Source organism: Primulina tabacum, chromosome 1 (assembly GCF_025594145.1).
Source record: "Primulina tabacum isolate GXHZ01 chromosome 1, ASM2559414v2, whole genome shotgun sequence".
In the NCBI taxonomy this organism is placed as follows: domain Eukaryota; kingdom Viridiplantae; phylum Streptophyta; class Magnoliopsida; order Lamiales; family Gesneriaceae; genus Primulina; species Primulina tabacum.
This window is the reverse complement of record NC_134550.1, coordinates 28458939-28603117: the sequence shown is the minus strand read 5'-3', so window position 1 is coordinate 28603117 and position 144179 is coordinate 28458939. Positions and strand designations below refer to the sequence as shown.

The following is a 144179-nucleotide window of genomic DNA, read 5'->3' as shown; positions in this document are numbered from 1 at the left end:
TTCTACGCTAGAATGAAATCAGCTCAAGACACCGATCTTGGCCTTGTAAAGTGAAGAACGTCAGAAGAACATCATCCTGATTTTACCATTTACCACTAACTCTGGTTGTATACTACTCTACCAGAACCATAATTGTGTGTCTAGCTCCATGAAAGAGGAAATATTGGGGAAAACTCATAAATCCCAGTTTACAAAGCATCTTGGAGGTTCCAAAATGTACCAAGACTTGAAACAACATCTTTGGTGGAAGAGAATGAAAAGAGATATTGCTTATTTTGTGAAACAATGTCTTCCATGTCAGATGATAAAATCAGATCATCAGAGGCAATTGGGGTTTCTACAACCTTTAGCTATACCTTAGTGGAAATGGGATAACATCACCTTGGATTTTTTAGCTAGACTTCCAACACTCACAAGAGGCCATGAAAACATTTGGGTAATAGTAGATTGTCTTACCAAATCTGCACACTTGATACCTATCAGTCAAAATTTTGGAGTAGAAAATTTAGCCGAACTATATCAAAAAAATATCATTCAGTTACATGGTATTCCTACAACTATAGTCTCAGACCAAGATCCAAAGTTTACATCATGACTATGAAAAAGCTACAAGAATGTTTGGGAACCAAACTAAATTTTAACAGAGCAACACATTCCGAAACTGACGGGAAATCAGAACATACCCTTCAAAAGCTAAAAGAAATGTTGCACGCATGTGTACTGGATTTTGGAAAGAATTTGGAACACACTTACAACTTGTGCAATTTGCCTACAATAACAGCTATCAAGCTACAATTCAGATGGCTCCTTCTGAAGTTTTATATGGACGTATATGTCGTTTTCCTCTTAATTGGGACATGGAAGAATGGCTCCAAAGAGGGAAAAACAAGAATAGTAGCACCTGATTAGGGATGAAAATTTTTCCCACGGGTTTGGGGACCTACGGGGAAAACTTGAAATGGGGACGAGGATCCCCGATTTTTTTTGGGTTCGGAGTTTTTAAAAATCCCAGAAATAGTTCGAGGGCAAGTATGAGGATATTATCCCGATCCCCGAACTCGCTACAAAAATAATATTAATACTAATATTATTAGTATTAATTTTAATATTAATGTTATCACTAATAATAATAGATAATAATAAGTTTTGGTTTGGAGAATTCCCGTACTCACCCCCGTCTTGCCCCATTGATATTTTTGAAACGGGGATGAGGGCAGGATGAGGATTTGATCCTCGCGGTTTCGGGTTTGGGGATTCTCGAAAGCCGAAAAAAGGGATCGTGGCGTGTATGGGAGTGGTGATGGAATTATGGGATGGGGATGGAATGAAGATAGGGATGGCAAACCAGCCCCCACCACGCCCCATTGTCATCCCTACACCTGATCTCATACATGAAGCCATTGAAAAGTTACAATCATAGAAAAAAAGAATGCAAATTGCGCAAAGTCGACAAAAATTATGCGGATAAGAGACAAAAAGATGTAGAATTTGAAGTAGGTAACTACATACTCCAGAAGGTAAAACCAAGAAAATAAATTATTCAAGGGGAAAAGAAAGGAAAGTTACAACCACGTTTTATTGGACCCTTTGAAATCATCAAGCGAATAGGATATATGGCATATCAACTACTGCTACCAAAAATATCTCAGGAATACACTACGTCTTTCATGTATCAAAACTTTGAAATCGTCCAAGGAACACAAATCAGGTTATCAACCACATCAAAATCGAACTAGAAAGAGATTTATCATTTGAGGGACGATCAATCCAAATAGTTGATCACAAAACCCAGGAGCAACACACAAATAGGTTCAACCCGTAAAAATGTTGTGGCGCAACCACAATATCAAAGAAGCCACCTGGTAAAAAGAAGAAGAGCTTAAACAACAGTACATCGATTTATTTAAGAGCAATGACTGAATCTGGGGACCATATTTCTTTAAGAAGGAAAGATTGTGATACCCAAACATGAATTATATCTATATATTATTAAATAATAATAATGACATATGAAATTTAAAAAAAAAATAAACAAAAACAAAAAATACAATTACTTACATGTATATTAATAGGTTGCTTCCTAAATTAGTCATAATTAATAGGTGTTAACATATCATATACAATTGGCACTATCCTTCATTTATTTTTCCTACAAGTAGCTCTTTTATCAGACAACATAGGAAGAAATTCGTGAAGAAAATCAGAAGAAAGAAAAGAGTGAAAATGGTGAGAGAAATGCAAGAAAATGAGGAAAAATAGTGCAAATTGTGTAAAAAAATTACCTAAAATCGATTTTCCACCCTAAAACAAGTTGGTACACGAGCTGTAACAAGACCGTTGATGGATTTGAGCCAAAAAAAAAAATCAAAACCCTGAAGAAAATCCAAAGTGTCAGCCTAGAAACTACCTTGATCAAGTTGCAAGTTCATGCATGTATATCTTCTACTTGAGCATTGTTTTGGGCTTATAAGGTAATAACTTCAAAGTTGTTTATTGTTCATATAGAGTCCATGCATGGAAACGGATTGTCTGGAAAATAATTGGAATTGTAGTGTTTTCTGGAAACAATGTGGCATGTTCACTTTAAGGTCCAAAATGCGATAAAGTAATCTAACTGCATGCAAATCTATGAATAATGGAAAATGTCTAATTAAATTATTTTAATTGCATTTATTGAATGTGGTAGGCATGTTTATATGTTTAAAATTGAGTTTTATATTAGAATGCATAAAACTGTGTTTTAGGTTATTCGAGACGCGATCGAGGAACGGAGACCGAGGACCATAAAAAGAAACTATTTTTAATAAATAATTATTTTAAATTATTTAAAATATGGTATATTTTTTATGTTATTTTCAAAAATGATATCTTTTGAGGCGTTTTTACTCGTCGAGTTGTGTTTTAAACCGGTAGTCGACTTTTTGATGAAAAAAATACTTTTTCGGAACTCGGCTAATATTTTTCGAAAACTTTTCTAAATGAAATATTTTACCTACATTCTAATGGGCTATTATACTAAGTTTATTGGTCCTAGCTTACTACACAATTATTTATATCAAAATTTAGAGTTTCCAAACCCTAAAACATTTAAAACCACAAGCCTACAAGCTCCAAAGTCTCCTAGTTTTCTCTCCACCTTCACATGGCCACACACCTCACGTTTTGAAGGAATTCACTTGAGTTTGAAAGGCAAAAATGCAGCAAGTTCCCGTCCCTCTCCACCAACGTTCCTCGCATCTCAAATTATTTTTCGTGCATGAAACACGCAAAGACATGCCTTAATCTTTCTTCACTCATTGTTAATATCATATTATGTGTGTTTTACATGATTGCATGAAAAACATGATCTCATCTTATATATTTTTGTTTTTATGGCTTGTACATGATAAAACTTGAGTTTTCATGCCTTTAAATTCATGTTAATGATTCACAAAGGGACTGCCAAGCTAGGGCTACTAGATGGGATGCATTTCAGTATGTTTAAGGGTCTTACGATGCATGATGTAGGCTGTTATGGTTTAGGGTAGAAGGGGGCCGCAAGTTACTGAGGTTTGAAGGAACTAGGGTTTCGAACTTAGGTTTCCTAGAATATTGCGGTTCGGGCTGCGTTTGGGTCACGTCCAGGGGTCTTAATAGGGCTGATCCATGGTCCTAGATGGCTTGATGGAAGACTGGTGCAAGGCGTAGGGTTGTAGGTGGAAGCTTGGGGTCGCGCAAAGCTTGGAGTGACAGGTTGAGGGTTGTTCAAGCTAGGTTCGCTAGGTCTGGTCTAGCAGCTTGTTAAGGGCTCGACCATGGTCCTAGGTGGTCCTAGGAAGTTTTCATAGGGGCTGGTCTTGTTGGTTAAGGGCTAGGGTCGAAGGGGTGCAAGGTTGGTAGGATATGGTTGAACTGGGATCGGTTACGGTTCCCGGAAGCGCAACCGAAGTTTCGAAAATCATATTTTCATGGCAAGAAAACCGAGCACCCCACATAGTGTGTAGCAAATACGAAATTACACGAAAATTTCATACATAGTGTGTTTTAGAAATTTACCTATCAATCACAAAGATTGATGATGACTACAACTAAGTAGTTAAACAAATTAGCTCTTGAATAGTAGACAAATCTACAAGCTTCCTTTGAGCACTCCTTGCTCAAATTCCTTCAAATTAGGTCCACACCTAACAAGGAAGATCCCGTCTAATTTTGCATTAGAAAAATTAGAGGATTTTTCTTTTAGCAAGAGTATACTTTCCTCAACAATTGAAGAAGCCAAAATTGAGGGAAAAATGGAAGAATAATTTCGGCCAAAGCTAGGAGTGAAGGGGGAGAGAAAAAAATTTCTTGGTTGTGAGAAAAGTAAAAAGTTGCAAGTGCATGTCATGCCTAGTTTGTTGAAAAAGTTGCCTCCAATCCTTCACCTCCCAAGCATGCAATTTTATTTGGGCTTGTAACAATTACAAAGCACATGGACTTTTATTTAAATATCTCAAACACATTTGAGACCATTTAAACTTTACTTGATTTTACTCAATCCCATTAGTTGAATAATTATTTACTATTGGGCTCTACAAGACCCAATGTTATTTAATTAATTCAACACTTGAATTAATTTAATTATTTGGACTCTACTAGGTCCACTAGTGTTTAATTAATTCAACACTTGAATTAATTTAATTTAGTACATAATAATGTTTATGAAAATCATAATTTTCAAATACACTAATTATTGAGTCATCTTTTAATTTAAGAACACTTTATCAATTAAAAGTTACATTTCCCATAATCCTCTTATAGAAGTCATATTTCTATTTTTCTTTGCGCTTATAAACTCCTTTATAAGCAGTTCAACACATTGAACTAATTTTCTTCTCAACGAGATCTAGAAAGTTAGCACTTGTGTGACCCTCAATGCTTCAATGATACAACTAGTCGTGGGTTCACATCTGAATGTGACTCGGGACTAAACATGTCCTTATATGAGCATACCCCAGTTGCTCCATTCTTATTTATCAACTCCTTGATAATAAGAACGTCAGAACTCAAGTCTTATAATACTCAACCAATCATGTTAAACGCCTAGCAGCATCGCTTACATGATTCCCTAGGTATCAAACGATAGTGCCTGCAAGAACCATTTCATTATAGTTAGCGTACAGTACGTTCCCTTCATCTCATATATCCCGACCGATTCGACAACTATTGGTATATCAAGAGCTGTCAAAGAATCGTTACTATGTGTCATGTTGTAGTTGCATCGATGGTGTAATCTAAGAAATCCATTTCTTAATTACCACCAACACTCTGATCAGAAATTTCAAACTACATACCCATGAGATCACAAAGGATATCCATACCCGAAGGTAAGCGATGAATCCCAGACTACAATGCATAGAGTCCTTTATGTTTCGACAGAACACCCAACCTTGTCACCTAATAAGCTTATATTTGTCGGTAAACAAGTCAAAGTGCAATGCTAGCATATAGAGTCATAATGTTGTCCTAGGTCATAAAAACTAATGGTGTACAACCATAAACTAGGACGTTTCCACTCGATAAGTGAGAACCACTTGAAAAGTCCTTTATGGAGGGTTGTTCAATGCACTTTACGAGGAGCACCTATCTGCATGGTCGGACATCAAATATCCCCTACCCATGAAATATGGTACTCACATCGCAGATACTAGTCTCAAACTCGAGTGGCCTTTATTCTTCTTAATTGTGGATGAATCGACTAGGAACTGTTTAGAGTATACAGTATTCCAAATATGAGTTTCATGACACTCATCATATGAGCATCTCATATTCTTTTTACTATTTGAATATTCAAGAACTTTATCTATGCAACTAGCATAGGTATACAGATAAAGATGTGCCAAAACAATAATTTCAAATATTATTAAAATAAAGATTGTTTATACATAGAGTTTAAACATGAACCCTCGGCCAACACTTAGCACGATGGGCACCTACTCTAACAATCTCTCAGTTGCACTAGAGCCAACTACCCATATTCTTCAAACCATTCGATTCGCGATGCTTATCCAATAATGGTCCAGGTAAAGGCTTAGTTAGTGGATCAGCAACATTATCTACGGACCCGACTTTGTCAATCGACACTTCGCCTCTTTCCACAATCTCTCGGAGGATGTGATACATTCTCAATACATGTTTGGATTTCTGATGAGACCTTGGCTCCTTCGCCTGAGCAATGGCTCCCCTGTTGTCACAAAACACTGGGACTGGAGCAACTCCATTAGGAATGACGCCCAACTCTTGGACAAAATTCCTTAACCAAACAGCCTCCTTTGCTGCAACTGATGCAGCAATTTATTCAGACTCAGTGGTGGAATCCGCAGTACTGTCTTGATTGGAACTCTTCCAACAGACAACAGCACCATTGAGCATGAATACGAACTTAGAGGTTGACTTTGAGTCATCGATATCGCTTTGGAAGCTAGAGTCAGTACAGCCTTCCAATTTCAGTTCTCCACCTCCATAAACCAAGAACAACTTATTGGTCCTTCTCAAATACTTGAGAATGTCTTTCACAGCTTTCCAGTGTGAAAGACCGGGGTTCGATTGATATCTACTCACTACACTTAGTGCAAAAGTCACGTTTCGACGTGTAGATATCATCCCATACATGATACTACCAATCGCAGATGCATAAGGAATGCTTGTCATCATCGCTATCTCTGCACCAGTCTTGGGAGACATAGACTTGGATAGGGACACGCCATGACACATTGGTATATGTCCTCTCTTGGACTCATCCATCGAGAACCTCTTCACGATGGTATCAATGTATATGGACTGGGTGAGACCAAGCAATCTTCTTGATCTATTTCTATAGATTTGTATTCCCAATTCAAAATATGCTTCACCCAAGTCCTGCATCGAGAGCTTACCCGCTAACCATATTTTAGTTGATTGCAACATCCCTACATCATTCCCAATGAGTAGAATGTCATCAACATAAAGCACCAAGAATGTCACAGCACTCCCACTGACCTTCTTAAACACACAGGGTTCCTCAGGATTCTTGGTAAAACCAAACTATTTGATTGAACTATCGAATCTGAGATTCCAACTCCTAGATGCCTGCTTTAGACCATAAATAGATCTCTGAAGTTTGCTTATCATATGCTCACTTCCGATAGACATAAACCCTTCAGGTTGAAACATGTAAATCTCTTCCTTAATATCCCATTAAGAAAGGCTGTCTTGAAATCCATCTGTCATATCTCATAGTCATACCATGCATCTATGGCTAGCAATATCCTTATATACTTTAACATTGCGACTGGAGAAAAGATTTCCTCAAAGTCAACTCCTTATCTTTGAGTATAGCCTTTTGCTACCAATCGCGCCTTAAAGGTCAATACCTTCCCATCCGCCCTAGGTTTCCTCTTGTAAATTCATTTACACCATATAGGAACAGTTCCCTCAGGTGCATCCACAAGATTCCACACTTGGTTCAAATGCATGGAATTCATCTCGGATTCCATAGCTTCAAGCCATTTGGATGAATCGTAATCAGATAATGCTTCCTTGAAGGTCATTGGATAACATCCATGGTTAGGCTCATCATGGCCCTCTTCAAGAACCAGACCATACCTCATAGGTGGTCTCGAGACTCTCTCGGATCTTCTAGGAGCTTGTATCTCCTCTCTTGGCTCTTCGGGTGTGGGTTCTACAATTTTGGGTGTCTCTCGAACATCTCCGAGTTCTATCATCTCTCCTTTTCTATCCAACAGAAATTCATTTTCCAAAAAGGTTGTATTCCTAGAAACAAACACCTTTGTTTCTTGGAGATGATAAAAATAATATCCAACTGAATTACTTGGATATCCCACAAAGTAACATAAAATGGATTGACTATCCAATTTATCTCCCACTACCTGCTCACATAATCAGGGCATCCCCATATTCTAAGATAAGAATATTTGGGAGGCTTACCCATACATATCTCATATGGTGTCTTATCAACTACTTTTGAATGGACATTGTTCAACAACAGTGCCGCTATCTCAACCGCATATCCCCAAAAGGATGGCGGCAACTCCGTGAACCCCATCATAGACCAAACCATGTCCATCAAAGTCCGGTTACGACGCTCTGAAACACCATTCAACTGCGGTGTAGCAGGCGTTGTCCACTGCAAGAGAATCTCATTCTCCTTAAGATACTCTTGAAACTCGGCACTCAATTACTCACCACCTCAATCCGATCGAAGTGACTTGATGCTTCGTCCCAACTGTTTCTCTACTTCATTTCTGAATTCTTTGAACCTTTCAAAGGCTTCAGATTTTTATTTCATCAAATACACATACTCATACCTCAAAAAATCATCGGTAAAGGTTATGAAGTAGGCATGTCCATGCTTAGTGGTGATGCTAAGCGAACCACACACATCAGTATGGATCAAATCCAATAATCCTTTGGCTCGATCCACATTACCTTTAAAGGGAATTTTGGTCATCTTTCCTTTTAGACAGGATTCACAAGTCGTGAGAGAATTAATATCAGACATATCAAACATGCCTATTCTCACTAGCTTGTTCATCCTTCTTAGGGAAATATGTCCTAATCGAGCATGCCATAATTGTGCTGAATTTAGAGTATCTTGTTTTCGTTTGTTTGTTGTTGTTATTGCTTGGATATTGTTTAGTAGAATATCTTTCAATTTTAATTTATAGAGATCGTTTTCAAGTTCTCCCGTACCAATCAAACATTCATTCTTGTAAATGTTGCAAACACCATTGCTAAATAAATAAGAATATCCATTTTTATCAAGTATAGAAATAGAAACAATGTTTTTCACCAAATCAGGTACAAACAAAACATCTCTTAAAATTAACTTAAAATCATTGTTCAAAAACAAGTACACATCTCCAACAGTCTTGTCGGCAACTCTTGCCCCATTGCCCATCCTCAAGAAGGTATTACCTTCCCTTAGTCTCCTACTTCTTCCCATCACCTGCAAATCATTACAGAGATGTGAGCCACAGCCGATATCTAATACCCAAGAAGTAGAGTTAATTGAAATGTTTACTTCAATATAGAGCATACGATTTCCAGAACCTTTCTGAGCAAGATATTCTCTGCAGTTAAGCCTCCAATGTCCAGGCTTCTTGCAGTGATGACATACATCAACAGTCTTGTCAGCCTTAACTGGTATGGCGGCCATAGCGGGACTCGGAGATTGCCTCCTCAAGGGCACGTTCTTCTTGGGACGTTGGAAAGAACGCTTTTTTCCCTTCCCATGTGAACCAGTCTTTGTACCAGATGAAGAATCCATATAAAGAACCGACTTCTCTTTCTTGATGGAGGATTCAAACGTAACAAGCATATTCACCAACTCCTCAAGGGTAGGCTCCAGCTTTTCATGTTGAAATTCACCACAAAATGATCAAATGAGCTCGGCAGTGATAAGAACAACACGTCAGTGGTCAACTCCGATGGCAATATAATATCCATGCCAACAATCTTGTCCACAAACCCAATCAACTTTTGGCCATACTCATGGACCGAAGGCCCATCTCGCATGCGTAAAGTGATTAGCTTCTTGATGGTAGCATGCCTAAGAGGTCGAGTCTGCTCACCAAAGAGCTCCTTGAGATGCAAATGAATGTCAGCAGCACTCTTTGCATCCTCAAAACGCCTCTGCAGCTCATCATTCATAGAAGCCTGCATATAACACTTTGCTCGCAAGTCATGGTCACACCAATCCTTGTAAGACTGCAATTCCTCAGGAGTGCAGCTAGACGGAGCCTTAACAAGGGGCGACTCAGTAAATGTATATGCTATCCTTTCTGAATTGAAGACGATTTTCAGTTTTCTTAGCCAATTGAGGTAATTAGGTCCAGTTAAAACGTGTTTGTCGAGTATTGCAGATAATGGGTTGCGAATCGAAGACATTGTAAAATTTGTACTGAAAAGTAAAAACAGATAAATTTTAATGACTATTTTAAAATATTTAGTAAGATATAAAGTACGGACTTTTACTTCATAAATTTTCCCTCCCACTGTTTTGACATTTTTCACTACCCTCTAGTGAAAACGGGAAACTCCTTTCCTCAATAGGTATGTAAGATCCAATTAGTAAATTATGATACCGAATAATATCAGCCAATCATAATTCCTGAAAGGTAGTTTCCAATTGCATCTCCATGCAACCCTTTACGTAAAATTTTGTCTCACGTTTGATTAGGACCCCAATAATATGACGTCGTTCATCTTTAGGTGTCAAGCCTTACCCATCTATGTTGAATCTTAATGGACGGTCGCCATGAGTTCCCTCAATAATATGAGCTGAAATCATGGGAGTTCCACGTAGTTCAAATCACCATGTCAATGGATGACGCAGCTTTCCAGTGTCCAAGGCTCCCTCAATAATATGAGCCGAGCACTGAACACGGGTAGCGGTCATCATACATCCATTGTCGATGGAAGACGTGGAAATTATAAAACACCTTTATAATTTCTCTTTTCGGGCTTGATATTAATTTTGAATATTATTCAAAATGAGGGTTTTTAATTTTGAAAGGTCTCATCATTAATTTTATTTAAAAGCTCGTCATGTTTGATCGTATGTTTCTCGGATTCATGCAACTTTGTTATTATCATAATAATAACGCACATACTCATTATTTATAACATATCATGCATATATTATAAACAGTAAACTAAACAAGGATGATCAATCGCCCCAAAACTAATGGCCCGTGTGAGCTAAACACGGGCCTAGGTCCAATCCTAGGGAATGCATGTGATGAAAATGCATAATTACATAAACCTCTAATATTTACATGTTTTCGATCTTCATAATTATCAAGGCCCACCATCTTCCAATTTTGATCTTCAACTATACTAATATTTACAAATAAATATCCATGGCAAATAGAGATATATCTCATGGAGTGGGAACGGGCTATAAACCAAGTCCACTTATAAATTGATAATTATTACAAAAAATTCAACACAAATATGCTAACATACACCTAACAAATTGGGCTTGGGCTTTTGATCATCCTTCATGCATAATATCACATATCATACACCATCAATTAATTATTCCAATTAGTAAATTATGATTCCGAATAATATCAGCCAATCATAATTCCTAAAAGGTAGTTTCCAATTGCATCTCCATGCAACCCTTTACGTAAATCTTTGTCTAACGTTTGATTAGGACCCCAATAATATGTCGTCGTTCATCTTTACGTGTCAAGCCTTACCCATCTATGTTGAATCTTAATGGACGGTCGCCATGAGTTCCCTCAATAATATGAGCTGAAATCATGGGAGTTCCACGTAGTTCAAATCACCATGTCAATGGATGTCGCAGCTTTCCAGTGTCCAAGGCTCCCTCAATAATATGAGCCGAGCACTGAACACGGTTAGCGTTCATCATACATCCATTGTCGATGGAAGACGTGGAAATTATAAAACACCTTTATAATTTCTCTTTTCGGGCTTGATATTAATTTTGAATATTATTCAAAATGAGGGTTTTTAATTTTGAAAGGTCTCATCATTAATTTTATTTAAAAGCTCGTCATGTTTGATCGTATGTTTCTCGGATTCATGCAACTTTGTTATTATCATAATAATAACGCACATACTCATTATTTATAATATATCATGCATATATTATAAAGAGTAAACTAAACAAGGATGATCAATCGCCCCAAAAACTAATAGCCCGTGTGAGCCAAACACGGGCCTAGGTCCAATCCTAGGGAATGCATGTGATGAAAATGCATAATTACATAAACCTCTAATATTTACATGTCTTCGATCTTCATAATTATCAAGGCCCACCATCTTCCAATTTTGATCTTCAACTATACTAATATTTACAAATAAATATCCATGGCAAATAGGGATATATCTCATGGAGTGGGAACGGGCTATAAACCAAGTCCACTTATAAATTGATAATTATTACAAACATTCAACACAAATATCCTAACATACACTTAGCAAATTGGGCTTGGGCTTTTGATCATCCTTCATGCATAATATCACATATCATACACCATCAATTAATTATTACAATAATCAATTGATCCACTATTATATATCTTGATCCAATCACTAACTGCCACGATTATAAATTAAATTAACAAAGTAAACAAACTCCTTCGTCCACTTTCTAATTAATTTATTTATGACCGTATTTCTTGTAAATTACCATTTACTATAAATAATTAAAGTTCAACTTCTATTATTTATTTTATGAGAAATATACACAAATTTTGTAGATTTAAACTTAAGGGCCCAATAAGACATTTTTCACCAAAAATATTTTGGCCTATTTAAATTTCACAAATTATGTTAACTATCTAATGGCCCAACAACTCAAGGCCTATAACACTTTGATATTCCAAAACACTTTTGAAAACCCTAACCGTCATCGTCGTTGTCGGAGCTCCGTCGCCGGATTCCGACCAACATGCACAAATTTTTTATATATATGCAACATGCTGCCCGAAAACCTCCCCAAAACCGGCCTCGATTTGTTGTAACGATTATCCCATGTGGTTAGAAATTTTAATCAATATAATATCATGCATTTTCTACACATAAAAGTAACCATAGCTCTGATACAACTTGAAAGGGGATCAGTTACGGCGCCCGGAAGCGAAACGGAAGTTTTGAAAATCATATTTTCATGGCAAGAAAACCGAGCACCCCACATAGTGTGTAGCAAATACGAAATTACACAAAAATGTCATACATAGTGTGTTTTAGAAATTTACCTATCAATCACAAAGATTGATGATGGCTCCAACTAAGTTGTTAAACAACTTATCTCTTGAATGGTAGACAAATCTACAAGCTTCCCTTGAGCACTTTTTGCTCAAATTCCTTCAAATTAGGTCCACCACTAACAAAAAAGATCCTATCTAATTTTGCACTAGAAAAATTAGATGATTTTTCTTTTGGGAAGAGTATACTTTCCTCAACAATTGAAGAAGAAAAAATTGAGGGAAAAATGGAAGAATATTTTTCAGCCAAGCTAGGAGTGAAGGGGAGAGAAAAAAATTCTTGGTTGTGTGAAAAGTAAAAAGTTGCATGTGCATGTCATGCTTAGTTTGTTGAAAAAGTTGTCTCCAACCCTTCACCTCACAAGCATGCAATTTATTTGGGCTTGTAACAATTACAAAGCTCATGGACTTTTATTTAAATATCTCAAACACATTTGAGACCATTTAAACTTTACTTGATTTTACTTAAGCCCACTAGTTGAATAATTATTTCCTATTGGGCTCTACAAGACTCAATGTTATTTAATTAATTCAACACTTGAATTAATTTAATTATTTGGACTCTACTAGGTCCACTAGTGTTTAATTAATTCAACACTTGAATTAATTTAATTTAGTCCATAATAATGTTTATGAAAATCATAATTTTCAAATACACTAATTATTTGAGTCATCTTTTAATTTAGGAACACTTCATCAATTAAAAGTTACATTTCCCATAATCCTCTTATAGAAGTCATATTTCTATTTTTCTTTGCGCTTATAAACTCCTTTATAAGCAGTTCAACACATTGAACTAATTTTCTTCTCAACGAGATCTAGAAAGTTAGCACTTGTGTGACCCTCAATGCTTCAATGATACAACTAGTCGTGGGTTCACATCTGAATGTGATTCGGGACTAAACATGTCCTTATATGAGCATACCTCAGTTGCTCCATTCTTATTTATCCACTCCTTGATAATAAGAACGTCAGAACTCATGTCTTATAGTACTCAACCAATCATGTTAAATGCCTAGCAGCATCGCTTACATGATTCCCTAGGTATCAAACGATAGTGCCTGCAAGAACCATTTCATTATAGTTAGCGTACAGTACGGTCCTTTCATTTCATATATCCCGAACGATTCAACAACTATTGGTATATCGAGAGTTGTCAAAGAATCGATATTATGTATCATGTTGTAGTTGCATCGATGGTCTAATCTAAGAAACCCCTTTCTTAATTACCACCAACACTCTGATCAGATATTTAAAACTACATACACATGAGATCACATAAGATATCCATATCCGAAGGTAAGCGGTGAATCCCCGAATACAATGCATAGAGTTCTTCATGTTTCGACAGAACACCCAACCTTGTCACCTGATAACCTTATATTTGTCGGTAAACAAGTCAAAGTGCAATGCTAGCATATAGAGTCACAATGTTGTCTCGGGTCATAAGGACTAATGGTGTACAACCATAAACTAGGACGTTTCCACTCGATAAGTGAGAACCACTTGGAAAGTCCTTTATAGAGGGTTGTTCAGTGCACTCTACGAGGAGCACCTATCTGCATGCTCGGACATCACAATGTCCCCTACCAAGGAAACATGGTACTCACATCGCAGATACTAGTCTCAAACTCGAGCGGCCTTTATCCTTCTTAACGGCGGCTGAATCGACTAGGAACTGTTTAGAATATACAGTATTCCAAATATGAGTTTCGTGACACTCATCATATGAGCATCTCATATTCTTTCTACTATTTGTATATTCAAGGACTTTATCTATGCAACTAGTATGGGTATACAGATAAAGATGTGACAAAACAATAATTTCAAATATTATTAAAATAAAGATTGTTTATACATAGAGTTTAAACATGAACCCTCGTCCAATACTTGGCTCGACGGGCACATACTCTAACAAGGGTCTCATTCAAATTAGGGAAGAAAATTCAGATGTTTTCTAGGTGGTTTCTATGGGTTTAAATGGCTCGATTTGGGTTGCATACAGTATGGTTAGGTGTTAATAAGCTATGGTTCAAGTTTGGTTAAGGTTTGAGTCGATTCGAGTTAAAATCGGGAAGTACTTTCAAGTTTTAAAACGAATTGAAAAATTAGTCGAAGAGCTTAAGTTTACACCTAAGAATTGTTTATGGGTGTATTTTAAGTGTCATGTTAATTTTGGATGGATTTGGGACGTCATTTTAAGGTCCAAGAGTAAATTTGGAAAGTTAGGGTTTCAGGGACAAAATGTTCATTTTACACCTGAAAAATGTTAGACGTCTTGGCAGTGCCCTGAATGCTGTAATGAATGTTAAAATGTTTATTTTGAAAAATTATGGAATTTTATGATGGAAAACGATAATGATAAAAAACGTGTTGCATGCTTGGTTTAAAAAAAATGATATCTATGCATGAATTTTTATAAGTTATGGATACGATGATAGGATTGAAGGAGGTAAATTGATTGTGACTAATACAAATACGAATAAGAATACGAAAGTATATGATTATATGTAAGGCCAAGGCTCAGATGACGGGTGAGAGTGTCGATTATGTCCCCGCCACCTAATACAATGGTTATACGTAAGATTGATCAATCAACCAAAAGCTGAAATGAAAGTCACAATTAATTATTTGAATTCAATGAAAGAGAAACACATACGTATATGATGAAAGGAAAAGGGATATGATGAAATGAAAAAGGTTTAAAGCTTATGCATGTTCATGAAAAGCTATTTTATTAAAAATATTTTCACTGTTGCTTGTGGAAGTATATGTATTACATGCAATCATGGTTAAGGGTTGCTGAGTCATTAGATTCACTATATGTGAATGATTCAGATGAGAATAACTTTGATGATGGTGGAGGAGGACTTGATCGTTGAACTAGCTGGACTAATGGTGAACATAACCCGATGACCTTTGCTAGTTTTTCCGCATTAGTATGATTTTAAAGATTTTATGACCTTTTATAGTTTTGAGTGGTTTTTGAGATGATTTAAGATATTTATACTACTTTTGAAAAATGCTAGTTTTAGGTTTGGTTTGAAGGTTTACGATTTTGTGGTTTGCACTACGTTGGGATTTTGAATAAAATAATTAGTTTGTGAGTTTATTTTAAATGGTGTAAAGCATATTCATACATGTCACATTAGTGAAATTTAAGTCCATAAACCATGTAACATTTGGTATGGAGGGGGAAGACCTAAAGACACATTGGTGATTACATGCCATAAATCATGCAACCTTTGGCATGGAGGGGGAATACTTAAAGTCATATTGGTGCCTACAAATAGTGGCAAAGAATGAGTGAAATCACACCAAAAACAACATCAAAATTTTTCTCCAAAAGTTGCAATTTTCGAGTACCAAAAATTATGCCCAATTTCAGAAAGTTTTGCTCATTGTTTTAGACGTCCAAATCCGATCTCCACCATTCAGAATATACCTATACGTGTTTGGAGCAACATATCCAAAATTCAGACCGATCTAAAGGTTCGATTAGGTGCAAACATTTTTGCGAGATGACTGATTTTTCAGTGTCAAACTCCAACTTGTTCATTCCAAGATTTTTGGAACAATCTTACAAGTAAGTTGGTTTATATGTTTTAAAGATTATGTATGTTTTAAAATTTGATCGTTTACTGCATGATGTGAATAAGTGCGAATTTCAAAAATCTAAGTTACTTCAAATCATTTCGTTCTGTCTGTTTGTTCGTTTATGCTTCTCTGTTTCGTTCTGCATTGGTGTCATTCTGTTCGAACCAATTTGCCTCCGAATGATAAGTTATTTGTTTGAATCTGATAATGGTGCATCGGGAAAGCGTGCGAGGAAAATGGCTCTAGAGGGAGCTTGTCTATGGGAGAAGGCCCTAGAGGGAACCCGAATGCGGGAAAAGGCCTCAAAGGGAGCTCATTTACAGGAAAAGACCCCAGAGGGAGCCTAAGATCAAGGATAGCTCATGATCATTATAATCTGTTTGTCTGATAAGTTCTATTCTGAATGTTCTAATTCGAAGTTCTGATTTGCTCTAAGTCTGATTTCCGTTCATCCAACTCTGAAGCTCTGATTTGTTCAACGTTTGACTTCTGTTCATTCAACTCTGATATATCATGCTATGTGGAAAGAAGAAGGTTTTAAAAGTATTATGTATCAAATGTTTTATGGTATTCGATCGGCCCCCACTTGCTGATTGTTTCCCAAAACGCTCACCCACCTTACGTCCCTCTCCAGATGAGAATGAAGTACAGGTAGAACAAAAGCAGCAGGAGCAGTTCTGGGGTTGGTAAAGAATTAGAAGGAAGGAATTTAAGTTCTGGATGTTCAATCTCATTAGTGTTCCTTTGTATTTCTTCGTAAGTGTTTGTACTTTTCACTTCCGCAACCTCTGTATTTTTGTTTTTACGTAAAGAAAATGGAATTTCATGAAATAGACTGGTATTTGGCTATTTTCTATGCGGCTTATTGTTATATGATTAATAATGCCGGATTTCACCGATGTCTCGGTCTCAAGGTGTGACTTTTAAGTGGCATCAGAGCCGCCAGGTTCATAATCTGGCAGGGAGTTTGATAGACAAAATTTGATGAAGGAAAATGCCCATGCCTTTGTATCCAAATTATTATGATATATCATACTCATCTCTGTTTTTTTAAATCCTCAAATTCAAGTTGTTTCCATAGTTGGATGGCTAATTCTTCCGCATAGAATCTCGAAACTCAATCTTGTCACTGTTTTCAATCTATGTGAAACTACCACTTCTTTCCACTTGGGAAAAATCTAACGAAAGATTTTGTTCGACCCAATTATTTGTTCAATGTTGATTTTTGCCTTTACTTTGATCTAAATCTTTTCATTCGATTTCTCTAGGAAATGGCAGGAAAACCACCAAGAAACAATCGTAACCCACGAAGAGCCAATCAGGATGATGAAGAGAACCTACCTCCATCACCACACGGAGTTAACCTTAGTCAAGGAGACATGATGGCAATTGCCACCATTGTGGCCGTGACGCTACAATGGATTCTGAACCCAAACACCAACAATGTCATCTAGCAACCACCAGAATCCCAGCCACGTGGTATTAAGTACCACTATAAATCCCTCCGAAAAAACCGAGTCCCAACCTATGATGGGAATCCCGACCCGGAAATTGGCCACAACTGGCTCAAAAATGTAGAAAGCCAACTTCATCTGCTGGAAGTGCCCGAAGAACTCAAGGTAGAAGTGGTGATACCATTTCTTGAGAAAAGAACACGCAAATGGTGGGAGACTATTTCGCCAGGTATGGCCGAGGATGGGCCAATTACATGACATACATTTAGAAGGGAATTCCTGAAGCAGTATTATCCGGCGAAATTCATTTTGAAAAAGCTGAGTGAATTTGAAAGCTTTAAACAAACTTCAAACATGACGGTGATTGAGTACACCTCAAAGTTCAATGACCTCGGAACTTACGTTCCAACTATAATGGCAGATGAGACCCTAAAGATGCATCGTTTCAAGAAAGGGCTAAACAGTCGAATACAGTCAGCCTTAGTTGTTATAACGGCCCGAAAATTCGTGTTTGAATATTTGCGGAAAAATTAAAAAATTTCTTTGTAAAGTAAGTAAAATGCCTCATTCATAAAATAGACCGTTAAATAAAGTTTAAATGTTAAAAATAGCAGCGGAAGAAATTGTTTGTTTGCAAAAGAACAATTTAAGAATAATCCAACAACAGATAAACTGTTTGAGCATAAAAATGGTAAATGCTAAAATGAGGTCCTCGGGTTCCACTACTGCCGACCCAAGCTAGCTCACTGGTCCCCGCCCTCGGCCCCGGCATCGTCAGTACCTACAACAATCAAGTCTAGTGAGTCTAAAGACTCAACATGCATATATCGTAAATAACGAGTAAATATAGTAAAATTTCATGGGAGTAAAAATATCATGTCAAGAGGCACAATGTGAAAATAACATATCATGAGCGATTATAATACGTGCATAACTGAAATGAAAGTCGTAGTGAAAATGTTTGCTCCTTCGAGCCCTGTACTGAAATAGCCTGTATTAAATTTTCTGTTGAGATTATGGTCTACGATAGTGGCCCCTGCACTGAAACTAACCGGTAACTGGCGACCGGATAATAAAATGCTCCCATGACCGGTAACTGGCGACCGGGTAAAATAGTAAACCTCTGATCAGACTATGCCACAGTATACTGGGTGGTACAAACTGAACTGACCGGTAAATGACGACCAGACCAGTAACTAGCGACCGGATTTAGCAATAATCCCATGATAGTGAAATGGCCACAAGCAATATCGCATAATCTCAAAAATGAACATTTTATATTTTGATGCACGTAATATAATTAAATGGTACAATTAAATATCCTGTAATAATTTACTGCTTGGATTGGATCGCTCCCAGGCTCTCTTCAACCTAAATATGCCATGAAAAATATGCAATAGATTTATGGGACCAAACTATGCAATAACATTCGAAAATGTGACAATTACACCGAACGACTTCGTATTTAATCATGACTCCGAACCAACCCGAGCCAATACTGAAACATCATATAGTCATGATTGAAATACGTTTAAAATGATGAATTAATGCTCCTAAAATGATGCAAATCGAATTTTAGGTGAATGGAGGCCAAAACATGAAACGCTCTTTCGAGAGTCAATTTGGCACATCGCACCGTAAATTCTTGTATGACCTCAAAAATGATCCGAATCATGAACGGCCAAAAACATGACCTTCCTAACTTGATGAGGCACTGTCCGGTCCAAAGCCATATGCTAAAAGCCAACCGAGAACTCGAACAAGCCACTGAACCGTCACAGCAAGTTGCTGTCCAAAAATACAGCAGCTGTGCTTTGGTTTCTTGCGTCGGTTGCGAGGCTAATGGCCATTGGGGCTTGAACCACCGACCAAAACCTCTTACCAACATCCCAAGGAAAGATTTGAACCATGGCTAAGGGCCCTAGGCCAGCCACAATTCGCATCACACCATAACTCCATCGAAAGTCACACCCGAGAGCACCCTTGCATGCATGTGGTGTCTTGCTTCGTTTGTTGTCTCATGTCGTTCTAGTGGCCATTTGATTGACCATGGCACAATCTAGACATATAGGGTCCTGGTATGAACCGTGGTTAGGGGCCATAGGCCAAACAAGATCCACACCATCCCTCAAAACCAAAAGTTACACTTGCTGAATTCGAAAGGGGCGAAGGGCTGTTCTTGTTGTTTGATTTAAAAACCGATTCAACCATGGACCAAGCCTCAAAAGGGAAACTTGGTCACGTCTTAGACATCACCAGGAGATGTTCTAACCATGGATATAGCCCTTAGGGCAGCCAAGATCAGATCCATCAACCTTTGACATCAAACAAGAAAATCGAATGCAAATGGTGACATGATTGGGGAGTTGCTGTCATCTCGATTTTCAGCAAGCATGGGGGCTGAAATAATGGACCCAAGTGGTCCTTATCCGTCCTAGAACATGCCTAGATGTAGCCTTGGGAGCCTGGAACCGAACCAATACCTGAAACCCACAAAACAAAGCAACCCGTGAAGAGCATCATGAAACCGAAAAATTCTGCATGTTTTATTTCAAAATGTTCTTGACATATTTCGGTTTTTGCATGAAATGATGATCATGTAATATAAAAATAATGATAGTAGGACTTGATTTAAGAGTCAAGGAAGAATATATGCATGCCTGGTTTTGTTTTGAAAGAAAACAAAAGAACGAGACGGTCCGGCGCGGAGGAGGTGGAGCGCTTCCTTTCCTACCTTACTAGCTCTCGATTTTTCTCTCTAGTTTCCTCTAGTGCTAGCCATGATTTTTCTCTCCAAAATCACTCTGAATTTCGAGACTAAGGGAGGGGGAATGGTGGTTAAGAGGGTGAGGAGAATGGGTGCAAAATATAGGGAAGAAAATCAAGACCAAGTCTACCTCTCATTCAAATTTTGAATTGGTTTGATCAAGTCTTTTTGGGGGGAGCATGGCCGATATTATCCATGATAATTAGACTAGGATATTGCTTATTAATAAACTAATTAAGGTTGATCAATAATTAAAAAGGTTATCATGCTAAAAAAATGAAAAAGAATGGGTCAAAGGTGAGTTGGCATATCCTTGCTCAATCTACTAAGGGTGGCCGAAAATCAACACTAAAAATGAAGAGAAATGTTGTTTAGTTACTAAATTTATAACCCTTAAAAGCCTCACCTATCCTTTAAATAATTTAGTGAACTAACCCCTTAATTAAGGAACTTAAATAAATTTATTTTCTACTCACCTCAAGTAACTTAAATAATTACTTAAACTTTCTTATTAAGTTAAATTAACTTACTTGCTATCCAAAATAAATTCTGGAAATGTTTTCTAAATCTTAAATTTTATCTCTAAACTCCAACTCCAGTCCGGCCTCACTGAATTAACTGAAATGATAAAAATCAAAATACTGCATAAAATAATTAACTTAAGGAAAAGAATTTAAATACTCATGAAATAAAAATCATTTTAATTTAAAATACTAGAATTATGCATGATTTATACGTAGTCTAAGTTACGGGTTCTACAATCCTTCCCCCCTTAAAAGAAATTTCGTCCTCGAAATTAAAACTCACCGAATAACTCAGGGTAACGATCTCTCATCTCCGGCTCAGACTCCCATGTAGCTTCCTCCTCAGAATGGTTAAGCCATTTGACTTTGACTCGCCTAACCAGCTTGTTTCGAAGCTTCTTCTCCTGCCTGTCTAAGATCTGCACTGGTCTCTCCTCATAAGATAGGTTCGGAGTAAGCTGCAACGGTTCGAAGTTCAAGACATGCGAAGGATTCGCCATATACTTGCTCAGCATAGAGACGTGAAAGACATTGTGTACTCCGGCCAAATTCGGCGGAAGAGCCAGACGATAAGCTAGCGTCCCAACTCTGTCGAGGATCTCAAATGGTCCAATGAATCTCGGACTGAGCTTCCCTTTCTTCCCAAATCGCATGACACCCTTCATAGGTGCCACCTTCACAAAGACATGGTCGCCGACGGCAAACTCTAAATCTCTCCTCCTCTGATCTGCATAACTCTTCTGTCGACTCTGAGCAGTCCTCATTCTATCGCGGATTCGGGCTACTACGTCGACAGTCTGCTGAATAATCTCTGGACCCAACTCTGCTCACTCTCCTACTTCATCCCAATGAACAAGAGATCTACACTTACGGCCATACAGTGCTTCATAAGGAGCCATACCTATAGACGACTGAAAGCTGTTATTATAGGTGAACTCTACCAATGGCAAGTTCGACTCCCAACTCCCAGAGAAATCAATGATGCAAGCACGGAGAAGATCCTCTAAAATCTGAATGACTCGCTCTGACTGCCCATCTGTCTGAGGATGGAAAGTTGTGCTAAACAGCAACTTCGTCCCCATAGTCAAATGCAAAATTTTCCAAAATGAGGAAGTAAATCTGGGATCTCTGTCAGATACGATAGAAACTGGAATACCATGAACTCGGACTATCTCCCGATGTACAACTCTGCATAATGCAGCATGGTGAAAGTCGTCTTAATAGGCAAGAAATGCGTTGATTTGGTAAGATGATCAACAATCACCCAGATGGAATTCGATCCTCTGGCTGACCTCGGCAATCCGATCACAAAGTCCATGGTAACATTCTCCCACTTCCACTCAGGAATAGGGAGAGGCTTGAGCAAACCTGCTGGTCTCTGATGCTCGGCCTTCACTAACTGACAAGTCAGACACTCGGATACAAATCGTCTGATATCCTTTTTCATCCCTGGCCACCAATACAATAGCTGCAGATCTTTGTACATCTTCGTACTCCCTGGATGAATAGAGTACGGCGACATATGGGCTTCTGATAAGATATCTGCTCGGATAGAATCACTGTTAGGAACCCATATCCTGTCTCGGTACCTCACATTACCATCACTGACTGAATACAAGACACTGCCCTTGGCCTCATCTCTCTGCTTCCACTTGGCCAACTCCTCATCTGCTAACTTACCACTGCGAATGCGGTCCAAAAAGGAAGACTGAATGGTCAAGGTAGATAGACGGGGAACTCTACCTTGAGGATAAATCTCAAGATCAAACCTCTGCATCTCAAACTGAAGAGGTTTTGAAACTGTCAAATGGGCCATCGCTGCAACTTTCCTGCTCAATGCATCCGCAACTACATTAGCTTTGCCCGGGTGGTAGCTAATGTCACAATCAAAGTCCTTCACTAGCTCCAACCAACGCCTCTGACGCATATTCAGCTCCTTCTGCGTAAAGAAATACTTGAGGCTCTTGTGGTCGGTAAAGATCTGGCATTTCTCTCCATACAGATAGTGCCTCCAAATCTTCAAGGCAAAAACTACTGCGGCCAAATCTAGATCATGGGTAGGGTAATTCTTCTCATGAGTCTACAATTGTCTAGAAGCATAAGCTATTACCTTCCCATGCTGCATCAATACGACGCCAAGACCGAGCTTCGAAGCATCGGTATATAGAACAAACTCACCGGACCCTGACGGCACGGCCAAAACTGGTGCTGAGATAAGAGCTTGCTTCAAAGTATCAAAGCTCTTCTGACACTCCTCGCTCAAAACAAATTTCACATTCTTCTTTGTCAGTGCTGTGAGTGGAACTGCAATCGAGGAGAATCCCTTAATGAATTTCCGATAATATCCTGCTAAGCCTAGAAAACTGCGGATCTCTGATGTATTCTGCGGCACAACCCAATCTCTGACTGCTGCAACTTTCGCTGGGTCTACCTCAATACCACTGCTGGAAAAAATGTGGCCTAAGAACACCACCTTCTCTAACCAGAATTCGCATTTACTGAACTTTGCGAATAATTTGTGCTTCTGCAATGTCTGCAGCACTGTGGTCATATGCCTGCTGTGATCCTCCCGATTCTTGGAGTAGACGAGAATGTCATCTATGAACACTATCACAAACTGGTCGAGGTATGGCTGAAATACGCGATTCATGAGATCCATGAAGATCGCTGGCGCATTCGTCAAACCGAACGGCATCACAAGGAACTCGTAGTGACCATAACGAGTTCTGAAAGCTGTCTTTGAAACATCAGCATCTCTCACCCTCAACTGGTGATAACCGGAACGCAGATCTATCTTAGAGAAAATCGAAGCTCCCTGCAACTGGTCAAATAGATCCTCAATCCTTGGAAGTGGGTATTTATTCTTCACTGTAACCCTGTTCAACTCCCGATAGTCAATACAAAGCCTCATCGTACCATCTTTCTTCTTAACAAACAAGACTGGCGCGCCCCAAGGTGAGAAACTAGGGCGAATGAACTCCTTGTCAAGGAGTTCATGAATCTGCTTCTTAAGCTCTGCCATCTCTGTCGGTGCAAGTCGGTATGGTGCTTTTGAGATCGGAGCCGTACCTGACATAAGCTCGATGGAAAACTCCACCTCTCTCTCAGGTGGCATACCAGAGACGTCCTCAGGAAAAACGTCTAAGAAGTCTCTAACGATAGGAACATCTGAGGCTGACTGACTGGGCGCCTCGAGGACAGATATAAAGGTTGCTAGAAACGCCCGACACCCTCTATGCATGAGCTTCCTAGCTTGGACATAAGGAATAATACGCGGTAAGGGAAAGTACCTGTCTGGCTCAAATAAGAACTGCGTCATTCCAGGCAGTCGGACTAGAACAGATCTCCGCTGGAAGTCAATAAAAACTCTGTTCCGCAATAGCAAATACATCCCTAGAATAATGTCAAACTCTGGCATCGGCAGTACGATAAGATCCGCATAAACAAGGTTGCCATGGAGCTCAAGATCTATGTCTCGGATCACATTGGTGGCTGCCATCTCCTCACCAGACGGCAGTACTACGGAATAGGCTATATCTAGCCCAATGGTCTTAACCTTGAGGAAATCAGCAAAGACCTCTGAAATGAATGAGTGAGTGGCCCCTGAATCTATCAAGGCCTTCGTAGCGGAACCGGATATAAAAATTCTCCCTGAAAGATCGGAACCCTAAGTTGAACCCAATAGTTACAAAGACTAAACTTATAGACATGCAAAGGTTGAAGTTCTTCTAACTTAAATTTCCAAAATATTACAAAGTAGAGCATGCAATCCTATCGCAATTCTATGTTCAAAATATTAACCCAAAACATTAAGTTCCAAATGCAGACTCAAAGCTTAAGGTACCTGTCATCAGCATAGTATCGGGGTTCGTCTCCGTCGCATGGAGAGCAAACACTCTGCCCTGGGTAGGTAGGTTCCTCTGAGGGCACTGCAGAAATAAGTGGTCTGGACTACCACACCTATAACACTTCCCTGAGCCGTACATACATGCTCCAGGATGGCGACATGAGCACTTAGGACAGACTGGGCGCTCAAGAGCCCTCGGGATTGGGCGTCCCCGCTGCTGCTGCTGCTGGCCTCTGTTTCTGGGCGGCCCGTGAAAAGGCCTCATGTGCTGATGCTGATGCTGCTGAGGAGGAGGGCGGTGTGGTACCTGGATTGGGCGCTTGCCCTGACGGTCTCTCTCAATGTCCCGCTGATCCTGCTCTGCGGCTAAGGCTTTGGAGACAGCGACCTCATAAGAAGTAGGGTCAGACACCTTAACATCATGGTGCAAGATCGGCTGTAGACCCACCAAGAAATGCATCAACTTGGCTCTAGCATCATTTGCGATGAGGGGTACAAAATGACAACCCCTCTCGAACTTACGGATGAACTCCGTAAGAGTCATATCTCCTTGCCTCAAGCTCATAAACTCAGTGGTCAACCTGGTGCGCACTTCCTCAGCAAATTATTTGGAGTAGAACACCTCCGTGAAGCGTACCCAACTCAGCGTAGCCACGTTCAGGGCTACCGATGCTCCTTCCCACCATAAGCGGGCATCTCCTCCGAATAAGTAGGTGGCACATCGGACTCTGTCTGCATCTCCAAGCTCCATGAACTCGAAGATAACCTCGAGGGACTTGATCCAGCCCTCAGCAATCATGGGGTCAGACGTCCCAGAAAACTCCTTCGGACGCATCTTCATGAATCTTTCGTAGACAGCCTCGGTCCCTGTCGGCCTGGTCGCCACAGCATGGTTCCCCGCAAACTGTACGAAGAACTGCGTCATCCCAGCTAGCATCTGGGCATTCATGTCCAGTGGAGGTGGAGGTGGTAAGTCTCTCTCCTGCCTCCGCTCCTCCCTGTCCTCTTGGCGAGGCTCCTCATCTCTATTGCGCTCGAGGATGCGCCTAGGGGGCATACTGTTCCATACATAACCCATACGTAACTAACATGCATAATTCCATAATTTATATAAATTTAAAATACTGAACAAATAAAATGAATCTGGACATAAAATGCTTCATGAAATCATGCCGTTAAAAATAATTCATGCTTTAAATAAAATGCGTAAATGTAAACTTACAGACCGAAGACGTGACTTCGTGAGCTTCTCGTGGTCAGTAGTAGTACAACCCTATACAGAACCATCGCTCTGATACCAGCTATAACGGCCCGAAAATTCGTGTTTGAATATTTGCGGAAAAATTAAAAATTTTCTTTGTAAAGTAAGTAAAATGCCTCATTCATAAAATAGACCGTTAAATAAAGTTTAAATGTTAAAAATAGCAGCAGAAGAAATTATTTGTTTGCAAAAGAACAATTTAAGAATATTCCAACAACGGATAAACTGTTTGAGCATAAAAATGGTAAATGCTAAAATGAGGTCCTCGGGTTCCACTACTGCCGACCCAAGCTAGCTCACTGGTCCCCGCCCTCGGCCCCGACATCGTCAGTACCTACAACAATCAAGTCTAGTGAGTCTAAAGACTCAACATGCATATATCGTAAATAACGAGTAAATATAGTAAAATTTCATGGGAGTAAAAATATCATGTCAAGAGGCACCATGAGAAAATAACATATCATGAGCGATTATAATACGTGCATAACTGAACTGAAAGTCGTAGTGAAAATGTTTGCTCCTTGGAGCCCTGTACTGAAATAGCCTGTAATAAATTTTCTGTTGAGATTATGGTCTACGCAAGTGGCCCCTGCACTGAAACTGACCGGTAACTGGCGACCGGATAATAAAATGCTCCCATGACCGGTAACTGGCGACCGGGTAAAATAGTAAACGTCTGATCAGACTATGCCACAGTATACTGGGTGGTACAAACTGAACTGACCGGTAACTGGTGATCGGATTTAGCAATAATCCCATGATAGTGAAATGGCCACAAGCAATATCGCATAATCTCAAAAATGAACATTTTATATTTTGATGCACGTAATATAATTAAATGGCACAATTAAATATCCTGTAATAATTTACTGCTTTGATTGGATCGCTCCCAGGCTCTCTGCAACCTAAATATGCCATGAAAAATATGCAATAGATTTATGGGACCAAACTATGCAATAACATTCGAAAATGTGACAATTACACCGAACGACTTCGTATTTAATCATGACTCCGAACCAACCCGAGCCAACACTGAAACATCATATAGTCATGATTAAAATACGTTTAAAATGATGAATTAATGCTCCTAAAATGATGCTAGTCGAATTTTAGGTGAATGGAGGCCAAAACATGAAACGCTCTTTCGAGAGTCAATTTGGCACATCGCACCGTAAATTCTCGTATGACCTCAAAAATGATCCGAATCACAAACGGCCAAAAACATGACCTTCCTAACTCGATGAGGCACTGCCCAGTCCAAAGCCATATGCTAAAAGCCAACCGAGAACTCGAACAAGCCACTGAACCGTCACAGCAAGTTGCTGTCCAAAAATACAGCAGATGTGCTTTGGTTTCTTGCGTCGGTTGCGAGGCTAATGGCCATTGGGGCTTGAACCACCGACCAAAACCTCTTACCAACATCCCAAGTAAAGATTTGAACCATGGCTAAGGGCCCTAGGCCAGCCACAATTCACATCACACCATAACTCCATCGAAAGTCACACCCGAGAGCACCCTTGCATGCGTGTGGTGTCTTGCTTCGTTTGTTGTCTCATGTCGTTCTAGTGGCCATTTGATTGACCATGGCACAATCTAGACATCTAAGGGCCTGGTATGAACCGTGGTTAGGGGCCATAGGCCAACCAAGATCCACACCATCCCTCAAAACCAAAAGTTACACTTGCTGAATTCGAAAGGGGCGAAGGGCTGTTCTTGTTGTTTGATTTAAAAACCGATTCAACCATGGACCAAGCCTCAAAAGGGAAACTTGGTCACGTCTTAGACATTACCAGGAGATGTTCTAACCATGGATATAGCCCTTAGGGCAGCCAAGATCAGATCCATCAACCTTTGACATCAAACAAGAAAATCGAATGCAAATGGTGACATGATTGGGGAGTTGCTGTCATCTCGATTTTCAGCAAACATGGGGGCTGAAATAATGGACCAAAGTGGTCCTTATCCATCCTAGAACATGCCTAGATGTAGCCTTGGGAGCCTGGAACCAAACCAATACCTGAAACCCACAAAACAAAGCAACCCGTGAAGAGCATCATGAAACCGAAAAATTCTGCATGTTTTATTTCAAAATGTTCTTGACATATTTCGGTTTTTGCATGAAATGATGATCATGTAATATAAAAATAATGATAGTAGGACTTGATTTAAGAGTCAAGGAAGAATATATGCATGCCTGGTTTCGTTTTGAAAGAAAACGAAAGAACGAGACGATCCGGCGCGGAGGAGGTGGAGCGCTTCCTTTCCTACCTTACTAGCTCTCGATTTTTCTCTCTAGTTTCCTCTAGTGCTAGCCATGATTTTTCTCTCCAAAATCACTCTGAATTTCGAGACTAAGGGAGGGGGAATGGTGGTTAAGAGGGTGAGGAGAATGGGTGCAAAATATAGGGAAGAAAATCAAGACCAAGTCTACCTCTCATTCAAATTTTGAATTGGTTTGATCAAGTCTTTTTGGGGGGAGCATGGCCGATATTATCCATGATAATTAGACTATGATATTGCTTATTAATAAACTAATTAAGGTTGATCAATAATTAAAAAGGTTAGCATGCTAAAAAAATGACAAATAATGGGTCAAAGGTGAGTTGGCATATCCTTGCTCAATCTACTAAGGGTGGCCGAAAATCAACACTAAAAATGAAGAGAAATGTTGTTTAGTTACTAAATTTATAACCCTTAAAAGCCTCACCTATCCTTTAAATAATTTAGTGAACTAACCCCTTAATTAAGGAACTTAAATAAATTTATTTTCTACTCACCTCAAGTAACTTAAATAATTCCTTAAACTTTCTTATTAAGTTAAATTAACTTACTTGCTAGCTAAAATAAATTCTGGAAATGTTTTCTAAATCTTAAATTTTATCTCTAAACTCCAACTCCAGTCCGGCCTCACTGAATTAACTGAAATGATAAAAATCAAAATACTGCATAAAATAATTAACTTAAGGAAAAGCATTTAAATACTCATGAAATAAAAATCATTTTAATTTAAAATACTAGAATTATGCATGGCTTATACGTAGTCTAAGTTACGGGTTCTACAGTTGTATTCAAACCCAAAAATTTTGCTGACTTAATGGGAGCTGCCATGAGCGCTGAGACTAACATCAAGCGCAAAGAGGAAGAGGGTAAGCACAAACAACCCTTTCCTGGTCAGTCATCCCCTAGAGGACAGGATTTTAAAAGACTCAACCAGACAATTGGACTGTCAAAAAGAGCCTTCCCAACCCCTTACAAAAAGGAAATCAGGCCTTGTCCAAATTGCAACTTGAGACACTCAGGAGAATGCTACAAGAACACTGTTGCTTGTTTCAAGTGTGGGAAGTTAGGCCATCGGATTGATGACTGTCCAGAGAACAAGGAGAAAGGGATTAAACCAAACGCAAAAAATCATAAGCCGAGGGAGAACAAGCCCAATGCCAGGATCTTCGCCATAACGCAAGAGGAAGCAGATAATGCAAACGACGTGGTAGCAGGTACTATTTTGATCAATAAAATGCATGATTATGTGCTGTTTGATTGTTGTGTTACCCATTCATTTGTATCCAAAATATTTGCTAAGAAACTGAAACTAGAAGGAGAAACTCTTAGTGAACCATTAAGAGTAGCAACGCCTGCTAGCAAAACGATTGAAACCTATAAGGTACATCGAAATTGGAAAATTTGTATCTGTAATCAAATCTTCAAGGCAGAACTGATTCAACTAAATATGGTCGAGTTCGACGCAATCCTAGGAATGGATTGATTGGTTAAGAATCATTCCTTGGTGGATTGTTAGAAGAAGAGTGTCAAACTTCAGACTCCAAACCATGAGGAGATCATATACCATGGTAGATCTAAAGAGCAAAAATCTTTTCTATCGGCATCACAAACTTGAAAAGCCATGAAAAGTGGGGAAGAAATTTACCTAGCAATGATCAGCGAGGTAAATGACGAAGTTACTATGAAGATAGAGGAAATTCCAGTTATTTGGGAATTTTCGGACGTCTTCCATGAAGAATTGCTTAGAAAGATTCCTGACCATGAAGTGGAGTTTGAGATCAACTTGATTCCTAGGGCTGCAACGATCTCAAAAAAACTATACAGAATGGCCCCAGCAGAATTAAAGGAACTCAAGGACTAACTCCAAGAGTTGTTGGATAAAAATCATATTAGACCCAGTGCATCTCCTGGGGAGCCCCTGTACTATTTGTGAATAAAGACGAGAGTATGAGATTATGTATCGACTATAGAGATTTGAACAAGATTAAAATTAAGAATAAATAACCTCTCCCGAGGATAGATGACCTTTTCGACCAATTGAAAGGATCCAAAGTCTTTACAAAACTCGATCTGAGGTCAGGATACCATTAACTAAAGGTCAAAGCAGAAGATATTCCTAAAACAGCCTTCAGGACGAGATACTGCTATTATGAGTTTACGGTAATGCCATTTGGACTGACCAATGCTCCAGCAGCATTCATGGACCACATGAATAGAGTCTTCAAACCATACCTCGATAGGTTCATGGTCGTATTCATAGACATCATCCTTGTGTACTCACAAAGTAAGAAAGATCACGAAGAACATCTTCGCCTTACTCTAGAGACACTCAGAGAAAAAGAACTGTATGCCAAATTTAAGAAACGTGAATTTTGGCTAAGAAGTGTCGCCTTTTTGGGACACATAATCTCTGAACTAGGTGTTTCAATGGACCCAAAGAAAGTAGAGGCAATTGTATACTGGCCTCGACCAAAATCAGTAACTGAGATTCGAAGCTTTCTGGGTTTAGCTGGATATTATAGGAAATTCGTTGAAGGATTTTCTTCAATAGTCATACCCCTCACCAAACTCACACAGAAAAACTCTAGATTCATTTGGAGCGAAGAATGCGAGAGGAGTTTTCAGATTCTTAAAAGAAAACTTGCATCTACACCAGTGCTAGTATTTCCCGAAGATGGCAAGAACTTCATCATATGTAGTGATGCATCTAAGGGAGGATTATGGTATGTACTTATGCAGGAAGGTCAGATAATTGCCTACGCATCAAGGCAATTAAAACCTTATGAGAAAAATTACCCAACTCATGATCTTGAGTTAGCAGCCATCGTATTTGAACTAAAAATATGGAGACATTATCTATATGGTGCTAAATGCGAGATATTCACCGATCATCAAAGTCTCAAATACTTATTCACACAAAAAGAATTAAACATGAGGCAGAGACGGTGGATTGAACTCTTGAAGGATTATGATCTAACAATCAACTACCATTCGAGTAAGGACAACATGGTAGTAGATGCCTTGAGCCGAAGAGACGTAGGAAAAGTAAATTTATCGGCTCCTTCAGCTCAACCATGCCTTCAAGAAACCATCAAGCTGAAGCAAAATCACGATCCTTCAATAGCAAAAATTAAGGAGCAACTTCAAGAAGGAAAAGCTCAAGAATTCCAAACTGATGAGAAAGGTATCATGTGGATGAAAGGATGTTTGTGTGTACCAGACCTCGATGAGATAAGAAGAGAAATAATGTCTGAAGAACACAAGTCAAAGTTCTCAATTCACCCTGGGAGCACCAAAATGTATCGAGACTTGAAACAGAATTACTGGTGGAATGGAATGAAGAAGGGCGTAGCTGACTTTGTCACTAAATGCCAAATTTGTCAACAGGTCAAAGCCAAACATCGACGACCCGGAGGATTTCTACAACTGCTAGAGATCCCAACATGGAATTGGGAGCACATTTCCATGGACTTTGTAGTAGGATTACCAAAGTCAAGAAAAAACCATGATGGGATCTGGGTTATCATCGATCGACCGACCAAATCTGCACACTTTTTACCGCTGCGAATGAACTACAACCTAGATAAATTAGCCACCTTGTACATGGACAACATATTAAGATTACACGGAGTTCCAGCAAGTATACTATCTGATAGGGATCCAAGGTTTGTGTCCCAATTCTGGAAAAGTTTCCAAGAAGCCATGGGAACCAAAGTCACCCTCGGCACGACCTATCACCCGCAAACAGATGACCAAACCGAAAGAACAATTCAAACCTTACAGCACATGTTAAGGGCGTGTACTCTAGATTTCAAAGGAAATTGGAGTGAGCATCTACCTCTAAATGAGTTCGCATACAATAAAAGCTACCACAGTAGCATTGAGATGGCTTCTTATGAAGCACTCTATGGAAGAAAATGTAGATCGCCCGTGCCTGAACTAGTACAAATCACAGTTGAGAAGGTAGCTATCATTAGGGAGAAACTCAAAGCGGCTCATAACCGACAAAAGAGCTGGGCTGACTTGAAGAGAAGGTCGTTGGAGTTTGAAGCCGGAGAGAAGACCTATGTCAAGGTTTCACCTATGAAGGGAGTGGTCCGCTTCAGCAAATCGGGAAAATTGAACACAAGATACGTTGGACCCTTCGAAATTCTGGAAAGAATCAGAACCCTAGCTTATCGGCTAGCCTTGCCACCTGAAATGTCAAGAATCCATAATGTCACTCGAGTCATATTCTCGAGGATGAACCACTGCTACTCGACGGCAACATGAATGAAGAATTGAAATATGAAGAAGTCCCTATCAGTATAGTCGACACCAAAGAACAAGTGCTACGTCACCGCACTATCTCGTATGTAAAAATACAATGGTCAAACCATACTAAACGGGAATCAACATGGAAGCTAGAAAAGAATATGTGCACCCTTTATCCTTACCTTTTCAAAGACCAAGCTAATTCAAGTTTCGAGGACGAAACTTTAAACAAGGAGGGAAGGATGTGAAGACCCAAAATTTTGCATTACAAAGAGACAAATTACCAAGTTGATTTTAGTTTTGCATTGAAGAAGAATTATGTCATGGAGGAGAATAAAATTACATATAACTTTTGTCATGGAGGGGGAAGGTATAAAGTCACATTGGTGAATTTAAGTTCATAAACCATGCAACATTTGCCATGGAGGGGGAAGACCTAAAGACACGTTGGTGATTACATACCATAAATCATGCAACCTTTTGCATGGAGGGGAATAATTAAAGTCATTGGTGCCTATAAATAGTGGCAAAAGAATGTGTGAAATCACACCAAAAACAACATCAAAATTTTTCTCCAAAAGTTGTAATTTTCGAGTACCAAAAATTCTGCTCAATTTCAGAAAGTTTTGCTCATTGTTTTAAATGACCAAATCAGATCTCCACCGTTCATAATATACCTACACATGTTTGGAGCAACATATCCAAAATTCAGACCGATCTAAAGATTCAATTAGGTGCAAATATTTTTTCAAGGTGACTGGTTTTTCAGTGTCAAACTTTAACTTGTTCATTCTAAGATTTTTGGAACAATCTTTCAAGTAAGTGGGTTTATATGTTTTAAAGATTATGTATGTTTTAAAATTCTATCGTCTACTGCATGATGTGAATAAGTGCGAATTTCAAAAATCACTAAGTTACTTTGAATCGTTTCGTTCCATCTGTTTGTTCATTTATGCTTCTCCGTTTCGTTCTACGTTGGTGTCATTTTGTTCGAACCAATTTGTCTCCGAATGATAAGTTATTTGTTTGAATCTAATAATGGTGCATCGGGAAATCCTGTGAGGGAAAAGGCCCCAGAGAGATCTTGTCTATGGGAGAAGGTCCCAGAGGGAACCCGAATGCGGGAAAAGGCCCCAGAGGGAGCCCATTTACAAGAGAAATGTTGCATGGTTTAAGTATAATCACCAATGATCATTATAATCTGTTTGTCTGATAAGTTCTGTTCTGAATGTTCTGATTCGAAGTTCTGATTTTCTCTAAGTCTGATTTCTATTCATCCAACTCTGAAGCTCTTATTTGTTCAATTGACTTCTGTTCATTCAACTCTGATATATTATGCTATGTGAAAATAAGAAGGTTTAAAAAGTATTATGTATCAAATGTTTTCTGGTATTTGATCGGCCCCACTTGCTGAGTGTTTCTCAAAACGCTCACCCCCCTTACGTCTTTCTCCAGATGAGAATGAAGAACATGTAGAACAAAAGGAGCAGGAGCAGTTTTGGGGCTGGTAAAGAATTAGAAGGAAGGAATTCAAGTTCTAGATGTTCAAGCCCATTAGTGTTCCTTTGTCTTTCTTCGTAAATGTTTGTATTTTTTGCTTCCGCAACCTCTGTATTTTTCCTTTCATGTAAAGACAATGAAATTTTATGATATAGATTGGTATTTGGTTATTTTCAACGAGGCTTATTTTTATTTGCTTAACAATGCCGGATGTCACCGACGCCTCGATCTCGGGACGTGACACCATCTCGTTAGATTACGTTATTCATTTAGAATCCAAAACCGTCACTGCTTTATACTAAAATCGATTTCAGTGTCCCAATCATAACATATTGGAATTTTGTATTAATATATTATCATTTGACTTGATGTATAATTAACTAACCCAAGTTATTGCCCTCACTAAGTTCTAAAAAAATGTAATATCTTTTTTCTTTCTATTTATCTGTAAATTCCAAATAAAAGATAACCAGAGCCACTTCTCAAAGAAAATTAAGGCAAATCAGTTGAATAAATCATGTTATGTCATAATGTCGTATTATCGTTTTGGCTTGCACTATTGTGATTATACATTGTAATTAAATAAAATATATGCACGCTTTCATTATTATTAGTTTGTTTAATTAAATTACGATTTAGGGATCATGCCTATTGTGAAAATGATTTATACCCATTATTGATAAAATAAAGATTCTTTTGTAGACTACGGTCCCGTGATTTTTCCCTATTTGAGGTTTCCATGTAAAAATCTTTGTGTAATTTTTCTCCATACTTATTATTATGATTGATTTCATGCCCCGAGACCGAAGCGTCGGTGACATCCGGCATTGTTTAACAATTACTTGAAAACAATTAAGCCTCGTATCGAAATGCCAAATAACCAGTCTTTTTCATAAATAAAACATTGTCTTTACATCGACAATAGAATAAAAATTACATCAGAGTTTTGCAGAAGCTTAAACAAAAGGAAAGGTAAATGATCCTTGAGTTTCTGATCTTGCCATTCGATCACCATCCCCAGAAGGCTTCTTGCTCCTCCTCATTTATTTGCTCTTCATTTTTATCTGAAATTTGTAAGGGGTGAGTGTTTTGGAAGAACTAAACAAGTGGGGGTCGATCGATTTTCAAATATACATATAGAGCTTAATTTTCTCAAAACATATTTTTAACAAACTTTCAACATTTATTACTTTTAACTTATCATAACAGAACCAAATCCAATATGAGACAAAAGTTATCAGACGAATCAGAGCAGTTCAGAAGCAAATCAGAACAATTCAGAGCAATTCAGAACAATTCAGAACACAACAATGTTACTCATCTCATTTTAATGGTCAAATTTTCCCCAATATGTTAGTCCTCTAAAGGGTGAGGCCAGAACACGATTTTATACCCAGATGGGGGCCATATAGAACATGGTTTTATACCCACCAATGGGGGCCAGACAGAACTACAATTCTCGTCCCATTTCAAATTCGAATTGTAACAGTGTATCATATAATTCAAATTTTTGTAGAACAGAGCTTATCAGAATTTCAGACGGATACAGCGAAATCAAAGAGTTTCGAAGAACAGAAAGAATATATCATCGATCTAAATTTTAAACAGACGGACATCATATTTTCGAAAATGGAGACACACATACATGCATGTCATGATATATATAGCCAAGTCTTAAAATTACAAACGAATATATAACAAAAATCCACTTACCGAATTTAAAGGTATGCTTCGAATCTTGTAGCTTCTTGAACGAAATTGCTTTCGAAAATCGGACAGCACTTCGACGTATTTGTTGAGCAAATTACGCCTTTATTCTAGCAGCACTTTGACGTAACTTCTGAGCACACGGACTGCACGAAGCTTCTCCTTGCCTTGGCCGAATTTTTGGATGAATTGGGGAGAGTGAGGGCCGAGATTTGGAGAGGTTGAGGGGAGAATTTTTTAAGTTCATTTCCTTTAGCATTGCATACCATATTTATAGGTGAGATTTTGCCCTTTGAGCTCCCTCATGGCCAACCCCTTGGATTCCAAGCAAGCATTGATTGTATTTATTCATTCATCCAAGCACACCAATGGTCACATGGGTTTCCCAAATGTCATTTCTTGCATAATTAATTTGTCCAATTCCTTAGCTCCTTCTTTGGCTTTCTTCTTGATTAATTCAGTGGTCATAAATATGCCCAATCCTTTAGCCCTTCTCTTAGCTCCATTTTAGGTTCTTTTAGGACAAGGTGAGATGAGCTTCTTTGAGGTAAAATCTTGCGTTCATGAGCTGGGGTTTTACTCTACTGGTTACGACTCTTCGATTGATGTGATTTCTTATAGCATAGCTTCTCGTTGAGCTAATCCCCGAGCTTTGGAGCTACTTCCTCGAGTTAAGTTAAATGATTTGCTTTGAAAATTCCGGGTTCTCACATCTCACCCTCCATATTGAAAGTTTCGTCCTCGAAACTTGAATTGGCTCGATTTTTTGAATAGATGAGGGTATTGTATGCGCATCTTCTCTTCCATTTCCCAGGTTGCTTCCCGTTCAGTATGATTTGACCACTGTACTTTGACATATGGAATTGCCCGATGTCTCAATACTTGATCTTTTGTGTCCACTATTCGAATAGGGACTTCTTCAAATTTAAGTTCTTCATTTAGATTCCCTTCAATCATTAGCGGTGCAACCTTGAGAATATGACTCGAGTTGGGGATGTATCTTCTTAGATGCGAAACATGGAAGACGTTGTGGATTCTTGACATGTCCGATAGCAAGGCTAGTCGATAAGCTAGGGTTCCAACTCTTTCAAGAATCTCTAAGGGTCCGACGTTTCTTGGGTTTAAGTGAAGCCATTCGCTAGGGATCCTTAGATGTTAGTGCCTCATGAGCTATCAAGCTAGTTTCGAAATCTACTTCATGGTCTGAGATAATTCAAAGTAACGCTTTCGGAGCTCTCGTACCACAGGAATATTTTATATCTTGAGCTCAATTCCTGCTTTTGCTTCTCTCATTATTGCTAGTTAGATTTCTTTGCCAAACTCCATGGCATTCTATGTCTGAGAAGCAGAAAGGAAGGATTTTTTTTAACTATAAGAAGAGTCGGAAATTATTATGTATGCTACACTTCCTCAATGTCCATCAGTATCTTACTTTATTTTCATAAGGAAATGACCTAAAAATAATATAAATTTCTCACTAGATATTACTCCTTACATTCATAAGATATTACAAAATCCTATATATTTAAATTTAGCACTTAGTATCCCAAATTTAATGTACATACCGTTAATTTTTGACACAAAAATCAACTTCTACATCTGAATATCAAAGCTTATATAATTCTTATCTCATATTTTCATAAATAATTTATTATCCCCGAGTCAAGCATTTCATCTTAAGTCGGAAGCTTATATTCGATAGGTAAATTCCCAAAAATATAAGTCAATTTATATCTAATAGGTGTATTCCCAAAAATATAATTCAACTTATCTTTGTACATTCCCAAAGAAATGTTACACTTCTTTCTTTTCATATCATATAACCATAATACCAGTCTAGCCTACCTTCTCATCTCTCCCTCATCATTGTTCTTTTTCCACTACATCTATAGGTACTTCTTCTTCTTCTTTCGCGTTTTCTACTAACAGATGCAAGTAGTTATTCTGATCCTGAAGCCTATCCATGGTGCTGTGGAGCTTGGAGATGTAACGCTGACGAGCCCGAGTAGCACGGTCTCTCTCTGTCTCCACTCTCTCTAGCAAATCCCTGTTCGGTGTAGCTAGGCGCTCGATACGGCCTGAATCAGTAGGTATCTAAAGGAGTTGGCTCTCAGCCAAGCCCAGATGATGAGTGAGTTGCTGCACATCTGTCTTGAGTATGTTTCTAATCTCGCTGAGCTCCTGTTTCTCCTTAGCAAGTTGCGCCTTCAAAGTCGCTATTTCTCTAGCTTGGTTATCTATCACGAGCTAGCGCATACGAAGGGTAGCTTGAGCACGAGTACATGGAGCAGCCATTTCTTAAATCGAGGTAGAATATCAGAACAGTAACAAATGATAGATAGAAAGGCACAAAATTGAAACAAAGTTGTCGTGAAAATTTCGATACTGAGAATTTTAACGGAATGGTTGAAGGAATAGATTTTGAGTTTATCAGAAATTTAGGAAACAGATGAAAGTTGGATTCTGATTTGGGATAAACTAGGCTTTTGCCAAAATTTTCTGTCAAAATCCCAGGTGGATTATGAACCTGGCGGCTCTGATACCACTTAAATGTCATGCCCCGAGAACGAAGCGTCGGTGACATCCGGCATTTTTTAACAATTACTTGAAAACAATTAAGGCTCGTATCGAAATGCCAAATAACTAGTCTTTTTCATAAATAAAACATGGTCTTTACATTGACAATAGAATAAAAATTATATCAGAGTTTTGCGGAAGCTTAAACAAAGGAAAGGTAAATGATCCTTAGTTCCTGATCTTGCCATTCGATCACCATCCCCAGAAGGCTTCTTGCTCCTCCTCATTTATTTGCTCTTCATTTTTATCTAAAATTCATAAGGGGTGAGTGTTTTGGGAAACCCAGCAAGTGCGGGTCGATCGATTTTCAAATATACATATAGAACTTAATTTTCTCAAAACATATTTTTAACAAACTTTCAACACTTGTTACTTTTAATTTATCATAACAGAACCGAATCCAATATGAGACAAAGGTTATCAGACGAATCAGAGCAGTTCAGAAGCAAATCAGAACAATTCAGAGCAATTCAGAACACAAAACTGTTACTTATCTCATTTCAATGGTCAAATTGTCCCCAATATGTTATTCCTCTAAGGGGTGAAACCAGAACACGGTTTTATACCCACCGATGTGGGCCAGATAGAACTTGGTTTTATACCCACCGATGGGGGCCAGACAGAACTACAATTCTCGTCCCATTTCAAATTCGAATTGTAACAGTGTGTCACAGAATTCAGATTTTTGTCGAACAGAACTTATCAGAATTTCAGACGGATACAGCGGAATCAAAGAGTTTCGAAGAACAGAAAGAATATATCATCGATCGAAATTTTAAAACAGACGGACATCATATTTTTGAAAATGGAGACAAACATACATGCATGTTATGTGTGAATTTAGGTTGGACAGAGTAGTATTTCTGGGTCATGTTATATTCGCTCAGGGAGTTTCAGTGGATCCTATTATAGTCGAAGCTGTTATTAATTGGCCAACACCAAAAAATGTTTCTAAGATTTGCAGCTTTTTGGGATTATCAGGTTATTATAGGCGTTTTATCGAAATATTTTCCGCAATTGCAAGGCCTATGACTCAATTAACGCAAAAAGATCGACAGTTTGTGTGAATCAAGTTTTCAGACTTTGAAGGAAAAGTTGACAACAGCTCCAGTGTTAGCTTTACCTTCAGGCTCAGGTGGATTTGTTGTGTGTACAGATGCTTCTCTGAATGGACTGTGATGTGTTTTAATGCAAAATGGGCGAGTGATTGCATTTGCATCTCGACAGTTGAAGCCACATGAGACTCGATATCCAGTCCATGACTTAGAGTTGGCTGCCATTGTGTTTGCATTGAAGTTATGGCGTCATTATCTGTACGATGAACAATTTGTAATTTATTTTGATCACAAGAGCCTTAAATATCTTTTCACACAGTTCGACTTGAATATGAGACAACGTCGATGTATGGAGTTGCTTAAAGACTTTGATTGTGAGATTCAGTATCAACCAGGGTGAATGAATCTAGTTGCAGATGCACTTAGCAGGAAAGCTCAAAATGCTATGCTGACATCTCTAAATATTTCTAAAGTCCACGAGCACTTGTGAACATCAGGATGGACTTATCAAACAAGTGGAGATTACTTTATAGTTTTATCTATCAAAGTCGAGCCACATATAATAACAAGCATTAAAACAACACATAGAACTGATCCGCATATTCATAGATTTAAAGAATTGGCTCAAACATATCAGTCAGATAAGTTCAGTGTTGCCTCAGATGGTAGTTTGCGCTTTAATGGGAGACTTGTGGTTCCTAATTCGATAGATCTGAAAGAAGCTATACTACGTGAAGCACATTGTAGTCAACATAGCATTCATCCAGGACATCGAAAGATGTATCATACTTTGAGAGCTCATTATTGGTGGGAAGGTATGAAGAAGGAAATTTCTGATTTCGTGGCTAAATGTTTAACTTGCCAACAGGTTGAAGCTGAACGGATGAGACCTGGCGGTATGTTACATAGAATTGAAGTACCATAGTGGAATTGGGTGCACATTGCTATGGATTTCGTGACACACCTACCTCATTCTAATCGTGGTTTTGATGCAATCTGGGAGATTGTTGACGGATTGTCTAAATCAGCCCATTTTATTCCATATGACCGTACTTGTACTTACAAAAAAATGACGAAATTGTATATTGATCATGTGGTAAGATTGCATGGTGTGCCAGTGACTATAGTATCAGACCGTGATCCAAGGTTTACTTCAAAATTTTGGAGTAGTTTGCAATCATCTTTGGGTTCAAAGTTGGCCATGAGCACTGCTTATCATCCCCAAACAGATGGTCAGTCAGAAAGAACCATCTAGACTCTAGAGGATATGTTACGAGCAGTTGTAATGGATTTCAGGGGTGGTTGGCAAGAGTCATTGTCTCTGGTCGAATTCTCTTACAACAATAGTTTTCAGACAACGATCGGTATGGCACCATTTGAAGCTTTATATGGCAGAAAGTGCAGATCTCCGATTTGTTGGGAAGATGTAGGAGAACGACAGATGTCTAAACCAGAGTTTGTACAAGAAATGAAAGATAAAGTTGAATTGATCAGGAAAAGAATGAAAGCAGCCCAGGATCGTCAACCAATTTATGCTAATAAAAGGCGTCGGCCTTTAGAATTCCGGGTTGGCGATTATGTTTTCTTGAAAGTATCACTGTTTAATGGTATTATGAGATTTGGACGTAAAGGGAAGTTAGCTCCACGTTATATTGGTCCGTATGAAATTGTTGAGAGGATTGGCACTTTGGCTTATCGTTTGGATTTGCCGCAGAGTTTGTCTGCGATACACGATGTGTTTCATGTATCTATGCTGTGGAAATACGAGTCAGATCCATTTCATGTATTGAGTACCGAGGATGTGGAGTTAGATAGTTCCCTAAGTTATGTTGAGCATCTAGTTCAAATTTTTGAACGAAAAGAGAATCAACTCAGGAACAAGACGATTCCTTTGGTTTTGGTACAGTGGAGTAGACAAGGGATAGAAGAAGCTGCATGGGAGTTAGAAGCTAGAATGCATCAAGAGTGGCCTCACTTGTTTGAAAATATGATGAATAACTCCATGTACTCAGATTTTCCTATGTATTATCAGTGGTAAATATTTTAACCACATTGTGTAAGTGGTGTATGCTAGATTTTGAGGACGAAATCTTTTATTAGAAGGGGAGAATGTGAGAACTAGAATTTAATTATTCAGTATTTGGCAAGAATTAGAAATAATTATTTTAAAGTGCTAAATTAAAATAATTAAGCCAAATAATTATACTTGTGTGTTAAACATATGTATTAGAAAAATATTGGGATTATAGACGATATTAAAATACATATCGATGTTTAATAGCACACGGGAGTTGTAAATATTTGGACCGGGTCACATTCTAGCTTTTGGGCTAATTGGATACATGTATATATGTGTATATGTGTTATAGGAAACCCATTTCCCCAAGCCCAATCCATTTCCTCTCAACCTTCTCGTTTCTTCTCTTGGCATCTATTTTGTTCTCTTTCGTGCTTAGCTTTCAACCCGCTGCTCATCTCTTCACCTCCAGTAATCGCAGTGTCTTCTTCCTTGAAGATAGTTCAGCAGCTCAAAAGTTGGTTTAAAGCAAGAGCAAGTAAGCAACAAGCTCCCTAATGAGTCCTTGTTGTTATGTTTTCTTTTCCAGCCTTCATTCTTGCGTAGTTTGTGTACTTTAAGGCTTGAAGATCTCATTTCTAACCCTATTTCAGTTCAAGGAAAGCTTTTGAAGGTAATCCCTAAGCCTAGGTTTTAAATTTTGTTCATGGTAGTAGAAGTTGGTTTCTGTTTTCAAGTTGCAGGTTTTGGCTTCTGATTTTTGGGTTTTTGTGTGGTTTGCACTAAGAATCTTGACTTGTGGTTCAAATATAACTTATAGCTCTATGTGTAAGCTTTCTGTAGCCACTGACAAAATGGAATTCCAATTAAAAATGGATTTGATATGATTTTTATATCAAAAGGTGTCAAAAGGGAATTCTGTGTGGGAGCTGCGTAGATTAGCTACTGTATTTCGAGTTTATGACATTTATGCGCTCAGATTCTGAACTTGTGATTCAAATAAGAGTTGTAGAGCTATGTGGTTTCTTCGTATTGATATAAGAATCGTTAATTTCCATTAAGAATTGAAATATTTATGCTCATTTTGCCGAAACTGCTCAGGTACAGACTGCTGTCCGCGAATCGCGTTGGTAGTAGCGACTTCTTGATAATTTTGGGATTTATCTATTAGGATTCTGGAAACGGTTTCTTCTAGGAAAACTTAGATATTTCAGTTTTCTTTCATATCCAATTGGCAGATATCGATTTGAGTCAATGATGTGTTAGATATGAATTTTATACTCATAGGTGTCAAACCTGGATCTGTCACACAACTCATTTCTCATGGTTTCTGGTTTTGGAGGTTTTTCAGTGTTGAGATGATTGAATTTCTTTCTGATTTCTTCTGATGAAATATGAAATTTTGAGTTAGGATTCCAGCCATGTATGATAAATATGTTTTGGTTAAGTTTTGGTTGAGTTATGACCTTAAAACCGAGCTTAGGTCCAAGCTGGAATTAGTAACTTGTTTTTGGCTAAGAGTTGAATCTTTATTTGATGAGAATAAATTATTTGCCACAGGTTTTAATAGCCAGGAAGCTCCAAGGAGTTCATAAACAATTGTGGTAATTTAATTTGAAGGTTGAGGTACGGATTGATCGATTCTTTACAGCGTCTATAACGACGTGTAATTTAAATTGATGTGATTTTATGAGAATTATGTGTTTATGTGCTCTTTGTGTTGTTTGAGTGTATTTTAAGATTATTCCTCATTTCTTAAAATAAATGTGTTTTTTTAAATATATTGGAATAATCTATGGATTTATATGCATTGTTGAGCACGCATTCATATCGAGCCATGACTCCGTTGTTTACGAGATTTCTGTTTACTCTTGGATGAGTTATTTAGACATCAAAGCCGAGGGCGTTTAAGCGTCACACCTCTGATGACTAGCGGAAGAGCCGAGCAGTTCTGCAGACTGAAACCCCTGACGCAGATGTGCAGGGCCGAGGGCGTATTTGACACGTCACACCCCTGGCACATGTGGCCACATTTGTTACAATCGCTTATTTCGATCCAGTTTGATAACCAAGATTATTGGTACCCTACATGCATTGCATTGCATTGATTTCATTACATGTCAATTATTTATGCTGTAATTTATTTGATCTTCATACTGGGGTTTGACCCCTGTCCCTCGGGGCTGCTGTGGTTTTTTTGTGATTCCATTACAGGTTATACAGGTGGTTCTGATACAGCTGGTGGAGCGTCTGCCAGTGGAGCCCAGTGAGTCGGTTTGAGTTGGGAGTCCCCAGATATTTATACTATATATTTAGTCATTTGCCGAGGAGATGCCTCGTGTATTTGTATGGTTGTATTATTGAGTGTTGGATCCTATTTGGTGTGATCAGGCCTGGCTGGCTCTGTGTGCTTCTGGTATTCTGTTTGTTTTAACGGACTCTATTTTCGAATATAAATGTTTTGTTGTGTTTTGAAACTTTAGGTATCTCCTATTTACGGGAAGGTCATGTCGAAATTTCTGTAGGCCCAAAATGGAAAAATTTTACTTGTTTTCGCATTTTACGCTAATAAATCCTGGTTGTTTGATAATAAAAATTAATCAGGAGCACGGTCCCTCACAGTTCGAGGAAGGGTTGGTCAGTATATCATCAAATGATCATTCATCTGTATGAATGGACATCTTCATGTCATTATCAATGACACATGAGATGAGAGTCTCAAGATCGAGCGAATTTTATCATTATTTTAGGCGATTTAATCGACTAGAAACCAGTTTATAATATACAATATGCTTCCTAATGAGTTTCATAATCTTACGTTAAGAGGCAGACCTGATGATACTTACTTTATATTCAATTACTTTATATATGCAGCTTTACTCTCGACTAGAAACCAGTTTATAATATACAATATGCTTCCTAATGAGTTTCATAATCTTACGTTAAGAGGCAGACCTAATGATATTTACTATATATTCAATTACTTTATCTATGCAGCTTGCATTAGTAAATAGATAAAGTAAATATCATAATTAGATAAATTCGTAAAATATTAACTAAATAAAGATTGTTTTTATATAAGAGTCAATAAAAATTCATGTCATAAGTTGGTTCATCGAACACCTACTCTAACAATTTACGTGATTCGACCAATATCACCTACATCCATAGGAGAACAACTAGTCCTTTATTGATGAGCAAGTCTATTAAAGAGCTTTTACAAGATTGTGATTCACTGATAGACTCCCAAGTCTTGACATCTTCCTCTCTTACTGCCTTTCCAATAACTTATTTGCTAGACTCATCAATGTGCCAACTTTGTGAGACATTATTTTACACACTCCATCTACCGTATTAGTTGGAGTGTTTTGTTTTAAATGGAACACAATTCAGTTCTCTCATTTATTTGCCTACTCAACTACTATTAAATTATAACATGTTAATAGATTAAATTTTTATTTATTAGAATAAATGCTTTTTGATGTATAAATTTATAATTATTATTAGTCTTTCATAAAGAAACACATTGTTTTGATTTAATATTGATGTTCAAAAATTAAAATAATATTTATATTTAATATTGATGTTCTCGAAAGTAGTACAAATTGTAGTTTTATAACACAAATTTAATTTTATATTGATGTTTATGAAGTAGCGCAACACAATTTTATATTGATAATCTCGACTAATCTAGAACTTAAAACATAAAGATATAAGATTTATCTGAAAAATATTGTTCTAAGATCTAAATATATAAATGTTTTGAGTAGGTCTCTTGTGAGACGGTCTCACGAATCGTTATCTGTGAGACATGTCAACCATATCGATATTCAAAATAAAAAGTAATACTCTTAGCATAAAAAGTAATAATTTTTCATGGATGATCTAAATAAGAGATCTATCTCACAAAATACGACCCGTGAGACCGTCTCACACAAATTTTTGCCGAATATTTTTGGAGAATATTGATCAAAAATCTAAGATTTGTCAATCTTGTACGAATTAGAAATATGTATTCCTTTTGATTTAAATTTTGTTATCCTAGTCTAACAAGATCGTTTAGTATTTGCATTATTTTAAAATTTTTTTGGTCGGTTAGTATTTGGCTTTTGATTTTCATTAATTAAAAATTGCAATTATATATATAACAATAAAATAAAACATCTCTCGCTTATTTGAAGCTAGTTCCTTTAATATTTTTGTATGAACATAAATATTTGATTGTTTTATTTATAACAATTGCAACACAGTAAGATTTGGATCAATTACAATATTCCAGTTCTAACATCCAAGTAAAGAGGTTAAATCCAAATCGCTTATAAAATGAATCGGAATTTTTTTTTAAAAAAAAAAACTAAAGGTGCCATTTTTAGAGAGAATGAAATTTTGGGGGCCGAATATAGATTTATTATTCTTCGAATATTTGGAAGTAGATAAACATGTTGAGCGGAGAGCCAGTACAGTATAAACAGCTGGGGTGCGCCACTTCCATTCCACGAGTCTCACGCATCTCTCCTCGGATTCATTTTCGCCGCAGGTATGCAGTCAATCTTGTTTAATTTATCTGTTTTTCAACTTTTTTGTGTTAGAATTCCATTGGCTCGGAAGTTGATCGATTTAGATTTCAGTGTTGCAACATAGAATTATTCATGATCATGTTTGTCGGAATGCCCCAATGGAGAACCCCTTTTCCAAGCTTCTTCAAATGACGCTCATATGGATGAAAGCTTATCATAGAGTTAATGATATTACTTTTTTTTTTTGAAACAGATGGGTGGGGGAGATACATTTTTGTGTGTGTATTTATATACTGTAAATGGCTTCAGTTGATTTTTTGTTCGAATTGCGTGTGGTTTGGTTTATCAAAACTCTCTTATTTTTTTAACATACATGAATCAATGTATATAAAGCAAAAACCTAAATCCATATCTCATATCTAATATATCTATTCTAAATTTAAAGTTTAACTTAAATAAATATCCTAATGATCTTATCTAAGATATCTAAGATTTTCAACACTCCCCCTCGAGCATGGCGATATATATATCTTTCATGTCAAGCTTGGTCTGTAATTCTTCAAAGTGCAGTCGATGGAATGACTTTGTCAAAATATCTGGCAGCTGCATATATGTGGGAACATAGTGGAGATCAACTATTTTCTTCTCAATCTTTTCATTTATGAAGTGTCAGTTGATTTCCACATGCTTGGTTCGGTCATGATGAATCGGATTCTTGGCAATATTTAAGGCGGCTTGGTTGTCACACATCATCTCAATCGGATGACTATTTCTTATCTTTAAATCATTGAGCAGCATTTTAAGCCACATGCCTTCACAAATCCCATTGGACAAAGCTTTGAATTCCGCTTCCGCACTGCTTCGGGCTACAACTTGTTTCTTACTTCTCCATCTCACGAGGTTACCCTATACAAATGAACAGTGTCCGGAAGTAGAATGTCAATCAACGGACAACCTGCCCAATCAGCATCATTGAAGTCTTAACATTTCTGATTGCAGTCTTTCTAAAGAGCAACCCTTTTCCAGGTGTTCCCTTCAAGTATCTTAGCACTTGGTATACAGCCTCCATGTGTTCTTCAGTAGGTTTAGTCATGTACTGACTGACAACACTTACAATGTATCCTATGTCAGGTCGAGTGTGTGATAGGTATATCAATTTTCCAACCAGTCGTTCGTATTTTCTTTTGTCAACAACCACTTGATCTTGATTCTTGATTCATAACATTTTTCACATTTGGGTCCATTGGAGTGTCAACTGGTTTGCACCCTATCATTCCAGTGTCTCTCAGTAGATATAGAACATACTTTCGTTGCGAGATTGAAATTCTGTGAGATGATCTTGCCACTTCCATCCCCAAAAAGTATCTAAGTTTCCCAGATCTTTGATTTCAAATTCCCTTGAGAGGACTCCTTTTATGTGAGTCATTTCTGGTTCATAATCTCTTGTGAGAACAATGTCATCGACGCAGACAATGAGAACAGTAATAATTCCTTTGGTGTGCTTGACGAATAACGTGTGATCTGCTTGACACTGTAAATACCTTTCTTTAGTCAACACATTTGTAAAACGATGAGACCAGGCTCGAGATGACTGTTTAAGACCATATAGAGACTTTTTCAACTTGCACTGTAACGATCATGGAACATTAGGCTGAACCAACATGAGCCTCGGCCCATATCCATGCACCACTACTGGTCATGGGTCGTTAGGATAATCCAGCATGAGCCTAGCCGGTAGCAGCACTTTAAGAATCTAGGTACTTAAGCCTCGAGGTCCTGGGTTCAAGTTTTGGGGGAGGCGAAAGAAACCATTTTCTAGGGGTGTGATATTTAATGAGTCACGGTGCATGGGCATGGGCTAGGCTCATGCTGGACCATCCTAACAACCCATGACCAGTAGTGGTGCATGGGTATGGGCCGAGACCCATGTTGGTTTAGCCTAATGTCCCATGATCGTTACAAAAAAAACGTCTTTTTTTGTAACGATCATGGACCATTAGGCTGAACCAACATGAGTCATTTGGCTGAACCAACACCAACACTTTAAGAGTCTAGGTACTTAAGGCTGGAGGTCCTGGGTTCAAGTGTTGGGGAAAGCGTAAGATACCACTTTCCAGGGGTGTGATATTCTATGAGTTACGGTGCATGGGCATGGGCTAGGCTCATGCTGGACCATCCTAACAACCCATGACCAGTAGAGGTGCAGGGGTATGGGCCGAGGCCCATGTTGGTTAAGCCTAATGGCTCATGATCGTCACATGCAAATTTTGTGTTTCACTGCTTCTGTCACAAACCCTGAGAGAATATCCATTTATACCTCTTCCTCCCGTTCCCCATTGAGAAATGCATAGTCAAGATTGACGGCAATTGATAGGAGTAACCTTACGTTGTTGAGTCTTGCTACAGGAGCAAATGTCTCTTGGTAATCAATTCCATAAGATTGAGTGTACCTCTTAGCAACAAGCCGTGCTTTGTATCGTTCAATGCTTCCATCAGCCTTAATTCACTATGAAAATCCATTTGCTCCCAACCGTTCATTTCCTTGGGGGAAGTTTTGTAGTCTGCCATGTAATATTCTTTTTCTAGTGCTTTGATCTCATCGACGGTGGCAGCCTTTGACTTAGGATCCTTGAGTGCATCCTCGATTGAACCTGGAACCTGAACTTGATCTAAATTGGACACAAAGGCACGATATGCAAGAGATAACGATTTAAATGAGACAATGTTACATATCGAGTGTTGGGTACATGACCTAGTTCCCTTTCTCAACGCAACAGGTCTGTCATCAATGTCAAAGTTTTCAATTATGGGAGAACTACTGTCAAGTTCAGTAGTACCTTGGTCTTTTTCATTGGGAATTGGCCTCGTAGAGAAGTCTTGGACTGGTTAACTGAGTGCTGCTTCTTGTTGTCTTTCCATTTGGATGGCCTTCCTTCTTGAATAAACCTTGAGGGGTGTGTTTGGGGAAGTTGATAGGTGGTTAGGTTCTGGATCGACAGAGATTGGGTGGGAAATAAAGTGGGATCCCCAATTTACGGATTCATTTTCATTGTTGTCTCTATCCCCCTGAATGGATAAATTGGGATAGAAGGGTTCATTTTCGAAGAAGGTGACATCAAGATAATGATAAAACTTTTTGGTGATCGGGCAATATCATTTGTAGCCCTTCTGGTTGGGGGATTATCCTAGAAAGATGTATTTGATGGCTCGCGGGTTGAGTTTCCCACGATGTCGGGAAAGAATATGGACGAAGGCAGAACACCCAAAGACTTTGAGGGGAATGGAGTTTAGGAGATGTGTTTGTGGAAAGTGTTCCACAAGAACCTCAATATGAGTTTTGTAGTTGAGGACACGGTCACACGGGAAGGCATATGATTAACTAGGTAAGTGGCAATGAGTACCGCATCACCCTAAAATTGGCGAGGGAATGTGTGTGTGTACAGAAGGACACACAATTCGAAGAGGAAATATTAAGATTCTACATGAATCTTTATAGGAAGTCGGACGGGGTGGAGAGGGACTTCGACGGGGTGGAGGGAGTTTTCCATGGATTGGATTGGAGCGAGATAGAGGTAACTCAAGCAGAGGGGTTGGAGGTGCCATTTGGGGAGGAAGAGGTTAAAAAAGCAGTTTTTGAAAGTGATGGATGCAAAGCACCGGGACCGGACGGGTTTACGATGGCCTTCTTCCAACATAATTGGGATACTGTCACGCCCCGAGTCCGAAGCGTCGGTGACATCCGGCATTGTTTATGTAACGCCCCGAAAATTTAAAGGTCCACGCGAACCACATGCATTTGAATTATTAAATTCTCCTGTATTTTAATTAAATATTTTAATTGCATGATTAATTATGTTGTGCATATTTACATGTTTAAAATATATTTTTCTACATTGTTGCATAAAAATGTAATTTTAAAGGTTATTCGAGTTGCGATCGATGAACGGAGACCGAGGGCTGAAAAACGTAAAATGTTTTTATTAAATAATTGTGGTTAATTATTTAAAATATGATTGTGGGTTTTTATTATTTTTGAAAATAAGGGGTTTTGAGGTGATTTTATACTTCGAGACGTAAATTTTATCGATGTTGGTTTTTCAACAAAATACGAACTTTTTTGACAACCCGGCTATTTAATTTACAAACTTATTTTACCAAAACTATTTTTATATGTTAATTAAATACTAATTAAGCACTAATGGGTCTAATTATATGTTTAATGGGCCTAAGCCTAATTGGTAAGCAATTAACTATAAAATATATAAAAACCCTCCCCAAAACCACAACTTCACGCCACACAATCTCAAAATTGTAAAACTCTTCCCCAGCAGCCCTACTTTACGAAGCACACGGCACACACACTTTAAGCTTTGAAGAAATTTTCGTGGGAAGCTTAGGGAGATTCAAGCCAAAGGTTCTCGTCCGTTCTTCGCAATCGTCAACGGTTTTTCGTACGTAAATTACGCAAAGGCACGCCTATTCTTTCCTTCAAAAACCATAATTACATCATAGTATTCTTTTATGCATGAAAAACATGAAAATAAGTGCCACTTTTATGTATTTTCGTTTTTGATCATAATATGAATTGTTAAGCAAAGTTTTTGATTCCTAAATCATGTTTGTGTATTGTTTAAGGGCTGCCATGATCTAGGCTATGATTTAGGATGGTTTTCACGTAACTTTGGAGTCCTAGAGACACACCACACACGCTGGAAACCGAAGGAAACAAAATAGAAGCAACACGCTGTCATAGGGAATCAAGGGCTTCGGGTTTGTTCTTCACGGCTTGGCTTGGTGTGGCTCATGTCCAGGCCTTGGCTAGGGAAGTGTATGAGTCAGGGGTAGAGTCCTAGCCATGCTAGGACTCGAGTAAGTCGGCTGGGAGGAGTCCTTGCAAAGAAGGACTCCTATCCGTGAGGGTGCATGCGAGACGCGCAGGGTGCGCAGACTTGCAGGGGGTTTGTGGCTCGGCTTGGGGGCTTGAGGCTGGGCTAGGGTGCGTCGTTAGTGTCTTAGGTGTGTGTACAACACGAGGGTTCAAGGCTGGTCCGGTCAGCTAGAGTCCTAGGAGGCTGAAACGTAGAGTCCTAAGGTGTATGCAATTCTCGGCAATCATGGGTCCAAGCTTTAGGGGTTCGGTTTCGGGTCCAAGGGCTGGAGCCGTGGGTTCTTATGGGTCAGTAGGCTGCATAAGTGTGTTGGGAAGGGTCTGGTTCACTTTGGTTCGAGGGCGGCACGAGAAAATCGCAAGATGACTCGGTGCTAACTAAATAGGGTCAAGCGGAGGTTTTCTAACTTAAAAAACTTGAACAACGGCTCACGGGGGGGGGGGGCGCGAGTCGTGGTTCATAGGGACTGAAATAATATAAAAAGACTAAATTTAGAATTTAGAAATTTTATATTGAAGTTTTGGATTTTTCGGAATTAAAACGCCTTCAAAACGTCCAATTACGAATTAATTAAGAAGCGTCATTTTTATGCTAAATAAAATTATGGGAATTCTAATTTAAGCTTAAATAATTATTTGGGACATGTTAGAGTCGAGAAAATCAAGAAAACGTCAAAAACGTAAAACGTCACGTCCAGGGGTAAAACGGTCTTTTTACACCTAGAAATTAGTAAACGTCATGGCAGTACCCTATTTGCTGTTTTATATGCTAATATGTTTATGTAACATGTTTATGAATTTTTACATGTTGAAATATGATTTTTAAATGTCATGAATTATTAAGGATTAAATTGGACATTTAAAAGATATGTTGCATGCTTGGTTTCAAAATAAAAATGATATTATGCATGTTTTTATTAAGTGATGATAACATGTTGAAGGACGTGAAGGGATTGTGACTACTACATGTTGGAAATATCGTGAGGGTTATGGTCCTAGTGGGAGCCCGACAATCGTGTTTCCTTGGATACGGATACGAATACGAATATGAATACGTGATACGAATACGAATATGTTAATACGTTGGTCAAGGCCCAGTTGACCGGTGAGAGTGTTGCTGGTGTCCCCGCCGCCCAGTACTGTGGTTTCTTTAGATGGATCCATCGCCCAATACGTTTAAGAATACGAGTCACAATCAACGATCTGAATTCAACAAACACGAACATGAACACGAACATGAATATGAATACGAATATGGACATGAATAAGAATATGTTTATGTCTTTTGAAAATGTTTTATGCATCATGAAAATGTTTACGAAAATGTTTAAGTTTAAGTTTATGCATCTTCATGAAAATGATATTTTAAGTACAAGTATTTTTCACTGTTATATGTTATCTGTATTACGTATTACTTGTTATCAAGGATATGACGTGTTGAGTCTTTAGACTCACTAGGTGTGATTGATGCAGGTGATTATGATAATATGTTGATGGAGGTCTTGATGGTTGATCTGACTGGACTGAAGGTGTACATAACCCGAGGACCGACGCTAGTTTTCCGCACTAGTTATGATTTATGATTTCAAGTTACGTTAAAAATATTTTTACGTCTTTTATTTATGTTATGAGAGATTTTTGAGAGGTTAGTATGAGCTATACTTTTCAAATAATGTTTTTAGGTTGGTAAAATGTTTGACGATTTTATGCTTTAAAATATTTTCCTTTGGATTTTTAAATGGCAGTTGGATGTTTATTTTTAAAATGAAGTCAAAAATATTTTATGGTTCGGCCGATACTATGTGAGGTTTGAAAAAAAAAATTTCTAGTACTTTTTAAGAAAAAAAATAAGCAGACGTTTCAGTTTAACAATTATATTGAAAACAATAAAGCCTCGTATCAAATCAAACCAGTTTTTTTCATAAAAAAAATATTGTCTTACAATGACAATGAAATAAATACATCAGAGTGGCGAAATGCGGAAAACTTAAACAAAAGGGATAACTTGGTTCTTGCTCTTGATCATCGATCACCAACCCAAGAAAGCTTCCTGCTCCTCCTCATTTATTTGTTCTTCACTTTTATCTGAAATTATAATGGGGTGAGTGTTTTGGGAAAACACTCAGCAAGTGGGGGTCGATCGATTCCAAAGAAACATATAGAACTTAATTTTTTTTAAAACGTCCTTTTAACAGACTTTCAAAACATAATATTCTTAACTTATCATGACAGAAGCGAATCGAATAAATGACAGAATTTATCAGATGATTCAGAAACAGATCAAATCAAACGGACACAACACTGTTACTCATCTCATTTCCATGGTCAAATTGTCCCCAATATGTTAGTCCTCTAAGGGGTGAGGCCAGAACATGGTTTTATACCCACCAATAGGGGGGCCAGAACAGAACATGGTTTATACCTACCAATGGGAGCCATAACAGAACTACAATTCTCGTCCCATTTCAAATTCGAATCGTAACAGTGCAACAAAATTCAGAAGTAACAGACAGAACTTTTCAGATTTTCTGATTTCAGAGTTTTCATAAAGACACAGCGGAACCAAAGATTTCGAAGCATAGAAGAAACATATAATCGATCGAAAGTTGAAACAGACAGACATCATTTTTTCGAAAATGAAGACGCACATTTATGCATGTCATGATATACATATTCAAGTTTAAAAATACAAACGAATATATATCAAAAGCCCACTTACTTGATCTTTTATATAAAGCTCTTTCTTGAATTTCGGCAGCACTTCGGCACAGAAAAACAACTCTGGAATGCACGAAAATGTGTCTTCCTTCTTCCTTGAATTCGGCCGAGATTTGTAGGGTGAGGGGAACCGAAATTTGAGAGGTTTTGTGGTGTGTTTTCTTTCAACCAAATGAGTGGTATTTATAGGCAAAAGAAAGACCTTCCACCTAGCCACACCTTGGTCGACCACTTGGGGTCCAAGAAAAGGTTTGAATGTGATCATTATGGTGGCTCAAAATCTCATGCATTCCTTAATTGTCACTTTGGTTTTCTAAAGGGTCATTTCCTGCATCATCAATATGTCTTAGTCCTTTAGCTCCTCCCTTAGCTCCTTCATGGGTTTACTCAAAGGTTATTTCTTGCATACTTAATTTGTCCAAACCTTTAGCTCAACTTATAGCTCCCTTTTGGGTCTTGTTAGGACAAGCTTGGTTGAGCTTCTTCGAGCTGAAAGATCGAGTCCTTGAGCTGGGGTTTTACTCCTCCCGTGACAATACTTTGATGGATGCGATTACTTGTAGCTTGGCCTCCTGTTAAGTTAATCTCTGAGCTTTGAAGCTATTTCTTCGAGTTAAGTTAGCTGAAATCTAAGTTAATATTCAAGTTATCTAGTTGGAACAAAAATTTTAGAGCTTAGTTTGAGTTAAACTTCAAGTTCGTATTATTTACTTGATTCGCCTTGGATCGTAAAATCCCGGGTTCTCACATCCCTCCATCCTTATTGAAAGTTTCGTCCTCGAAACTTGCATTAGCTTGATCTTTCGAATAGATGAGGGTTTTGCCATCGCATTTTCTCCTCGGGTTCCAAAGTTGCCTCTCTTTTAGTGTGATTTGACCACTATACCTTGACATAAGGTATTGTCCGGTTTCTCAACACTTGGTCTTTTGAGTCCACTATTCGGGTAGGGACTTCTTCGTATTTAAGTTCTTCGTTGAGTTTTCCTTCAATCATCAGAGGTGTAACCTTGAGTACATGACTCGGGTCTGGGACATACTTCCTCAGCTGTGAGATGTGGAAAACGTTATGTATTCTAGGCCATGTCTGGTGGTAACGCTAATCGGTAGGCTAAGATTCCTACCTTCTCCAGTATCTCGAACGGTCCCACATATCTCGGATTCAACTTTCCGGATTTACTGAACCGAACCACTCCTTTCATGGGAGAGACTTTGACGTAAGCTTTTTCACCAATTTCCAACTTTAAGGGTCTTCTCTTCAGATCGGCTCAACTCTTCTGTCTATCTTGTGCTGCTTTGAGTCTTTCCTTGATTATGGCTACTTTGTCAACGGTTAATTGAACAAGCTCTGGTCCAATAACAGCTTTTTCTCCGACTTCGTCCCAATATAGAGACGACCTACACCTTCTACCATACAAAGCTTCATACGGAGCCATCTTGATGCTACTGTGATAGCTGTTATTATAGGCGAGTTCTATCAGGGGTAACTGTTCAGTCCAATTTCCAGAAAAATCCAGTGCACATGCCCTCAGCATATCCTCGAGGGTTTGAATTGTCCTTTCAGTTTGGCCATCCGTCTGAGGATGATAGGCCGTACTGAGAGTAACCTTGGTCCCCATAGCCTTTTGGAAACTTTTCCAAAATCTTGATACAAATCATGGATCTCTGTCAGACAGTATACTTGTCGGGACTCCGTGTAGCCTCACTATGTTGTCCATATACAAAGTGGCTAATTTATCCAAATTATAATTCATTCGTACAGGCAAGAAATGGACAGACTTGGTCAATCTGTCAATGATTACCCAGATCCCATCGTGACCCTGCCTTGACCTTGGTAGACCTACAACGAAATCCATGGAGATGTTATCCCACTTCCACTCCGGTATTTCCAATGGTTGTAAGAGTCCTCCAGGTCTTTGATGTTCCGCCTTGACTTGTTGACAGACTAAACACTTTGCAAAAAAGACAGCTACATCTTTCTTCATACCGTTCCACCAGTAATTATTTTTTAAATCTCTGTACATTTTGGTACTCCCTGGATGTACCGAAAATTTCGATTTATGTGCCTCAGCCATTACCTCTTCTCGAATTCCATCGACGTTCGGCACAAACAATCGTCCTTTCATCCAGAGTATCCCATTTTCATCAATTTGAAATTCTGGAACTTTTCTTTCTTGGATTTGTTCCTTAATTTTAAGGATGGAGGTGTCTTGACTCTGCTTCAATTTGATGGTCTCTCGGAGATTTGGTTGTACTGATAGTGAAGATAAGTTAACCTTCCCAGGGTTCCTCCGGCTTAACGCATCTGCCACTTTATTTGCCTTATCCGTATGGTAATTGATTGACAAATCATAGTCCTTAAGAAGTTCCATCCACTTTCTTTGCCTCATGTTTAATTCCTTTTGGGTGAAAATGTACTTGAGGCTCCGGTGATCAGTAAAAACTTCGCATTTTACTCCATAAAGGTAGTGCCTCCAGATTTTAAGCGCAAATACTACTGCAGCTAACTCCAAGTCATGAGTGGGGTAATTCTGCTCATATGGTTTTAGTTGCCGTGAGGCATAAGCGATTACCTGACCCTCTTGCATAAGCACACACCCTAATCCTCCCTTTGAAGCGTCGCTGTATATAGTGAAATTCTTACCATCCTCGGGAAGAACTAGTACTGGTGTGGATGCGAGTTTCATCTTCAGAGTTTCAAAACTTCTTTCATATGCTTCATCCCAAATAAATTTCGAATTTTTCTGAGTAAGTTTGGTGAGTGGAATGGCTATCGAAGAAAATCCTTCCACAAATTTTCTATAGTAGCCAGCTAAACCCAGAAAACTCCTTACTTCAGTCACTTTCTTTGGTTGTGGCCAATCCTTGATTGCTTCCACCTTCTTAGGGTCTACTGACACCCCTAATTCAGAAATTATATGACCTAGGAACGCCACACTTTTCAACCAAAATTCACACTTCTTGAATTTGGCATATAGTTCCTTTTCCCGTAGTGTCTGCAAAGTGAGACGCAGATGTTTTCTATGTTCTTCTTCACTTGGTGAGTACACAAGGATATCATCTATGAAGACAACCACAAACTTGTCGAGGTATTGTTTGAATACCCGATTCATCAGGTCCATGAATGCTGTAGGAGCATTTGTGAGGCCAAAAGGCATTACTGTGAATTCGTAATGTCCATATCTCGTCCTGAACGCAGTTTTAGGGATATTTTTAGCTTTGACCTTCAACTGATGGTAACCAGATCTTAGATCTAGTTTTGAGAAGACCTTGGCTCCCTTTAACTGATCGAAAAGATCATCTATTCATGGGAGTGGGTACTTATTCTTTATGGTGATCTTGTTCAATTCCCGGTAGTCAATACATAGCCTCATGCTTCTGTCCTTTTTCTTTACAAAAAGCACTGGGGCTCCCCACGGGGATGCACTAGGGCGGACCTGTTTCTTGTCTAGTAATTCTTGAAGTTGTTCCTTTAACTCCTTCAATTCTGCTGGAGCCATTCGGTATGGTGCCTTTGATATGGGTGCAGCACCAGGGACCAAATTGATTTCAAATTCTACTTCCCTATCAGGTATCTCGCCCGGTAATTCCTCACGAAAAGCATCTGGAAATTCTTGAACAATTGAAATATCTTCCAATTTTGGAACCTCTTCTACTTTGATCTCATTGATCATTGCCAGATAAATTTCTTCTCCTCCTTTTATGGCCTTCCAGGCTTGTGAGGCAGATAGTAGAGATTTTCGTTCTTTGGATTTCCCGTGGTATATGACTTCCTCCATAGTTGGAGTCTGAAGTCTGATGTCTTTCCTCTGGCAATCTACTATGGCATGGTTTTTAGCTAACCAGTCCATTCCAAGAATGACGTCAAACTCAATCATGTTGAGTTGGATTAGTTCTGCCTCAAAATCCTGTTTACTGATGCAAATTTGACAATTTCGATACACTTTGCGGGTTTCAATTATTTTACTGGCAGGTGTTGCTACTCCTAACGGTTCACTAAGAATATCATGGTGTTCAATTCTAAGCTTCTTAGCAAATCTTATAGACACAAATGAATGTGTGGCACCACAATCAAACAAAGCATATGCAGGCATTTTATTGAGTAAGATGGTACCTGCCACTACTTCGTTGGTGTTATCAGCTTCCTCTTGTGTTATTGCATAAACCCGAGCATTAGTCTTATTTTCATGTTGTTTACTGGACCCCGTCCCTTTGTCCTTGTTGTCTGGACAATCTTTAATTCTATGACCCACCTTTCCTCACTTAAAACAAGCGCCTGTCTTCCGATAACATTCTCCAACATGCTTCTGTCGACATTTATCGCACCACTTTCCTTCGGTGTTGCCAGCACTGTTAAAATTTCCTCTTGGAGGTCCACTTGAATTATTCGGCTTCTTAAATTTGGGACCATTTTGAGTAGTTTGGTTGACCAACGGTCTCTTATTCTTGTTTTCATCTTCACGGCGCTTAATATCTGTTTCCGCGCTCATTGCCGCGCCCATCAAATCAGCAAAATTGTTTGGTTTGAACACCGCCAAAGCCGATTGAATCCGGCTGCTCAGTCCTTTCTTAAAACGATGCATCTTCAAGGTTTCATCAAACATAATTGTTGGGACGTAGGTTCCTAGATCATTAAACCTTGAGGTATATTCCATTACTGTCATATCCGGTGTCTGCCTGAAATTTTCAAATTCATTCAGCTTCTGCAGACGGAATTCGGCTGGATAGTATTGTTTCAGAAATTCTCTCTTAAAAATCTGCCATGTGATATCTTCCACTTCGGCTAGAGATGGTGACACGGTTTCCCACCATTTTCGTGCTCTGTCCTCAAGAAACGGTGTTACAACCTCTACTCTCAATTCTTCAGGCACTTCAAGTAGGTGTAATTGCGATTCGACATTTTTGAGCCAATTATGACTGACTTCCGGGTCTGGGTTCCCGTCGAAAGTTTGAACTCGATTTCTTCGGAGGGATTCATAATGGTATTTAATCCCACGCGGTTGTGGTTCTTGAGGTGGTTGAATAGCGTTAGCCAATGGGTTTACGAATCCTTGCAACGTCACTGCTACGATAGTAGCTATTGCCATCATATCTTCTTGACTGAGATTTACTCTCGGAGGTGGTGGTGGGTTTTAATCTTGGTTGGCGCCACGAGGGTTACGGTTATTTCGGGGTGGTCTGCCTCCCATATCCTATAAACATATATTTTATTAATTTTATTCACCATAATGTAAAATCAAAATAATTTCATTAAATTTTGAAATTCATACAATTAAAAGTTTCAAACAAATGATTAATTAAATAATTCTGAATACAACCAATGCCTAATCTAGAGTCCTCTCTCTACTCGTCTATAACTTCTCCGTCTCCTACGGCCTCGTTAACTTCTTCTTCCATCGGGTTTTCTTATAGTTGTCCCATGAGTTCTTCCATGTTGACCATTTCATTTTGCAGGTGCTCAATGTAATTCTGCAGTTGTGTGTTGTGGTGATCAAGGTTGTTTACTTGATCCTGTAGTTCTTGTATTGTTGATTGGCTTACTTTTTCATCGATTTCTTGCTCCTCAATTCGTTCTTCAAGACGGCGCTGCGTTTTGAGGAGACTATTATCGCGGATTTCGAGCGTAAAAATTCTATCTTGCGCTTTCTTCAACTCTTGCTTGGTGATCTTGTGTTGACGCTCCGACTCTAGATGATAAGCAGCATAACGTCTAACGTCTTCGCGTAGTTTCTTCTCTTCCACTCTGGCCTCACGAAGATCCTCCATCATGCACACGTTATTCCCGTCCAACTGGTAGTTATCTCTTTCGAGTTTTTCATTTTTTTCTTTTAGTGTTTTAATTTCTGACTCCTTTTCCTGAAGTTGTTTCTGAAGTTCATTTATAATGCTTTGAAAGTCCATGTTGGTTTCCTATAAGATAAAAACATTTAAATAAGATACTCATCCATTTTTAAATATGCAATAAGATAATATAAAGTTTCAAAATAGTCTGGTACACATAATATTTTCTTAGTCACAAGTTTACTACAATCAAGATACTTTATTATAATGCTAATCTAATCGAACATCTCTCCGCCGTCGCTGTCACTGGCGCTGTCATCTCCGGCCACCTCCATCGGTGCTACTTCCTCTTCCTCCATGTTCTCTATCACCAAATGTAGGTAGTTGTTCTACACTTGAAGCCTCTCCATAGTGCCGTGAAGCTTCGAAATGTACCGGTCCTGTTTGGCATTGAACTCCTCTTGGCGCTGACGGGCCTGCGTAGCACGTCCTCGTTCTATCTCTACTCTCTCCAGTAACTCCATGTTGAGTGAAGCTAAGCGCGCGATGCGAGCTGAGTCAGTCGGTATATGTAGAAGTTGGCTCTCAGCCAAATCCAGATGGTGAATAAGTTGCTGCACGTCGGTCTCCAGTATGTGCCTAATTTCACTAAGCTCCTGTTTTTCCAGTTTCTCCCTAGCCAGTTGCGCCTTCAGAGTCGCAATCTCCCTAGCTTGATTATCTATGGTAAGCTGACGCATACGAAGAGCAGCCTGAGCGCGAGTATGTGGAGCAGCCATTTCCTATGATAAGATAGAAGTAAAGCATCAGAATCGTATAAAGGATAGGAAGGCACAAAAATAGAAACAAAGTTGTCGTGGAAGGTTTTCGATACTAAGGATTTTCGGAACAATTGAAGGGCTAGATTTTCGAATTTCTCAAGGAAAATTTTCGGAAAGAATGAATGTTGGATTTAGATATGATTGCACTAGGCTTTTGACAAAATTTGACTTCTGTCAAAATCCCAGCGGGATTATGAACCTGGCGGCTCTGATACCACTTAAATGTGACGCCCCGAGTCCGAAGCGTCGGTGACATCCGGAATTGTTTAACAATTATATTGAAAACAATAAAGCCTCGTATCAAATCAAACCAGTCTTTTTTCATAAATAAAGTATTGGCTTACAATGACAATGAAATAAAATACATCAGAGTGGCGAAATGCGGAAAACTTAAACAAAAGGGATAACTTGATTCTTGCTCTTGATCATCGATCACCAACCCCAGAAAGCTTCCTGCTCCACCTCATTAATTTGTTCTTCACTTTTATCTGAAATTATAAGGGGATGAGTGTTTTGGGAAAACACTCAGCAAGTGGGGGTCGATCGATTCCAAAGATACATATAGAACTTAATTTTTTTTAAAACGTCTTTTTAACAGACTTTCAAAACATAATATTCTTAACTTATCGTGACAGAAGCGAATCGAATAAATGACAGAATTTATCAGATGATTCAGAGCAATTCAGAAACAGATCAAATCAAACGGACACAACACTGTTACTCATCTCATTTCCATGGTCAAATTGTCCCTAATATGTTAGTTCTCTAAGGGATGATGCCAGAACATGGTTTTATACCCACCAATAGGGGCCAGAACATAACATGGTTTTATACACACCAATGGTGGCCAGAACAGAACTACAATTCTCGTCCCATTTCAAATTCGAATCGTAACAGTGCAACAGAATTCAGAAGTAACAGACAGAACTTTTCAGATTTTCTGATTTCAGAGTTTTCATAAAGACACAGCGGAACCAAAGATTTCGAAGCATAGAAGAAACATATAATCGATCGAAAGTTGAAACAGACATACATCATTTTTTCGAAAATGAAGACACACATTTATGCATGTCATGATATACATATTCAAGTTTAAAAATACAAACGAATATATATCAAAAGCCCACTTACTTGATCTTTTATATAAAGCTCTTTCTTGAAATTTCGGCAGCACTTCGGCACAGAAAAACAACTCTGGAATGCACGAAAATGTGTCTTCCTTCTTCCTTGAATTCGGCCGAGATTTGTAGGGGTGAGGGGGGCCGAAATTTGAGAGGTTTTGTGGTGTGTTTTCTTTCAACCAAATGAGTGGTATTTATAGGCAAAAGAAAGACCTTCCACCTAGCCACCTTGGTCGACCACTTGGGGTCCAAGAAAAGGTTTGAATGTGATCATTATGGTGGCTCAAAATCTCATGCATTCCTTAATTGTCACTTTGGTTTTCTAAAGGGTCATTTCCTGCATCATCAATATGTCTTAATCCTTTAGCTCCTCCCTTAGCTCTTTCATGGGTTTACTCAAAGGTTATTTCTTGCATACTTAATTTGTCCAAACCTTTAGCTCAACTTATAACTCCTTTTTGGGTCTTGTTAGGACAAGCTTGGTTGAGCTTCTTCGAGCTGAAAGATCAAGTCCTTGAGCTGGGGTTTTACTCCTCCCGTGACAATACTTTGATGGATGCGATTACTTGGCCTCCTGTTGAGTTAATCTCCGAGCTTTGAAGCTATTTCTTCGAGTTAAGTTAGCTGAAATCTAAGTTAATATTCAAGTTATCTAGTTGGAACGAAAATTTTAGAGCTTAGTTTGAGTTAAACTTCAAGTTCGTATTACTTACTTGATTCGCCTTGGATCGTAAAATCCCGGGTTCTCACAGATACGATGAAAGAGGACGTAATGAAAGTGTTCGCTGAATTTTTTGGAAATGGCATTGTTAACGGCATTACTAGCGAAACTTACGTTTGCCTCATCCCGAAGAAACAAGATGTGATCAGGATCCAAGATTTTAGACCAATAAGTTTGATTACAAGCTTGTACAAAATTTTGGCAAAGGTTTTGGCTAATAGATTGAAGAAGGTCCTGAGTTTTACCATTGCCGAGAACCAAAGTGCATTTATTAAGGGAAGACGGATCCTGGATTTTTGTCTAATTGTGAATGAGGTTGTCGAGGAGTATAGGAAAAATAAAAAAAAAGGTTGGGTGTTTAAAGTTGATTTGGAGAAGGCTTATGATAATGTTGATTGGAAATTTCTGGATTTTGTGTTACGAAAAAAAGGATTCGGGGAGAGATGGAGGAGGTGGATCATGGGGTGCGTTTCAAATGTTTCTTTTTCGATATTCATTAACGGAAGACCACGTGGAAAAACCAAAGGGTAAAGAGGACTTAGACAGGGAGATCCATTATCTCCATTTCTGTTTAATATGGTTGCTGATGGGCTAGGAAGGATGGTTGATAAGGCAAAGGAAGATGAGTCAGTAATAGGACTTGAGGTTGGTAGACAAAAAATACAAGTTTCGCATATTCAATTTGCGGACGATACACTATTTTTTGCAAAGTCAAAGGATCATTTGTTGGTAATTGTGGATATTCTCAATAGCTTTCTTTGGATGTCATTTCGGATTAAGAATAAATTGGGAAAAAAGTGAATTGATGGGAGTTAACAGATCGGAAGATGAAGTTGAGGAATTAGCAGTTGCTATTGGCTGTAAAAAAAGAAGATGGCCAATTAGATATTTGGGGATTCCGTTGGAAGGTAACCCGAGGGCAATGGAATTTTGGGAACCGGTACTCTCCAAGATGACAAAAAAATTGGCAAGTTGGAAAAAGTCCTTCCTATCAAGAGGAGGACGGCTTACTTTGATCAAGGCAGTCTTGTGTGCCATGCCATCGTATTACATGTCGTTATTCACGGTACCAAATCAAGTGGCACTTAGGATGGAAAAAATAATGAGGGATTTCCTTTGGGATGGAGCCGATGGGGATAAGCATTGCCATGTAGTGGGATGGGAGCAAGTGTGCAAACCAAAGGATAGGGGAGGATTGGGATTGGGAAATATTTGTCTGCGAAATAGAGCATTACTTGGAAAATGGTGGTGGAGAGGGTCGGTGGAAAGAGAAAACTTATGGAAAAAAGTTATTAGCAGTCTATATGGTTTTCAAGATAATGGATGGGATTTGGGGTTGGGGGAGAGATCGATGTTCACAAGTCCTTGGAAATGCATTTCTCGATCATTCCCGACTTTTCATCTCTTGGTTAGGGGGGTCTTTAGAGAGGCCAACATAATTCGTTTTTGGGAGGATGAGTGGGTGGGGGAAGTCTCGTTCAAAGAGCGTTTTTCTTCATTGTTCAGTATTTCTGCTGTCATTAACAAGCCAATCAATTGTTTTGTTTATTATGTAAGTACAAACGACACCTCCGCAATTAGTTGGGATTTGAGTTTTAGAAGGAATTTCAATGAGACAGAGGAACGTGAGTTTGAAGCTTTGTTAGGGGTCCTAGAAACAGTGAGGGTACAGCGGGGGGTGGGGGAGATTGTGGTTGGGGGATTCCTCGGGTTTGTTTTTTGTTAGGTCTTTCTATAACTCTTTCTTCACAACTTCAAATATACAGTCTTTTCCATTCATTCGTAATATTTGGGATGTACCTGTTCCTACAAAGATTCAAGTTTTCTCGTGGTTAGTGGCATTGGGTAAATTACAGACGTGTGACTTCGTGCAATGAAGGCAGCCAGCCACTGCTTTAAGCCCGAATTGGTGTTGTCTGTGCCGAAGGAAAGAGGAAACTCAAGATCATTTGTTACTACATTGCTCATTCTCATATAGCATTTGGGTAAAGGTGTTACAAGAAATCGGTTGTCTGTGGATATTCCCGAAGAAGGCACAAGATATGCTCGTACTAGAACCAAGCTGGCAAGCAGGGAGAAAACACTCGAGATTTTGGTCTATGATTGTTCAGTGCACGTTTTGGTCGCTATGGTTGGAAAGAAACTCAAGAATATTTGAAGATAAGACCGAATCTCTCGAAGAAGTTTGGGAAAAAATAAAATTCAGGGGTCCAAGTTAGTCGATTGTATTGCCACAATACAAACACCTTAGTATCTCGGATTTGATTAGGGACTAGAAATATGTTTGGTCGTAGCAAAAGTGATGTAATCTTTTAAAATTACTTTAATTCGCGGATTGCTTATCCGCTATTGTAATCCTTCATATCTATTTAATAAATTTATGTTTCCTTTCAAAAAAAAAAAAAAATTAAAGTAGTCACGAGCACGATCAGTGCGGAGGACTTGTATTTGGGCAGATAACTGAGTTTAAATCATTGAATGAAAATGTTTGAAAAGGGAAGTTGTTTCGGACTTGTCTTTCATGAGGAATATCCATGAAACGCGAGTATGATCATCCACAAACAAAAAGAACCAAAGATTACCTGTCACATTTTTTATTTTTGATGGACCCCAGGTGTCACTGTGGATGAGTGAGAATGGCTTCGGTGGTTTTTATGGTTGTGGCTTGAAAGTGCTACGATTGTGTTTGGAGACATGACAAACATCACATTGAAGTAAAGACGGTTTATTATTACTAAATAGGAATGAAAATAATTTTGCTAAATACCAAGAGTTTGGATGACTTAGTCTATTGTTCCATAAAAGAATATGTCTCTCTTTATTGGAGTTAAAACTAAAACAAGAAATTGGAAAGACGGTCTTGGGATACTCAATGGGCCAGTCTTGAAGTGAGGCTCCATTTGGAAGAGAAACAAGCCAGCACACAGTTTAGCACTGCCAAAAATCTTCCCCAATGCCATTTCCTGAAAAAGACAAGAATTAGCAAAGAATTTAGTATTGCAGCCGAGGTCGGCATTAATTTTGCCAATAGATAGTAAATTAATAGTAAGATTAGAGGGACAAAGAGCACATATTGTAAGCAAATGTCATGGGAAAGTTGTAAAGAACCAACATCCAAGATCTTTGAACTAGAACCATTAGCAATTCGTACAGAATGAAAGCACCCACCTGGCTTGTAGGAGCTAAAGATTGAAAGACTACCCATCATATGATCAGAGGCGCCCGAGTCGACAATCTTTGTAGAAGACAAATCCCGATTATAGGAAAATGCAATGGGAAAATCACCTCGGTGTGCTGCATTTCCTCTAATCAAAGGGAAGGTGGATTGAGCAGGATTTTGAGCAGAAATCTGGCCAAATAGACGCTGTAAAGCATCAAGCTGCTGTTGGGTGAAAGGTTGTTGCGAGACTGGGGGAACAACATCGACAATAGCTTAATTAGCACGGCGTTCCCTCTTTGGTTTCCAATCCGCCGGTTTGCCATGGATGCGGCAACAAGTGTCCACGGTATCTTTGGGTTCTTGCACTTGTCACACCATAAGCGACCATTCCGCACATGCGGACTGTTTGTGGATATCACACGTGGCAAATGGCGCGCACCACTGTTGGACACGGAAGAAAACGATGGTCGAGTGGTTGCAAGAGCAGAAACATCACTGGTAGCGGGCGGGAAGAGCCCAACATCAACTTTCGGCGACTTTTCTCATGGTGATTTTTGGAGAAAGCTGCACGGAGTCCTGTTAGCGGTTTAGTGGCCAAAATGTGACCACGAACTTCATCGAGAGATGGATTGTAGCGCCCTTACCCGAGCTATTACTAAACGGACTAATAAGCATGCAAAATTTAAACTTTATAACAACAATTCAACAACGGAAACCAAATAACTTAATCATCTTACAACCCAAACGAAAACATAACAATAATCTCAGTCTTAAACATTAATACAACCATATCGAAAACATAGTCTTGAACGAGAATACAATAAACCAAATAAAGCCTCCAATTGATCACCACCGAAAACCCAACTGCTCTAGCCACTGTCTTGGCCATCCGAAACCTGCCGCCGTGGAATGGGGTGTCCAAGATGAAAACAAGAACGTGAGTGACAATCGCGCAATTCGAGAATGTACGATTATACAAATTGATATGATGCATTTGAAATGCAATATGCTCGGATATCAAGGATCGAGTCAAGGATCGAGTCAAGAATCTCGTGCTCAGTCTAGAGGCGCCTGAGTGTGTAGTCTCTGATCTGCCCTAGGCATGTTTTGACTAACACACTCATCATCAAGACGTGGATCTACAATATCCAGGGTCATTAGAGCCCGCGGGTCCCGTCGGACACTGCAGCTCTCGATGCCCAAACGTCCACAATACAGAACAGGGCTGAGCGGCCCCAACAAGTATATCTCAAAAAATATCAGACCCAACATGATATGTCATGCATAATATGAAAAACTGTAAAACATATATCAGTCAACAGATAAATATGCAGCATATAAGTGTGTATACTTACGCTTGGATACCTCAGTCAGTACATCACGTACCTCACTAAAACAATCTGACATAAAGCTTACTCGTCTGAACCTAGACTATACGAACGTAATGAAATCACTATCAAGCCAGATCTTGAATTACTTAACATGCTTCAAAGTTCATCCTAATGATCCTTAAATCACTATTTAAGGCTTTAGGATTATACCTGCGTCCGTCGTCAGCCTGCTGATGATGTCTCGATATGCGTCCCGGTTAACTGACGCCTCCTCGAGTCGACACTAGCTCCAAAGCTTCCCAACACTAAACTACCATAGAAAGTGGCTAGAAAACCTAAGGTATATGGCTAGAACTCAAGAGAGAGTAGCTGAAGGAAGCGGCCATTTATAGTCTGCATTCATACTAGTTCTGAAGATCTGAAATTAATCTTACCTGCCACGTGTTTGAATCTCATTCGTGTAGTTGGATTTCTCGGGATAATGTAATCTGAAGTAAATTGGGTTGTCCATTTTAAATTCGGTGGATCCCAACAGGTTGATCTCGAATTGTCAATTCCTTAATAATGTTTAATTAACAACCCTTTAATAATCTCTTAATTAATAATTCATTCAAAATAAGTATTCGGGTCATTACATGGATCAAGTTCGAGAAGGAACTCGAACACACGTTTGGTCTCCACGATTTCCCTGAATTGTGTTTCGTCCGATGCACACTTCTAGTCGTGTGATTCGAATAGATTGAGCTGCTGCCAGACTTTTGTGAGCGCAGTGAAGTAAGTTGTGACCGTGTCCTCACTTTGGCGGACGTCATGATAATTCAGAAGTGTTGTCACGGGCAGAGTACATATTCTGGAATGCATCCTATATTTCTTTGGCAGAAGAATATAGGAGGAAATTCTCTCCAATGTCTGGAACCATGGAATTGATAAGCCAAGACATGAGCATGCTATTCTCGGCATTGCAGGATTTAAATTTTCCATCCCTCGTGGCGGTCGTTTGGAGGAGCCAGAGATGAGATCTTACTTTCCCTTGCCGCATATAAACATCATGTTGGATTGGGACCATTGCAGGTGATTCTGGCCATTGAGTTTGTGGCACGTGATGGATTGAAGTGGAGAGAGATCGGGAATGGTTGGATGCGGCGGAGCCGAGAGAGGTCATCGGAATCCGACTACAAAGCCATATGGCTGTATTTCGTCATGGCGGCTAAGGTTTTTTCCTATGCTCTGATACAATGTAGTTTGGTTTATCATCTCTTATTCCTTGAACGTACATGAATATTGTTCACGTTTAACATATATTTTTTTCTTTAATTGTGTATCTGTTTCGAAAATAGGGTGGTGGAGTTCCTTGTGATGCCTCAAATAAAATCATGTAGGCAACAATGGATATTAATTTGAAGGAAGTGGACTGCTATTTTTCCTGTTTTCTGCTTTTTCTGAACCAAAATTCTGTTTGCCTTAGGTTTTGGTTACTTTTATCATCTCTAATCTTTTGCTTCCTTGCAGGCTCTAGGGTCAAGGCTTCTTCTGAAACCCAACCTCAGATTCATGCTACTCAGTGACTGATATCATTAAGTTTCTCCTTGGACGATAGAGCCTCTGATCTATGCACAAGTAGTGGGGTCATCACTTTTAACTTCATCGCTACAACATCCCATTGTGCAACCAAAAGGCTTTGTTCAAATTCTCTAAATTATTTTACTGTGATAGAAACTTCTATCCTGGTCAAAATAAATATGGTGTAATAAAAACTTTTCCAGGACTATTAGGTAGATTACCCTATCAAATCATTGGTGACAGGCCCTTTATAAAGGTCATTTTGAAGTTTTGTTGGTTTATCACTCTTTTTCATCAATATGGCCTTTTCATTTACGTTACTCCAAACTATTGACAAATAAATTTTTTTAGTCTACAGAATTCGAAAGAAAATTCGTAGAAGTAACCTTCAAGAAAATACATCGACAGAAATACAACTAAATCTAATTACGTGACTGAATTTCTAGGTTGTCTTTTTTCTAGATCATGCTCTTTAATATGGAATGGCGGATGATAATAATCTTCTATTTTATCCTGTAAGAAAGTAAAAAAGTCATCTTATCACTTATGTTATCATCTGTCGACGTGAACATTGATGTACTTTCTGAACCATCAGTGTCTTACGACTTGTTAATTTTTTCTCTCTAACTTCTTTTTAACTACCTGAGAATATGAAGGAAGTATACTTTAATTGTTTTTAAAAGGAAGGCATGTGGACATCATCTGATGTCATGTGGAGACCTGGAGTTGAACTTCCAGTTCTGCCACATTCCGCAAGCAAGAAAAGTAGAAAACATATTGCAAAGTTCAGTTCTTGTTTTAGAAGATCGATTGCTCTTATAATTGATCCATGGTTAGGAAAGAGAACACGACAAAATTTTGTTCCTGCTTCGTTAAGAGGTACTGGTCATGTCGATATCAAATTTGATATATATATATATATTTATTTTAATATGTTGCTGAATACTCAAATACTTCCAGTGCTTTTACAGATAAATCAAAAACAGTCTCAAAGCTGTTCTTGAAAGATTATGTAAACCCCATTATCAGAAGCAAATCACGTGTCAATGAAACTTACAATTTAAGGGTTCAGGTTGTTGAGGAGCCTTGGCTATTACACTCTCTAACATGTCACCATTTTACGGACACTGGAACTTCAAGCAAAATTGACTACAAGGGAGCAAATTTCTTAAATCAATCTCAGTTCAATGAAGATTCCAGTCATGAGTCTGAGTTTGGCGTGAATGATAAAGAGAACATTACTGAATTTAATGATTCTTTATTGTCAGACCACCACCCTGTTGAGGAACCCTGGATGTTTGACTCATGTACCTAGTGGTCGCTCATCTGTCCAGATCGTTTCAGATGCATCCAAGAACGAAGATGCCTCCAAGAATGAGTGTTCGAAAAATGAGGACACTCTATTAGCATTTGGTGAGTAGCATCTGGTACTTGAGAATCTGTTGCATGAAGAAAGCAATGCAGTACCAGAGGACTCTCCTTTCACTGTTATATTGATTAACTCTTCCTTATGTACCATGCAAAGAATAGATGTTCTAGAAAATGATAAATTGGTTGAGTTATTGTTGGAACCTATAAAAAATAACGTGCAGTGTGATAGCGTATATCTAGGAATAGTAACAAAGCTAGTTCACCATATGGGTGGCGCATTTGTAAATATTGGCAGCCCAAGACGAGCTTTCATGGATATAAGACTTACAGGGAACCTTTTGTATTACCTCCATTGCATGGAAGAGTGATAGAGGGCTCCATGATTGTTAAACCCGGGGATCATGTGCATTTTCCTGAAAACATAACTTTCTTTGATGGAGTTGAAGAACTTAATGAGGTGGAGGATGACAAAAGTGAAGATGAGTTCGGTGATGATGACTACAAAAGTAACGATAACCATTTTAATTTTGATGCTGCAGAACTTACAGAGGAAAATCTAAATGGTAGTGTTTCTAGACATGAGCACGAAGCTGATCCCGAGAGATTCTTAGAACAGCTTAATGGAGATGCAGACTAGTTGCAGAGTGATAGCATTGATCTGGATTCCAATAATATTCAGGTTATACATACAGAAGAAAGTAAGTGGACCCAAGTAAAAGAGGGCTCTAAGATAATCGTACAAGTTGTTAAAGAAGGATTGGGTACAAAAGGTCCCACGCTGACTGCTTATCCAGTACTAAGAAGCCGATTTTGGGCATCTATTGTTCCCTTGCTTTGTTTTCTTTTCTTTATACTTCAGCATTTTATTTTCTAGCTTGCTGTAGGCAAGTTCTTTTAGTCGTTTTGAATGCCACAGATACCTGATCGCTCGCTGCAACACAATTGGAATTTCAAAAAAAATTTCTGGAGGTGACCGTACACGATTAAGAGTAATAGCAAAAACTTTGCAACCTCCTGGATTTGGCCTTACTGTGAGAACAGTTGCTTCTGGTCGTCCACTAGAAGAATTGCAGAAGGATTTGGAAAGGCTGTTGTTAACGTGCAAAAATATAATGGAACATGCGAGATCTGCTGCTCTTGCTGCGGATAAAGGTGTTGATGGAGCTGTTCCTGTTATGTTTCATAGGGCAATGGGCCAAACACTCTCAGTTGTCCAAGATTATTTTACCGAGAAGGTTGGCTCACAATCACCTTTTAATGCAATTTTCTGTTTTCAACTTGAAGGTTTCCTCTCGCAGTATTGTTTTTGTTCCTGACGTGTAAATCATGACCAAAGCTCTCTATTTGGCCCGCTGACAGGTGCAGAAAATGGTAGTTGATTCTCCAAGGACATATCACGAGGTATTTAATATTGTATTTTAGGCACTTAAATAGAATACCGAAATTTTATCCCTCGATATCTATAAACCTGTGTTTATTTCTAATTTTAAGAAGTTGACTTCTGCTATGTTGTATATCAGGTTACCAACTATCTTCAAAAGATAGCTTCTGATCTTTGTGACAGAGTTGAGTTGTACAGTAAAAAGGCTCCCCTTTTTGATGAGTACAAAATTGAGGGAGAAATTAACAACATTCTTAGTAAAAGGTTAGTAAATCTGCTCTTTTTTATTTTGGATCATGTTCCCTGAGTTTTACAATGTGATGGTTCTCAGATCTACTTATCGAATGCCTACTCATCCAAAAGTTTAAGTTGTTTGTGATGTGAGAGATTTAATATATATATAGTCTCCCACCATGCCGTTTCGAGTGGTATTCACATTCCTTTCATGAACCTTGTACAAATTCTTGTTTGGTACATGGGTGATGGTGAAATTTGAGACCAAGCACTTCTTAGTTTAATCTCGTTCAGGTCTAGAGAAAAATGCTCTCTCCCTCGTCCGAGAATCGTTCCATCGTTCACTTCTATTCTCCAACCATGGGTCATTGATCTTCAACGACGACGACTGCACCTTAAACACTGGCCCCGGCGCCGATGGTCGGCCGCCGACAATCACTTTTCACTCTCAAAGGTTTCGTCTTCTTCAAGTCAGGGTCTTCTGCGGGGGTGCATTATTTCTGCTCAATGTCTAGCTTCGCCTTCGTCTTCTTCCGGTGAAACCCGTCCTTTGTCTTTGTCTTGAACTTTTCCCGTTTCAAACTAACAAAGCAGTATGGTAGGCCCTTGAATGCGGTTGAATTTTCATACTATTTAAATATGAAAAGAGGATTCTTCGACAATGGTGTCTTTGGAATTTGAGGGGTGGAGACCAGATATTAATACTTTGGATATGGTAGAAAATTGTTGTAACAGTTGGATTAGGATTTGTGTCTTACCGTGGAACTTATGGTCGCTGGCTACCTTCAAAATTATCGGGGATTGTTGCGGGGGTTTGATGGACATTAGCGCTGATTGTCAGGGCTCGTGCTCTTAATTAATATTTAATTATCAAACAACAAGGATTAATTGGTGTAAACAGCGAAAACGAGTTTAAAACGTTCATTTGGGCCTACAAAAATTTCAGCATGACCTCCCCGTAAGTAGGACATCCCAAAAATTTCAAAACACAACAACATCAATATATGTTCGAAAATAACATCAAGTTCACAATTAACCAAACAAATATCCTACAGCCGCACTGGCCAGGACTAGACACGGCATACCACAAATAAAATCCAAATAACATAAAAACATAACCATACAGCTACACAGGGCATCTCCCTAGCAAATGTATCAAACCAACATAATATATATAAATATCCGGTAACTCTGACACAAACCGACTGACTATTGGGTATCACTCGCTGACGCTCCACCAGACGCGTCAAATCCTCTGGAATGACCTGCTATGGCATCAAAAACAACCACAACATAAAAAGAAAACAGGGGTCGGACCCCAGTACGACAAACCAGTAAAATTACGACGTACATAAAAGACATGTTATAATACTAAGTAAATGCTATGATATGCGATGCATGAATGGTAACAATGAAATAACGGATACCAAATGGAGTCCAAACGAATAGCATCATCAACAGTAACAGTGGCCATCCGTGCCAGGAATGCAGCATCAAATCGCCGCTCGTCCATGCACGTAGCATCGGGAATGCGAGTAGCTAAGTCGCTCGTCCCTAGCTGTCATCTGGGAATGTGGCTAATCCTAACCCACTCGTCCCTCTGATGACTCAATATATCTCAACAGAATCAACATAAATCGCCGTCAAAGGAAGTCAATGCTCAATATGTTATGCCAACACAATTAATGCATGAATGTAACAGAATAAACATTCAAGGCACATAATAGCAAACATCATTCATCGAATATTCTTACACGCCAATATAAGCGTCATAATGATATAGGTTTGAGCATACCTCAACTATAGCTTACAATACCACAGTAATTCTTAAGGACTTCCTGATGAACTCCAACGATATAACCTACAATATAAATTCGCTATACACTTCAATATACTGCATTCCAAGTGACTAAAACAGATTAAATCGGCTCGGTTAAAAATCTAATTTTCGGCAGCCTATATAACCCTTATACAAACTGAAATTCAAGCTTAATATCCTCAATAATCTAGGCTAAAACGCACAATAGCGATCACGGAGAAGTAGCTCGCCGGAAATCGATCTGAAAAATGAGCTGGAAATCAAGCCGATCGAACTCAATAACTTCCGATTCATGGCAGAAAATACTCTAATAAACTGGAGAAAGAAGATTCCTAACCTATTGCACTAAAATTCGGCCGCTGGCGACGCGACGCGACTGAAGCGGGAGAAGGAGAAAAGCGACAGGTTGCAAGGCTGGGGAAAAAGCTTCTGGATTGAACGATTCTGCTATCTCGCTTCTAACAAATGGGTTAAATAAAATAGAAATGGGCTGGGCCTTGCTTAATGGGCCTCACATTCTCCCCCACTAATAAAAGATTTCGTCCTCGAAATCTAACAAATACAACACTGATATCCAAAACATTACGACTAATAATACATAGGACATTCAGAATACATTACGTAATTCATTACATTCTCAAACAAATGAGGTCATTCTTGTCGCATCTTTGCCTCTAATTCCCATGTATATTTTTCTCTTCCATGTCTACTCCATTGTACCAAAACCAATGGAATCGTCTTGCTTCTGAGTTGTTTTTCCTTGCGGTCCAAAATTTGCACTGGATGTTCAACATAGCTAAGAGAACTGTCCAACTCCACATCCTCGACATTCAAGATATGAGATGGATCTGGCTCATACTTCCACAACATAGATACATGAAACACATTATATATCAAAGACAAACTTTGCGGCAAATCCAAACGATAAGCCAATGTGCCAATCCTCTCAACAATCATATACGGACCAATATAACGCGGAGCTAACTTCCCTTTATGTCCAAATCTCATAGTACCCCGAAATGGTGATACTTTCAAGAAAACATAATCGCCCACTTGGAACTCTAAAGGTCTACACCTTTTATTAGCATAACTGGCTTGACGATCTTGGGCTGCTTTCATCCTTTTCCTTACCAATTCAACTTTATCTTTCATTTTTTGAATAAATTCGGGTCTTGACATCTGTCTTTTCTCCTACATCTTCCCATTATATCGGCGATCTGCACTTTCTTCCATACAAAGCTTCAAATGGTGCCATACCGATTGTTTCCTGAAAACTATTATTGTAAGAGAATTCAACCAAAGACAATGATTCTTGCCAACCACCTTTGAAATCCATCACGACTGCCCGTAACCCATCTTCCAAGCATTTGAATGGTTCTTTCTGACTGACCATCTGTCTGTGGGTGATAGGCAGTGCTCATAGCCAACTTTGAACCCAAAGCTGATTGCAAACTTCCCCAAAACTTCGAAGCAAACATTGGATCACGATCGGATACTATGGTTACTGGCACACCATGCAATCTTACTATATGATGATCAATGTACAGTTTCGCCATTTTCAAATAAGTACAAGTACGATCATACGGAATAAAATGAGCTGATTTAGACAATCTATCAACAATAACCCAAATCGCATCACAACCACGATTAGAACGCGCATCACAACCACGATTAGAACGAGGCAGATGAGTCACAAAATCCATAGCAATGTGTTCCCAGTTCCACTGCGGTACTTCAAGACTATGTAACATTCCACCAGGTCTCATTCTCTCGGCTTTAACTTGTTGACACGTTAAGCATTTAGCCACAAAATGAGAAATATCTTTCTTTATACCTTCCCACCAATAATGAGCTCTCAAGGTATGATACATCTTTCGAATTCCTGGATGAATACTGTGTCGACTACAATATGCTTCCCGTAGTATGGCTTCTTTCAAATCTATCAAATTAGGAACCACAAGTCTACCATTAAAGCGCATACTACCATCTGAGGCAACACTAAACTTTTCTGTCTGACCTGTTCGAGACAATTCTTTTAATCTATGGATATGCAGATCAGTCTTCTGTGCTGCTTTGATGCTGGATAAAATCTATGGCTCAACTTGAACAGATGACACTATAAAGTAGTCTCCAATGATCTGATAAGTCCATCCTGAAGTTCCCAAGTGTTCGTGAACTTTAGAGATAGTCAAAGATGTCAGCATAGCATTCTGAACTTTCCTGCTGAGAGCATCTGCAACAAGATCTATTCGCCCTGGTTGATATTGAATCTCACAATCAAAGTCTTTAAGTGACTCCATCCATTGACGTTGTCTCATGTTCAAGTCAGGCTGTGTGAAAAGATATTTAAGACTCTTGTTATCCGAATAAATCACAAACTGCTCACCGTACAGATAATGACGTCATAACTTCAATGCAAACACAATGGCAGCCAACTCTAAGTCATGGACTGGATATCGGGTCTTATGCGGCTTCAACTGACGAGAAGCATATGCAATAACTCGCCCATTTTGCATTAGAACACAACCAAGTCCATTTAGAGATGCATCTGAACAAACAACATATCCACCTGAGCCTGATGGCAAAGCCAGCACTAGAGCCGTTGTCAACTTTTCCTTCAAAGTCTGAAAACTTGACTCGCATTCATCAGTCCACACAAAACATCGATCTTTTTGCGTTAATTGGGTCATAGGTCTTGCTATAATAGAAAATACTTCAATAAAACGCCTATAGTATCCTGCCAAACCCAAGAAACTGCGAATACCGGAAATATTCGTCGGTGTTGGCCAATTGATAACAGCTTCCACTTTACTAGGATCCACTGATACTCCTTGAGCTGATATAACATGACCCAGAAATACAACTCTGTCCAGCTAGAATTCACATTTAGAAAATTTTACATACAATTGCGCTGCTCTGAGTGTTTGGAGGACCAACCTTAAATGTTCTCGATGTTCTTCTTTGTTTTTGAATAAATCAGAATGTAATCTATGAAGACAATAACAAATCTATCTATAAATTCTCGAAAAATACGATTCATTAAATCCATAAAAACCGCCGGAGCATTAGTCAATCCAAAAGGCATAACTAGAAATTCATAATGTCCATAACGTGTTCGAAATGCTGTCATCGGAACATCTTCCTCTCGAACTCTAAGCTGATGGTAGCTAGAACGGAGATTGATCTTTGAATACACTGATGTACCTTGCAACTGATCAAACAAGTCATCGATACGCAGCAGAGGATATTTATTCTACACAGTAGCTTTGTTCAACTGCCTGTATGTTAGAGTAGGTGCACGTCGAGCCAAGTGTTGGCCGAGTGTTCACAATGAAACTCTATGTATAAACAGTCTTTATTTTAATAATATTTGAATTTATCAATTTTGGCACTTTTTTATCTGTATACCCATGTTAGTTGCATAGATAAAGCCCTTGAATATACAAATAGTAGAAATAATATGAGATGCTCATATGATGAGTATCATGAAACTCATATTTGTAATACTGTATATTCTAAACGGTTCCTAGTCGATTCAGCCGCCACTAAGAAGGATATAGGCCGATCGAGTTCGAGACTAGTATCTGCGATGTGAGTACCATGTTTCATTGGTAGGGGACATTGTGATGTCCGAACATGCAGATAGGTGCTCCTTGTAGAGTGCACTGAACAACCCTCCATAAAAGGACTTTCCAAGTGGTTCTCAGTTATCGAGTGAAAAAGTCCTAGTTTATGGTTGTACACCATTAGTCCTTATGACCCGGGACAACATTGAGACTCTATGTGCTAGCATTACACTTTGACTTGTTTACCGACTCTCAAGGGATCATCAGGTGGCAATGTTGGGTGTTTTGTCGAAACATATAGGAGTCGATGCATTGTTGTCGGGGATTCACCGCTTACCTTCGGGTATGGATATCCTATGTGTATGTAGTATGAAATCTCTGATCAGAGTATGGTGGTAATTATGAAAGGGGCTTCATAGATTACACCATCGATGCAACTACAACATGACACATAGTATCGATTCATTGAAAACTCTCGATATACCAATGGTTGTCGAATCGGTCGGGATATATGAGTTGAAGAGACCGTACTGTACGCTAACCATAATTGAATGGTTCTTGCAGGCACTATCATTTGATACCTAGGGAATCATGTAAGCGATGCTGCTAGGCGTTTAACATGATTGGTTGGGTACTATCAGACTTGAGTTCTGACGTTCTTGTTATCAAGGAGTTGATAAGTAAGAATGGAGCAATTGGGGTATGCTCATATAAGGACATGTTTAGTCCGAATCACATAGAGATGTGAACCCACAGCTAGTTGTATCGATGAACTATTGAGGGCCGCACAAGTGCTAGCTTTCTAGATCCCGTTGAGAAGTTAAATTAGTTCAATATGTTGAACGGCTTATAAAAGAGTTTATAAGCGTAAATAAAATAGAAGTATGACTTCTATAAGGAGAATGTAACTTTTAATTTGAGGAAGTGTTCCTAAATTAAAAGTTGGCCAAACGAGTAATGTATTTGAAAATTGTGATTTTCATAAACATTATTATGGACTAAATTAAATTAATTCAAGTGTTGAATTAATTAAACACTAGTGGACCTAGTAGAGTACAAATAATTAAATTGATTCAAGTGTTGGATTAATTAAACATTGGACCTTGTAGAGCCCAATTAGAAATAATTATTAAACTAGTAGACTTGAGTAAAATCAAGTAAAGTTTTAAATGGACTCAAATGTGTTTGAGACATTTAAATAAAGTCCATGGGCCTTGTAATTGTTACAAGCCCAAATAGAATGTGCATGGGGAGGTGAAGAGTTGGGAGACAACTTTTTCAATATCCAAGGCATGGCATGCAACTTTTTGACTCAACTTTTTCCACAACCAAGAAAAAACACTCCTCCTTCTCTCCTCCCCTCACCATGAACGAAATTTGCATGATATTCTCTCCATTTTTTGCTTCTTCAATTGTTGAGGAAACAATACACTTTTCAAAGAAAAATTGCCCGAACAGCCCTATGATTTTAATAAAAAAAAAATTTAAGTTGGCTGGAATCCGGCGACGGTGATGACGACTAGGGTTTCCAAAAGTGTTTTGGATTATCAAAGTGTCATGGGCCTTGATGTTATTGGGCCATTAGATGGCTAACATATTTGTGAATTTTAAATGAGCCAAAATATTTTTGGAAAAAAATGAGTTTTTTGGGCCCTTAAGTTTAAAATTACAAAAGTTGCAAATATTTTCTCATATAATAAATAATTGAAGTTGGACTTTAATTATTTATAGTAAATTGTGATTTACAAGAAATTCGGTTATAAATAAATTAATTGGAAAGTAGACAAAGTGTTTGTATACTTTGTTAATTTAGTTTATAATCGTGGCGGTTTGTGATTGGTTCAAGATATATAATATTGGATCAATTAATTATTGTGATAATTAATTGATGGTGTATGATATGTGATATTATGCATGAAGGATGATCAAAAGCCCAAGCCCAATTGGCTAGGTGTATGCTAGGATATTTTGTGTTGAATGATTGTAATAATTATCAAATTTAAAGTGGGCTTGGTTTATGGACCGTTCCCACCCCATGAGATGTATCCCTATTTTCCATGGATATTTATTTGTAAATATTAGTATAGTGGATGATCAAGATTGGAAGATGGTGGCCATGATGATTATGAAGATCGAAGACATGTAAATATTGGAAGCTAATGTAATAGTTGCATTTGCATCCCTTGCATTACCCTAGGATTGGACCTAGGCCCGTGTTTAGCTCACACGGGCCATTAGTATTGGGGCGATTGATCATCCTTGTTTTGTTTACTGTTTATAATATATACATGATATGTTATAAATAAAGAGTATGTGCGTTATTATTATGATAATAACAAAGTTGCATGAATCCGGCAAACATACGATCAAACATGGCGAGCTTTTAAATAAAATTAATGACGAGACCTTTCAAAATTAAAAACCCTCATTTTGAATAAGATTCAAAATTAATATCAAGCCCGAAAAGGGGAATTATAAATTTGTTTATGATTTCCATGTCTTCCATCGACAATGAGTGCATGATGAACGCTACCCGTACTCGGGGCTCGGCTCATATTATTGGGGGGCCCTGGGTGCCGGAAAGCTGTGACATCCATTGACATGGTGATGTGAACTACGTGGAACTCCCATGATTTCGGCTCATATTATTGGGGGAACTCATGGCGACCGTCCATTAAGGTTCAACATCGATGGGTAAGACTTGACACGTGAAGATGAACGACGTCATATTATTGGGTCCTAATCAAACGTGAGACAAAAGTTTACGTAGAGAGTTGCATTGTGATGCAATTGGAAACTACCTTTTAGAAATTGTGATTGGCTGATATTATTCGGGATCATAATTCGCTAATTGGACCTTACGTACCTACTGAGGAAAGGAGTTTCCCGTTTTCACTAGAGGGTAGTGAAAGATGTCAAAACAGTGGGAGCAAATATTTATGAAGTAAAAGTCCAAACTTCATATCTTACTAAATATTTTAAAATAGTCATCAACATTTATCTGGTTTTACTTTTCAGTACAAATTGACAATGTCTTCGATTCGCAATCCGATATCTGCAATACTCGACAAACACATATTAACTGGACCTAATTACCTCACTTGGCTAAGAAACCTGAAAATCGTCTTGAATTCGAAAAGGGTAGAATATACACTGACTGAGTTGCCCCTTGTTGAGGCTCCGACTGACTGCACTCCTGAGGAATTGCAGGCTTACAAGGAATGGTGTGACCATGACTTGATAGCCAGGTGTTATATGCTGACTTCTATGAATGATGAGCTGCAGAGGCGTTTTGAGGATGCAAAGAGTGCTGCTGACATTCATTTGCATCTCAAGGAGCTCTTTGGTGAGCAAACACGGCCTCTTAGGCATGCTACCGTCAAGGAGCTGATCACTTTGCGCATGCGAGATGGGGCCTCGGTCCATGAGCATGGCCTGAAGTTGATTGGGCTCGTGGACAAGCTCGTTGGCATGGATCTAATCTTGCCTTCGGAGTTGACCACCGACGTGTTGCTGTTATCATTGCCTAGCTCATTTGATCCTTTTGTGGTGAACTTCAACATGAACAAGATGGAGCCAACCCTTGAGGAGTTGGTGAATATGCTTGTTACGTTTGAATCAACCATCAAGAACGAGAAGTTGGGTCTTTATGTGGGTTCTTCATCTGGTACGAAGATTGATCCACATAGGAAGGGAAAGAAGCGTTCTTTCCAACGCCCAAGAAGAACGTGCCCTTGATGAGGCAATCTCCGAATCCCGTTGAGGCAGCCACACCAGTTAAGGCTGACAAGACTGCTGATGTACGTCATCACTGCAAGAAGCTTGGACATTGGAGGCGTAACTGCAGGGAATATCTTGCCCAGAAGAGTTCTGGAAACGGTATGTTCTAAATTGAAGTAAACATTTCAATTAACTCTACTTCTTTGGTATTAGATACCGGTTGTGGCTCACATCTCTGTAATGATTTACAGGTGATGGGAAGAAGTAGAAAGCTTAGGGAAGGTGTGACCTTCTTGAGGATGGGCAATGGAGCAAGAGTTGCTGCCAAGGCTGTTGAAGATGTTTACTTATTGTTGAACAATAGTTTTAAGTTAATTTTATGAGATGTTTTGTTTGTACCTAATTTTGTGAAAAAAATTGTTTCCATTTCTATGTTGATAAAGATGGATATTCTTGTTTATTTAGCAAAGGTGTTTGCAACATTTACAAGAATGAATGTTTAATTGGTACTGGAGAACTTGAAAACGATCTCTACAACTTAAAATTGAAAGATATTCCACTAAATGTCCATTCAAAGGTAGACACCATATGAGATATGAATGGGTAAGCCTCCCAAATATTCTTGTCTTAGAATATGGGGGTGCCCTGCTTATGTGAAGCAGATAGTGGGAGATAAATTGGATAGTCGATCCATTTTATGCTACTTTGTGGGATATCCAAAGAATTCGGTTGGATACTACTTCTATCATTCTAAAGAAACAAAGGTGTTTGTTTCTAGGAATGCAACCTTTTTGGAAAAGGAATTTCTATTGGATAGAAAAAGGGGAGATGATAGAACTCGAAGAGGTTCGAGAGACCCCCACAATTATAGAACCCACACTAGAGGAGCCAAGAGAGTTGAAGAGACCGTACTGTACGCTAACCATAATTGAATGGTTCTTGCAAGCACTATCATTTGATACCTAGGGAATCATGTAAGAGATGCTGCTAGGCGTTTAACATGATTGGTTGGGTACTATCAGACTTGAGTTCTGACGTTCTTGTTATCAAGGAGTTGATAAGTAAGAATGGAGCAATTGGGGTATGCTCGTATAAGGACATGTTTAGTCCGAATCACATAGAGATGTGAACCCACGGCTAGTTGTATCAATGAACCATTGAGGGCCACACAAGTGCTAGCTTTCTAGATCCTGTTGAGAAGTTAAATTAGTTCAATGTGTTGAACGGCTTATAAAAGAGTTTATAAGCGTAAATAAAATAGAAGTATGACTTCTATAAGGAGAATGTAACTTTTAATTTGAGGAAGTGTTCCTAAATTAAAAGTTGGCCAAACGAGTAATGTATTTGAAAATTGTGATTTTCATAAACATTATTATGGACTAAATTAAATTAATTCAAGTGTTGAATTAATTAAACACTAGTGGACCTAGTAGAGTCCAAATAATTAAATTGATTCAAGTGTTGGATTAATTAAACAACATTGGACCTTGTAGAGCCCAATTAGAAATAATTATTAAATTAGTGGGCTTGAGTAAAATCAAGTAAAGTTTTAAATGGACTCAAATGTGTTTGAGACATTTAAATAAAGTCCATGGGCCTTGTAATTGTTACAAGCCCAAATAGAATGTGCATGAGGAGGTGAAGAGTTGGGAGACAACTTTTTCAATATCCAAGGCATGGCATGCAACTTTTTGACTCAACTTTTTCCACAACCAAGAAAAAACACTCCTCCTTCTCTCCTCCCCTCACCATGAACGAAATTTGCATGATATTCTCTCCATTTTTTGCTTCTTCAATTGTTGAGGAAACAATACACTTCTCAAAGAAAAATGCTCTAATTTTTCTAGTGCAAAATTAGAGTGGTTCTAGCTAGTTGGTGGTGGGCTTAATATTTGAGCAAGGTGGGCTCAAAGGGAAGCTTGAAGATTATCTTGTCATTCAAGAGCTAAGGTGTTTACACCTTAGTTGGAGCCATCATCAATCTTTTAAGATTGATAGGTACATTTCTATAAACACCCTATGTATGATATTTTGGTGTTTTTGTATATGCTACATGCTAGTACTAGTGGTGCTCGAATTTTCTTGTAAAAATCGAAAATTTTGAGCTTCCGTTGCGCATTCGGGCACCTTAAAATCTATCCCTTTCACTGTCAATGCACATTCTCATCGTTCCGTCTTTCTTCTTTACAAACAATACCGGAGCTCCCTAAGGTGATATACTTGGTCTAATATAGTCTTTTTCAAGTAAGTCCTGCAATTGCTCTTTGAGTTCTTTCAATTCCGCTGGAGCCAAATGATATGGTGCTCTAGAAATAGGATTTGTCCCGGACACCAACTCAATGCTAAAATCTATTTCCCTCTAGGGTGGAAATCCAGGGATTTCATCGGGAAATACATCAGGAAATTCCTTGACAACAGGAATATCTGAAGCTTCAAATCTTTTTCCTTGTGTCGCATCAACTGCATAGATCATGAATCCTTTATTTCCTATTGACAAGATTCTAAACATTTCCATTGCTGACACTAATGGAATACGTGATTGTAGAACCCGTAAATCAGTAGACGTATAAGCCATGCATAATTCTAGATTTTTAAATTTAATTGACTTCATTGCATGATTATTTTAAATGCATTTATTTGAAGTTAATTATTCATTATTTCAGTTCAGCAGTTTGATTTTTAGCATTTCAGTATTTTCAGTGAGGCCGGACCGGAGTTGGAGTTTTGAGATAGAATTTAAGATTTGAGAAATATTTCCAGAAGTTAATTTAGCTAGTAACTAAGTTCATTTAAGTTAGAAAGGAAGGTTTGAAGATTTAATTTAATTATTTGAGGTGATTAAGAAATGAACTCATTTAAGTTATTAAATTAAGGGGTTAGCTCACTAAATTATTTAAAGGATTAGTAAGGCTTTCAAGGATTATTAGTTGACTAGATAATCAACATTTCTCTTTATTTTATCATGCATTTTTCGGCCACCCTTAGTGCTAGAAGATTCATTTTCCAACTCACCAACTTTGACCAATTCTTTGCATGTAATTAGTAGGATAATTCTAGGATTTTTGGGAGCACAATTTAATTAAATAAATGGACATATCCTAGTCTAGAATCAAGCTAAATTTCGGCCACCACCTCCTAGAAGCATCCACCAACTCATTTGATATCAATTCAAAATTCAAATTCAAAAGGGGAGTGGACTTGGTCTTGATATGATCCTATTTTTGTGCACCCTTCTCCTCACCTTCATAACCATCACTCCCCCCTCCACCTCCACCGAAAATAAGACCCCTTTTCAGTAGAAAAAACGTGGATAGCAGCTAGGGAGAAAGGGAGAAAAATCGAGAGCCAAGAAAGGTAGAGAAGCAAGCCACTCCGTCTCCTCCGCGCCGTCTCGTCTCTTCTTTTCGTTTTCTTTCGAAACGAAACCAGGCATGTCTAGATTTCTTTCAAACCTCAATCAAGTCATATTATCATTTATTTTTCAGTACATGATCATGTTTTAGCAAGCAAAAACCGAGATACATGTCAAAATATTTTTGGAACACACATGCAGAATTTCGGCCCTTTCATGACAAGCTTCACGTTTTTTCTGAGTTTTGTGGTTTCAGGTGATTGGTTCGATTCCAGGCTCCCAAGGCGGCTTGTATACATGTAGTAGGATGCATTAGGACCATGTTGGTCCATTCAAACCAGCCCCATGCTTGCTGGAAATTCAGAATGACAGCAAGTCCCTTAGGTGCAGAAAAATGTGGTTCGAAAATTCAGTTTCTTGTCAAGGGGTTGGATCTGATCTTGGCTGCCCCAAGGGCCTATAGCCATGGTTGGATCACTTCCCTAGCATGTCTAAGACGTGACTAAGTTGCCCTTTTGGTGGCTTGGTCCATGGCTCATCGGTTTTTAAATAATCAACAAGAACAGCCCCTTTCCCCATTCGGCCCTTCCATTTTTCAGCTTATGGTTCGTTTCGTTTGTGGCTTGGTGTGGATCTTGGTTGGCCTATGGCCCTTAGCCACGGTTCATATCATGCTCCTAGATGTCTAGATCGTGCCATGGTCAATCAAATGGCCACTGGAACGACGCAAGACATCGATCATAGCATAAACACTACACACGCATGCACGTTGCTCTCGGTTGGACCCTTCGGTTAAGATTTGGTGTGATGCGGATTGTGGCTGGCCTAGGGCCCTTAGCCATGGTTCAAATCATTCCTTGGGATGTTGGTAAGAGTCTCTGGTTGGTGGTTCACGCCCCTAATGGCCGATAGTCTCGAAACCAATGCAAGTCTTGTAGTGCGCAGCTGCTGTATTTTTGACAGCAAGTATGCTGCTATTCAGAAGCGTCGTTTGAGTTCTTGGTTGACTTTTAGCCCATGGCATTGGACTGGACAGTGCCTCATTGAGTTGGGAAGGTCATGTTTTTGACCGTTTGTCATTTGGATCATTTTTGAGGTCGTACGAGAATTTACGGTGCAATGTGCCAAATTGACTCTCGAAAGAGCGTTTCGTGTTTTGGCCTCCATTTCACCTAGATTTCGACCCTATCATTTTAGGAACATTATTTTATGATTTTTCAGCGTATTTTAATCATGACTATACGTCGGTTCAGTGTCGGTTCAGGTTGGCTCGGAGTCATGATTAAATGCGAAGTCATTAGGCGTCATAGTCGCATCTTTTGAACGTAAATTGCATAGTTGGTCAAGTTTAAGCTATTGCATATTTTTCATGGCACAGTTAGGTTGCAGCGAGCCTGGGAACGATCCAATCCAATCCAGTTGGTAAAATTACAGGAATTTTCATTACGCCAGTTAATTATTTTACGTGCATTAAATAGAAAATGATTTTTTTTGAGATTTATGCGATATGGCTTGTGGTTCATTCACTATGTGGGAGTGTTATTTTTATACGGTCGCCAGTGACCGATCAGTTCAGTATGGTACCACCCGGTCGCCAGTGACCGGCCAGCTCAGATCAGTTTCAGCCTCCCCGGTAGCCAGTTACCGATCAGTTCAGCTTAGTGCAGTGGCCACAGGCGTAAAACATAATCTCAACAGAAAATTTTACTAGATATTTCAGTACAGGCTCCAAGGAGCAAATATTTTTACAGTGACTTCCAGTTCAGTTATGCACGTATTATAATTGCTCAGTACAGATTATTTTCAGTATGCCTCAGGACAGGATATTTTATCTCATGCATATTTTAAATTCAGATTTTTACTCGTTACCTGCGATTTATGCATGCTGAGTCTTTAGGCTCACTAGACTTGATTGTTGTAGGTACTGATGAGGCCAGGGCCGAGGGCGGGGACCAGTGAGTCAGCTTGGGTCGGCAGTAGTGGCACCCGAGGACCTCAGAGCAGCAGTTGTTATTTTCTTCGCAAACAATTTTTATCAGTTGTTGGATATTTTTAAATCGTTGTTGTTGGCAAAACTTTGATTTTCTTCCGCTGCAATATTTTGAAATATTGAACTTGATTCACCAGTGATTTTATGAATGAGGCCATTTAAGTTCTTTTAAAAAGAAAATTTTTAATTTTCCGCAAATTTTCAAGCAAGTAGTTCGAGGGCCTTCACAGTGATGGTGAATCACTACCGTAAAAATTCCATTTACTGCCATAATACGGATTGAATCTGACAACTCCATGGAAACAATCAACGGTAGCTCGATAATTAGATAGAGTATCTATTCCCAAAATATAGTCGAAGTGAGACATATCTATCTTGATGAGATTAGTTATCATAATATTATCATCGAATCTAATCACACAATTCAGAATTATCTCATGAGACATCAAACACACACCAGCAGGTGTAGAGACTGACACAGTATCTATCAACGGAGTAGTATCAATCTCATGCTCATCAACAAATACAACAGATACAAATGAACTAGATGCTCTTGTGTATATCAATAAACGTGCATGATGATTAAAAATAAGGCAGATACCTGCAATAACTCCGCCCTGTGCGTCTTGAACCTGATCCTGAGTTAGAGCATGAACTCGAGCCTGCTGTGGCCCTAGAAAATGCTGTTGTGCAGAACCTCTAGGCTGAGGATAGCTAGACTGCTGAAAAGACTGAGTCGGAACAAAATGTCTAGTTGCTTGTCCTCTAAAACCCTGACCAAACTGAGGTTGCTGAAATTGTTGTCTTACTGGATTCAGACATACTCTAGCATAATGTCCAACTTGCTCACAGATATTACAAGATCCATAAACTCCCGTACACTGAGTACTAAAATGCTTACCACCACAACGATCACAAAATACTCCACCTGGTGACCCAACTGAACTTCCACGCTAACTGCCAGAACTAGAAGAACTACTACGAGTCTGTTTCTTGAACTATTTTCCTTTGGCCTTAAAGTTTTGCTGCCTTGGTTGCTGATAAGACTGCGAAGGCTGATACGGCAGTAAAGGACGGTATAGTGGTGCACCAACTGGCATTGGCACATTACCTCCGAAACTCTGAGGAAAACATGGTTGAACTGACTGTGGTTCTGCCAAAAATAGACTTCCCTCCACATTCTTGGCTTTCTCTACAGCATCGGCATAATTAACAGGCGCTCCAGCTACTACTAAAGTGCAAATGGTTCGATTCAATCCTTGCATAAAATGTGATAACTTGTTCCGATCACTGCTAGCAACATGAGAAACATAGGCAAGAAGCGCTGAAAATTGAGAGGCATACTCCACTACAGTCATGTTACCTTGAGTCAATCTATTGAATTCAGCTTCCTTGGCCGAATAATACGAAGGCGGTGAATACTCTCGAGCAAACTGAGCGCAAAATACATCCCAAATAACTCTTTCACCTGATTCTTTCAGAGCTTCCTCAGTAGTCTCCCACCATAACTGAGCTCGGTCTTTTAATTGACAAATAGCCAACTTAAGCTGCAAATCAGGAGTGTACTCCAACATATTAAACAAGCGCTTCATACTTTTTAACCATGCTACAACTTTCTCACCATCTTCATTTCCAAAGAATCGAGGAGGACGCATGTTCTGAAATCGGGATATCACTAGTTCCATTTCACCCATTCCTCTAGTCAACTGATCCACTTCATGCTCAACGTTAACATTTCGTGCTTCACCACGAGGATGACGACCTCGTCTTCCCCATTCAGTCTCGTTAAGTCCTCTCACATTAGGAGCTTGAGATTCCTGAACAACTTCCTTTCCTTTTCTGCCCTTACGTCCAGGTGCCATCTACAAGACACAAGGATTTAATCCACAGGCAGAAACGAAATAATCGGTTGAGTATAAGAACATAAACTTAAACTAACAAGCAATTTCTAAACTAAAGGTCAAAACTTAATCAACTATACGCTCTAGTCATGCTGATACAATTAATTCAAAACATAGAAACAAGTAAGAGAAAATAATCAAACACATGCACAATCATTTTATTTGTGTCTAAACAAGAGTGTCCTAGACTCTAATTCGAGCGTATCCCAGTTACGCTCTGATACCAAACTGTCAAGGCCCGTGCTCTTAATTAATATTTAATTACCAAACAACAAGGATTAATTGGTGTAAAGAGCAAAAACGAGTTTAAAACGTTCATTTGGGCCTACAAAAATTTCGGCATAACCTCCATGTAAGTAGGACATCCCAAAAATTTCAAAATACAACAACATCAATATACGTTCGAAAAAAACATCAAGTTCACAATCAACCAAACAAATATCCTACACCCGCACTGGCCAGGACTAGACACGACATACTACAAATAAAATTCAAATAACATAAAAACATAACCATACAGCTACACAGGGCATCTCCCTAGCAAATGTATCAAACCAACATAATAAATATAGATATCTGGGAACTTTGACACAAACGGACTAACTACTGGGTACCACTCGCTGACGCTCCACCAGACGCGTCAAATCCCCTGTATTGACCTGCTATGGCATCAAAAACAACAACATAAAAAAAAACAGGGGTCGGACCCCAGTACGACAAACCAGTAAAATTACGACGTATATAAAAGACATGTAATAATAACAAGTAAATGCTATGATATGCGATGCATGAATGGTAACAATGGAATAACGGATACCAAATGGAGTCCAAACGAATAGCATCATCAACAGTAACAGTGGCCACCCATGCCAGGAATGCAGCATCAAATCGCCGGTCGTCCATGCACGTAACATTGGAAATGCGACTAGCTAAGTCTCTCGTCCCTAGCTGTCATCTGGGAATGTGGCTAATCCTAACCCACTCGTCCCTCTGATAACTCAATATATCTCAACAGAATCAACATAAATCGCCGTCAAAGGAGTCAAGGCTCAATATGTTATGCCAACACAATTAATGCATGAATGCAACAGAATAAACATTCAAGACACATAATAGCAAACAACATTAACCGAATATTCTTACACGTCAATATAAGCGTCATAATGATATAGGTTTGAGGTACCTAAACTATAGCTTACAATACCACAGTAATTCTTAAGGACTTCCTGATGAACTCGTCCAACGATACAACCTACAATCTAAATTCGCTATACACTTCAATATACTGCATTCCAAGTAACTAAAACAAATTAAATCGGCTCGGTTAAAAATCGAATTTTCGGCAGCCTATATAAACCTTATACAAACTGAAATTCAAGCTTAATACCTCAATAATCTAGGCTAAAACGCACAATAGCAATCTCGGAGAAGTAGCTCGCCGGAAATCGATCTGAAAAACGAGCTGGAAATCAAGTCGATCGAACTCAATAACTTTCGATTCATGGCAGGAAATACTCTAATAAACTGGAGAAAGAAGATTCCTAACCTGTTGCACTAAAATCCGGCCGCTGGCGGCGCGACGCGACTGAAGCGGGAGGAGGAAAAAAGCGACGGGTTGCAAGGCTGGGGAAAAAGCTTCTAGATTGAACGATTCTGCTATCTCGCTTCTAAAAAATGGGTTAAATAAAATAGAAATGGGATGGGCCATGCTTAATGGGCCTCACACTGATACATTACTTTTCCGAGATCTTAGCACCGAAGGAAGGTTCATCCAAAGCAAGATGTAGATTCATTGGATGGGGGAAATAGAGAGATTAGAATTCGGGTAGACTCCTTCGATCCTATAGCTTATGAGCAGTACGAACGGCAAACTTACGCTCACAAGTTGTGGTGAATGGCAAGAGGACCTTGGCGGGGTGGGGCAACACCAACATTCACATGAAACAATTAGGAAAAGAGGAATGCAATAGAGGGCCTATCAAAGGAAAGAAAGATTCGGGACTCATACCAGATCAAGCAACAAGCATGGAGGAATTGAAGATAGGCTTTGGATCGGGTAACAATGGGGAGATGATGGAAGATGCGCAGGGGTCTATGCTCTCGAAGAAACAACAAAAAATATCAGAAGGTAAGATCGAGACATCGGCACCACTAGTGGGGGGGAAAGGTGTTCAAGATTTTGAGGAAAGCTGTCCCAAAAGAAGTCACAAAATTCAGAAGCTCATCAATTAATTCCATGAATAATAGAGAAGCCGAGGAGCAAGATAATAGGGTTGGTGTTCCAAGCAATAATAAACTACTGCTTATTTATGGGAAAACCTATTGCAAAAGACTCAAGAGAGATGCCGTTGAGGACAATGCTGGAAGCGGCAAAGGTGGGATTACAAATTCCAGGCCTCCTTAACAGGGGGAATAGTAGGATGCTTGGGATTTTTGACTCGGATGACAGAGTTGAGATCGAGTTTGATGATTCACAAGATGACTTGTTGAAGGTGGACTTCGATTCCTCAGAGTCTGATAGCCATGTATCTCTTAGATCAGAAGAGTCTGTTACAATTGCAGAAGACATAGCAGCAATGGAGGGGATGTTCTCAACACCGAATGGGTCATTGAATATCATCGGGCCACTTCAACCTGAAAATGCGAAGCCTAACGTGGGACAGGGTACTCACTAGTATTCAATCTTCCATTCTAAACTAATCTTTTACGCTTCATTATATTTTACCGCATCGTTTTTAGTTTTGGGATTGTCTAGTGGTCTATTAGGAGGAGGGCAGCGAGGGTAGGTGAAAAGTCGGGCTCCGTGAGAGAAATTTCTAAAGGGGCTAAGGTGGAGGACAATATGCGTACTGAATGGGAGATGGCGGGAGCTTGTTCAGAGGGTAAATGTTGGGAAGAGGTTAAGAAGTCGACTAGTCTCTTAAGTAGAGAACTTTACAGATTAAAGTCTGGAATCAATTACGAGAGAGGTTCGACATCGAAGGGTTCCAATGCATTGTTATGAAAATTTGCTCTTGGAAAGTTTTCTCTTCTCAAGACGAAACTGTAGAAACACATGTTTCTCCCAACACATATCAGAATCCAATGAAATCTGTGAAACGGCCTCCACTAATTCCAACAGAAGATGATCAAGAAAAACAAGAAGAAAGCTTTTTGGGATCTATTGGAGATTGGTGGCCCAAAGTGGAGCATCTGCTGCAGAAATCATGGGAGGAGTGTTCATTGTGTTCCATAAGAAGCCATCAAAATATAATAGCCGAAATCAGTATTACCAACATCAAAAGTATTAAAATTCTTTGTCGTTGCAATAAAGCTTTGTTATTCAAGATGAGGATGAGCCTCCTACCGTTGAAACTCAGACCCCTACTCCAAGGAAAACCTACCCTTCATGTCCAAAGATTCCGAAAAAATGCAACAGCTTCACCAAGGCCGCGCTTTCTATAGTGAGTGGAACGGAGACCTTCAGCAGCAACAAACGAAGAATCATTGGCACATACATGACATATGCATGATGCAAGAAGGCTTCATGATCGGAACAAGTTTGGGTCTTGCAAATATCTGTGTATTTTCATTTGGGCAAATTCACAAACACCATGAAGGCACAATGGTGATCAAAATAACTTATGGGTTGGCACGACCGGCATAGTGGAAGAAACAAGGGACGAGGTGAAGCTAAAGCGTTGGCTTGAGCAGAAGATGAACCTGTAGCGCTGGAGTGGGGTATATGCGCCGATGGGGAGTCTTGAGCCACACCGCGTCTTTGGGTGACAACGGAGCCGACGACAGATAACGATTGAAAGGATCTTAAGGGCGGCGATCCTCCACACCGGCAGCGAAGAGTAATCGAACAAGGGGGAGGCAGAGAGATTAAAGAAAGCGGGCTAGGAAGTTTGAATGTGGAGAGTGAGTAAAGCATGAATGAAGGAAACCAAGTTACAGTGGTGTGAAGTCCAGTAGTAAATGGGCTTGAGTTATTCAGTCCACTATCATAACACAACTCACAGACAAATAAAGTCGCGGGCCGCTACAATTAAGGTTTAACTGGGCTGATATACAAGCATTTTGGCCCAATGGGCCAACGCTTGCGGGGGCAATTGTTTGGATTAACATATTTAAATTATGAAAGCCCAATTTAAATTATGGAAGCCCAATTTAATTATGGAAACCCAAAATAAACAATCCCAAGTCCAAGAAAAAAAAAAAGAATGAGCCCATCAATAATTTAAATTAGTTTGATTAAGTCAAAAGATGTGCAAACATGAGGAGATAGTGGAGCAGATAGAGGAGATCATGGGGGAGTGGAGAAAACTGCATAGCAGTCAGAAGAAAGGAATGGGCCGACACAGGGGAGAACACACAACTCTATCCACAGGTAAAAAACCCTAGAGAGAGAAATTTTTGAATATGCTCTCTCCCTCCATCAGCAGTCAAGCATCCGAGCTCTACCGCTATTCAATCATCTCGTCCAAACTCTGAGCTTTGTCGATCGGCTTCTACCTCAACCACCGGCGCCGGCCGTCGGCCGTCGGCGACTTTCATTTTCACCCTTTTTTGCGATTTTTTTGCTGATAATGAATCGCACTTTGCTCTTCACCTTCGCTGGCATTATACTTTCCTTCCTACTGTGTCAGGTTCATTAGTGTTGTAATAGAGCACCACTGAACATAGCCAGTTTTTTCAGTAAGAGTCTTCGATTACTTGGAACCTACTGTCGACGGGATTCCGGTTGCTCCAAGAACAATGTATGCATCAAACAGACGGAACTTGGCCTCTGGGTTAGTAGCAAGGGATGAGGTCATAAAGCTTGAACATAAAGTGTTTACATTGGGGCTGGGGAATGGGGGCAGATCAGTTTGGTGGGCCGAAAGAACTAGGAAATCAAACTACTTGATGGACTTCGATCGTGACGAGTCCAGGTGGCTAAGCTCGAAACTCAAGGAGTTCATCAACAACACCTATTCAAGCATGGACTTTCATCGATATAGGGGGAAGAATGAGATATTCACAGCACAAAGAATTAACAACAAACGTGGAAGCTTTGTTGAAGTGAACAAATTCGATTCGAGGGGACGAAAGCAAATTACAATAGTGCCGATCGGTTTCAAATCAGTGGGATGGAAGAACATTGCAGAGGCTCTGAGTAGATTACTATCAGGGAACTTACCAGAAGGGACCGTCAACCGACTGTACATCAGGAACACAAAATCTATCGAAGAATCACAATGGAGAATGAAGACAGCACAAGACGAAGGGATGCTACAAAAGGCCCGATGGCAGATAAGGAAGACATGGTTAAGGAAAAAACGGTATTGAAGTGGCATGAGGCACTCATTGTTACAAGAAATAGGGCGAATATTGCTTGGGATTTGATTCGAACGGTCCTTGGAAAACCTGCAAACAAAGTAGTCGAATTATTTCCCTTTCAAGCAAACAAAGCAGTGTGGTGGCCATCTAATGCGGATGAGTATTCTTATTTTTTGAAGCTCAAAAAAGGATTCTTTGACGGTGGGGTGTCTTTGATCTTCGATGAATTGAGGCCAGGCATTAACACTACTGATTCGGTTGACAGATGCTGCAACAGTTGGCTGAGTATTTATGAGATACCGTGGCACCTATGGTCGAGGGAAACCTTCGCAATTATTGGGGATCGATGTGGGGGTCTGTTGGAGATCAGCAAGGAAACTTCGCAATTTCGCGATCTGGAATCAGCCAAGTTCAAGGTGAAGGGTACTGCTGGAGGATTCATAACTAACAAAATGAAGATCCAGATGGGAGAAGGGAACTTGGATAGCAGAATTCGTGTACACTCCTTTGACTCACAAGCTTACGAGCAGTACGAGCGTCAAACTTATGCTCAAGTACTTGTCAATGGCAAGAAAATATTTGCGGGTTGGGGCAACACAAATGTTCAAAGAAATATGATGAGGAATGAGGAAAAAACAAGATGTGATGCTGCAGGAAAGAAAATGGATCAGAAATCTCCGGAAAATAGTGGTTACAACGACCACACGGGAATGACTACACAATACACGAAGAGGACTCCTTTGGTAAGAGACAACAATCACAGAATCTCAACAAGTAATGAGAAATTGGGTACGGTTTTGGAAGGAAAAGTAAGCAAGATAATGGGAAAAGTAGTCCCAACAGATGTACAAAATTTCAGACATTCACCGATTCATCTATGAGTAAAGATGAGGACGAGAAGAAAACAACCTCGGGTGGCAGTACAGAAAAGTGCTTAAGGATGCCAAATTACGAGAAGGTTCACAACAGAAGACTCAAAGATACCGAGGAGTTACTAGCCGATGGTAAAGTTGATGAAGATTTCCTTGGTGATGCTAATGGCCGATGGTTGGGGATTCGTGATTTAGATGACAGTGTAGAAGCAGATTTTGATGATTCCAGTGACGACTTACTGCAAAATGAGCTTTATATTTCAGATTCCGATAGTCAACTCTCCTTCAAAACAGAGGAATCAATTAATATTGTGGAGGATGAGGCGCTACTGAAGGGACTTTTCTCACCGTCGAAGGATAATACGCCAACCCTTGAGCCAATTACATGCGTTAACGAAATACCTAATGTGGGAAAGGTAATAACCGGTAATCATTTCCTTCTCGTAATCATCCTTTTTCTCTTCATTGTTTATTACCTTCTTCCTTCACAGTGTTGGGGTTGTCTAGTGGTTACTTGGGGGGGGGGGGGGGGGGGGGGCGAAAGGAAGGAGAACGAAAAGTCGGGTAACGAGAGAGAGATTTCCTTACGGGCTAACATGGATACAAGTTCTGATACTAAAGATCACAGTGGGGGAAAAATACAGAAGGAAATTGTTGGAATGAGGTAAAGAAGTCAACCGGAATTTTAAGAAGAGAATTAAGCAGGTTGAAGTGGGGAATTAATTACGAGCGAGGAACAACCTCGAATGGGTCTTTATCTTTGTTATGAAAATATGCACTTGGAATAAAGAGAAGGAGGGGCGGCAAAAAGGAGAGAGCTTGTTCGTGCGGTCATTCGTAAGGAAGCTCCGGATTTAGTTGTTATCTTGGAAACTAAGCAAGAGTTGATTGATAAAAGCTTTGTGGCCAGCTTGTGGAAAGCCAGATTTGTTGATTGGGTTTATTTGCCATCGGTTGGGAGCTCGGGGGGTATACTCGTTATGTGGGCTCCAAGGGTGGTGGTGGTGGTGAGCAACAATCTGATAGGGAATCATTCGGTCTCGGTTGAGATTAGTGGGAGCGAAGAGCATAAGTGGTGGTTTTCTGCTATCTATGGACCAGTGAAACCAAGAGAAAGAGAAATGATATGGGATGAATTAGCAGGATTGAGCACTATTTTTGGGGCAAATTGGTGCCTGGGAGGGGATTTCAATGTGGTCTGAAATGCAGGAGAAAAACTGAATAGCAATTCGATTACTACGAGCATGATGTGTTTTGACAGATTGATAAAGGAGTTGGGACTTCATGACCCTCCGCTCTTGAACGCAAAGTATACATGGTCAAATTTAAGGGCACACCCGATTTGTTCTCGACTGGACATATATCTTTTCGCCGGGGGATGGAGGGAATTTTTTCCCAATTTCAAGCAGACAGTGCTACCCAGAATTACTTCGGACCATTGTCCAGTAATACTTGACACTACTAAGGTGTTGTGGGGTCCTACTCCGTTTAGATTTGAGAATGCTTGGCTTTCACACCATACATTTAAAGACTTGGTTGGGATGTGGTGGAGTAATGTGGGCTGTCAGGGGTGGGAGGGGTATAAGTTAATGCTCAAATTGAAAGGAATAAAAGTTGAGGCATTAAAATGGAACCGCGATGTTTTTGGAGATGTGGGTGTTAGGTACAAGGAGCTGACATCGATGATAAAGAGACTGGATGTGTTAGAGTCCGAGAGAGGGTGGTCGGAAGTTTTACACGAGAAAAGAAAAAGAGTGAGGTGCGAATTAGAAACATTGTCACTTTTCAGATTTCAGATGGATCAACAAAGATCGAAAATTAAATGGTTAAAGGAAGGGGACCACAATTCAAAATTTTTCCACTCACTATTGACAAACAGAAGGAACAAGGCTACGATAGATAAACTAATGTTGGAGGATGGAACAATGATCACTAGGGAGAGACAGATTGAGGAGCATATACTTAGCTTTTATAAAAATCTTTACAGGAAATCGGACGGGGTTGGGATAGGGGTGATCGATGGAGTAGAATGGTGTCCTTTAGAGTCGATGGAGGCGGAGGAGTTGGAGATTGATTTTTCAGAGGAAGAGATTAGGAGAGCGGTGTTTGAATGTGACGGTGATAAAGCGCCAGGACCCGACGGTTTCACAATGGCTTTTTCCCAAGATAATTGGGAAATGGTTAAGGCAGACTTTGATGAGAGTGTTCGAGGAATTTTATGAAGGAGGGGTGGTTAATGGCATCACAAACGAAACATATATATGCCTAATTCCAAAGAAACAGGACGCGATTATGGTGAAGGATTTCAGACCAATTAGTCTCACGACGAGTTTGTACAAGATAGTGGCAAAAGTGTTGACTAACAGAATTAAGAAAGTGTTGGATAGAACTGTCAAGGAGACACAATGTGCTTTTATTAAGGGGAGACAGATTCTGGATTGTTGCCTAATTGCGAATGAGGTGGTGGAGGACTATCTAAGGAAACATAAAAAAGGATGGATTCTCAAAGTTGATTTGGAAAAAGCATATGACAATGTTGATTGGAGATTTCTGGATTATGTCTTGAATATGAAAGGGTTTGGGGAAAGATGGAGGAAGTGGATTAGGGGATGTGTTTCGAGTGTGTCTTTTTTTATTTTCATTAATGGAAGGTCGAGGGGAAAATTCAAGGGGGAGCGAGGACTTCGACAGGGAGATCCATTCTCCCCTTTCCTGTTTAATTTAGTAGTTGATGTTTTGGGTAGAATGGTTGATAAGGCCAGGGGATTGAATGAAGTAAAAGGACTCGAAGTTGGGAGAAGAAAATTGGAGATATCGCACCTTCAGTTTGCGGATGATACTCTATTTTTGGTTCAGTCGAAGAGGCATGTAGTCGCATTAATGGACATACTTATTTACTTCGGTCTTCAATCGGGTTTGAAAATAAACTTGTAAAAAAGTCTGGTTTTGGGAATTAACTGTCCGAAGTTGATGATTTGGCACAGGAGATTGGATGTAAAAAAGATATCTTGCCAATAAAGTACCTTGGGGTTCCAATGGGTGGTGATCCGTCGAAGATAGAATTTTGGGAACCGGTTTTATCAAAAATGGCACGGAAACTAGCTTCATGGAAAAAAGCCTTCCTCTCAAGAAGGGGAAGATTGGTTTTGATACAGTCAGTGTTAAGCGCTTTGCCATCATATTACATGTCTTTATTTAAATTGCCAAGAAGGGTTGAGAAGTTGATGGAAAAGTTGATGAGGAATTTTTTGTGGGATGGTCCAGATGGGGACAAGCATTTTCATATCGTCGGCTGGAAACAGGTTACTAAACCTAATGACAGGGGTGGCTTGGGTGTGGGGAATATAGGCTTAAGGAATCGAGCATTGTTGGGGAAATGGTGGTGGAGAGGGTCGCTGGAAGGAGATAAGTTATGGAAAAAAGTGATAACAAGCATTTATGGTACTCAAGAAAATGGGTGGGATGCGGGTTTGGCAAGGAACACAACTTTCAGAAGCCCGTGGAAATTTATCTCTCGATCTTACCCGGCTTTTCTTCCTTTGGTTGGGGCGGTGTTAAGAGAGGGCAATATCATTCGATTTTGGGAAGATTTTTGTGAGGGGGGGGAGTCTTTTTCAGAGAGTTTTCCTTCACTTTATAGGATTTCCACAACTCCTAACAAACCGGTTAACAGCTTTCTGGCATCGTATTCTGAGGGGCCAAATCAAATCTTTCATTGGGACATCCGTTTTAGAAGAGAGTTAAATGAGGTCGAAGTGGGTGAGTTCACTAACCTTTTAGGGGTTCTAGATTCGGTTAGACTACAGAGGGGTGTGGGGGATTTTAGAGTCTGGTTGGGAGACCAGTCAGGAGTGTTCTCAGTTCGATCATCTTACAATTCATTCTTTCCTGTTTCATCTGTTCCTTATTTTCCTTACTTTGAAAGAATTTGGAAAGTACCGATCCCTCATAAAGTACGGGTTTTCGCGTGGATTGTGGCTCGGGGGAGACTCCCCACTTGTGATTCCATTCAAAGAAGGTGGCCACTATGTATGTTGTGTCCTCAGTGGTGCGTGTTATGTCAGAGACATGAAGAAAATGAAGACCACTTGCTGGTGCATTGCTCTTTCGCTAGAGATATTTGGACAAAAGTCTTGATAGAGTTGGGTTTTCAATGGATACTTCTGAGGAACGCGGCAGATATGATAATCATGGAGCTAGGAGAAGTTACAAACAGAAAATTTACGAGTTTCCTGCCAATTGTCATACACTGTACGCTTTGGTCTATATGGTTGGAGAGAAACAAAAGAATTTTTCAAGACAATTCCGAAGACAGACGAAGTTTGGGAGAAGATAAAGTTCAGGGTCGCGAGCTGGACAATCATTATTAAAGAATTTCAACATTTGGCATGATCTTGCTAGGATAGTGCATAATATGTTGTGTTCTTTGTCATCGTGCTGATTACTCATCCGCTTGCTTTGTAAAACTTATATTATTAATAACATCTAGTTTCCTATCAAAAAAAAAAAAAAAACAACTCTACGCACAAAAATTTGCAAAAAGCTCTCTGCTAATTTTCAGTCTTCAAGCATTGGTTTTCAAGCTTTCCAGCAATTGTTCTAGCATTTTAGGTCTTTCTCTTTTTAGGCTTCAGCAACAATTTATTATATTTTTCATGTTTTGATGAATTCCTACAGTTCTTGTAAATTCAAAATTGTGTTAGAGATTTATATCCATCAATTTCCAATAGTTTTCTTTATTTTGGCATTGCATTTGTTTTAGGAGACTAGAATTATCGGTCGAATTTAGAATTCACGTCACTTGAATGGTTAGAAGCTAGATTTTATCATTCTCACACAAATCGGTGCAACTTCGCACCTGACACGCCCGTAAATCTCAAATATTGTGCAAACACCTTGGAAATTTATTTCTCGCTCATACCCGGGTTTTCATCAGATGATTAGGGCGGTGCTCAAAGAGGGTAATATCATTCGTTTTTGGGAGGTTTTTTTTTTTTTTGACGGGGGGGTGTTTCGTTAAAAGAAAAATTTGCATCTTTGTTTTCAGATTTGCACTTTAACCAACAAACCGATTTGTAACTTCGTAGATGTTGTCGATAGCGGGGTCAATTCTATTTTCCAATGGGATGTGCGGTTTAGAAGAGACTTTAATGAGGTCGAAGTAGGTGAGGTCACTAATCTTTTAGGGGTCTCAGAGGCAGTAAAGTTGGAGTTGGGTAACGAGGGTTTTAGAGTTTGTATGGGGGTTTTCTTCCGGGTTGTTCTCTGTTCGATCTTTCTACGACTCTTTTTCTCGATTTCAAACTTCCTTTTATTCTCCAACTATCATAATATCTGGAAAGTACCCGTCCCGCAAAAGGTTCAAGTTTTCTCGTGGATTGTGGCTCTGGGAAAACTGTAACACCCTTACCACATGACAATAAACTATAAATGCAATAATGCGGAAGCCTTATTAAAAGATTTGGAGAAAAGTAATAATTAATAAAATTTTGGCAAAGTTTGCACCTAATTATAGATTTACCAAAAACCCCAAGCAAACAGAGTAAACATTACCACAATCAATCTTTCCAAAATACACATAAATCCCATCTCCATAAATACCAAGTGTTTGACAAAAGATGTGACATAATTTTCTTGTTCAAAACATGAACCAAGGTGCAATACTCAAAACCATTTTAACAAAATAAAATTCTCCAAACTTTGGCACATACACCTTCCATGCCTCGACACTTCTATCGCTATTCCTTTTTACCTGCATCACATGACATAACTGGAATGAGTTTACAAAACTCAGTAAGTGGAACTTTCAATAACAATTACATATACAATAGTGTAAAGAAAGGAATCATTACAATAGAACCATAGGAAATGTCATCGTTCAATGGAATATATAGATAACAATTATAAGATGGCATTCTATCAACCATTTCTTTCATTTTCCTTGTATGGCATTGATAAGTCATCCGTCGATTGTATACATGTACATTTCAGTCAAAATCAGTCACTGTACATGTTAAATGTTGATCAACTTCCGTCATGTGGGTTTAGAAGTGCTAGAAGCACCACCACTACCATATAACTATCAAGCCATAAAAAGAACCATTGAATCATTGTATCAAACATGTGGTGTGCATGTAATTAGATCTAGTTCCTTACTTAGCAATTGACATCAAAATTCCTTTTCTTTTCATACAATCAATGAACCATTACATAACAAGTATATAATCAATGGATTAAAGGAGCTAGGAACAATAAAATCATTATTCATCATACATATAGGCCATGAGATGCATTCAAGGAAAAATCCCACTCAACCAATAGAACTTGTTGTGATAGCTTCTTGGTGGTTGATCCTAAAACACAAGATCAAGAATATACCATTAACTACACATCTTCAACCTATAAATTACCATTCAGGCCTAAACCACCATTCCCTTCACTTCAACCAAATACCCAAAAGATAAATTCTCTTACCTTGGTTACTTGCTCTTGAGGATATGAAGATCACACCTCCAACTTGAAGATTCAAACCTTTGAAAGAAAGGAATTAAGTGAAGAAATGAAGAACCCTAGTTCCTAAGTCGATGGTTGCAAGAGGGAAGAGAGAAATGATTAACTTATTGGCTTAGAAACTCTTAAAAATATGTTTTCTACACCAAATACACGGACCCCGTGTCCCCCTCCGTGTAAAGGTCCGTGTACACTCGGGAAATAACTCATTTTTCATGGCAAGACCCGGACCCCGTGTAGGGGTCCGTGTAGGAGTACATGTACCCACTGTCAGGGGCCAAAACTACAATTTTTCTTGCGAATTAGCCAAAGTGGTAAACATGAAAGTTGTAGCCCTATGTCTTTTCTTGAAGCTCCCCAAATTTCAGGTCATTTAAAGGTTTGAGTAAAGAGTTATGCCCATTCTATGTGTCAGTGCAGGAACAACGAAACACACGACACACTTCGGGCCACTTTTGACTCATCTTCCTCAACTCTTTGAACAAAACTCAAAATAAGAAAGTTGTAGCCTTAGATCTTAGCTTTCTAATGCAATTGGCCTCATGCCATTTGGATCAATATCCCATTCATTATGCTAAAAACCGTAACAGATACCAAAATTTTCATATCGTTTCTGCACCCCAAAAACATATTTGGCTCAAACCATCCAAACCATCAATCCAACTCCCAATATTATACCTTCATGACAACAACAACTCCTCAAATACACAACCATCTACTTAACCATACCAAAACCATACAATAAATAACCATGAATACAATGCAATAACCATATTGATGCTATAACATGCAATACCAACCCTTCCATCAAGTATACTCATAAACCATAAAAATAACCATGATCAATAATAACTTAACCATATATCCATAACACCAAACCATAGAATAACATCATTGACAATAGAAAGATAAAAGGTTGGGATATTACAATCTCCCCCCCTTATAAAAATTTCGTCCCCGAAATTTTCTTACTTCAAAATAAATCTGGATAACGTTGTCTCATCTCTTCCTCTGGTTCCCATGTAGCCTCTTCAATCGCATGATTCCTCCAAAGAACTTTAACAAAGCCAATTTCTTTGTTCCTTAGCACCTTAACTTTGCGGTCAATAATTTGAACTGGCACTTCTTCATAGCTCAGATTAGGCAAAAGATCCAATGCTTCGTGTCGAAGAACATGGGATGGATTGGACAAATACTTCCGTAACATTGAAACATGGAAGACATTGTGAACTCGATCCAAATCCGGTGGCAAAGCCAATCGATACGCTCTTTCACCAATCCTATCCAGAACCTCGAAAGGTCCAATATTGCGAGGACTCAACTTACCTTTCTTTCCAAACCTCACAACTCCCTTGAGGGGAGCTATCTTAACGAACACATGGTCACCTACATTGAATTCCAAAGGCCTTCTTCGAACATTTGCATAACTTGTCTATCGAGATTGAGTTGTCTTCATTCTCCGTCTGATCAGTGCGACCACATCAACCATTTGTTGAACCAACTCAGGTCCCAACATCTTCCTTTCTCCTACTTCGTCCCAATATAAAGGTGATCTACACTTCCTACCATATAATGCTTCATATGGTGCCATGCCAATCGATGACTGGTAGCTGTTATTATATGTGAACTCGACAAGAGGTAACTTCGAATCCCAACTACCAGGAAAGTCAATAGTACAGGTCCTCAACATATCCTCAAAAATCTGTATAACTCTCTCTGATTGCCCATCGCTCTGAGGATGATAGGCTGTGCTAAAGGCCAATTTTGTACCCAAAGCTCTATGAAGACTCTTCCAAAACTCAGATGTAAACCTTGCATCACGATATAAAACAATCGACACGGGTATCCCATGAAGTCTTAAAATCTCTTGGACATACGTCTCTGCATATTGAGTCATAGAATATGTCGTCTTGACAGGGAGAAAATATGATGACTTGGTCAATCGATCCACGATCACCCAAATAGAATTATAGCCCTTCTGAGTTCTTGGCAACCCAACAACAAAATCCATAGTGATCTGTTCCCACTTCCATTGCAGTATAGGTAAGGATTGCAATAAACCTGCCGGTCGTTGGTGCTCAATCTTTACATGCTGACAAGTCAAGCATTCAGAAATAAATACTGCTATATCTTTCTTCATAACTGGCCACCAATACAATCGACGAAGATCTTGATACATCTTGGTGCCCCCTGGATGAACTGAATAAGGTGCAGTATGAGCTTCCGTCAAAATATCACGACGAATAGCATCACCAACAGGAACACAAATACGGCCTTGAAATGTAATCAGACCATCACTGTTCAATCCAAACTCAGAATTCCCCTTCTTCTCTGCCTTTGCTCTCAAGTCCAACAAAAGAGTATCCAACTGTTGCTCATGCTTAATTCTGTCAATCAAAGTTGGTCGAATAACTAAGGCTGAAAGTCGAGTGATTGTACCTTCCTCAATCAATGCGATCTCACTTCTCTGCAAATCCAACAATAGAGGCTTTTGAATCATAGAACCCAATTGAAAACCTGACTTTCGGCTCAATGCATCAGCAACCACATTCGCTTTTCCTGGGTGGTAACTAATAGTGCAATCATAATCCTTCACAAGTTCTAACCACCTTCTCTGACGCATGTTCAGTTCTTTCTGAGTAAAGAGATACTTAAGACTTTTATGATCTGAGAAAATCTCACATTTCACGCCATATAAATAATGTCGCCAGATCTTCAAAGCAAATACCACGGCTGCCAACTCAAGATCATGAGTCGGATAGTTCTTTTCATAATCCTTCAATTGACGAGAAGCATAAGCAATAACTTTGCCTCGCTGCATCAACACAGCACCGAGACCTTTCTTCGAAGCATCTGTATACACCACAAAGTCTTCAACTCCCTGAGGAAGTGCTAACACTGGAGCTGAAGTCAATTTGTCCTTCAATACTTGAAATGCTTGCTGACATTCATTAGTCCATTCAAACTTAACTGTCTTTCTCGTCAGAGTAGAAAGTGGCAAGGCTATTTTAGAGAAATCAGCAATAAAACGACGATAGTACCCTGCCAACCCAAGGAAACTACGTACCTCAGAAACTGTCAAAGGAATAGGCCAATTCTTAACTGCTTCAATCTTAGCCGGATCCACAGCAATTCCCTTCCTTGGAAACGATATGACCTAAAAATGCAACTTGCTCCAGCCAAAATTCACACTTCTTGAATTTAGCATATAACTGGTTGTCCATCAACTGCTGTAACACGATCTTCAAATGCTCCCTATGTAGATCTCGAGTCTTTGAATAGATTAAAATATCATCAATGAAGACAATAACGAAACTGTCCAAATGTGGCTTGAAAACCCAATTCATAAGATCCATAAATACAGAAGGAGCATTAGTTAATCCAAACGACATAACCAAAAACTCGTAGTGACCATACCTGGTTCGAAAAGCCGTCTTAGGTATGTCACACTTCTTTACTTTCAATTGATGGTACCCTGACCGCAAATCAATCTTAGAAAATACAGTAGCACCTTGCAACTGATCAAAAAGATCATCAATTCTGGGCAGAGGATATTTGTTCTTGATCGTTACTTTGTTGATCTCTCTATAGTCAATACATAGTCTCAAGGACCCATCTTTCTTCTTCACAAATAATACCGGTGCCCCCCATGGAGATGAACTTGGTCTGATAAAGCCATTATCTAATAACTCTTGCAATTGACTCTTCAACTCTTTCATTTCAGTTGGGGCCATTCGATAAGGGGCTTCAGAACTCGGTGCGGTACCTGGTACAATATCAATAACAAATTCCACCTCTCTATCCGGTGGCAATCCCGGCACATCATCCGCAAAGACATCAAGATAATCCCTCACAATATCAATGTCACTCACATTCCCACTCCCTTCTCTAGTTATATCCACCACCGATGCTAGAAACCCATGACAACCCTTAACCAACATCCGTTGCATTTGCAAGCAAGAAATAAAGAAAGGCCAAACGAAGTACCTGACCCCGTGAAGACCCTGCTATCACCATGCTTTGAAGGAAAACGTACTGTCTTGGCTACACAATCTATCACAGCTCGATAAGTAGATAACCAATCCATTCCCAAAATAACATCAAACTCAATCATGGGAATGACAATCAAATCGGCATTCAATAATTCATCATCTACTTGAACAGGGCACGCTCGGATCACACTTGAAGAATGAATATAATCTCCCGAAGGAAGCACAATAAAAAAGTGGAAAATTTCACCAATAGGAACAAGACCCAGAGAATGCATAAATTGCTCAGATATAAAAGAATGTGTGGCGACAGTATCAATAAGAGTAGTAGCTACCTTGCCTGAAATAAGAATTGTAACGTCCCGAAAATCTGAAGGTCCATGTGAACCACATGCATGCAAATTATTAAATTTATTTGGTATTTTATTAAATTGTTTTAAAACATTAAATGCTTGTTCATTTTATTAAATTGTTTTTAATTATTTTTATGCATTTTATGTATAATTCATACATGATAGGATTTAATTCATGAAAATTTTAAAGTTCACGCATTAGGGTTTCTAGATGCATTTCACGCTCGAACGAGGACCGGAGACCGGAGAATTTTCAGGAAAATTATTTTAAATATACGATTTATTTTATAAATTAAGTTGAGGTGTTTTTAAGTGTATTTTTCAAAAAATGGGATTTTATTGAGTATTTTTACCCGCAAGATTTTACTTTTTAACGGTACGCAAATTCTATCGAATCGGGGGACATTTTGAGGTTTCGGCTAATGTTTTCAAAATCTTTTCAACACGAAATATTTTTCGAGAGTGTGTTTGGATTTAATGGGCCTACTTTTAAACTTTTGGGCTTAAACACCTTTTTAACCTTTTAATTACATGAATTAAGGGCCCATTAACTAAATTATTATCTATATATTTAACACTAATTATTCCCTAAGCTCGCCACTTAACCTAATAACCCTCCACTCAGCCGCCCACCCCCTCCAATTGGCCAACCTCTTCGTGAGTGCAGCAGCAAAGATTTCGGTGCTTCTTTTTCCTCCAAGCTCAATTTCCTTCCACGTTCCGTGTTCCTCCGAGCGTTTCTGCACCAAGCATCATAAGGCACGCTATGTACTTTCTTTGCTGCATCATTCACGTATATATATATATATATCTGATGTGTTTGTATGATGCATGAATTTATTCGATCTGTCCATGAACAGGAAGGATTCCTTCGGTTTTTACCCGTGTCATGCATTTCTTTTAAATGTTACTCACGTTCTTCTCTGATTTTGTGCAAGGGGCTGCGGCTCAGGGTTGTTAAAAGATTGTTAAGATGTCGGGGTGTGGTTCTGAAAGCAACACTTGTCGTTGTTGCTGTGAGTGGTAGAGGCGAGGGGATGAAATCGTGGTGGGGCTCGGGTTTTGCTTATATGGAAGGTAAGGGGGATCTGTTGGTGCCAGGGTGAGTCCAGGCATTAGATCTACTTCTGATGGGTCCGAACCCTGTCCTGGGAGGGCCCTTGCACTGCTGGACTGAACCTTGAGTAGCACAAATGAACCGAGTGCAAGGAAGTGCAGTTTAGGCGTTTGTGGGTCTCTAGCGATCGGGTTGTTAGTGGGGGCTGCATGGGGTTAGGGCCGTGAGTTCTTTGTGTCCAGGGGATGCCTAGGGTAGTCTATATGTGAGTGGTTAAAGGCTGGTTACGTGGGAGAAGGCTAGAGGCGTGAGTTTGGAAAGGGAAGAGCATGAGGTTGTATAATATGATAGGGCCGAACTTGGGGAGCTTTCCTGGAATTTTTAGCCGTAAGATTTTAGGCCGATTTTCAGATGCTAGGACCATTTTAGTGTTTTTAAGGTATGACAAAAGGTTAGGGAAAAAATTGATTGAGTTTCGAGTCGATTCGGGTTAAAACCGGGACTCCGGTCCAAGTTTTAAAACGAATTGGTTAAGCGTATTATGGGCTTGAGTTTACGTCTAGGAATGCTTTTAAAAATGTTTTGGGATGTTTTAAGGAATTTGGTATGCTTTGGGTCAATTTTAGAGGTCCAGGAGTGAAATGATAATTTTTGGGTTTCCAAAGGCAAAATAGTCATTTTGCACCCGGGGTGAGATTTTGGTCCTGGCAGCGCCCTGAGCACAAATTATAATATTTTAAATGATTATGCATCATATTTACGATTTTTATGCTATTATGATAATTATGATGCATGCTTGGTTTAAAGGAAAAATTATGTATATGCATGATTTTATTAAGTGATGAATATGATGACACATTTTGAAGGAAGTGATTTAGTTGTGACTGACACGATGACACGATGATATGATTGGAGATATCGTGAGGGAAAAGGCCCCAGAGGGAGCCCGTTTACGGGAGAAGGCTCCAGAGGGAGCCCGACGATCGTATTTCCATTGACATGATATGATGACATGATAGGCTCGGGCTCGGTTGACGGGTGAGAGTGTCGCTGATGTCCCCCGCCGCCGGGTACCGCGGTTACACGTAGATGGATCCATCGACTGACATGATGACGTGATGATACGAAAGTCACAGCTAATGAACGGAATTCAAATTAAGATTTTAACACGTATATGCTGATACGATGATACATGCTATTACCATGTTTTGACAGGTCACAGTTACGCATATGATATGATAACATGATGAGACATGTTTTGACACGTTACGATTTTACACGACACGCTTATGTTCATGTTTTTAAGCTCATGAAACGTATTTTGATTATGCTATTTTTCACTGCTGTGTGCTACGTATATGTACTTGTTATTACTGGTACAGGTGTGTTGAGTCTTTAGACTCACTAGGCGTGTGTGATGCAGGTGAGCATTTTGATCAGGGGACCCGAGGTGCCGAAGACTGAGTAGGCAGGCGGGATGCGCGGTGACACGACCCGAGGACCATTATTTTTCAGCATATTGATTCACGTCTTTTGAGAGGAGTTGCACATTTTTATATGTTGATGATATTACGATTTTTACACGTTACGCTTTCGTTGATTTTGGATGACGTTAGTTATTTTTAAATTGCGTTATTCTTGTTGGCAAATAAATACGATTACTTTAAATGTTATTTTGTAATTGCGAGCTTTAAAAAAAAAATATTTCCGCACTTTTAAAACGGTAGACGTTTCAGTTGGTATCAGAGCAAGGGTCCTGTATAGGGTTGTGCCACCGCCAGCTTCTGCCGCTCAGTCTTCAAGCCTCAAGTCTGTAAGCTTTTATGATTTAAATGTTTTTAATGCTATCACCTACATGTTTACATGATATATGCTTTACAGTAAAGGTTTATCTGTCGTTATGTTTGAGATTAGATGCTTTAAAAAATTTTATGCATGCTACGACATGAAATGAGAAATTATTTAATTTTCTTGCATGCTGGTGTGGTGGAATTGGACATGAATAAGAATTTTGCTTTTGGGCATTAGGAAAGGTTGGAAATGATTTGTCTATATTAATTTTTGGTTAGTAGTACTGATGTTCTACTTGTGGGTCATAAGTTAAACTTGACAATTATGAATGCTTTTGGGACTTGTAGATTTTCTAAGAAATTATTGACGGTTCGTGGTTGATAGTTGAGTTAATTTTTAGGATTCCATGTAAGGGTTAATGATTCGAGACTACGACGATCTTTGGAAGTTTAAAACGTAAAATTTATTTAGGATGCATGCTCTACCTAGCTAGATTTAAGGATTGAATTGCATGAATTGAGAATGTTAAGGACCAAATTGTAATAACCAATTATTTGAGGACCTAAGTGCAAAAATGAAATTCAAAGGGACTTATTTCGAATTTACCGGATTTTGGGATTAAATTCAGAGTTTCGGGAATTTTAAGGTTTAATGAGGCAAAAATCGAAAATTCTATGGGGACAAAATGCAAATTTCGTAGAGTTGTAGGTCCAAAATGGTAATTTTCGAGAACTTCAAGGACCTAATTGCAAATTCCGAAATTTTTGAGGATTAAATTAGAACTTTTGAGGAACACTTGGGTTATAATGTTATAAGAAATGATAGTCAGGGTCATTGTAGGATAAATCAACATTGGACTTGACAATTTAAGTGCTATTGAAATAATGTTGTGGTAAATTAAGAATTTAAAGTGATGATAATTTAAGGTGAAGTTGATTAGTTAGTTAAGTTATAAGAGTAGATATGGAGCTAACAAAATTTTTGGGAACTTAAGTTTGATGTATCATAATTTTTTAATCCTGATCGTAAGGGTTAAAATTGTACCTTTTTTTTGGGTTAAAAAAATAAAAATAAAAAAATTCTAGAAGGTGTGTATGACTGATGGTTAGATTTTTTGATAGACACATGTAAGAATGGAGGTAGACACCTTATCTTGAGGAATTTGTGAAAGCCATTAAGAAACTTATGGTTGAGTGAATATGCATGTTGGAATTATGTACCTAATATTATTTGAGTTGCGTAAGTTTGAATTTTAAGTTTTTGAAATAGGTGTTCGTACGGAAAGTTTTGGAGTGAGATAAAAACAAAAGGGAATTAGTTGTGTTCAACATAAGTTATCAATGAACGAATATTAAGATTTTTATCGAGTAAGAAATCTAAAAGCTTGATATAAGGATTCTAGAACTCTGTGGGTTATAAGCACAGTTGATTTATTAGAGTTAATCTAGTGCTACCATGGGATAATTTATTAAGTGTTATACGCTATACTTAACTAAGCATTGAGGATACTTAAGAATGCGACATTCGTTCCAATGAGAAAAGTCCAAGGGTCTTAGGCCTCAACTTTATTGTAATTGGAAAGATAATAGTTTAAGCATGTATGTAATACTTGAAGGGTTTTATTATTAAGGTAGAAGATCGATATTGCATATTTTGGGTTTTATGAATTATCACTACTCGAAATTTAAGATTTGCGACAATTTAATATTTGGGATGTAATTGTAAATAATTAAGTTTGTAAGTTTGGTGTCGTAAGATAAAGATTCGATTCAAGGATCTTAGGCTAATATTATTATGTGGTTGATGTAAGGTTTAACATTTAAGTGTATTACCAAGGATAGAAGTCGATCAGTAAATTTTGGATGCTAAGGTTTCTTGAGTTGAAATGCATAAATGCTAATGTAATAGGTTGATGAACATTATGGGCATAGTATGAGAAAAGTAAGGTGCGACAAGTTTGTTCACCCATCTCTATTATGAGAATTTGCTAGATAAATCAAAATTCGAAGCCATGGTAGAATAGAACTAAATCACCATAAGTTTTTTTTAAGTTACGATTCGCAGACGAGGATTTTGGTAGGCAATTTAATTAGGATTGAGGAGACATAAGGACAACTCAACACTTATTTTATCAGAGTAGCGCAGCGGAAGCGTGGACTATTTGGATACTAAATCTAAGTATAAAATTTTTGGTTATCTAGAATAAGCGAATTTCGGGGACGAAATTCAATTTAAGGGGGGTAGATTGTAACGTCCCGAAAATCTGAAGGTCCATGTGAACCACATGCATGCAAATTATTAAATTTATTTGGTATTTTATTAAATTGTTTTAAAGCATTAAATGCTTGTTCATTTTATTAAATTGTTTTTAATTATTTTTATGCATTTTATGCATAATTCATACATGATAGGATTTAATTCATGAAAATTTTAAAGTTCACGCATTAGGGTTTCTAGATGCATTTCACGCTCGAACGAGGACCTGAGACCGGAGAATTTTCAGGAAAATTATTTTAAATATACGATTTATTTTATAAATTAAGTTGAGGTGTTTTTAAGTGTATTTTTCAAAAAATGGGATTTTATTGGGTATTTTTACCCGCAAGATTTTATTTTTAACGGTACGCAAATTCTATCGAATCGGGGGACATTTTGAGGTTTCGGCTAATGTTTTCAAAATCTTTTCAACACGAAATATTTTTCGAGAGTGCGTTTGGATTTAATGGGCCTACTTTTAAACTTTTGGGCTTAAACACCTTTTTAACCTTTTAATTACATGAATTAAGGGCCCATTAACTAAATTATTATCTATATATTTAACACTAATTATTCCCTAAGCTCGCCACTTAACCTAATAACCCTCCACTCAGCCGCCCACCCCCTCCAATTGGCCAACCTCTTCGTGAGTGCAGCAGCAAAGATTTCGGTGGACAAATTTAACCTAATTAAGGGCCCATTAACTAAATTATTATCTATATTGGACAAATTTTTGCCTCCTGAATTGTCTTTCTTTATCAATCTCTTTCTCATCATATTCGGCCATCAATGCTTTCTCAACAATCTCCTTGTACGAATTAGCCTTCGACATTCGAACATCTCTTCGAATCTCCGCCCTCAACCCCTGCATAAAATGCTTGGCTCCATCTTTGTCGTTGCTAGCAATGAAAGGAACAAAAAGACAATCTTCTTCAAACTTCAAGATGTAATCATTCATGCTCATTGTCCCTTGCTTTAGCTCCAAGAATTCTTTCACCTTGCGGGCTTTAACATCGCTAGGAAAGTACTTGTCGTAGAACAAATCTTTAAACTCATTCCATTTCAATGTCTGAACATTAATCATTACCTTTGTTGCTTCCCACCAAATTCTTGCTGTCTTTGTTAAGAGAAACACGGCACAACTCACTCGATCTTTATCATCAAAGTTAAGGTAATCAAAGATCGCCTCGACCGCCTTCACCCACTCCATTGCAATTAAAGGGTCCGGACTCCCTACAAATTCGGGTGGATTCATCTTCTTGAATTTATCATAAGCTCCCTCAACAACTCGTTGATCACGGCCTTGGCCTCTACCTTGAACCGGTGTTTGCAATCGGAGAAGTTGCTGAATTTGTTCTCCATGCACTTTAGCTTGCTCATGAAGTAGCCTGCCAAACTCATCAACTACATTAGAGGAAGTACTGTCTCGGTCTTCTCCGGCTCTCCTTCTAGGAGGTACTTCAGGAGCTTTTCTCTTGGGTGGCATTTTCTTATATTGCATCTCAATTTAAAATCATTTTCAAACCATATTACATGTAAGGCTTATTATCATACCAATACATCAATAAGATGCAGAAAGATACATACCGAAGTGTCACAAGCATAGGAAGACATGTGCCAAATCATTGGTCCGAAAAACCTTGCTCTGATACCACTAAATGTAACACTCTTACCCCATGACAATAAACTATAAATGCAATAATGCGGAAGCCTTATTAAAAGATTGAAGAAAAGTAATAATTAATAAAATTTTGGCAAAGTTTGCACATAATTATAGATTTACCAAAAACCCCAAGCAAACAGAGTAAACATTACCACAATCAATCTTTCCAAAATACACATAAATACCATCTCCATAAATACCAAGTGTTTGACAAAAGATGTGACATAACTTTCTTGTTCAAAACATGAACCAAGGTGCAATACTCAAAACCATTTTAACAAAATATAATTCTCCAAACTTTGGCACATGCACCTTCCATGCCTCGACACTTCTATCGCTATTCCTTTTTACCTGCATCACATGACATAACTGGAATGAGTTTACAAAACTCAGTAAGTGAAACTTTCAATAACAATTACATATACAATAGTGTAAAGAAAGGAATTCATTACAATAGAACCATAGGAAATGCCATCGTTCAATGGAATATATAGATAACAATTATAAAATGGCATTCTATCAACCATTTCTTTCATTTTCCTTGTATGGCATTGATAAGTCATCCGTCGATGGTATACATGTACATTTCAGTCAAAATCAGTCATTGTACATGTTAAATGTTGATCAACTTCCGTCATGTGGGTTTAGAAGTGCTAGAAGCACCACCACTACCATATAACTATCAAGCCATAAAAAGAACCATTGAATCATTGTATCAAACATGTGGTGTGCATGTAGTTAGATCTAGCTCCTTACTTAGAAATTGACATCAAAATTCCTTTCCTTTTCTTACAATCAATGAACCATTACATAACAAGTATATAATCAATGGATTAAAGGAGCTAGGAACAATAACAACATCATTCATCATACATATAGGCCATGAGATGCATTCAAGGAAAAATCCCACTTACAACCAATAGAACTTGTTGTGATAGCTTCTTGGTGGTTGATCCTACAACACAAGATCAAGAATATACCATTAACTACACATCTTCAACCTATAAATTACCATTCAGGCCTAAACCACCATTCCCTTCACTTCAACCAAATACCCAAAAGATAAATTCCCTTACCTTGGTTACTTGCTCTTGAGGATATGAAGATCACACCTCCAACTTGAAGATTCAAACCTTTGAAAGAAAGGAATTAAGTGAAAAAATGAAGAACCCTAGTTCCTAAGTCGATGGTTGCAAGAGGGAAGAGAGAAATGACTAACTTATTGGCTTAGAAACTCTTAAAAATATGTTTTCTACGCCAAATACATGGACCCCGTGCCCCCCTCCGTGTAAAGGTCCGTGTACACTCGGGAAATCACTCATTTTTCATGGCAAGACCCGGACCCCGTCTAGGGGTCCGTGTAGGGGTCCGTGTACCCACTGCCAGGGGCCAAAACTGCAATTGTTCTTGCGAATTAGCCAAAGTGGTAAACATGAACGTTGTATCCCTATATCGTTTCTTAAAGCTCCCCAAATTTCAGGTCATTTGGAGGTCTGAGTTAAGAGTTATGCCCATTCTACCAAAATGTATCAGTGCAGGAACAACGAAACACATGACACACTTCGGGCCACTTTTGACTCATCTTCCTCAACTCTTTGAACAAAACTCAAAATAAGAAAGTTGTAGCCTTGGATCTTAGCTTTCTAATGCAATTGGCCTCATGCCATTTGGATCAATATCCCATTCATTATGCTAAAAACCGTAACAGATACCAAAATTTTCATATCGTTTCTGCACCCCAAAAACATATTTGGCTCAAACCATCCAAACCATCAATCCAACTCCCAACATTATACCTTCATGACAACAACAACTCCTCAAATACACAACCATCTACTTAACCATACCAAAACCATACAATAAATAACCACGAATACAATGCAATAACCATATTGATGCTATAACATGCAATACCAACCCTTCCATCAACTATACTCATAAACCATAAAAATAACCATGATCAATAATAACTTAACCATATATCCATAACACCAAACCATAGAATAACATCATTGACAATAGGAAAGATAAAAGGTTGTGATATTACAAAAACTGCCCACATGCGACTTGTTGCGAAGAAGGTGGCCTGCCTGTGTCTTATGCCCGTAATGGTGTTGCTTATGCCGAAATCAAGAGGAAAATCATGACCATCTATTGGTGCATTGTTCTTTCTCCAGTGGTATTTGGATAAAAGTGTTAAAAGAGTTGGGTTTTCAATAGACATTCCCGAGTAAGGCACAAGACCTGTTTATTATGGAGCCAGGATTGCCCATAGCGAGAAGATATACGAGTTTCTGGTATATGATAACTCATTGCATATTTTGGTGGATATGGTTGGAAAGGAACAATAGAATATTCGAAGATGTATCGGAGTATGTGAACGAAGTCCGGGAGAAAATCAAATTCAGAGTCGCGAATTGGACGACTAAGTTGCCAGAGTATAACCATTTATGTATCTCAGACTTAGTTAGGGATTGGAAATTTGTATGATCATGATGATTGTATGGTAGTTTTTTCTTGATCTCCTTTGTAACAGGTCTTGCGGATTTCTCATCCACTTCTATTGTAAAACTTTCTATTATTATAATAAAGTTTAGTTTTCTATCAAAAAAAAATTTGAGACCAAGCACCTTCCTTGCTCCTGGAATTGATTCCATATTGATTACTAACTTTTCTAAAAGCTTAAACTGTGATAGTGGTGAGGATGCAATGTTTTTGGCCTCTATACTACCTAAAATTTTGTTCTGATTTAACTTATTGATCCCATTTTGTGAATTGTGATTTCAGTACGTTGATGATTTCATAGTTTGCTAAATTTCCTTCTTCACAATGAAACTTGGAAACAGGGTTTTGTCTGCCTCAGATGTTTTGATCATTGTACCTATCAGAGCAAAACCAGTGATTGCTGAAGTATCCAATTTTTTGGACAGTTGTTTGTTCTTGTGATATGAACCTGAAGGTTATTCATTTGAATAACCTTATTTCTAGACACGGACATGCATCATTCATTTGGGTGAATAAATTTATCTGAATGGTTGACAGTGTTAAAATCAAAGTCTGAAAAAAATAGCTTTTTTGATATTGGAATAACAGTAAATAATATAAGTATGCCCAAATTCCTACCTTACCCTCGGTTACTGAGACATATGGTGTCTTAGATTTGCCTCCCCCCAATAAGAAAAATAAAAAAGGCATGATAAAGCAGAGAATAAAGTTGTAACCTAGTAGCTTAGTCTATGAACTTACGAAAACCAAATAGGAGCAACTTACCTGAACAAAAATAGAGATAGGAATGTTTATTGAAAGCGAGAGCGTATATTCATTTTAAATTTATACCTTATTTGTGGTTTCATAAATTTAATATAGTTTATTTTTATCATGAGCTGATAAATCATGATCTATATCTCATCTTTTCCACTTGGATCATCATTTATTTGATAAAATTTACCTAGATCTGCATCTATTTGGTCCATACAATCTATTCCAAAATAATTTTTTTCTCTTTGTCAATAGGGTTCCTCTGACTAATGGTGGTTATCTAGTCATTGAACAAAAAGAGGCTTTGGTCTCCATTGATGTGAATGGGGGCCATTGCATGCTTGGTCAAGGAATGTCACAAGAGAAAGCTATTCTTGAGGTCAACCTTGCTGCTGCCAAACAAGTACTCTCAATCCAACTTTGCGCACCCTATTTTATGTTTTCCTATTTCATGGCTTGTGTTGCTCGTAAAATATGTGGATTTCGCTCACATAATGGATCATAAACCTTTTCGGGGTAAAATATTGTATCTTTTTGTCAATGACCCATCTTTGAAAACCACATGCATTGTGTGACCTGACCTGCAATTCAAGTTTGTCAATGCTGTTAGAAAATTTCTCGCTCTTAATCATTCCTTGTTATTTTAGCACTGAAACTTACATCTAAGTGTTAGCTCAAACTAAGTGCATCGACATTTCATCTGAAAGTGGACGACGACTAATTAAATTGTGAAATGGAAGCTGTATTTGGATCGTGTTTCTATAATTTTCAACTCAAAAGTTTTGAAACTAGGTTTTGAAAGATTCTTTTGAAGATGTATTTATGGTGAATTTCAGGAAGTTGATGTAATTTTATTATTTGTTTGGGAGCTGTATATTTATTAGAAACTATGTGGTGATAAATTGTGATAATGAATGAAAGTTGATGAAATTGACTGTTGAACTTGTGAGTGGAGAAAATTCTACTTTAAAGCCCAAAAGTATAAAGCCAAAGGCAATGTATGCTAATGCTAACATCATGACTAATTTCCAATTAACATTGAAGTGACAGACTTAGAGGAATGGGAGCAAATGCATGAGATATTCATGATCTGAAAAAGAATTAGATTCTTATAAATGAAGCAAAAACCGTCCTTGCTTATGAAAATGCAGAATGAGAATCTCAACAATATAATGATTGGACTGTAGCAATATTCTAATAAATTCCACAGGATGTTATTAATCGATGCAAATACCATGATAGCAAACTCAGAATGCCAAAAGTAAAAGGGAATATTATGCCGAATTTATAGAAAATATATGTGGGTTTTTAATAAAATTATAACGTAACTGCCACGTGGACTTCTTAGCTTCTTAAACTTATCATCTATGTAGCATGAACACCTTAACAAAAAAATTCTGAAGTATCGGACACAGATAAGAGGATATGGTAAAATCTGTGTTGTTGGCTTTTTTAGTGTTGACCAGTCAGATACGTTTTGGACAGGGCGAGGACACGCCACGGAAATGTTTTTCGGATATGTTTTGGCAAAAAAAATTTTGAGTTTTTTTTTTTGGCTTTTCTTTTTAAATCACTGCTCTCAAGCGCACGGTTGTCAATTTTTAATATAAGAGAGTAAAGTATTGTTTCCACGGGGAGTTATAAATAAAAGTATATCAGTACTCGTAATTATAATAGTCACGACTTTATCTAGAATAATCAATAAAATGTTTGGTCTGCTTAAAAGGAATTAACTGAAAATAAATAGGAGTTGAAGAACCGAATTTATGCAAATATCACAGAGAGAAAATATCTAGAAGAGTGATTTCACTTAGTTTCCACGATAACTATTCTCGATTGCCTTTATATTCATGAATTCCAGTCAATTTATGGCCAAGAATACTTAAATTATTTTATTCTCTCTTTCCCAAGTGACGAATAAAGTGTATAATTCAAACTTCAATTCAAACATTCCTAATAAGAATCTAAGTTCAGATGATATATGCAAACGATGTTCTTACATAAGCCCCACTAACGTTATACGCCTTCCAAATTTAACGATGTGTCTCTAATGATGCATAATTCTAGTCCCTCTCACGAATTGTAAATTAATCAGATAACAATCAATTTATAGCCAGTAAATTGAAATCGAATAAAAACTAGAAAACACAATTAAACCAAAAGAAATTCAATCATATAAACGACCGAGTCAATATTATTGTGTCAACAAAGCTATATTGTCCTCCAGAATTGAAAAGTTAGTGCATAACGAAATGTAAACAAAAACAAAACATGTTTGAAGATTAGACATCTAGATACAAGAACTAAAAAGGGGCGAAAGATTAGATAACAAATCAGAAGTGGCGTGTCTGTCCCCAGATTTGTCGTTCTTTGTCGTTGCGATCAATCCTGGCATTCCAAATCTTCTTCTCGCGTATCTTCTGCGTCTCTCCCTGATTTCTCTCCCAAAAACAACTCTCCATGATTCTGAAACCCTATTATCCTTTTTATATTTCGTCATAGCCTTTGAGTTGAAAGCCCAATTATTGATTCTCGCAGGCACTAGCGCCGCGGCGTTGCTTGGGCAGTGCCTAGGCGCCCGTCAGGTTCACAGCGTCGAGGCACCCGTCAGGTTCGGAGGTAGCGCCGCGGCGCTTGTGGTTCGGTAGTGATGGCACTCCAACGCCTGTTTTTTGCATATTATGGTGGTGTGGCGCTGGGTAAGTGGCGGTGGGGCACTTGTTTTCCTCCTAGAAGCCTTAGCGCTGCGGCATTTCTTCCTTGATGCTGACGGCGCTTGTGCATCAACAGTTCATCATCAAAAACACTTTTAATCGCCCTCAATCATCCGATAGTTTTTCATCTCTTGCACGACACAAAATCTACAAATACCATGCATAATTCTGTCCAAAACTAACATAATCATTTCTACCGCTTTTAAAACAAATTACGTGCAATTCTTGCACTTATCAAACCCCCTAAACTTGAACTTTTGCTAGTCTCGAGCTAAATAGAAATAAGAATTCAATCAAAAATCAATGCTAATAGCTATAACTCATGGATATGCAAACATTGACCTTGGCCTCCGAATTATCCATTTTCATGTAATTCACAATTACTCGAGAGTCACGTGCGTGTGTGATATGTCAATGTTCATTTACCCAATCTGTGAGGCCCGGGGCCGAAGAGGGCGGGGGGTGATCGCCGGTGCCATCAGTTGCACGGACAATGAGCGGCTCCTGGCAGGCTTCTAGGTGGAGGGAACATGAATGAACCGACCCACACGAGAATGAGAGGGATTCCGAGACTGTTCAATGTAATGGACTGTACAGTTGAAGAGGGCTTAAAAAATTTGATTTGTACTACTCATATCACGAAGGTGCATCTTCTTTTCGGTAGCGCATCACATAAGAACTCCAAAGTAAGCGTGCTTAACTTGGGGCAATTCTGGGATGGGTGACCTCCTGGGAAGTTTCCCAGGGTGCGTGTGAGTAAGGACATAAGCACGCTGGAAAGACTCGTCTTGGTACAGTGAGGACAGTCGTCGAATCTGGGGCGTTACAGTTGGTATCAGAGCCGACCTCTCTTAGTATGGTGTGGTTCGGGGACGAACCAAGCGGAAGCTGGTAGGCATGTGAGGCCCGGGGCCGAAGAGGGCGGGGGGTGATCGCCGGTGCCATCAGTTGCACGGACAATGAGCGGCTCCTGGCAGGCTTCTAGGTGGAGGGAACATGAATGAACCGACCCACACGGGAATGAGAGGGATTCCGAGACTGTTCAATGTAATGGACTGTACAGTTGAAGAGAGCTTAAAAGATTTGATTTGTACTACTCATATCATGAAGGTGCATATTTTTTTCGGTAGCTCATCACATTAGAACTCCAAAGTTAAGCGGGTGACCTCCTGGGAAGTTTCCCAGGGTGCGTGTGAGTGAGGACATAAGCACGCTGGAAAGACCCGTCTTGATACAGTGAGGACAGTCGTCGAATCTGGGGCGTTACACAATCGAATGCTCAAATAGATTCACAACACCTACTCGCCTTGTAAACTCAAGAAATCATCAGCTCAGTTCAACTCACACTTCATTAAGATGCAAATTCACTTACACAGATCACAAAAGACTTTAATGATGATTATTTGGCTCATAAGATATTCAACACAAGTACACAAAATTTGATGTCAGACACTAAGATGCTTACATGCAAATGATTAAAATCCATGCTTGCTAACCATGTTTCTCAGGTATCCATAAGCTTGACTTGAACAACTTTTCTCCACTAGTATATTGGATAAATGTGACAAGGTTAATAGGTCTTGTAGGCTTATAAGGTTAGGCTACGGCTCGTAGCTACAATAAAAGGTATGAAAATCAAAATTTGAGAGAAATATTTGAATTTTCAATCATTTTCACTCTCATTTCATTCACCATCCACTTATTATTTTTTCATCATTCACATCCTTCATTTCCCATATTTTTTTTCTTTTTTCACCACTTTGATTCATTCTTTTCATTGTTTTTTTTATTTCTTTTTCAACTTCTTTATACACATTTGTTTTTCTTTTCCTTTTCAAGGAGTGGATGAATCATTTCAACACCAATGAACTTATTTCTCTCAAAGTTAGGTTGGATAGTAAGTGTATAAGCTTCATTTGGTAGTTGTTGTGGGATATATAATAGATACAAGTGGAGGCTAATTGTATGTCATTGACACACTCCACTTGATTTTTAGTATGCTCAAAATGGGACAATAAAGATATTTCATTTTCATTTGGCAGGCTCGAAAGCTCGAACGGTTCCAAAGATTGCCTACATCATTCCTATGTCACATATTATTCGTATTTCGCCTCGAAAATGTTTAAGCAATTCTAGATTACCCTCAATCCATTAGTTATCTCATATAGATCAATCACATGCATTGTTCAACCGAAATGATATCTGAGATAGACACACAAAAAATTCAAGCATCTCACTCAACTCGAGGCTCAATGGGATAACAATCGATAATAAACAATGAAAACAGGCCCAAAGCTGTTGAAAAACAATTCCTAGATCATCTCCGTGTTCGCAAAAGTGTCAGTCAATGTCATGTGAGAATTACTAAAAATCAGATCTCCATTGTCTGTTTAGCATCAATGGTAAGTAAATTGTCTCTAACATCGATAGCATCAACAAACATGACATTGCAAAAGATATGACTCCCAAGTTATCATGAACACATATATGCTTCAGAACCACAACTTCATTCTCATTATCGGTCACACAATGACTTATCCATGACTCTTTTCTAACGAACCTATCATGCAGTAATCAAAATGACTTTTTATTTTTATTTTTTTCAACACGACTCGACTAGTCTCCCTACGAAATTTAAACACTTTTAAGTATTGTGCAGGAAATAACCAATCATGCAGTCCTCAAAAAAAATTAATCAACTTTAACTCAAACAAGCAAAACAAATATTTCACAACCCCCAAAACTTAAGTACGTGCATTTTCCCTAATGTACAGTAATAAACCAAGAAAACATGGGATCACGTACCTTGCACAGCGAGCATAAGGACTCGCTGTCCTCGCCTGACAACTTGACCTCCTCATCAGAATCATACTTGTCATCATCCTCGATGGGTCGGTGTAAAAACGATGGCGGAGGCGGGAATGGCTCGTCGAAGGCACTGGTCGCAGGAAAGCGATATGAAAGCACACGGTAAAATCGGTGCATGTAATCCATGTGCTCACGAGTAATCCACCACTGTCTCCTCATCATGCTCTCCAGATCGTCGAGACGCTCGTGCGTGGTCTATCCCCGCCCGGTACCTGCCTGTCGTACCTGTGGTGCCCGTGGGGTGGGCTGTGGATTGTGCTCCACTCCCAGTTGACATTTTGGGCATAGATTTCATGGGGCCTTTTCCCTTTCTTTTTGTCATTCTTATATTTTATTAGCTGTGGATTATGTCTCAAAATGGGTGAAAGCAATTGCCACAAGTACTAATGATGCTCGTGTTGTACCCAAGTTCGTGCATAAGAATATCTTCACCAGGTTTGGAACACCGAGGGCCATCATAAGTGATGAAGGTACGAATTTTTGCAATAAGATTTTCAACTCACTTTTGGCTAAATACAGTATGAAACATAAGGTGGCATTAGTATATCATCCTCAGTCGAATGGACAAGCTGAAATATCCAAACTAAACAAATATTGGAAAAGACTGTCAACATTAAATGGAAAGATTGGTCACTCAAGTTGGATGATACGCTGTGGGCATACCGAATTGCGTTCAAGACACCTATTGGTATGTCTCCCTATAGGTTGGTTTTTGGAAGTCATGTCATTTGCCGCTAAAATTGGAGCACCGAGCATTTTGGGCAGTAAAGAAGTTGAACTTTGATTTGAAAGCTTCTAGCGATATCAGAAAACTGCAGCTGAATGAAATGAAGGAATTTCGCAATGACGTATACGAGAATGTCAAGATCTACAAAGAGCAGACCAAGAAGTGGCATGATAAAATCATTGTGCAAAGAGAATTTGAACCGGGACAACGTGTGTTACTTTTAAATCTCGTCTGAAGTTGTTTCCTGGTAAGCTGAAATCGCGTTGGTAAGGGCCATTCGTTGTGGAGACAATGTATCCTCATGGGGCCATTGAGCTAAAGTGCAGTGATGGAAGAACCTTCAAAGTGAATGGATAGCGGGTTAAACCTTACTACGGCACTGAAGTGAGGAACGTCGACAATTTTAGTTTGGGCGAACCGAATTGAGCGGGCTGGTGACAGTCATGCTGACGACGTTAAACAAGAGCTTGTTTTGAGGCAACCCAATCAGTATCTATTAATGCTTTGTTATTTTCTTTATTTTTAGTAGTATGATTTTTTTTGCGTTTTTATGTTATTGAATTATGCATGTGAAGATTAAACTTTCATAAGTGTTTTTTTTATGTAGGTCAGGGTTGGAAAGGGTCGTGAAAGGAGCCCAAGTGATCAAAATTTCGGAAGTAATAGTGCCCAGGCGCCACTTACTAAGCGCCGCAGCGCTTCTTTTGTGCGAAGAACAGGCGCCACAGCGCTATTTATCCAGCTGCCTCAGCGCTGAGCTTTCGAAGGAATCAGCGCCGCAGTGCTTAAAAGGATGAAGTAAGCGCCGCGACGCTACTTTACAAGCGCCACAGTGCTAAGTCGTGATATAAGAAAAAAAAGGGCGTCCGAAATTTCATTCCACCCCTAAACATAAACACAGCACCGCGCTTCCCCTCCCACGCCAACACAAAAATCGTCCCTCGTCATCAAACTTACTATCAAAACACTACAATACTCCACACAAATCATTCTAAAGTCTATTCCATCTTCATATCTCACTTGCAAATTTTCCTTGGGCTCAAGGATTTCAACGAGAATTTTCAAAACGAGTCGACCCTGGACGAAGTGCAAGCAAATTTTGGTCCCCTATCATAAGGTAATTGTGTTTGGTGTTGTGATTCTCGATTTTCATGCTTTGAATTTGATGGAATTGAGTTCTTGAGTTGTGCACATAAGATGTTTGATAAATTGTTTAAGTGAAGTTGTTCTTGGTGCTTGTTGGATTAGGTTATTGCATATTGTAGAAGAATTGGTGCTCGAAAGATTGTTTTGATATTGTGATAACTATATTGTTGGAATTGTTGTTGTGTGAGGCGTGGTTGTAGAGACGAGTGCTATCGAGCGAAGTTGTTATTTGAGTCGAATCATGCTGTCGAAGAAGAAGAGTAAAAGTGGTCTAGGTGGGGATGGTGAGTCGTCATCGGCTAGTTTTGATGGACGACGGTTTTGGGATGCTATTGTCGCTGAGAATTATACGAAATTACAAGGAAAGAGTATGCAGCGTTAGAGGAGGATGGATCAGAGCTACCCGGACTGTGATACATTGGTTCTTGCTCGAGGGTTACACTGGGATGAATTTGTGAAGCCGCCTGCGGATGCTGTGATGTCCCTTGTTAGGGAATTCTACGCAAATTTAAAGGTAAAGCACGAGGACTATCACGTGAATATTCGAGGGCAGGTGGTTGCCTTTGACAGTTAGACGATCAACTCGTTGTACTCGATGCCAGACTATGACAGAGACGAGTACACGACATTCATGAGAGATGCCTACCCATACAGGGCGATCATTGCTACCGTTTGTGACGTAGTGTAATTTTCTGTGTGGCATCCATGGTGCGAATTGCGTAGTAGATTGCCTTAAACATCTGTTCTCTTCTTTGGCCCATAACAATGCCAAATGCATAGTCAATTGCATCACACATTAATTCAAAGGGCTCCTTCCAGTCCAATACTATCATAATCGGTGTTGTTACCAATGCTTTCTTGATCTTCTCGAAAGCCTGCAAACAGTCATCATCAAAGATAAAAGCAGACTTTTTTCAAGCAAATTACATAGGGGTTTAGTGATTTTTGAGAAATCTTTAATAAATCTACGATAAAACCCCGCATGTCCTAGGAAACTCCTGATTCCTTTGATGTTCTTCGGTGGAAGAAGCTTTTCAATTGCGACGACCTTGGCTCTGTCTACCTCTAATCCCCTAGAGGCTTGAAGACACTTTATGTCCAAGAACAATATCCTCGTGGACCGTAAAATGACATTTCTCCCAATTAAGAACCAAGTTCTTTTCTTGACATCTCTGCAACACAAGGGAAATGTTATGTAAACAGTGATCAAATGAAGGGCCAAATACCGAGAAGTCGTCCATGAAGACTTCCATGATTTCCTCCACTATGTATGCAAATATGGCGATCATGCACCTCTGGAAAGTAGCAGGCGAATTGCATAGCCCAAAAGGCATCCTCCTAAAAGCAGGCGTGCCATAAGGACACGTGAATGTAGTTTTCTCCTGATCTTCTGGTGCTATAGCAATTTGGTTATAACCTGAATAACCATCTAAAAAGCAATAATGACAATAACCAGCAAGTCTATGAAGTATCTGATCAATAAAAGGCAACTGGAAAATGATCTTTACGTGTGTCATTATTTAACATCCTATAATCAATGCATACTCGCTAACCAGTCACAATACAAGTAGATATTAATTCATCGTTCTCATTTCTTACCACAATTATTTCACCCTTTTTAGGCACTACTTGCACAGGAGACACCCAACTACTGTTAGAAATAGCATAAATCACACCAGCATTCGACAGTTTCAGCACCTCATTTTTTACAAACTCTTTCATCACTGGATTCAACCTCCTCTGGTGATCCACATAAGGAGTATACGAATCCTTCATCAAAAGTTTATGCATGCATGTAGTGGGACTAATTCCCTTAATATCAGAAATCGATCATCCAAATGCATTTTTAAACTTCCTCGACACTCTCAACAATTTAATCTTTTTCATAAAAAGTAAGGGAGGAAGAGATGATTACCGAACATATCGACTTCTTACCTAAGAATCCATAATCCATAGCAAAGATGGCTTGGCAACTCTTTCAAATCAAGAGAAGATGATATTACCTCTGTTTGCTCTTCTACCTTCAAATCCTCGAGCGGTGCATCCTTGTTTCTTTCTTTCTGCAACCCATCAAGAGCCAAAAGTTTCTCTTTAACTTCCCAATCATCTTCCTCAGTAGTTCCAGTAGCACCAGCCAAACATCTCTCCAAGGGATCCTTAGTTCCTGCACAATCAAGAGACAAACATGAGTATATAACATCAATGCTTTTACACGTACTTATCTCATTTGATCCCCTCATGGCATGATAGATATTAAAAATAACTGCTTCTCCACCAACTCTTAAGGTGAGTTCTCCCTCATGCACATCTATCAATGCTCTCCCAATCGCTAGGAACGGTCTCCCAAAGATTAATGGAGGATCATGATCTTCTTCCATATCTAGAATTACAAAGTCAGCAGGAAAAATAAATTTATCCACGTTTACACGTACATCTTCAACGATCCCACGTGGATACGTGAGACTTATGTCTGCAAGCTGCAAGGTTACAGTGGTTGGTTTAACCTCTCCAAGCTCCAACTCCATGTAAATAGAAAATGACATCAGATTAATACTCGCTCCTAAAATCACGTAAAGCTCTACTATATTGAGTACCACTGATAAAGCAAGGAATAGTAAAACTCCCTGGATTTTTTAATTTTTGTGGTAGCTTCTTTTGCAGAATGGCGCTACACTCCTCGGTCAGCTTCACAGTCTCATACTCCTGCAGCTTCCTCTTCTTAGACATCACATCTTTAGTGAAGTTTGCATAGTTTGGCATTTGTTCCAACGCGTCCACAAATGAAATGTTGATGTGAATCTTCTTGAAAACTTCTAAGAACTTTGCAAACTAATCATCAATGTTCTTATTTAAACCTCTGAGGGTATGGAAGGGTCGGTTTCAATATAAGAATCCGTTTAACTTCACTCTAATCTTGGACTCCTCAATTTTCTTCTCCTTTCTATCCTTACACTCATCCTCTTCTTCAACTATCTTCTCATTTTCCACTATCTCCTCGAGTCTTCAAATTCAAGTTCTTTACCACTCTTCAAGGTGACTGCCTTGCACTGCTATCCTGGATTTACTTCAATGTTACTAGGAAACTAATCTCTGTTTTGATCTTTCAATGCATTTGCCAGATGTCTAATCTGTGTCTCTTTTCATTGTGGCATCCATATTTCCCATGTGAGTCTCCATACTATCTAGACGAGACTCATTCCTAGCCATCCTCTTTCTAGATTCTACAACAAACATCCCAACTAAATCCTCAAACGAAGGCTTTCTTTCCCTCTTTGATGTATTGAACCCCGGTGGAGGATTCAACACATTCTTATTATTTTCATATGAAAAATTCTCATGATTTATTAATTCAGGATGATAAGTATTAGGGGGAAGGTTACCTCGATATCCTCCGTAGCCACCAAACTTTCGGTTGTTGTTATATTGAGCTTCTTCAGGAAGATGAGGTTCTTCAACAACCTGTGCACCTTCAGTGTCTGATGTGCTCACATTATTCATAGCTGCAATATGCGTAGTCAATGCTGAAACTTGGGCAAATGAGTGATATAATAGGATCCACAGCATAAACTCCAACTGTCTTCTTTGCTCCAGGCCTCTCAGACGGCCACTGGTAGCTATTAATAATCATATGCTCAAGCAAGTCATAAGCTTGATCAGGAGATTTGGCAAAGATCGTGCTACCAGCTGCTGCATTCACAGTTCCTCATGTCTGCCCATTCAGACCGTTGTAGAATAATTCAATCTGTGCCCAGTCTTCAAAACCATGATTCGGGCACCTTCTCAGCAACTCTTTATACCGTTCCCACGTCTCATACAGCTGCTCAAAGTCAGTCTGCCTAAAAGTACTGATCTCGATCTTAAACTGTGCAGACTTCGCAGGGGGAAAATATTTAGCAAGGAACTTCGTTGCTAACTCCTGCCATGTCGTGATGCTCCCCAAGATAGGCGATTGGAGCCATCCTCTTGCCTGGTCCCTGAGAGAAAACGGAAACAAACGCAGTCTAATAATATCATCAAATACATTATTCATCTTTATCGTATCTGTGATCTCTAGGAAAGTCCCCAAATGAACGCGAGGATCTGCAGAAGCGGTTCCTACAAACTGGTTCTGCTGAACCATATTTATCAGTGCAGGCTTCAGCTTGAAATTGTTTGCATTTATTGTCTCCTGAGCAATGCCAGAATAATGTGTTGATCACTGGTTTGAAGTGATCTCTGATGGGTATAGCTTCTGGCGAGTTACGTCTAGCGTCCTCTCTGTTTTCGGCCAATGCTTTGATCTCTTATCTTCTCATTTTTCTTAATCTTCTTGCAGTTCTTTCGATCTCAGGATCAAAGATAAGCAAGTTAGGACTTCGCGATCTTTGCATTCACTGTCAAACAGAGAAAATGATCAAATCAGTGATTATTATAATAAAACAAAAAGAACTCTAAATTAAAATTTAGACTAATTGGTAACAATACTGATATAAATTTAAATTTGACACTCCTCGGCAACGGCACCAAAAACGTGTTGCGTATTTTCAGCTCGCAAGCGCACGGTTGTCAAGTTTTAATATAAGAGAGTAAAAGTATATCAATGCTTATAATTAAAATAGTCGCGACTTTATCTAGAATAATTAATAAAAGGTTTGGTCTGCTTAAAACGAATTAACTGAAAATAAATAGGAGTCGAAGAACCGAATTTATGCAAATATCAGTGAGAGGAAATATCTAGAGGAGTGATTTCACTAAGTTTCCACGATAATTATTCGCGGTTGCCTTTATATTCATGAATTCATTTCATTTAATGGTCAAGAACATTTAATTATTTTATTCCCCTTTCCCAATTGACGAATAAAGTGTATCATTCAAACTTCGATTCAAACATTCCTAATAAGAATCTAAGGTCAGATGATATATGCAAACGATGTTCTTACCTAAGCCCCGCTAACTTTATACGCCTTCCAAACAATATAAACATTTAACGATGTGTCTCTAATGATCCATAATTTAGTCCTTCTCCCGAGCTGTAGAATTGATCAGATAACAATTAATTTACGGCTAGCAAATTGAAATCGAATAAAAACTAGAAAACACAATTAAACCAAAAGCAATTCAATTATATAAACAACTGAGTCAAAATTATCGTGTCAACAAAGTTAAATCGTCCTCTAGAATTGAAAAGTTAGTGCATAATGAAATCTAAACAAAACAAAGCATGTTTCAAGATTTACACATCTCGATACAAGAATTAAAAAGGGCGAAAGATTAGATAACAAATCAAAAGTGACGTATATGTCCCCAGATTCGTCGTTCTTCGTCATTGTGATCAATCCTGGCGTTCCAGATCTTTTTCTCATGTATCTTCTACATCTCTCCCTGATTTCTCTCCAAAAAACGGCTATCCCTGATTCTGAAACCCTATTATCCTTTTTATATTTTTTCCGAGCCCATAAGTTGAAAGCCCAATTATTGATTACGCAGGCACCAGCGCCTAGCAGCGCCTGTCAAGTTCTGAGGTAGCGCCGGCGGTTCGGCAGTAATGGCGTTTGCGGCGCTGATTCATGGCGCTGCGGTGCCTGTTGTTCGCAAATTATGGAGCTGCGGCATTGGGTAAGTGGAGCTGCGGCGCTGGTTAGGTGGAGCTCCGGTGCTTTTTTCCTCCTCGAAGCTTCAGCGCTTCTTCCTTGACGCTGCGGTGCTTGTGCATCAACATTTCATCATCAAAAACACCTCGAATCGCCCTCAATCATCCGATAGTTGTTCATCTCTTGAACGACACAAAAACAACAAATACCACGCATAATTATGTCCGAAACTAAAATAATTCAAATGGATTCTCATATAAATTACGTCCAATTCTTGCACTTGTCAATAATATTTATATATATTTTTAATAATTGTCATATTCTAGCGTATCGTGTCTTATATTTTCAAAATTTGTCATATCGCCATATCCGTATCGTATTCGATACGATACTCGTACCCGTGTCATGCAACGTAGCTTATCATGACTTCTCTTCTCTCTGTCGTGTGATTTCATCTCATCCTTCTTTCCCACAATTGAAATAAGCATTGTATTCTCTTCAGAGTTCTTCTCGAGTGTTGCATCCGGCCAGAATTGTGAAACTTTCCTCGGTTCTTTCTCAAGAATTTTCCAAATTTCTTCACAAACAATGACATAGTATCATTGCTTATCTGTTCGGCAGACCTTTCTGATGATTCGACAGAGGCTGCAGCTAAAGCCTTAGTCACCTTTGAAGTTGATTCTTCACCTATTCTTGTTCTTAGTTCAAATTCATTGGCCTTTAAATCTGCAAACATATCATGCAATTCTAATTGTTTAAATCCTTCTATTCTGTCATGAAAATTGTTTTGACATCCCACTCTCGGCAGAGCCCTCATCACCTTGAGTTCTACTTCCTTCTTGAAATAATCTCTGTCGAGGCCCAATATTCCATATTTTGAATATAATGGCCATTAGTTTCCAAACAGTCGATTTCCAAATTTTTGCCATTAAATGGTCCTGCCATTTGCATCTATTTCTGAATTAATGACTCATATAAGATCACAAAGTATCACGCATCTTGATATGCCATTAAACGAAACTTGAATAACTCCATGGCCCTGTTTTATAAGAATAATCTTGATATGGTTAGGAATATTAATTTCACCAATATATTTGTTTGTTCTGTAATTACAACTTCCTGTCATTCTCCCTGAGGTAAAGCACATAAATTTCTAAACAAGACCAAGGTTAAATAATGAACTCCTTGAGGGTGTGTTGGCAAGAAAGTTATCTTTTATTAACTGTTTTTTGTCAATGTATGATAATGGAGATGAAAGTTTAGCAAAAAGTTCCTATGCAACTGTTTGTTTTTATTTTTATCAAATTGGACATGCTTACACCACCGATGCACTTCATCAGACATTCAAATTTTACTACTTTCTTGTTCTTGTATATGATGCTATATTGCACACTTCCAAACATTGATGTTTATTTGTTTAATCTAACTGCACAGCCGGAGTTCCTTTTGATGATGTTTTCACATAACTATATTTTGCATGATTTTCGACATTTAAGTTGGGTGTGCTTTATGATTGTAGATTGCTAGAGAATTAAGGTTGAGAGACATTGGTGGAATAATTTGTTAGAGTAGATGTCCTGCAAGCCAACTGTTGGCTAGGGATTTTATTGACTCGGTTGTAATTAACAATCTTTATTTTAATATAATTCATCATTTCATTGTTTGTTATTTCTTTATCTGTATACCCATGTTATCAAACATAGATAAAGACCTTGATTATACTTTAATAAAAATGAATCGTAATTCGATGTTGAAACTCGTTTGTAAACACTGTATGATCTAAATTCGTTCCTAGTCGATTTAGCCGCCTAAAACATGGATAAAGGTCGCTTGAGCTCGAGACTAGCATATGTGATGTTGTGTACTGCATTTCTTAGTAAGGGCATAGAGATGTCCAAACATGCAGATGGGTAGTCATATGATGATTATACCGAACAACCCTCCCTCGGACTTTCCAAGTGGTTATCATTCATCGAGAGGATAAGTCCGTGGTTATGATTGTACACCATTAGTCCTTACGACCCGGGACAAAACTGAGGCTCTATATGCTAGGGCTGTGCTTTGACTCGTTTACCGGCTCCATGAGAGTCATCAGGTGGCGAGGTTGGGTACAGTTGCGACACATATAGGAGCCAGTGCATTGTAGTCGGGGATTCACCGCTCACCTACGGGTGTGGATATCCTATGTGATCTAATGAAATAATAGTGCATGGAATCTCTGGCCAGAGTACGAGATGTACGTTGGAGAAGGAGTTCTCCAAATAGTACACGCGATGCCACTATTATAGTTATCACATAGTTATCGAATTAATATGCAACCCTCGATGAAACAATGGTTGCAGATTCGATCGGGATATATGAGATGAAGGGACCATACTGTACGTTAATCATAATCTATTGGTTCTTGCAGGCACTATGAGTGATACCTATGGGATCATGGGGCGATGCTACTAGACGCTCTTACCATGATCCGATGGGTGCAATCATAAATGAGTTCTGACATTCTTGATCAAGGTGTTGATGAAAAGAATGAGGCTAACTAGGGTAAGCCCGAATAAAGGATTATGTCCTGAATCACAAAGAGTTGTGAACCCACGGCTAGCTGTATCCCTGAACCATTTAGGGTCACACAAGTACTGGATTGTTTGTTCCCGTTGAGAGAATAAATTCAAGAAGTTGAATTTATATTATATAGTAAATTCAAGGAGTTGAATTTATGATAAGTAAATTTTGAGAGAATAAATTCAAGGAGTTGAATTTATAAAATTTGAGAATTTAATTTATTAAACTCAAATGTTGGGTTTAGTAAATATTAAATTTTGAAAGTGATGAAAATTCAAGTAGTTGAATTTATAATTTAAAAATTAAATTCAAGTGTTGAATTTATAGTGTATTTAATTTATTAAGCTCAAAAGTTGAGTTGATTAATTAATTAAATATGGTGGATAATATGTTTAATGGGCTTGTAGGAGTACAAGTTCAACATATTAAATAATTAAAGTTATTAATGGGCCTTGATTAATAGGATTAAACTAGTATGACTAGCACAATTAATTAATCAACCCAATTAATGTTAATTAAAGGCCCAATTATTATACTATGATAATTAGGTCATGGGTTAATATAAATAAGAGTAGAGTAGAGAAACCCTAACTGAAACAACCCCACTCCCATGACAATTAATTTAAATAAATAACATACGCGGAAGCATTACAATTTAAAGGAAAGAGTACTATTTGCACCATAAACATTTCAAACTTTTAACCATAGCCGTTTACAAAACCATCATCAACATATTTTCAAAAATCACCCCACATTTTCTCACAAGATTCAAGTTACCAAATACGTGATATTTTAAACTTTCAATGTTAACCAAAATAATGGTTACATAACAAAAGTTCAAAAGTCTTTCCCTTCAACTTGCTATATGACTTCTCCCCCCTCAGACAATCCACTTAAATCCTTTTTATCACCTGCATCACATGACATTAACTGGGATGAGACAAAACTCAGTAAGCAGAAAGCTGTACATAACAAATACACATACATGGCTTGGCTTGAAACATGGCTATGGAAATGGCAATGAAAATCGAACAATACCATCTTCAATGAAAAATACAAAATCAAGGCAACATAGATGGTATAACATGGCACGAATTAAAGGAAAGGAAATGATAGTTTTGTGACCTGTGACCTGTGACCTGTGCATAGTATCTCTTTGATATATAAATATATCAAAACTGTGAGAGATACTCATAATCATGTGATTGGCCAATGACATGCATGAATTACTATCATTCCTTGGCTTTAATCATAGGAAACTTCATTGGGACATTTTAGCAAACACTTGGTAAGCAACAATAGAGTACTAGCTCCTTATCAATGAATTCAATGATATTCTTGGCTCAATGAACAAATAACAATACATACATCAATAATCTAACAATGGAAGGAGCTAGACATCAATAAACATGGCTTATATACATATATATCATGTGAGCATTAGAAGGAAAAGCTTCTACTTACAACCCAACAACCAAAAGATGGCTAAGGTGATCTTGAATGATTCCTACAACAATAAACACAATAATAACTATGAATCATTAACATTAATCCAAAGAATCCATCAATTTCACTTAACCCTTCACATAACCTTAATATTAAAAACCCTTCCAACTCCAATACTATAATCCTTACCTTATAGCTTGGAGGAAACGGTGGAAACCACTAAGAATACAACTAAAATCATTGACTTGGAGTGGAAGATATAATTTGGAAAGAAAAACTTTGAAGGGAAAAGAAGTAAGAACCGATGCAAGGGAATGGGAGGAAGATAGATTATGATAGAAGCCTCTAGAATCAAGTTATAAGCCATCAAAATCCATCAAAAACGTGTTTTCTAGGCCATAGACACGGACCCCGTGCCCCCCTCCGTGTATAGGTTCGTGTACACTCGGGAAATCACTCATTTTGCATGGCCAGACCCGGACCCCGTGTAGGGGTCCGTGTGGGGTCCGTGTACCCTCGGCCCAAGGGCCAAAACTGCACTTTTTCTTCCGAATTAGCCAAAGTGGTAAACATGAAAGTTGTAGCCCTATATCTTTTCTTGAATCTCCCCAAATTTCAGGTCATTTGGAGGTCTGAGTAAAAAGTTATGTCCATTCTCCCAACATGTGTCAGTGTAGGAACAACGAAACACACGACACACTTCGGGTCACTTTTGGCTCGTCTTCCCTAATGATTTGAACAAAACTCAAAACATGAAAGTTATAAGCCTTATATCTTATCTTTCTAATGGAAGTGACCTCACATCAATTGGATCAATATACAAAATATTATACTAAAAACCACAACTACTGCCACATTTTTCATACCGTTTCTACACTTCCATTTCCTATTTGGCTTAAGATCAACTTTCTATTCTACCCATTCACTTCCATAATCATCACCAACTATGAAGATGATTCCAAAACAATAACCATAAACAATGACCATATAATAATCATTCCAATAAACATATTTCCTAAACGCCCAACAAAAAATAATATTATAAACAATAAAATGCTAAAAGGTTGGGATATTACACTAACCACCACCTCAAAGTGATTTTCGAAAATCACACACCTCCTCTCTCAAATATTTCGGCCTCCTTGAAATATTTTAGGGTTTGAGCTGTCTCTCGATATTTAATCTCCATCGTAAATCTCTTCCAATATTTCTAGTGCAATTTGGAAGAGGAACATACAATTCAGTCGTGGACTTGATAGGAGGATCAAACAAGGACTCCCTTGAAGAAAGTTCGTAGGGAATCAACAAGAGCTAATCCGTTTATACCGGATTAGTTGGAGTCCAGTAATTTATTCACCGAAGGTATAATTTCTAACATCCTATGCATGTTTTGTTAAAATCATACGAGCGTCCAAAGCAAATAAAATTTTGATTGTCAAAATAAATAAAAAAATTTTAAAACTTCCGCTGCGTTTGGGCGTGTAGAAAACCAGATCCAACATAATTGTGGTAGATTTCATTGATATGATGGATGATTGTAAGTATCACATTCCGTAGTTTCTTGGTTCACTCAATGTATGACTCACCATGTTGAGATATTGTAGTAGAACAAAATTTTTATTTAATTTAGCATTTGTCTTAGTTATCTACTGGAAAAAAAATATTTCTCTAGTGGCAAGGCCATTGTAAAACCTGGCATGAGGTAGTTTTCTAATTTTCCCATGTTAATTACATTCTAATGATTCTCTTGTCAAGCACAAGAACATATTCAAAAACTCAATTATTCATTCACTCTTCTCTGACCCATTCCCATTCCCATTCCCAGATATTTGTCTTCTGAGATAGTCTTCTCTTCCGATTTTTTTCTTCTAAATCCATGTCCTTTTCACATGCCTCAAAATTTAACTGGCATTGTTTGAAATGGGACTATAGGAAATATTTGTCAGTGCAAAATGGAAATAATTTGTGATCACTCCAGATGGAATTTCAGATGTAAATTTGAAAAGGAAAGTTTAGATTTGCATTTATCCATTTTCGTTCTAACATAATATCTATTTGGCAACGAATAAGCTACTCATATATGAAGAAGCTAAGAAGGCTGTCGAGAGGGACCAATCAACTTTGACAGTTTCTGAATTATCTAGGCATGGACTTATGGAAATAACCCGAAAACGTGTATGATATGCTAATCAATTGTTTTCCTTCTGATATATTTCTTTCATGATTTTTATGAAAACATGATTGAAGAGTTACCTTTCTGCTATTAGAATTTTGGTACAGACAAGAGAATGAACTAATTGAATTTTGATATTTATTAGAGGATTGTTGTTCTAGCCTTCTGTAGTGAACTCTAAATCTATGGGTTACTTTTCTTTCTTTTGGGATACATACCACAACCATATACATTATGTAAGTACCTTACCTTATGCCATATACGAAACTAAAATTACTGATCAGATATGGACTTTGCCTAACTTTTCTACTGGTGTTGTTTTGTTCTTTGTTTTTCTAATCTAAACCGCTAAATTAAGCTAAACCTTGTAATGAAAGATAACTTGGGGTAGTAAATGAAAACAAGTCATTCACATGTTTCACCTTTTTTCATCAATACTAGATTGAGCCCCAAACACTGTTCTTTTGTTGTTACATCTGTACCACATCTGTACTATATGGGAATATCCTGTAGGTTCGATCTGTAATTTTTATGGCAAATTTGGTCGTATCTCTTGTGCCTGTGTAGGTTAGTCTTAGTCCCACAATCGGTATTTGGTTTGTATATATTGAGATTTTCTGAAACTAAATCACTTGGTGGGCATCTAATTAAAGAAAAAACACTTGTTACGAGATGCAGAAACATGGATTTCAGAATCTTTGACTGCAAAGTGGAATTCTTAGACTCTACCAACTTATAATTATACTCAACAGGTACGACCTAGCGTGACATTCATGATCAGTGAACCATGTGCCTGCTGTCATGCAACTGGGAGAGTGGAAGCTTTGGAAACTTCATTTTCCAAAATTGAACATGAAATCTGCCGGCTCCTGGTGAGTAATTTTCTTTGAAAGCTGGGTTATTACTTATTAGAATGATGTTTGTGATATTTCCGGAAAATTACTGTATTTCGGGAATCACTTTTTCCATGCCCTTTGAGCTACGTGTAGGATTTTATTTTTTTCCTCTCGTGCATGCTTTATAGTTCCTATCCATTTGTGGCATCTTTAGTCTATAATCTTACTCATATTTTTCTTTATTTTATAAACCTTTAAGTTTTCTATTGCTTTATGTTTTCCTTTGATCAGTCTATTATGGACCAAAAATCTGACCCGGAAAACGCTAAATCTTGACCGCGATTCATCTTAAGGGTTGACCGACATATGTGTAACTATTTGACGTCGGGAAAGAGGACAAGACTTGCAGTTTTGAGTAGTTCTTTAAAAGTTTGGATCCTCCTGAAGGTATTGAAATTAGTTTCAGACTCTCTGGAACTGCTGCCAGCATGTTTTGATAATTTTGTTCACCTTAATTTGAAAGATAAACTAAGTTCACCGCTTCACTAATGTGTTTAAAATGTGTTCAATTCGGTATTCTGCTTATTAGAAAAATCAAAATTGCATGCTTCTTGTAATTTCTCTAATTTTTTTGAGTAGGGTAGGATACTATATCGTAAGTTTTCAAGTGTAATTCATTTTACCCAGTAGAAGTCATAATCAAGTTAAGAACACATTTCGCCAGGAGTGAGTTAATATATAAATAGCATTTTATATATGTTTTATAGAATCCATCTAATGACATCTCAAAAGATCTGAATGACGCTAAAATGATCAATAGGGGTTCCCATTTCCTTGTTTTCCGTTATCCTGATGGCAAGTACAACAGGATAAGCTTTTATCTTTTATCTTTTTTGTTTCCTGATAAAAGATATTTTCTGCAATGAGAAATGCACGTATTTAGCATGGATCAGATGGTGCACCCCTTTTCAGATGTCTCTTTTAAAAAGTTTTAATATATTATACTCTGAAACCATCTCAAAGAAATGCTGAATGACACCGGTGCGCTGATTCGTTTCAAATGGATCAATTTTTGCTTTCTGCTTTGAGAATTTTATTGTTGCGCGAATTTGTTCATCAGGTTGCTAGGGGTCTTAGCCGGGGGACATTTGAGCTAAAACATCTGACAGATCACAATTTACCCAAGAACCAACACCAAGTTGCTATCTCTGTGCTGCGGCCAACTCCAAGAAAGTAACTCTCTTACCCATCAAGTGGAAAACAGGTGGAAAATGATTAATTGATGATTGATTATACAATGTTTGCCTGCAGTTGTTGTAACGCCCCGAAAATTTAAAGGTTCACGCAAACCACATGCATGCAATTATTAAATTCTTTTGTATTTTAATTAAATGTTTTAATTGCATTAATTAATTATGTTGTGCATATTTGCATGTTTAAAATATATTTTTCTACATTGTTGCATAAAAATGTATTTTTAAAGGTTATTCGAGTTGCGATCGAGGAACAGAGACCGAGGGCTGAAAAGCGTAAAATGTTTTTATTAAATAATTATTTTTAATTATTTAAAATATGATTGTGGGTTTTTCTTATTTTTGAAAATAAGGGGTTTTGAGGTGATTTTATACGTCGGAACTTAAATTTTATCGGTGTTGGTTTTTCAACAAAAATGCAAACGTATCGGCAAACTGGCTAATAAATTCACAAAATATTTTTACCAAAACTATTTTAATATTCTAATTAAATCTTAATTAAGAATAATGGGCCTAAATTGTTAGCTTATTAGGCCTAAGCCTTATTTAGGGATTTAATTAGTATATAATATGTAAACCCTTCCCAAACCCTTTACACTACACGCCTCAATCTCCAAGGCAAATCAAACACTTTTCTTCCCAAGTTTTACACAGCACACACACTTCCTAATTGAAAGGAAAAATTTAAAGGTTGCAAGGAAAATCAAGCCATTGTCTTCGTGTCGTCGTTCGTCAATTCGTCAACGGTTTTTCGTGCGTAAAATACGCAAAGGCACGCCTATTTTTTCCTTCAAAACATCATCACACCATAGTATTTTTTTATGCATGATTTTTGAAAAAAAAAACATAGCACACAAGATAAATTTTCGTAACTACATGCTTACGTGTTCTAAATTGGTGTTTTTAATTTCCAAAATCATGGTTTATATGGGTTAAAGGGGCTCCCATGATCAGGACATGTTTAGACATTGTTTTACATGAGTTTAGAGTCCTAAAATAAGCCACAAACAATGCACAAAACAAAACACGAAAGCTGGAAGCCTGTTGCTGTCATGGGGGTTCGGTTCACATGTTTTAGGGGCTGGGCTTGGTTCGGTTGGGACCAGGGTCTAGCTAGGGTTAGGTATGAGACGAGTGAAGAGTCCTAGCCATGCTAGGACTCGAGACAAAAGGCTGGGAAGGAGTCCTAGCAAGCTAGGACTCCAACCCGTAAGCTGCTAGGAAGTTGCGCAGGGTTCAGCAACATGGCAGGAAGAGTTGGCTCGGCCTGGGGGCTCTGGGCTGGGGTAGGTCAAGTTGTTAGGGCCCTAGGAGAGTGCTTGGGGTGCTGGTTCAAGGGGTGGATCGATGGTTAGAGGCCCAGCAACAGAAACAAGAGTTATAGTGCAAGTGGGTTTCTCGGCCAGGTTGTGTTGCTGGGATGTATGACTTCGGTTTTCAACTGGGGCTCTAGTCCTATGGGTTCTAAGGGTCCAGGAGGGTGCCTAGAGAGGCTGGTCATAAGTTGGTGCAGGGTGGCTAGACATGGCTCGAGCTAAACACAAAAACGTGGGGGAGAAGCTCATGACAGCAAGTTAGGCGAGATGTTGCTGTCAAGCTTCAGTGGTTTGCTGCTCACGTCCAGGGGCTTGCGTTGGTCTGGGCTTAGTTTAGGCGTGGTCCAGGGAAGGTTATGGTCATGAGGGATCAGTGGTTAGACGGCTGGAAGAGTCCTAGGCAACTAGGAAACCCAATTCAACATGGACACTAGAAACACACACACGCATGCACTTGGGGTCGAGTTCCAGAAGTGTTTTGCTCGGGCCAGGGCTGGTTTTATGGGCTGGGCTTGGTCAGTAGGCTCCCTAGGTGGGTTGGCTAGGTTTTGGCTCAAGGTGGCTCGGGTGTGGCTCGAGTAAATTGGGAGATGGCTCGGTAGGTTCGTTAGTGTGTCAAAAACGAAAATAATAAATCTAAAATTGAATCCATGGGTCCACGGGTGTGGCTCATGACTTGGAAGGGTATAATAAATCATAAAAAGGTTATGTTAAAAGTTTGGGATCAAAATATTGAGTTTTGGATTTATTCGGGATTTAATCGCCGCACGAAACGTTAATTAAACGAGTTAATTGAAAAGCCTAGTTTTAGGCATTATAAAATTATGAAAAATTAGGTTTAAGCTTAAATAATTATTAAAAGTTTAAGTTTTCAATTTGGGAATTTTATATTAAGGTTTGATTTAATTCGTGATTAAAACGCATTAATACGTCACATTTAAAGATTTATTTAAAAGTCATCAAATTAAGCTAAATAAAAATATGAGAAAATTCATGTAGGCTTAAATAATTATTTGGGACATGTAACAGTCAATGAAATTAAGAAAATGTCAAAGCGAGAAATTATACGTCCAGGGGTAAAACGGTCATTTTACACCTAGAAATTAGTAAACGTCATGGCAGTGTCTTGAATGATGTTTTATATGCTAATATGATTATTTGGAATATTTACGAATTTTTATATGTTAAAATATTATTTTAAATGTTCATGGATATGTATATGTTAAAATGTTATTTTTAAAAAAAGTTTATGGATTTTATGGGTTAAATTGGACATTTAAAAGATATGTTGCATGCTTGGTTTCAAAATAAAAATGATATTATGCATGTTTTTATTAAGTGATGACAACATGTTGAAGGACGTGAAGGGATTGTGACTACTACATGTTGGAAATATCGTGAGGGTTATGGTCCCAGTGGGAGCCCGACGATCGTGTTTCCTTGGATACGGATACGAATACATGATACGAATACGAATATGTTAGTACGTTGGCCAAGGCCCAGTTGACCAGTGAGAGTGTTGCTGGTATCCCCGCCACCCAGTACTGTGGTTTCTTTAGATGGATCCATCGCCCAATACGATCAAGAATACGAGTCACAATCACGATCTGAATTCAACAAACACGAACATGAACATGAATATGAATATGAATATGGACACGAATATGGATATGAATATGTTTAAGTGATATGTTTATGTCTTTTGAAAATGTTTTTATTTAAAGTTTATGCATCATGAAAATGTTTACGAAAATGTTATCACGATCTGAATTCAACAAACACGAACATGAACATGAACATGAATATGAATATGAATATGGACACGAATATGGATATGAATATGAATATGTTTAAGTGGTATGTTTATGTCTTTTGAAAATGTTTTTATTTAAATTTTATGCATCATGAAAATGTTTACGAAAATGTTATGTTTTAAATTTATGCATCTTCATGAAAATGATATTTTAAGTACAAGTATTTTTCACTGTTATATGTTAACTGTATTATGTATTAATTGTTATGAAGAATATGATGTGTTGAGTCTTTAGACTCACTGGGTGTGATTGATGCAGGTGATTTTGATGTTAATGTTTTTGGAGGTCTTGATGGTTAATTTGACTGGACTGAAGGTGCACATAACCCGAGGACCGACGCTAGTTTTCCGCACTAGTTATGATTTATGATTTTAAGTGATGTTTAAGATATTTTTTTTATGACAATTTATTTATGAGTGGTTTTTGAGAGGTTATAGGATGGGCTATACTTTTCAAATAATGTTTTTGGGTTGATAAAATAGTTGGTTGTTTTACTTTTAAAATGGTTCTAAAATATTTTATGATTCTGCCGAATGCTATGTGAGGTTTGGAAAAAAAAAATTTCTAGTGCTTTTTAAGAAAACGAATAAGCGGACGTTTCAATTCTTATGGCTGCATATTGTAGGTTCCCATCTAAAAATTTTATTTATTTATTATAAACACATAGTCATCCTTGTTTGCTGGTGCATCATGGTTACGTTTCGATCTATTTATTAAAAGAAATCAACACTTTACATAAATTACACCTACAAATTTGTCCTAACTAATTCACAGCCTCTAGAAGCTCCGATGATTACACGGATATCTTTTAAAGTTCTGATTTAGTAAACATTAAGTTTTCACCACTTGTAGTCTTCTATGAAGCGATTAAATGTAAAATGGTTCGTTCGATCTTCCACAGGATTTAGATGGTCCAGATTTAGCCACATTTGTGATTTCAAAAAAAAATAGTGGACCACATGTACTTGTGGCTAAATCTGGACCCTGGATCTACACATGGGCACTGCCCCCACATGTAGGGTGAAATATTCCATGTAAAATAATGGCATTTTAAGGGGATCCAGATCCTGAAACTATTAACCACAGTTCACTGTGGAAAATGAAAAATCAGACGAAAATATCGATTGAACAAATAAAGGAAGAACGAGAACAGACTCGAGTACATTCCTACAAACTACATATGTTGTATAAATAACCATTGGACATTTTCACCGAGCACACACCTGTCAAACTACTATCTTGTTAAAGAGCTTACAGTTACAAAAAATGATGGTTCACGGTCAGTGATGAACGCTGAAAAATACCAAAAGGGTTCATCAGAGCTCGTGTTTGCTTCCGCAATTGGAATTGGAATTGGAATTGGAATTGGCTAGTGATAGTTGCTTCACAACTTCTCTCATACATGGTCTCCGGCTTGCCTCCTTTTCGGTACATCTCAAGCCTAATAAAAGCATGAGCTTTACTTGCTGCTGTATATTTGAATCCAAGAATCCATCCAACAGGTTTGAATCTACAATCTTCTCTATATCTTCTGTTGTGTTCCACATGGATCTTACCCACTCCACAATATCCATTTCCCCACCAAATGATGGATCTAAAACCTTTTTTCTGGTTATCAGTTCCAACAAAACGACGCCGTAAGCATAGACATCAGACTCTTTGCTACTTTTGGTGGAGAAGGCAATTTCTGTAAAAAAAATCACATCAAATATTAGCATCGTGGTTCTCATGGATATGTTTATATCTTATCAGTTACTGAAATACCCCGCCAAACATCACATTATTAGATTTTTTTGATAGCTTTATGATACTACACAAAGAACTCCTCTCACAAGTTGCGGTAATCAATTTAATGCAGGAGGCTGCTATCCAGTGTTGGACTTGTGCAGGCTCGTGGTTCTAAGTCGTGACGGATACTGTAGAAAATAAAGTAATGGAATGATAAATAATAACAAAATTTAACCTGGAGCCATATAGCCAGTGGTTCCCTGGATCACGCTCAATGTAGTTGAAGCAACAGACTGATCCAAGAGCTTGGCAATGCCAAAATCTGAGATATGAGGCTCCATATCTGCATCCAGTAAAATGTTCATCGGTTTGATATCTCGGTGGATGATGGCAGGATCACAGTCGAAATGGAGATACGATAGTCCATGGGCAGTGCCAAGGGCGATCTTGTATCGAATGTTCCACTCCAGCAACGGTGGAGGACTTGTTTCATGCAAAACATCGTGAAGACTTCCATTTTTCATGTAACTATACAAGATTAACCCGTACTCCTTTCTCAACCAAAAATCTTCGAGTCTAACAAGATTACGATGTCTGACCTTCCCGATTGTCTCTATTTCTCTAACAATGCTGGTATTTTTCCCCTTGAACCCCAAAAATCCAAGCTTCTTCACAGCATACGCTTTATCCGGAGCCAGTGTCACCTTGTATACCGTTCCATTTGCTCCCCTCCCAATAATATATGTATCTTTGAGGTTCTCTGTGGCTTCCAAAATTTGATTCAGCAGTGAGGAAGCACCTTCTTTGGCGGAGACTGACAAATTCCGTTCCTTAGCTTTGTGCTGCAAACACACGTAAGAAATTCCAGAAACCAGAATCAATGCCAAGAGGAACGATACTGAAACTACCATAGCGATATCAACTTTCCTGAGGCCACCTCGTCTACTAGATTTCAGCTGACAAGATTTGATGAGGACAGGGCTGTTTCCTACGCAATTGAATTCGCGTTCAGGATGACAACTAAAACAGAGGTTTGGGTTGCCCGCAAAAGATAACGGAGTTGTGATAATAAATTTCAACATTGTAGGTGGCACGGGACCGGTGAAAAAATTGTGGGAAATATTGACCTCAAGCAAAGAATGGAGTTCACCAAGGGCGTCCAGGCTACCAGACAGATTATTAAAACATAAATCTAATTGTTCCAGTAGTGTTAATTTTCCCAGTTCCATAGGAACATGACCTGTCATTCCATTATAGCTCAAATTCAAAGATCTAAGGCTTTGAGCATCATCTTCCAAACCAATGTTAGGACTAATGGTCCCACCTAATAAGTTTGCGCCAAGATGCAAATACGAAAGCTTTTTAAGCTGAAACAAAAATTCTGGAATTCCCCCAGTGAATCGGTTCTCGCTAAGATCCAAGTTGTTTAGTTCCGTGAGGCTTCTTAGGCTGAGGGGAATCATGCCATTTAACTGATTATGCCTAACATCAAGGCTTGACAATTTATAACAATCCGATAAAGATGATGGAAGCAAACCTTCAAAAGCATTGTAAGACAGATTTAATGCCTCTAGATGCACAAGGCTTCCTAGCTGAGAGGGCATACGACCTGTGAATTTATTGATGGATAAATCTATAGAGGTTATGTTTTTGAGGTTACCTAAGCTTGAGGGTATTGATCCACTTAAACTGTTATTGCTAAGATCCATGAATAAAATGTTTGGATTCTCAACGAACTCGGGGAGGATACCCGTAAGCTTATTCTGTTTGAGAATTAATCTGGCCAAAGTAATGCAACTTCCTATATCAGAAGGGATACTTCCTTGAAAATGATTCTGACCCAATAAAAGCTTCCTCAGATGCTTATTGATGCAAAGGTTTGGAGGAATAGGGCCGGTGAAGTAGTTTCTGGTGAAGTCCAAGAGAGTCAAGTTACTATTAATCCCAAGTCCTTGAGGTAAAGCTCCAGTAAACTGATTGTCAAACAAGGAAACGTTTCTCAACTGCTTCAGCTCGACGATTTCTTCTGGTATCTCACCGGTAAGATTATTCTGATACACAATAAGATTCTGAAGACTTTGAATCTTCCACACACTGATAGGGATTCGTCCACTCAAATGATTGGTATAAAGCATGAGTGTATGAAGCTCGTTTAACATTCCTAATTCACTTGGAATCATACCCTCGAGACGGTTTCCATATAACTGCAAGTCATTCAAGACCTGGCATTTACTTAATTCAGGCGGTATTGCTCCAGATAACTGGTTAGCAGACAAATAAAGCAGCCTCAGCTCAGTTAGTTGACCCAGAGAAGAAGGGACAGGTCCGCTTAGGCCACAATTAACAGCAGCAAGACTTGTCAAACTGCTGTAATTGCCCAAGACTGGTGGAACACGTCCACTGAATGGATTGTTTGATAAGACCAGAACCTGCAATTCTTTGAAACTACCCATACCCAATGGAATCCTGTCCTTCAAATTGTTATCGCTCACATCTAAATACACAAGAACCTCGAGAAAGTTCAAACTATAGGGCAGTGAACCTTCTAGCAAATTATCATTTAGGTAGAGATCTTTCAAAGAGCTGCAGTTCCCTATGGATGAAGGGATAGTTCCAGATAACTGATTGGATCCCAGATACAGAAATTCAAGCTTACTCGTGTTCCCAACATTGTCCGGGATCGAACCACTCAGCATGTTGTTACTGAGGTAAACTGTATTCAAGAATGGACTTTGAAACAAGGCTTTAGGAATTGGGCCCGTGAGAGAATTAAAAAAAAAACTTAAATACTTCAATCTCGGCAAATTTCCCACACTTTCCGGGATTTCACCAGAAAAGCTGTTGCCAGATAGATCTAAATATTCAAGAAAACTACAGTTGCCTATCTCCTGAGGAATTGAACCCAAGAAATCATTGTTACTTGCATCAATTGCTCTCAAGCTGTTTAAATGCGCCACTTCTGGCCCCAGTTGTCCTGAAATCCCCAAGCTAGACAGGTTCAATCCAACAACAGAGCTGCGGCGATTACAATGCACCCCAACCCATGAGCAAGGAGTGGAATCAGAAGAAATCCAGGTGAGTTTGATGGATGGAGGCACTGATTTCCAGTGCCTCATCAATGACAACAAGGCTGTAGAATCCAAACTCATAGCACAAGTACAGAACAAGAATGGCATACAAAAACAGACCCATTTCATGTTAACTAAGCTGAAGTGCGAAAACACAAACCCAGAATCAAAGTGTGAAAATAGAGAAAAACAGCTTGGAATTAAGTGGGAGAGAGAGGTGACAAGACCAAATGTTGAAAGTCGGTTGACGCTTTTCAGGTTTCAGCGTGTGAACGCTGACACGATCGTTGAAAAATTTTAGTGCTGTCTTTCTTTGTAACTAATTAATGAAGGAACGCGCAGATTCCATTTCAGG

At 38.6% G+C, this 144179-nt stretch overlaps 1 protein-coding gene, 1 long non-coding RNA gene and 1 pseudogene across 3 annotated transcripts; 2 read left to right on the top strand and 1 right to left on the bottom strand.

The window, feature by feature from the left end:
• Positions 1-41992: 41992 nt before the first annotated feature.
• Positions 41993-43797, top strand: LOC142518589 (uncharacterized). Of its 2 annotated transcripts, none has more exons than XR_012813595.1 (3): positions 41993-42139; positions 43162-43205; positions 43490-43797. It is a non-coding gene; the product is annotated as an uncharacterized LOC142518589 (long non-coding RNA). The 2 variants fall into 2 exon arrangements; XR_012813597.1 differs by having other exon boundaries at positions 43162-43221.
• Positions 43798-66588: 22791 nt separating this feature from the next.
• On the top strand, positions 66589-136064 carry LOC142507150 (ribonuclease E/G-like protein, chloroplastic; annotated as a pseudogene).
• A 4057-nt stretch (positions 136065-140121) lies between these two features.
• On the bottom strand, positions 140122-144123 carry LOC142543477 (uncharacterized). Its single transcript, XM_075650770.1, has 2 exons — positions 140992-144123; positions 140122-140715 (listed from the first exon to the last, which is right to left on the bottom strand). The coding sequence occupies exons 1-2, from the start codon at positions 143951-143953 to the stop codon at positions 140345-140347; spliced, it is 3333 nt and encodes a 1110-aa protein (XP_075506885.1). The 5' UTR covers positions 143954-144123; the 3' UTR covers positions 140122-140344.
• Positions 144124-144179: the final 56 nt, after the last annotated feature.

Excerpts from the sequence above, each read along its gene's own strand:
- LOC142543477 (XM_075650770.1), bottom strand. The coding sequence starts at position 143,953 with ATGAAATGGGTCTGTTTTTGTATGCCATTCTTGTTCTGTACTTGTGCT. Across the intron at positions 140,716-140,991 it reads CACTGGCTATATGGCTCCAG|AAATTGCCTTCTCCACCAAA; the intron begins GTTAAATTTTGT and ends TTTTTTTTACAG.